The sequence below is a fragment of the Enoplosus armatus genome, chromosome 7 (genome assembly GCF_043641665.1).
Source record: "Enoplosus armatus isolate fEnoArm2 chromosome 7, fEnoArm2.hap1, whole genome shotgun sequence".
Classification (NCBI taxonomy): Eukaryota; Metazoa; Chordata; class Actinopteri; order Centrarchiformes; family Enoplosidae; genus Enoplosus; species Enoplosus armatus.
Window position 1 is genome coordinate 9188874 of NC_092186.1, and position 144179 is coordinate 9333052.

The window sequence follows — 144179 nt, forward strand, 5'->3', positions numbered from 1 at the left end:
TCCGGTTTCACTTGTGTGTAATTACAGCACACAGCAGCTCTGTTCCACCTGATTCTAGAAAGACGTTTTCTAAAATAGTCAACCAAGAAAGCTACTTTTCATTGAATGTTAAATTTGTATCTAAAAAAAAAAGTGGGTTTTGTTGTATCTAAAAAAAAACAAACAACAAGGTGTATTTACAATTATTTAGTATTTAGAGTTTCTAAGATCCAAATGGAGGCAGTAGACTCTGTAGGACAAGTGGAGCCTTGGGAGTCTTAGGGGCGTTAAGTTGAGTAGGTATTGGACCCAACGTGTGATTTTTAGACTTGAAAACACTGCTTGGAGTAATTTTATGGTAGTTTCCAGAACTTTTCAGATCTCTGAATAACCAGGCGGCTTCTGTCTGCACATACACAAATCATTTTTTCTGCTGATTTCTTTTTATGCCTTTCACCAACCAGGCATCCTGCTCTGTTTTCTTCTTTGTCATGTTAAAAACAGTATATTCCCTATATCCTCTCGCAGATGCTTTGTGCTCCCTGCAGATTCTCTTGATCACTGGTGATTATTTTTGGGGATGTCCAGTAGGAAAAAACAAAACTAACTGACAAAACTAAATATTATTTAAGACACCAGTAGCTGACCGTACATCCTTCTATTTATCTTCACTTTCATTTACAGCGAAAAAAACTCGTCCCTGTGAGTCACATGAAGGTCCTCTCAACCATTTGGGGACCCCTGACCCCTCCAAACCGACCACAGAAACCTCAGAGGCAGTCTGTGCAGACCAGGACCAGCCCCTCTCCTTTGACCATACAAGGCTGGCGGTGGCTGCTGCTGCGTTCAGAGGACCGTCAGCTCAGCGAGGCTCCTCTCAGGCACAGAGCCTCGCCAGGGTGCTGCAGTCTGGCCTGCCAAACCTTGTTAACGCTTCATTAAGGCAAACATTTTCAACCCAGAGCAGAGACACAGAGAATGATGGTGGGGCAACGATGGGATCTGTTGTTGGACAGAAAAACACCACCCAAGACCATAAGTCAGAGTGTGAAGCAGCAGAGAGGATACCTGGGAAATCATCCCACGCTGGGACAACAGAGGAGAGGACGGGTCACGTCCTGGGACTAGACTGTTACTCTTCCTCTGATGAGGAGTGTGATACATGATATTGTTTGATTTGAATTACAATGAAGAGTTTTATGGAATCTGTTGTTGCTCTGTGTTCATTCAAAGGCTTCCTAAGTGGTGGTGGGTCACATGGACAAAATTAATGTCATGATACTTCTGCAACAGCATTTTTGAGAAACGCATATGAGAAAATAATTTGTCTTTTAGCATTTTAGTATAACGAAATCCTGTAATTAACAAAAAGAAATAGACCTACATTTTCTCAAGTTGTTAAGATGTCGTGACCGATTTCTGTAAAATGTGACTTATTCTTTTAGACATGAGGACTGAATCACCATGTGAAAATGTTATAGAAAAAAGCTGAATTTTAATGTCGAGTTAAATCCCCACTCAGATGACATGCAATGTAAGGGAAAACGTATGTTTGCATGAAAGACATGACTAATGTCATTCATTTCAGGTTGAGAAATTCATTGTCATTTTCAGGCTCAGCTCAATTTACGTAATCAGTCATCACAACCACAACTACCTCCATTAAGCAACAGAAAGGAGGGGAACTGTGAGAAACAAACGGTAATCGATAGAGAGACTTGCTGATTCAGTGATTCTTTTTAGTGCCCTTGTCTGGTTGTATTAACTGGAGCAGCAGCACTGAACACGACCTGGTTAGACCCCAAAACCCCACCCTCCCACATAACCCACTCTGCCGCTGCTGCTGCTGCTGCTGCTGTGAGGACCGCTTTCAGCATGATGCTTCTGGGAAACAGCCTGTAGAGTGCAGACACCCTGTGCATCTTATGGTTACATCTGACGTAGTTACACTTTTAGTTAGAGCTCTGTGTGCATACTGCGAGGTGGGTTTCCCTTTGTCTCTGCAGGGGTCTGGAGAAATGAAACAAAACTTTTGCAACAGCTGACGCAGCCGAGACTTTGGGAGCTTCTTTTACAGTTACCAAACTACACAGAAAACACAAAATTAACTTTTTACACAAAGCATAAGACTCAAAGTTTAAGTGTGAGACAGCACTACTGCAGCCCCCTCCACTGTGAGGCTGGTGATATCTGTTGTTTAATTTCCCCCTGGGGATCAATAAAGTATTTCTGATTCTGATCTTGCATTAGGTGTCATCTACGTCGTTGGAAAGATGCCCTTTATACTAAACCACCAAAGCCCACCCAACAGCACTAAGTAATACTTGTAAACCATTTTCTTGATTAATCAACAGATAAGAACTGATGTCTTCTGGAAACTGTTGCAACCACAAGCGACCACATAATTGAACCTGTAGGTGCAGCACAATTGCTGTGTATCCTAGGAAACAAACCCAAAAGTGGCAGAAAGACCCACAATGAGTGGGGAGGAAAGCAGTGTGCGTGTTCAGCTTTCCTGTAAGCTCATCTATGAGGTATTTGGTTGGGGTTAATTCTCACCCCTGTGAAGTATCTCTGTCTCTGGCTAACATCCCTTTATACGTAGCCTGCACGAAAGCCAATGTTGAGACATACGTCCTTTTCATGTGGCATCAGTATCTTCCCACCAAGAATACGCTGTGTGCTACTGAAACTGCTGTATCACTGTTGTGAAACGCTGTGCCTCACAAAGACTGATATGATACTGAAATATAACTGAAATACAACATTTTGATAATGATGCTTTTTTGAACAGGTTGAATACTAAAGATACGTTTTCAGATTCAGGACATGGTTCAGATTCGAAGAAGCGCAGTGACACCCTCGAAAGAAAGAAAAATCCCCAGCAATGATAAAAAGTATGTGACCTGGGCCACAAGACCGTTTAGATTGCATATGAAATTCTGGGCTGGTGGCAGTGTTTGTGGTAGCTCAATCTTTCCCTTCGTGGAATTTGTGAAAAGGTGATGATGACTAGATGGTGGTTAGTGAGGCTGGGGTCAGCTGAAACCTCTACCTTCCTTTCCCTCCAGACTACAGGTTACAGTTCTCTACACACACAGTGCAAAAACAAAGTTGTCCTAGTACATAAAAGCATATAAAAGACCCAAGGCTTAATGAAGTTAGTTATAGGTAAATACTTTGCAGCAATGAGGACCAGAGGAGAGGAATATATGATAAGTTAATGACAAGTAACGGGCACTTGTCTTCAGCCCATGGTGTGTGTGGGAGGGGTTTGTGGGTGGTGTATGTCTTGACAGCTCAAGCTTCTTTTTTTAAGCCAGAGGTGCTCAGACAAAAGTACACACCTCCTTCGTGCAGAGGTGACAGCTTCACACACAGCTTGTCTCACAGCAGGACCTACACTATGAGCTGCGACCAGAGCTATCCATTTCCACAGGTGTTCCTTGTGGATGGTGGTGGGGGTCCGCAGCACTCTGCCCAGCCGCCGAGTCTCGTACCCTGCTGGTCCTTCCCGCCTGCCCAGGAGAGGGTGAGGAGCCGTGGGAAGAGCCGGGGCTGCATGGGAGTCAGCCCCGGGTTGGCCCTGGTCGTGCTGATGCTCTTCCTGCTTGTGTTTGTGGCCCTGGGCTTTGAAGCCTACCAGATTAACAACATACAGACAGAGCTGAGAAAGATGAGAGAGGTAAGGAGCCACTGTGTGGGAATGGATATATGGAAGTGAACATAAGAGAGCAGTTTGAAGATCAGAGAGGAATAAGCTAATGATGACTGCAGCAGTGTGTGGAAAACAATAGTTTTGAGGTTAAAAACAGGAGAAATGTGAAAACATGACAGCCATGTGTAGAATATTAGAAGCAGACCAAGACAGAGTAGTAATAATTGAGCAACGGTTGCCAAGAAATAATAATAATAATGTCAATATTAATAGTATTGCTTTGTGTAGAATACTGCTTCTTATATCGTTTTAATGGGGGTTAAAGCTGCAAATAAAAAAGGTGTGACTTCCCTCACCTTTGCTGGGGGTGATAGGGAGGTGGGAGAGTGGAAAACCCAGCTGGAAAGTTAACACAGCTCTGCAAAGTTTAATAATTAATTCGCTTTTTACTTTTCATGTGAAGAGTTGATATACCTCAGCTCAGCCTGACATTTAAAAATGCAAACCAAGGTCTTAATCGTTCCATCTGTGGTCACCAGTCCAGTGAGACAGGATATCCTCTCTCTAACTTGTGCTCTCAGATGGCTTTTAGAATAAAGTGCAGAGGTGCAGGCGTCTGTGTGATGTGGTATTTAGATTCCTCTGTTTCTTTTGTGTCTCACTGAAGGCTAAACCCGTGACTGAGTATAACACAGCTCAGAAGCAAATTGGTAAGTGTAAACACCTCTCAACGCACATGAAGTATTCCCAATAAAGGAAAAGAAGAGGGGATGTGACTCTAATCTGACGGTTGTTTCAGGTTTCTATGAACCTGAGTTGAATGAAGATGAAAAGGACAGACCGGCAGCACACCTGATGGGTAACATAATCATAAAAATTGAACATTTACTATATGATTCTCTATTCTACATAGCAATGAAAGTAGTAACATCATTTCTCTTCCCTTGCAGGGCGGATTGAAGTTAAAGAATTCCCTAAGACTTTGCGATGGGATCCGCAGACAGGTCGGGCGTTCACGTCCGGAGGAGTGGCATACCGGTTTCAAGATGGTGCCCTGCAAGTCAACGAGACCGGACTCTACCACATTTACTCACGAGTGGAGCTGATCTTTAAGGACTGTTCCCCCACGTCCTCGTTTGTTCACACCGTGTTCATGAGGAAAGCAGGAAGTCCCTCACCTGTGACCCTGATGGAGGCCCACAGAGCAGGTTTCTGCTCTCAGAGGCCGGGCCACGCCTGGACCACAGAGAGTTACCTCGGCTCCGCCCTGCAGCTGCAGAAACACGACAGAGTTTTTGTGAATGTATCGCACCCGTTTTCTCTTAGCCATGCACATTATGCCAACTTCTTTGGTCTCTATAAGATCTGAAGAGTTGGGGGTGACAGGCTTTGTGTCTTAGTGTCGTAATTTTACTTCAGTGAAAGAATGTAAACTGCCCTGAATATCTCAGACAGGAGTGACTCATACTCATCACATTACCCAAATGATTCCTATACTGAATGTGATTCTTATGACGTATCATATCTGCACTGAATGGCTTAATATGAAAGGGTCTGCAATGTTAAAGCCCATAGAAAATATTGCACACTCTTTATTGCCAGCTTTAAAATTGGTGGTGAAATAAATGGAAGCAACTTCCACACATATAAGCAAATAATGTGCCTTTGATAAATGCTGAGAGTTAATCGGTTAACACTAACACGCTGGTTTAGTTGTAGCATCTTTGAAATATTTATTTTAGTGTGGATCTGACTCCTATGATGTCTAAATGTGTGCTTATGAAAGTGAAAAAGTGTTATATGATTATGATATGAAATATGATTTTGGAAATAAATATAGAGATAATTTAAGTTGCTGTTCATGTGGTGAAACAGGGAAATGTTTTGTTAATGAAATGTGTTTAATGTCTGCATGTAATAAACACCCACATGAGTTTTGCTCATGAACACTGGAAAATATTATAATAATATGACATCAACTCAAGTTTGATTCTGCTCCTGATAATGAGCCTGATTTCCATATATTCCATTGAGGTGCAGAAGCAGATTTGTGTTTTGAAAGACACAGTTAAACCAAAATGTGAAAGTTTAAAACGTGGCTTTACAGACCACAGTGTAGTGCACAAACACTGTTGCAGTTTAACACCCTCATTGCGCTGTTCTTCTACAGTACACCACAAATACATGTGCTAGTGGAGCGCGAGGCGATGTGCAGGCTGGGCACAGGGGACAGAACAGGGGCAGGTTTGACGTGCGTTTCCTTCCTGTGTGAATATCTCAAGGGTCTCGCTTCTGTGCGGGTCGATTTTTGTGAAAGAGTTTGTGCTTCCGTTTATCCACGTGGTAAACCTCTGAACTCGTTTATGTTCGTTTTCGCCTCAAGGCCCAGCAACACGAGCCAAACAAACATGAACAGAGTTTCAGTCATTTCGGACTAAATCACAAACTACTCAAAATTGAACTGTTTCCCATTAGCATGTTAGCGCAACAAGTTGATTCATGAGGGATACTGCGTAGAGTTGAGCTAGTGAATCATCTCCATTCATTTCTTTTCTGTTGCTGGGCAACAGTTGACCTTCAGTGCAGAACACAACATTTCAGGAAGCAAATGAGAAAAACAAATCAGTGGTTAATTTGTTATGTTGAATGTTTCCTGAGACCCACTCCAAGCTGCAGCTTTACTGAGTTATCTAGACACCTTTTTTTAGTAGAACCACAGATTTGAGGGTGTTCCGGGTTTTACTCAGCAACTTGATTAAGATACCTCAATCTCGTCTACCAACACAATTCACTCATGAGACTTGTGGTTGCATCTTGTTCCAATAATCATCGTTGTACTCATCACAATACTGGCAGTTCAAAGTGATACTCTGCCCAAAATCTCTCTTTTGACTAGAAAACCTCTGTACAAACGTGTACTGGATCCGTTTCCATCTCATTCCTGACACGTGACCTTGTATAGCTTGTTGGAATCAGACACGGCTGCACAATCCTCTCATCTGGATCTATTTGGATCCATATTTGCATCAAATTACACACAGATACAATAGTCATTTTTGGAGAGTATCTAAATGTTAGGAGTAAAAGGGCTTTGTACCAGGATGAACTGTGCATATATTTATGTGAAGTGTTTTATAAAGGGTAGACTACACAAATAGCCATTTGATACAGGAGGTCATTCGACTTGGACAGACCATAATATCATTTGCAAGAGCAAATGTCACAAGGCAGAATTGTTTACTGCCACACAATGAAATAAAACTAAGGCTTTCTATACCACCCAGTGGAAAGTAAAATATTTTGCAAAGCAATCATGTAAAGATTCTGAACATGACACGGAAAAGTTGTCTCACCACAGTCTGCCAGAGCTCATGTGACATTTGTGCAAAAGTTAAAAATGCAAGCTGGCTCACAGAAAAACCCTGGGCCATGGTTCTCATTAGAAACATGGATTTGTGTTTTACATGACATAAACATAAACATGGATTTGAAACACACAATTCAAAGGGTGCTGACATGTCCATTTGTACATTCAAAGGTTGGATGCTGTAATTGTTGCTCCTGTCCATACTGGCCCTGAACCTTCCTAATACAAATCCAATGTAAGAGATTGAGAACAAAATCCTTTTTCTGTGCCAAAACAAAGCTAATAGGTCAGAATAAAGATGGTATGTGTTCATTTATTCACAGCCAGTGTGGAGGGGAGAAACAATTACAACAACCAAAATTTCAGTTTCAATGGGTATGTGAGTATTGTTTTAACATTTGAACCTCTTCTTTAAAGTTTGTTGTCTTGGAATTGTTATTCTATTTAAAGGAATCACAATTCAAGCTCCAGTGACACTATGAAAAAGTACGTGTTCCTCCTCCGCCACAGTTCACACAAGCTGTACGTTCTGGGTTAGTTTCTTAGATTCACTTGAAGCCCCTGAACGTTGGGCTTCAGTTTGATTGACAGTGACCAAACAACCCACCAACTGTCATCGGATTATGATTCATGTTGTTGAAATCCTGATTCGTGCACCGAAGCACATACTTTTTTCCAACTGAGCTCAACCCACTAGAAACCAACGAGAGGAGCGCAGAGACAAAAACAGAAACACAGAAAATCTCTGATAGGAAATAAGCAAAACGTATGTAACTTACTTACTAACAGAAGAGGCTGTGTTCATGTAGGATCCAATCAGCCATGGTAAGAAGGCAACTGAGAACATAAGGGACTTTAAATGAATCTTAATGCTACATCATACAACTTTGTGGCAACAGTTTGGGGAAGGTCCTCCCTGTTTCAACATGACAATGCCTCAGCACACAAAGTGAGGTCCATAAAGAATCGTGTTTCCAAGTTTGCTATGGAAAAACTTGACTGGCCTGTACGGAGCCCTGACCTCAACCCCGTCCAGCACCTTTGGGATGAACTGGAACTCAGACCTCAGCCGGACCTTATCGGCCACATAACATAACATCAGCGGTCACTGGTGCTCTTTGCGACTGAATGGGAGCAAATCCCTGCAGCCAGGTTCCACATCTGATGGAGAGACCGAAACCACACGAGCAGACGGTGTTACAGCAGCAGATCAATGCACATGGTCTTAGAATGAGCTGTTCAACAATCACATATGGGTGTAATGTTCAGGAGTCCACATACTTGTGTGTGTAGGAGAAGCTGCAGATGATACTGTAAGACGCATGTTCTGCCACTGAGTCGAGGAAAAGGAGACAGAGAGCAAACGAAATGCTGAGCACCATTTTCACCTTGTCTTTAGCGCCATCTATCAAATATTTAATGAATTGCATTTTTTAATATGACTGCAAGACAACAGCAGCAAGAAATAAAGGAAAATAAAGAAAATATATACTCTCTTGTCATTTTAACTTTTGGACCCTTTGAAATTCAAATCCACCCCTGTTACATTTTTTTGTACAAAGCTCAATGCAGAAATGGACACACGTTTGATTTAATTAAATCCTCTAAATAAATGTTCAGATTATATCAGTTTTTTAAAAGTGCCATTATTAACGTCTATAGTCAGCACTCTCTCATGTATATTATGCTGATGTATCATACTGTACTTCACTGCTGCTAAACAAAAGCACACATGCTGCAGAATAGAGGAAAAATCATATATAAATCTAGACTTAAACATTTACAGCTTTGGCGCCCTTTACTGGTCATATCAAAGAAGACACTGTGGCAAATAGTAATGCAACTTCAACCTGAGGAGTATGAGAAAAAAATTGCTTAAAACAGTTAAAACAGAGAACAAAAAAAGAATTGAAAAAAAATGGAAGTGATGAGAATGCTTACGAATTAATAATGGAAGTGATGAAATGTATGTGAATTGAAAAATAAAGTGATAAATTGTCAATTTTTTGAAACAGTGTTCCTTTGATAACACTGGGGAACAATTTGAAAAAAAAATTCTGTTGAGTTATATTTTTATGCTGATTAAAAGTAAAATTGGCATGCTGATTCCAAAATTGCAGTAATTTTTTTTCTAGCACGTCAAGTTTTTTCTCCACAGCTTACCCTCCAGATAAGCAAAATTCCACTGATCAGCTGTAGTAAGACTTGCCAGCTGATTACGATTGGACTCATCTACAGCTACGTAGCAACTTGTTTCTGCAGTCACAACAGAGACTGATGTGTATTATTTGATACTAATCATAAAAGTAATCTTTTCATAAAATGATATACAGTACAAAGTTGTCACGTATGCAATGTTCCAGGTAAATAACTAGCAGATGTTGGGGCCCATACTGATAAGATTCATTATTGTTTGGGTGTCTCCCTTGGAATATGGGAGTTATGCGATAGAGGTCTCTTTTCCTTGACCCCTAGACTGCTGTCCAAATAACTTGTATATCATAGGTTTTGGGGTACTGAGGGACCCTAGGGAAATATAAGTTTATAGATTCATGAGTTATAGTAGGACCCTATGTATGCCTAAATGTATAAAGGACGAGGTTGAACAGTGTTCGAGGCAGCAGTACTGATTCGGCTACGGGTGCTGTACAGGTCAAGATGCGCATGCCTGTTGATCCTGATCTTTGATGCAAATAAACAATATTATGTGAAAAGTCAGTATCAGCGGAGTTTCCTTCCATCGTCGAATCATCGCCTACATCTGGGGAAGAAGAAGAAATGAACAACAAGACAGTGCGGTGAGAGGTGTGTGCAGCTCCCAATAGGTCAGTACTATCACACACATATCTGTTAAGTACAGTATTTTTCATATTATTTAAGAAAACGGGGATCCTATAGTTCAAAAACTTGACGTGATAGAGAAAAACTGAGGCCAGTTTTGGATTCCGCACCCAGAAATTAGTTAAAAACAGCTGTCAGACTTAACTCAACAAAAATTGTGTTCCGCACAACTGGTCTCTGTTTCATTGTCCTTCACCGCTAACATGATTTACATAAATGTATATTTTTTTAACTCAGCGAACCACTGGACTGGTCAGTGTGATAGTGAAGCACATAGTTGCAGAACGACCATCTACGAAGTTTCTGAAAATCAAAGTTTTTGCCGGATGAATTCTCTCATTTCCCAATTTCGATTTGCTGCCGCCAATTTCAAGACAACCTGCCAGGGAGCTTGACATTTTGAGCGGAAGTAACAAAAATAGCTCGCTGTAAATGATAAATGTCAGGTGGGTGTTGTGAGTGATGAATGGTAGACACTAACTGTAAATTAATCAAATCACTTGATCATTTATCACTCCTTTTTTCCTTCTCTCATCCATTTTGACCCCTCTATTTTTCAGTTCACATGCATTTTCATCACCTCCATTTTTATCAATTATTCTTTGTTATTACAACCCTCATAAATGTAATGTAATCTAATTGAAGTAATGTAATCTTATTTAATGTAATGTAATCTCTTATTAAGGTATAAGATATTCTAAACATTCCTAAAGAAATCAATGATGTAATCTGATTACTTTTGTATTCGGATTATTTTTGTAATCTGATTACTTGTTTAATTACTGATTACTTTCATCATTGATTACTTTGGTAATTTGATTACAAAATTACATTTTTTATTTCCTTCAATTAATTTTTCTAATTGTGCAACGTAATCTAAATTAATGTCATTAATGGCTTTAACGTAGAGTGATCTCTTAAATGTATTTTAATTTAATGTAATCTTATATAATTTAATGTAATGTAATATAATTTAATGTAATCTAATGGTTTTAACGTAATGTAATCTCTTAAATGTATCAAAGCAACACTGTTTCAAATAAAATGTCAATCAAGTTTATCAAATTACTTCCCATTTTTTCAACTATTTTTTGTGACTCCAGCCCTTGAGGCCACTTCCATTAAATGACAAACAGCGATTTTGTGTTGTGAATGATGATTGTAAGACATGGAAAGTTATTAAACGTGGCTCTGTTTTTTGTCATTTCACGACTGTTATAATCAAATCATATGTAACCATGTGTAAATGGTATATAGAAAAAATATAAATTTATCAATTCAAACTTTCCTTGTGCAGTTTATCTGTACGCCACCAGAGGGCGCCTGACCAACTCACACCTGCACTGGATGCCATCAGGACTGTGCTTGACCACATGTTTCTGAAGCAACTGTTGCGCATCAAAACACCCACACATGGTTGGTTTCTATATAAAGCAGGTGATTTCTCCCGAAAAGCAGCAGTTTTATCACATTCTAGACACATTCAGACTATAGTATAGTCTTATGTCAAAATATTTAATGTCAAATTATTTTGTGCCCTCCGGTTTTGCGCTTTTTTATCTGAGGCTGAAGCTGAATGTATTAGGCAACCTACATTCAGGCCTACAATTGATTAAAGCAGGCTAATTTGAATAAATACAGTGAAATGAAATAAGAGACTTACTGTATTTCACATGAATGAAGTTACTTTGACTGACTGGTTTCTGCATGATACAATCTTTAGAAATGTATTCACTGAAAAACACGGAAGCTCATATCACATCATATATCACCTCAAGATAGATAAGAAAGATGCATTTTTAGTGATAACTACCTGCAGCAGTCCTGTCAATATTGTGTCGTGTGTAGATGTAAAATAAAACCTTGAAATTAAACATTTTCCTTCCTGTTTCTTTGGAAGCACACATCATGTCTAGTTATCTATAAGTTTCTTTCATCTTTTGGAGACACCTGCCACTTTATATATTTAGAAATAGCTTTATTTGCACTTTGATTTCTTGTTGATTATTTCTCATTCAAAATCACAAAACGTCTTGTATCTATAATCCAGCCAATATGATTATTATTGCATTTTTTATTATTATAGATTCAATCTTATAGGTGAATTACTGCCAGTAATAGACAGATGTGTCCAGCAGGCTGCGATGAGTTGTGGAACACACTTTGTTCTGATTGCCACCCCACGTGGTTTTAGGATAAGTGTGCGTCGAGCGTGAGTCAAGTGTCGTTCATGTTGGTTGCACACTCACCTATTTTGGTGCTCGACATCACAAGTGTGGGTGTTTAAACAGACAGGCTGCATCCAATATAATTGATTATTCACAACATAGTTCATTGAAGAGCTGTCTGAATGCTCCGGAGAGTTTTGTTTTAATGTTTATAATGGACTCTAATCAGGTGCCATCTACCATCAGGCGTCAGTGTTTTTTAATAATTAACAACACACTGCATTATATAGTCTTCTAAATCATCATTTCAAATCTTCTAAATCTACTTGAATAGTGAACAAGTGACAGCTTAAATATTTCTACAACTATAGAAAATGAAGATAGAGAGAAAATGCAATGCTGCAGATCAGTAGAGTATTTTATAATCTAACTGTCCTTTTTCATACCATCCTTTTTCTTAATTAAAGCAAATGGCCATAACAAAGACTCATTAACAAAGAACCTAAAATATGATTGAATTATGTTTAAACTGTACACCGGCTCACTGAGTTGTTCACCAGAAAAGGAACTAATGATTTTGTAGTTAGTTGGCTGACGTTTGGATTCATTGTACATTAATTGGCAACTGCTGATAAACATTGCTGGTAACAATGTCAATGAAATGACGCTGACTGCTCTCAGTTTCTAGTTTGGCTGATCTGATAACAGATTATCTGATAGAGAGAGAGTGTGAGACACTGAAACCAGAAAGACAAACCTCAGAGCTGCTGAAAACCGGAAAACTGTCTTCAACTTTGCAATTGTTTGGCCTGTGGTCTTTATGTGTAGAGATCTGGCCTCAGTAGATGATTAAGCATGTTGAGTTTAGAGAGAAACTGGATGTGTGCCTGGAAGAGGAGAAGCAAAAGAGTCATTCAAGCTGGCAGAATACGATAAGGTTGTCAGTGTGAAGGAGAACAGCATAAAGATACATATGATAGTATGAATTGTATACAAGAATGCAGAAAGCCACCCATGTTTGGTGTATTATGTGTAGGACGTTATAGTATTTTGTGTGTGGTTTTCTTTTCATTTCCTTTTCTGTGCAGTTACCAATATTGCACACAGGGGTCACTGAACCTCTGTTCTTTAATCTAACGTGATTCCTTTCAAGTGTACTTGATTTATTATCAAGATAACACTCAGACTCAGACAAACGTCTTGTTTGAAACTGAGGCCGCAACTTTCTCCCAAATAAAAGGCTCAGAGCGGCATCCAATTGTTACGGGGACTGTACCCTTCTTCTGACAGTGTACCAATAACAACACTGAGGGGGGGGGGGGTCCACCACCAGTATTTATTGTTTTAGTCAGCAGAAGGGTTCTTGGAATTTTACAGTATGCATTAAATCTCTATAAATTGCTCACAAATGCCTATAACATGCCTATGAAGCTTGATGCAGCAGGAGAAGTTCACAGACACTGAGCTGCATGGGGGATTCCCCGTGCCACCTTCAAGCTCTGTGAGTCTGTTTAGGGAAGGCGACGATAAACACAGCCAGTGGTAGACAAACAGCTTTGACAAAAAGCCCACTCAAGACGTGAGATAAAGCTTATCGCCCCGTGTGGAGGTCGAATAAGTCTGGGGGACTCCCCTGTCCATATTGGGAAATCTCATCTCTCTCTCTCTGTGTCTCCGATTCTCTCTCTCTCTCTCTCTCTCTCTCTCTCTCTCTCTGTTTCTCTCTGTGTCTGCGTCTCTTCCTCCCCTCTCCCTTTCTTTATTTCTCTCTCTTTCTCTCACAATCTCTCAAGCATCCTCTCTGCAGTTTCATCTCAGCCCTGCCACACACACACACACACACACACACACACACACACACAAACACTTTTTGATTTTCCATAGAAAGGTGCAAGATGTTTATCTAGGTCTCTCTCTCTCTCTCTCTCTCTCTCTCTCTCTCGCTCCCCTTCAGTGTCCCTCTGACACTGTCCTCTCTGATGCATAAACGGGTTCATAATGACTCAGCCAGCAGCAGAAACCTGTTCCACACTCCTCTCCACTCCCCGCAGCCATCACACTTGCTGTTTTGGGAGCACAGTACCATAAACTGTGGGTGTATTGTCCAAGAAATGTGCCCATCGTCTCCCTGTGTGAATGAAATGGAAAGTATGAATTTACCAGAAATGTAGGTTGCAGATCATCAGATTATATAAACAATAATTTCCGCAAATAACTAAGCAGCTTTTACTTTTTGGTCAAGCTCAATGCAAAATTCCAGTGTGAGGTCATGTTACACACATTGAGCTTCTAGTCGTTTCTTTATCAAAGGAGTTACATGCAGCATTTCAGCATCAAAAGACTACAATGTTGAGTCTGTAGTATAATTACCGTAAACAACCAGACCAGGCCACACATGCGGTATTTCTTATCATGTAAATTCTGCTAAATGTGCTGCTTTTTGAAACTCAACAGAAAGAGGGTGCAAAAGGAGTGACTGGGAAAGCGAAGTGATGACGGACAGTGGGGCAGCAACGTGACACAACAAGGTTTACGATAGACGTGGTCTTAGTTTTGCCAGTTACCCTGGGGTGGTAAGATCGCAGCTTTCGAATATTTAAACCTGCAATAAATTATTCTTTTTTGGCCCACTGCTAAGCAACCTGTTAGCAAACAGTTACTTACGTACACATCAAGCAGTTACGGAGCAAAAATGACTCATTTGGACTGGTGTTTCTGGCCACCTGGAGAATGTAAGTCTAACATATTCCTGGGGATCGTGGTCCTGGTACGCCTGACCGCTTGACTCTCATCACTACAGTTATTCTTTTTATTACAGCTGTAACTGCTGTCATCAGTCATATTTCCATTATTATTATAATTATAGCTGCTATGGCTACTGCTGCCATACATCTCTGCCTGCCTGTCTGTCTGTCCATCTGTCTGTGTCTCTGTGTCTCTCTCTCTTTGTCTGTCTGTCTGTATGTCTCTCTCTCTCTCTCTCTCTCTCTCTATGTCTCTCTGTGTCTCTCTGTCTGTCTGTCTCTCTGTCTGTCCGTCTGTCTGTGTCTCTCTCTCTCTTTGTCTGTCTGTCTGTCTGTGTCTCTCTCTCTCTCTCTGTCTCTCTCTCTCTCTCTCTCTGTCTCTCTCTGTCTCTCTGTCTGTCTGTCTGTGTCTCTATGTCTCTTTCTCTCTCTCTGTCTGTCTCTCTCTCTGTCTGTCTGTCTGTCTGTCTCTGTCTCTCTCTGTCTGTGTGTCTCTGTCTCTGTCTCTGTCTATGTCTCTCTCTCTGTCTCTCTCTCTCTCTGTCTGTCTGTCTGTCTGTCTCTGTCTCTGTCTATGTCTCTCTCTCTGTCTCTCTCTCCCTCCCTCTCTCTCCCTCCCTCTCTCTCCCTCCCTCTCTCTGTCTCTCTCTCCCTCCCTCTCTCTCCCTCCCTCTCTCTGTCTCTCTCTCCCTCCCTCTCTATGTCTCTCTCTCTGTCTCTCTCTCCCTCCCTCTCTATGTCTCTCTCTCTCTCTCCAACCCAACCGGTCAAAGCAGATGACCGCCCACCTCGAGTCTGGTTCTGCTCGAGGTTTCTGCCTCTTAAAAGGAAGTTTTTCCTCGCCACTGTCGCCATGGTGCTTGCTCATGGTGGGAACTGTTGGGTCTCTGTAATAACATTATAAAGAGTCGGTCTAGACCTGCTCTATTTGTGAAATGTCACGAGATGATTTTGTTGTGATTTGGCGCTGTATAAATAAAATTGAATTGAACTGAATTTGGTCTCCACCAACTCCTGAGGGAAATATCTGGCTCTTTACCTGCTGGATGCTCCACTATGTTAGTCGCTAACTGTGTCCAACAACGCGATGAGAGCGGTGAGAGTGAACCAAAACAGCAAAGTTGTGAAAACTCTTTACTTAAACTTTAAAGCTGAGGGAAGCTGCAGATTCGGGTGATTATTCTCTGTAGGCTCATAACAACAAGTGGTCCCTTTCACATTGTTTTCACATTTGATACGTCGTTAAAAATGTCAATAGTAGCCGGTTTAAGGTAATTAAACAACAGGTTTTTGGATAATGATATGTTAATATTAATAATTTAAGGCCTTTTCACAGAAGACATTTTGACATGTCACAGTAGGAAAAGCACAAATGTAAATAATACAATTAATGATGGCTGAATTCCATTCAGCTGCTTCAGTTTCAGGGTCTGCCTATTGGCATGCTGGCTCATGGTCACACTGTAATGGGACAACAGAGACTTTTAGCCTAAATAATATATATGACAATCAAGGAAATAATTCTGCTTTTTGAGTTTTTGCCTGTGCTGAATGTAACAAGCTAACATTTGCTAATATGTGAAAGACATATTTTCTTAATCAGTGTCTTAAAATGAGCAATGGGGTCCTACATGAGAACACTATTTTCTGCCAAATTTAGAACCGTTTTGGTTATTTCAAACGAGAAATTTTGGTGTTTTTGCCTTTTCTTTTCTCACTGTTTTTATTTTATTTTATTCATTTTCAGGGACTATGCATCACTGTAAATGTGCCAGTGTTAGCCAAAAGGCTAAGTATCAACTGTTGTCCCCAGGAGGGACGCAATCTGACAAACAGACAAAAAGCCAAGCAAATGACAGCAGACAAGGCAAGCATACAGGGACTAGGTATGACGGCAGGTCTGGTTGCTTTTTAACCGCGTATTAAGATTAGACGGTAAGAGTCGCCATATCATATATTGGAGAAGTAAAAGTTGCCTGGCTGTCCCCTCATATTCCTGATCTGGTTGATCTATCCAACATTTTTCTGAAAGATGAATGTGATAAATGTGGGAGGTGCTAATCCATTAAGATTGTTGATCATTAAACAAGAACATTTTAAAGGAATTTATTTATTTATATTATAGTGATGGTAGCTTTTAGTTGTATTATCCAGGACCTTGAGAGCTTGTTTATGTACAGATTGTACAGGCTTTATTGAACAAGTGGTTAAAACAGTACATTATTTGTGAGAAAATCATAACACAGAAATAAATCTTAGCAGCTTCAGGTGTTTTTTGAATGAAAATCTAAAGGTATTGTCACATATTTCTGTGCACCAATTAGAGTTCAGCAGCATTTGAATAAAAATGATGATGACAGTTGTAGGGTTGTCTGCTTGAACAAACCACACAGACCGAATGAAACAGAGGAGCTGAGTTTTTGACTGTTAAACTCTAAATACTAATAAGGATTAGGATTTTTTTTTTCTCACTTTGATTGCTGCTCATTTAGTCATGAACATTTAATATTGTGGAGAAATACTTTCAGGGGCATTAAGCACGACAGCCTGATATGTTGATGTTGTGTATCAAGACTCATAGTTCAAGGTTGTGGAGTCTTTCTGCTATTAACGTTTACTTAAAACTGCAATAAAATTCAGCATGATGTATTTTCACTGTCTCTGGAAATGTAAGTGGCTGCATGTGCAGTTAGTTAGTTTATTCTTAATGCCCTTAAGGAACATTTTTTTCCAGCTACTGCTTAATATGAGGGCTTGTTACCTCCATCAGTGGTGCCACCAGTTGTCACCTACAGCATGGTTCGAAAACTGTTTTGAAGACAGTTTCTCTGACCCATATAATTAATGTGACAGGAAGCAACCCTTTGTTCCCAAACACCACACGCTGCTGTTGTTTGTATCTTTGACAGTAAATCAATCAATAGTCATTTTGACTTCTTCTTATTGAAATGTGTGTTGACCCGCTCTGTGAAATGCACAGGTCCGAATTCTACTGTATGACAAAGAGTTGTTGTAAAGTAAAGAGTTTGACAAACACAATGGCTTATGGTATAAAACTGAACCAAACTAAGGTACTTATTTGATTGCCAACATCAAAAAGCTTTAGTGGACTGAACTTTCTTTATTTTAATGAAACGGAACTAACTTTTTACAGACAGAGGTGGGAGGTGGTATGAAGAAGCCCCTGCGGAGTAGAGCCCGCGGGACTCCCCCCATCCATATCTCTTCTCTTTTCTATGAAATAAGAATCTGTCACATCATTAAAAAAAACTTGAGATGCTTGAGAGTTATCAGACCTATTACCTAGTTATCAGAGAATCACCTCAGGTCAACTGCGTGGATACAGTACACAGCACTGATGACGTACATAAAAGGACATGTGCCTGTGGTTTCACATCATTCCACAAGTAAATATGGATGGAAACAATGCAGGATATAAAAATGTAAGCTTTGCAAATGTTTTATGAGGGAGGAAATACATTCACCACATTTGTTAAATCTCATTTTGGTGAGTAACACTGAGTGCAAATTTTGAACTGTGGATCATACGATACTATGATACTGCTGCTGCTGCTGCTGCTGCTGCTGCTGCTGCTGATAATGAATGAAGGCCTCAATCAAGACATTTAAGGTCTATTTACCTGCCGTCAGCACCAGGCAGTTACACAGGAAGTCAGCTGACCTGTGTGGTGTGAGCTCTGCTGTCATGAAGGGGATGTTTATGTGTCACAGCGGAAAGACAGACCAGTGATATTGGTAGACATACTGTGTTCCAGCTTTACCTCCCCCGGTAGATCACAAGTAAAGGAAATGGATGATGGTGGAGAGACTGTAGGCGAGCTCTACATGTACAACACACACACACACACACACACACACACAGAAACACACACGGCAGGCGGACGTATAAAGTTGATCAGATGGGCAGTCTCATGGACTGTGGTATAGACGGAAAAATAAATGCTTTTGTGACATTCAACAGCACACCACAGACTTTCCCAAATACACAAGAAAGGAAAACTCAACTCCTTACTCCTACTTATATGTTCTTGTCTGGGATTGTGCTTTGATTGACCTTCTTCACCAGAAGAACTTAAATGTCACCTGAGGTGTAAATTGATCGAGTTATGATCTTAATCACAGTGAAGCAAGAAGTCAATTTCATCATTCATTTCAATCAGTTCATTAGGGTTTAAGCACCATAAAGTAAGAGTTTATGTCTATTATACATGCTAAAGCTTCCACGCACAACTATTCTGTGGTTATGCTGTCAACTCTTCCTCATGAATCATCAAGATGATGACATCTAGATAGATGCAAATGTAATCTGAATCTATCAAGACTTTGAATTTGTCTTACTGGTATTTAGCGCAGTTCATCACTGGCCTTTACTAAATTACTAAATTTACTAAAAAGCTATTGGAAGTAGTAGTAGACCGCACTCATTCACATTCTGAACTTGAGTCCATATATTTGTGGTTTCTGTCACATCTCGTCTGTCTAGTTTTCTTCTTCACCTGCAGTTTTGATTCTCAGTAAAAGTCTTGACATTTGATGGGCAAAACATCCTCATAACTAAACAACAAAATAGGAAATGTTATGTCAAAGCTATTTTCCAAAACAATCTGCCACCCCCATCGCAAAAATATGGTACAGTTTAAGCAAGATAAAACTTCTGGGTTGAGGTTTTTATGTTTGCAAGAGATGAATCACACCTGATTTATATACCCATCCACCCCAACCTCCTTCCAAAGACATTTTGTATTAAAACACCTCATGCTACTGTTACCTTACCAGCTGAGAGAGGGCGGTAATCATTGCCATAACCATCAAGAGATCGTCAGACAAATCTAAACAGAGGTAGTGAGGAGGCTACTGTTTTGAAGCCTCAAGTTTGGCATTTTGCCCGTCACCATCTTGTTTTTTTGACCCAGAAGTAACTAACAAAGTTAGCTTGTAAACGTACTTTGTAGCCAATACAAACACATTGAAATTAAATTATCTAAAGCAAGAGTGTGTTAAAGTGCAGTTGTCTGTGTTTGTGTGTGTGTGGTGGAAAAAATACAGGTATTCTCACCTGGAAACTGGAAGTGAATGTTTCAAGTCTGATTAATCTTTTTTTTCTTCCCTGGAGGAGTTGCACACTCTGATTAGAACCAAGGTCAGAGTAAACATGACCAGTAAACATGACTACATTATCAACTTTACCGCAAATGTCAGCTATGATAGAGGCAGGCAGGTGGGTGGGCTGTGGTGATGTGGTTTGATATTCCACATGATTACTGTCTAACAACTCAAATGTTGGAGGCCCCCACACTTTTGACCCAAGTATAGATATAAAAAAAAAAAAGTAAATGAAGCAGAGGCTGAAAAGCCCCTTTAGCAGAGGAGGAAAAGAAGAGGAATGCTTAAACTGCAAGATTTGGTATCGATCCGATACCAAGTAAATACAGGGTCGGTATCGGTACTTTTTAATAATTAAGGTTGATACATCATCAAATTGCTAAATCTGAATGAATTTTCATGACCATTTAAGTGTTTTTGTGATTTTTCCTTTGGATTATTAATTAGTTAAAATCCAGGACAGAATTTGGGCAACGTTTATAGGTAAATAGAAAATACTTTATTATCATAATAAAAGTTTTTGTTCAGAAAACAGTAACAAAACAATTTTTCCCCATACATTGTCATGTCTGGATTTTCAACCTTCAAAATTATCACTCGAGAACAAATTAAAACAAATTCTTTTTTTTTGAGGTAGAGTGTTCAGAAACTACAATACAAAAATTTAATAAAATTTCTCCCTTCATTGCACTTCTTTTCTGGATTTCTGGACTCTGTGCTGCTTGTGTGTGTGCACTGCTGGCCGGGCCTGGCGGCTGAGTCACGTGATTGGTACAACATCAAAACACAAGAGGAGGGTATGAAAAAGTATCGATTTCATTACACTGGTATCGATATCAATGTCAATACCAACGTTGGTATCGATATTATCGATATTTGGATCGATCCGCCCACCACTAATACACACACACAGAGTCACGGGGAGAAAGACTGTGAAGTGAGACACTTGGCGTGGGACTGGACAGGTGAAGCTGGCAGTGTTTATCAGGGGAGACCCTTGTTGTGCTGCGGCGTGACTGTATGGAAGAGAGGTTGTCAGTGTGGAAAAAAACTCCATCGTCATTACTTATTATCCTGGTGAGTTAGCTACACAAGCTAATGAATTAGCATTTTCGGTTCTGCATGGTACATTTTACTTTGCTAGTGACCATTGGAGCTGGAGCTGTCCTTGTTGCTGGTTGGACCATCATTGCTGCTTGGGAGGGCCTTGGAGACGCCTGGATGCCGCGCCTTCCTGAGGGGTGGTAGGAGTCTAGTCAAGGCAATCTTGTTCAGAAGGATCACATTTTCCATTTTTTTTTTCTTGAGATCTCAGAGTTTATCTATTTTTTTTTACTTTTTGTTGGGCCCAACCATCAGTTTTATTGAAAAGACACTGAAACAGACTAAGGACTAACAGACTATAATGTGGTTTATTGAGAAATGAGGTTCTTGTACAGGGTTTGTTGAAAGAAAAACAATTATATGTTAAGGTACATTTTGGAAGTGCAAATGAATAACCCTCAATAAATACATTTTCTACTCCTTTAAGATCGGTTATTGTGTGTGTGTTTCTGTGTGGTGGAGGTCTTATCACTCTCTTTGAAGGGTTGCTACTGCCAATATCCTTATAGAACCTGGGGACATTTTGAAGAAACTTGGAGCTAAACGCTGGATAACCAAGTCAGAATTGTGGATTTACATATTGATAACCTATATGTTCAGAGCCGAATCAGCACATAGAGTTCCTCACACATAACAAGGTTATCAGTGAAGAGAGGGTTACACTTGTAACAGATGAGCCACTAAAGTGACACATGATTTCTGAGTCTTGTGAGCTGTGAGTTTTGTCCACACTGACAAGTATAAAGCTATAAAGCTGTTATTTTTGCATTATTATAGAGAAACTGCTATTACTTATTTGTGCAAACAAAGCTGAACTTGAACTTGAACTTGACCTTAAGATACAATAACTACAGCACGATGTTGTATGGCTGCTTTGATGACCTCTCCAGAACTACTATAGTGTTTCAACGCCTCTTCTTTCTCAGGACGCGTAAGAGGTTTGGACCCTTGGATCATTGTCAGGGAGCTCCCCGCCATTCAGGACCCTCACCACACACTTTGTCTGAAGAAGGCCCGCATGACGGTGTCTCTTGCCACACAGCACACAAACTGTTCACACTAGAGACCAGATTTCATATTGGATCCGTCTGATGTCGCTTCTATCTACATTATTTGGCACTTTAATGCTACACCCATTAAATCAACTTTGCACATGTAATTACTGTTATTAAACTGTTGATGTTGTGCAATTAGAGTTTCCTGCATTATTTTGCCATATTGATTATGTGCTGTTCTGTGCAATATTAGATTCTGTGTTTCTACTTTTATAACCAGTGCTCTTTCATACCTTCATGAGAAACTATTTGTCTACATTCATTCTTATCTATATATACTTAAGTGATGTTGTCTTTACTGTTGTGTTTGCTGGGGCTTTTGTGTTCATAGCTAGATATTGCTGGAGTCGTCTCGTCCCAAGAATTGAATTGCTCAGTTTGTTCCTCTTTGCAGATAAAAACACAAAGACCTTTGACCTGAAAGACAGAGAGAGAGAGAAGCAGCTGGACTGTTCCTCTTTCAAATGTACAGGCCATATAAACAGACTGACCTGATTATGCTCAATAAAATAAAAATCTTGCATTCTTAGCACTAAAAATAACAACTGTAATGAGCTGAAATGGAAATGCACCTAGATTTTGGGGATCACAAGGTCACGAGCAACAGTATGGCTTTTAGTGAGCAGATCCAACACCTTGATAGTTGTTGCAGTTTGGGTTCATGTGTGAAAATATTGTATTTAATTACTGTGTGACACTTTTATATGACGTTTGCCTGGAGAGAGGATCATAAGACTGTTTTCTTCAGGTTGTTCAGGTCTGATAGTGAGGGGCCTACTCAGTGCAGACAGTGGATCAGTCTGTGACTGTTTCTGAATTTTAGGGCAATGTTGCTCAATTTGCTTCCTCCCAAAGTTAACCATTATGTCAGCCAGCCAAATTCAGTCTACATACTGTACCAATATGAAACCACCCAACAGGGCTATCATTTTGTGTTCATTCTTGATTTTAGAGTTGCAAAGTTCCTTTCTGTGTAATCTGCTGCAAATGATTGCTTGATATAACTTTTAGTAGCCGCGTTCTGAGCTCACCTAGTCTCACATCCTCAGTAGCATGAGATAGTGAGACAGATCTACATTGCTGAGCAACTTTCTGTGAGTGTTTGTGAAACTGAGCTGCTTATTTAGGTCATAGCCAGTCCACACACTTAACCCTTACAAACCTCCATTCACCTTAAAGCTGCTATAATCAATATGTTTAAATCAACAATTGATTAAAATGACTTAAGCTGTGTTTAGAGAGAAAGCAAAGCAGGTTTTCATGTTTGACCGTGTTTTTTGGACCCAAACGACCCGCAACTTCACTGTTTTGTTTCAGTCTCACCACTCTCATAATCTCATCAACTTGTTTCCAGCTGCTGCAGGCAGCTGTTTTCATCAAAAAAGCTCTAGAAACGCACCATCTGCCCAGCATCAAACAGCAGACAGCGGCCAACGACTAGCTGGTCAGTATAGGGGAGCATTTAGCAGCTAAAGAGACAGATATTTTCTTCTGAAGTTGGTGGAGAGCAAACCAGAGCTAAACTTGGACTTACATTTATGAGTTGGACTCAAACACAACTCCAAATAAACGCATAATTTGCTCTGTGTGCTCTATGTGTAGATAAGTTACTGTTAGGTAACTCATTCGCCATATCTACTTTATGTGGTGATAAAACAGTAGGTCTGTGTTGTGTTTACAGCTTGTTGTGCTGCCCCCTGACCAAAAAAAATAATTAATGCAGATTGAACTGTTGTTTTTTGTCATATTGCCTAACCCCAACCCCTCCTGACTGTCTTTTTACTTTGAATTCCAGGCTTCTTGAGGGCCCTGAGTTGTTAGTTTCACTATTTCCCTCGCCCCTGTACAATCTACCTTTACTCACACTGAACGCAATCCTGTGATCAATTTTGTTGTTTAAAGGAGGGATTTTTTTTGCACAAAAAATTTGAAATCTCAGGTGTCTTTTTGTATATATATGTATATATATCTACACACACGTATACATAGTGCAACGTCTTTTGTTTTTCCCTCTTGTCATGTGCTCACAGCCTGAATAGTATCATCTATTCAACTATGTAAACAGCCACAATGTGTGTGGGTGGATGGTTGAAGTCAGGGAAGTAATTTTTCTACTTCAACTTCTCTAGTTTCAACTCATTCAGTGTGGCAAGTGTCATGTAATAGAAGATATTTTTAATAGCTCTGCTATGGAATGGTAGGCTATAGGTTTCCAAATGAATGAATAATGTAAAAAAGAAAGAGTGATGGATACATTAAACAAACAGACTTTAACTTTAACTTTAACATTGGGCTGGTTAAAATGAATAGAACATTTGTCTTTGTTGAAACAGCAGTGTTGTACTGGATATGCTGGATATGCTGGCTATGCTGCAAAGCTATAATCAGAGTGAAGACATTTGTCATCTTTTGTTTTCATAATAATTTCCATTTCCTTATGACACCATCATAGTGAGTCTGAACACTTTATTTTCACATCAGACTCATCATAGTTAAAAGACAAAGGAAAATTATTGTCAGACGACATAGTACTGAACAAATACACGTAGCATAGTAAATGTCATGATCAGTGACTGGTGCAACAGACGCAGCCCTTTAATGCAATCTGAACCACAAAATGAATGGTTTTGAAAATATCAGTTTGCTGACAACACACAACTATATTTCTCTCGTTTCTGCCAAGGGAGAGAGAGAGAGAGAGAGGTGGCGGTCCAGCACAGAGAGAGACAATCGTGCACTATACAAAATGCATTTGTTTTCCATTGCAATTTATTAAATATGTTTTTAGACTTTCTGGTTTGCATTTGCCTGTTTTACTTTATGTCTTATCTCCATTACGCTGCTTTGTTTACTCTATTTTTTGTTTTGAAAATTGGCACATAAAACGATTGCCTATTTAGTTACTCCCAACCCATTTTTTAGTAAATGTCATGACATTTAACTGCACGATACATTGTCAACTGGGGCTGCAGTAGTCTGACAAACTACCTCATAACATGTATGTGAAGTGCCTGTTGGTGCAACCTTTCATGACTACTGCATTAGTAATTTCTCTGATTCAAAGTCATCTTTCATTCCAACTAACACTGGGTAGAAAAGTGTAGCAGTAATCGTGCTGATTAAAAGTCCCTTGCGGGTAATATAAACATTGTGATTTCTGTTTCACAGTGGTTTTAGCTGGATGAAGCAATGCCATTCGGATGTGGATACTCGGAGTAGGAGAACCGTGGTCCTCAGACATTGTATCATGATGATGACACACACCCTCGCACGTCTACCTACATGTACATTTTCACTTCCTCTTTCAACAAGAGAGCACACAACAGCAGTCTGGAATATGTTTGGCAAGTGTGTGGGTGTGTAACAATGGTTCATGCTGAAATAGGTAAGTTGCATGTGAGAGCACGTCATTTTTCCAGGCTTTCTTTATAGACATTTTAACATCATACTATATATGATAGACAATGTATCACTGTTCTTAACGTCATTATAATAGGGAATGAAGAGGAAATAAAAATGCCTATAAACATATGACTTTTCCATTGCATTATAGTCATCCATATCTAATCTACTGCTCCACCCAAACACTCTGTGGGCTGGTGATACCAATAGAACAAATGTATTTCAGTACATTAACTCAATAAGAAGAAATAAGCCAATCAATCAATAAAAATGGAATCAATAACAAAGCTGCAAGCAGCAACAAAAGAGGTTGCCAAGTTGGATGCACATCGATCGATAAATGAAAAAGCTAGAGAGAAAAGCTTTTTAACAATATCCATAATATCAGAAATTAATTTTGATGTGTTACAGTGGAATTTCAGCTGCACTGTGTGACTACACTTTTTTTTTTAATGCCACTGAAGCTGCAATGTCTAAATGACATGAACTATGGTATGTAAACCTGCCTGCCAAATACATTCATGAACAATGTTGCCAAGTTTGATACTCAACAGACACTCATGGTTTCATGGTTACTGCACTATGACACCACACCCAGAAACAGGAACAAAACTCAACACATGCATAAAACATGTGTCCCAAATTCTAATTCACTGTTTTAAAATAGCTCTGCAGGCCCACTCACCTCTTGGACAAAAGGTAAAGACGGCAAGAAGATACAACATTTGAGAGAAAACAGAGAACCACATTACAAAGTTTACAAACTTAATAGTCCAGTCAATTTTATTTACAGCTTATAGCAAAAAATCACACATTTGTTTCAGAGGACAACATGATTTGGATAAAATATAATACAAATATGGCTACAGTATGTTTCCATCCACCTGCCGGTGAACTCACAAATTAAAAACCAAATTAAATACAGTGGACACAGGTCAGTTCTCATTTGACTTCTTACAGGATTTTTACAGTGTGGAAGCCTTCCGCCTCTTTGATATAATAAACTGCGAGTCGGTCAGCTTGTGAAAACGGTAATGAAACATGTGGTTCTCACCTGGTTTGTCATCCTCACAGGTAAGATTAGTCAACCAGAGAGATGAACATGACTAAGTACACAGGAAAGTTTTTCTTCTGAAAGTGTGATTAACACTATTTGTGCGGTATGCATTCTGACAGACTGATGGGTGGCAAGAAAGAAAAGCACATTATGAGTTGCCATTAAAGTTATGAGACATCGTTGGGCTTTGTAACAATTTCTTGTTAAAACAGATATTTCAAATTAAGCTCCGTCTTATGGGACTTTCTACTTTGATACAGTGCATCACTCATGAAGTTTCTCTGTCTCATCCACATTAAGTTGTATAAACTTGTGTTAAAACGCCTGTGACTGCACCTTTGGTTTTTGCTCTTCCCCTCCGGAGGAAAATCACATCCTTCCTCGTGAGGCTTGATACTTCAGAGTCCACTCTCTCCAAGAGCCAACAGCCATGAAACCACTTCGCCTTTCATGAAACTGCCCTGTGATAAGTGCGCACATGTGGACCGAGAGAAATTGCATAACATGAAGCCAGTCTGATTTCAGCCTGGTCAGAGTTCATAGACATGGAACGAGTCGTCTGTGTGGGTCGACTTAAAGTAAAGGCTTATTCTGCTTGTGTCGACCAGTTTGACTTTAATGAAAAAGAACATCTCTGTCTCTGTCTCTGTCTCAGTTTTGAGGGTTCTGTCATTTGTTTTCCAAGTTTGCACAACAGTAACCTCTTTGCTGGTGTCGTCTGAGAACTTCACCCATCCGTAGATTAAGTAGGTTGCAGCTTTCTCCGCAGTGAAGATGTCGTATCTTCCCTGTACGTCGCTCTCTGTGGAGGAAAGGGTAATATTTTCCATCAGTACTCATCTGCACATCTGCATAGTAATGTTGGAAGCAATTGAAATATGAGTGATGCTTACTTTTTAGTTTACAGCTTATGTTGACTTTTGCTGTGTCACTCAACGGTGGAGAATCCTGTAGAAAGACGGATTGATTATAGACACACACAGACATCAGTGATCATATTTGCTTTCTGTCAATGGTGTGAGGTGTTTCTCACCTGGTTGCATGATGGCGTGAACTTGAAAAAAAGCAGGAGAAAGCCCGCCAACAGAGCCACGATGACCAGTGTTTCCAAAGCGACCACACACTTGAAGCAGCCACGGAGGTCCGCTGGGGAACCTCTGGGTTGATGAGCAACTTCCAAACTGTCCACCTCCACCCTGACCTCCACCAGTGTCTCCTCCTGTCCTGCTTGATGTCTCTCCATAATGCAGACTGTGATACCTAGTAGTGGAGATTGACTCCTTGCTCCTTAATATAGTGAATGTCTTCCCACACACAATCAGAGAAAGTGGGAATCCCAAGCTCAGTTAACTCCCGCCCTTGTACAATAAAAAAGAAAAATAGAAATCCGTGGGTGTAGACGGAATCCCTTGAACCGGTTTAATTATTACACTCTCTCTATTTTTAGCTCCTCATGCTTTAATTGAGTCTCTGCCAGAGCCTATCAGGATCAGAAAAACATATGCTTTATATCTTGTGCTGAATAGAAAATAAGTCATGTAGTTGTGCTTGTGTCATGAATGTGACCTTCCCTCTGAATCTGAAACACTAAGTTTGATGAGGAATCAGTAAAACTTGCACTAAAACTGCTTTTGTCTGCTGGTATCATGGATATCAGTCAGTGTCCTGGTGTGTAAAGGATAACATCCGCTCTATTCCCTCTCTCTACGACATTCATACACACTCATGGACGGCATCATGGGCACTGGATAGATGATTACTCAATCATTCATTATTACACCTACACTCACTCTCACACACATCCTAACTATGACTGCAATCATCATGTCCTGACTGCCGTGCATGCACAGACTGGTACAGGACTATTTCTGCTCTTAGAGGCATAGATTCTTTTTGTTTCTCTTCAATCTGAGCCATTATCAAGCATGAATGAACACCTGAAGGCACCACACTGTCATCTCCGGTGTGTGTTATGATTTGCAGCTTTTTCATTCTTCCCACTCGAAGAAATTGTGAGGCAATTGTATGACATGGCAAGTTTATTTATATATATAGCACATTTCATGCACGAGAGCAATTTACATTTACATATACATTTAAAACATTTACAAAGTGCAAAAGTATAAAACTGTAACATCTTTAAATGACCCTGGGACAGGCAGCGGCAAACAGAAAGGTTTTAAAGCCTTGAGCTAAAAAAACACAGGGTTGGCGCAGACCTCAAGTGTTTATGGAAGTTTATATTATTTGTGTATGTAAAGCGCATTATGCACAGCGTTATTATCAACATGGCAGCACATATGAGGCTGCACAATCTCTTCATGATAAGACTTGGCTTGCACATGAAGCACATGGCGCTTTCAAATGCCCAACTTTATGTACGTGTGCAACCTGTTTCAGTCAAACGCCGGGAGAGGCAAAACCCTGAAAGCTCGACTGAAACACGATGTACAGATAAACATGAGAGCGGCATTTTAAACATCCTCTCCGTCTCTGTTTTTCAGTCTACCCGTTTACCTTGACCCCATTTAGCAGGAACTTCCTCCACAAGAGAAACTGCCTGCTGTTACATCACTGTTATTGTCCTGCCCACACACTTACACAGCTCAAGAACAGCCCCTTGCATCACTGTCTTTGGCTTCGGTCCTAACTGCTGGCAGGTTTGATGACAAACTCGAGTGAACACACACACACACACACACACACACACGCACGCATCGCACACACACACAGACAAAAACTGCTTATCTGACAGTCCAGTCTTGTGTGTTTTCTTATCTCACTTGTGTGTGCACTCAGTTTCATTGTCTTCAGAGTGAAAACGTGGTCTGGAGCTAGTTTCACAGTCTAATTATATTCTTCCATGAAGTTGCTGATCATCTCCCACAAGAGAAAGCACATTCCTACTGTAGATTCTTGAGCTGGGGAACACTGAGATTTAAAGGAAACCTAAAACAAGATAAATAGCTAGTACTACAGGTTTCAATAAAACAATCTACATTTTTAAGATGTCACCCTTAATCTAACATTCTGTTCGAAAATCGCAGCTCGGCCATGCAAATATCACAGGGCTTGGCACGCGTGTGACTACAATTATAATGTTTCAGGAAACTTGCTCCAGGTAACAAACTGTAATTTGAACTAATGGCAGAGAGCCATTAGGAAACAATTTCAAACACATTGCTCTCCACTTCTGTTTGTGCCCATGGAATCACCGAAAGGTGTGGCATCATTCAAAATGTTTATCACCAAACTTGTTTCTGGTGCATGAGCACTTAATCCAAGAAATACACCTGTCTGATCACACGGACTTGCTGGATTTCCGTTCATATGTACCTTAATATTGAGGGTAAGGGATTTTAAATTTGGAACAACGCTTGTAACCAAAAGGCAAGCATGATCTTACATGCCGTTCGCAGGAATGAATTCATAATCATTTTACCTCATCTGCTAGAAACGTTTTCAACCAGGCCGCTGCCACCCAGATTTGTTAGGGAAGAGGGCAATACTGAGTCATTCTCAGTAAAAATCAGAAAGTATAGCATGATCAATGAGTAGTATGACATAAGGCGAGTACGTTTCTAGATGTTTCTAATGATCATTTTTAAGTTCTGGCTGATTTTCCAACCTGAAATGATCAGACTTACATAAAACGATTGACAGCAAAATCAACAAAACATTTTACTGACTGGATTCTCTATGTTGTGAGACATCAGCTGATGAACTTATGATTTCTTTTTTGAAATCACTTTCAAAATGTATTAAAAATAGAAATGACAACAGACAGTCCAACCACAATGAACAGCAATGATATGCAGATATAAAATCAACGATGTGCTATAATCTTCTTTCCTTTTGCAGTCTGCCTGTAGGGACACCTGATAGTTGAACCCGTTACCTGAAACCACAGTAGTTATTACTCAAACCCACAGGGATTTACCCTGAACCCTCACTGAAGGTCCCAGTTTGACCACACAGTCACCTCAAAAACAGAACCTGCAAGGTGCTTTCACACGTTCAAGACACATGCCTGCACAATTTAAAGCTTTTAATGAGGTTCTATCCAGATGTCGTTCCAAACATATTTTCTGTTTTTTCATAAACACCAACTTTTATCTATTTTCACTCAGAACCTCAGAAAGGTTCTCCATCTTACATTTCATTGACAATTTACAGGCTGTGCTCATATAGCTGCCTCATGTGCGTCATGCTGCCTGTGATGGTTGGTATCTGCACATCAGTTTCTACTGACAACACTCAGAGTCTACAGCCACGCTGGCAGCTCTGTGAGGCTTTACCTCGGCACAGTGGTGCTTTGAGCTAAATGCTAACGTCAGCATGCTAACATATGGACACTAAGCAGTATACATAGGGTGACCATGTTTTCAAACCCCCAAAACTGGAACCCTGAAGTATACTGCACTCCATATTTGTCGGGACTCAGGACACCCAGCTTGAAACCGATACAATCCGGGACAAACTGGGACGTCTGGTCACTTCGGTATATGTTCACAGGTTAACAATTTTACTTTAGTGTATTAGCATGCAAACATTTGTTTGCTAATTAGCACTAAACAAGCACAGCTGAGGATGACGGGAATGTTATAATTGGCTATGTTTCGAGCTATCATGTATTCTGATTCTGTATTTCTCCACTGAACCTATGATCCTGTTTTGTACTTTTCTACTGAGCACAATGTACATCCTTGAAGATAACATGACTGGTTAGAACTGGTTTTCATACCAGGAGATAGCTGAAACTTCTCTATTCTATCAGTTAGGTCTGATACTTTAGATACACGCCGTACCAACAACATCCACACATGTTTCATTTCAGTAAGTCCAACCTCTGTACAGGGCAGGCCCAGCCCAAGAAGATAAATGTGAATCATTTTCGGACATCGGGGCTCCTTCTGACTGAGATCCTGCGAGAGCTCTGTCACTCCGAGCCCAGCGCTGCATTTACTTTACCTGTGACCGAAATCTGTGAACTGAACATTGCTCCAGTTTGTTCTTGGGCTTCCAACTAAAGAATCGGGCTAACAGGAATGTCGTCAGTTTTGCAGGTATTTGGTCATGGACCAAAACATTTGACAAACTGAAATTTAGCTCTAGATGAAAAGTTAAGGGATGATGATTTACAATCATCCTGCAAGGAGCATGAATGTCTGTACCACATTTCACAGCAATCCATTCGATAGTTGTCAAGACATTTCACTCAGAAGCAAAAATGTCAACCTGCTAGTGATGCTATGAAAATCACCAAAGTCAATATGATACATCCTCTGGAGTTTCTATACAAACGTTTGTGCCAATCCATCTAGTAGATGAAGATATTTCACTGGATAAGATAAGATAAATTAGGGGGTCACTAAAGTCAGTAGGATTCTTTATCTGGGGATCTGATAGTTTAAACTGTTTACCTGAAACCACAGTGTGTTCAGAGTTATTACTCAAACCCACAGGGATTTACCCTGAACCCTCACTGAAGGTCCCAGTTTGACCACACAGTCAACATGTTTTGTCACCTCAAAAACAGAATATGCAAAGAGCTTTCACACGTTCAAGAGACATGCGTGCACATATTCAGTTCTTGATTCCACCCAGATTTCCCTCTGAATGTTGTTATTTCCAGTTTTTTATCTATTTTATTTTTAAAAGGTTTCCACTCAGAGGCCCGTGCAGCTTAGGCCGGGACTTCTGGAGAGCTATCACAGAGGCTAAGGGTCTCCTTCGAAAACTGTAGGGCTGCTTGCTAAAACTCAATATCTTATTTTCTATTTCTTCACATGTTAAATACAAAAGATGCAACATGTGGGTGTGGATTTCAATCAGTAATGTGTAATGAGTATTTGATTATAGTTTTCAAGCAACTTGCCCAACACAGCACATCACTACTTACATTAGTTTTGGGGCTTAGAAGTAGAGAAGCTCTGTTCGCGACCAGCCCATCCACTGTGTAGTATTTCCTCAGTGTGGAGGGTAACGTTAGCGGCTCTGTCCTGCTCTTTATACGGGAAAGTTTACACAACAGCAACCCAAGCCAACGTTACCCAAGACAACGTTACATTTGCCAAACACGCACATTAGTCCTCATCCTAAAAGCCTTTTCTCTTATAACGTTAAAAGTTAAAACATAAAGCTTAACAGCCGAACAGGGTTGCGTTGCTCCTGCATTTTTCCACATCATACTTATAACTAACAAGCTCTACACCGCAATACAAATACCAGACAGAGCAATGCTTTATTTCCAGGTCTTCTACATGGATCATGAACTGGACATGTAGCTTTAGCCTCAGTCTTTCAGCACACTGTTATGCATGTAGCCATGAAATGCACATGTAAGACCCCTTTAACCACCCCTCAGCTGGAAACATTAAAAACTCAGTGAAGTGAGCGTTTGATTAACATTGGTTCTTAATTTGTTGCGTTAGCTAACGTTACAGATGACAAAACCTGCCAGCAACAGTTGTCTTTGTCATCACCTTGTATTATTGTTGGTTGTTGCTTTGTGTGAAGCACAATGTAACTTGGTGTCGAAAACAAATTTAGATACTATAATTATTGTGTATGTTGATTTCATTTCTATAAAGACGTGTTTGCATATCTCGTGCATGCTTGTTCCAATATGTGTCTGGACAATGGAGGGATCCCAGCCAGCCGATCTTTGAGTTCATCGTAATTATTTACCTGACTGAGAGTTTATGATGTTGGATCATTATGGCTGAAAGTGTGTGTAAGGTCAAACCTTGTTAAATAATAAAGGTGAAGCATGCGCAGTGTTGTAGTTCACTACTTTAAAGGAATATACTACAATAGGCCAGCTGTTTATAACGCTTTGTATTGAGACTGTTGGATGTGTTGATTGCTCTGGTTTGGAGTGCTAAGCATGTCATCATGATTTTTGATTTTTCCAATGTTACATTATATTATTAGACCATGACCCACCAAGTGAGTCATGTTAAGCTGCAGTACAACATATTGCAACCGATTTTCTTTTCTTCAGCTATGAGTGGTTTATCATGGCAATTAATATAAAATTGAACAAACACATAATATAACCGAGGCTCATCAAACTGATCTTGTCACATGCGATCATTAAAGGCTTAGTTTTATGACCGAGCCTGCTGATTTCTTTTTATCTGTGACCCCTGTTTGTGTTTGCTGGCATGAAGAAGGAGTGGAGTGGAATGTGAGAATGTAAGAAAAATCTGTAAGATATCTGCGGCTTGTACCTGTAACCCAAACCCACAATTATATTTGCCCTGCTAGTTATCAGAAAAAACAACATGTGCACTGATTTCTGAATGCTTTATTGTGAGCGCTAATATTAAGTCTGCGCATGTTAAAGACAAATGTTCTGTGAAACTCCCTGGATGTCGGTAAGTTTTACTGTTCAAGTTTAAACTTGCTCCAGCATTCAATCCGCGTTCCTGGTGACAAGGAAACTGTTGTCAAACAGATCTTCCACACACACACCTCTGGAAAGGGCTGGAAATATTTCAATGAAAACCTGTTGTTCTATTATTAGAAATCAATCTAAACAATTAGATTAGACAATTTAGACAATCTAAAGCCTAGCTGTAGATTCAGATCTTCCAACACAGGTGATACCCTCCTTTTATTAAAGAAATACCTCCGGACGTGAGTCTGAAACTGCGCTGCTTCAGCTCTTAAGCCCTTCAGCTGTGGTCTGAAGTGAAGTGTCATGTCAGGTCATTGTGTGACGCGAGAGGGCTCCTTCTTCCATTCACTTTCACTTTTGGTTAAACAATTCAACGTGTCAGGTAATGATGATGAAACTGCTGACTCTCACGGCAGCCAGACAGAGAGAGAGAGAGACAGACAGACAGACAGAGAGAGTGAGAGAGAGAGAGACAGAACGGTGAAAACAAAGAAGAGAAGATTATTGCCAAATGGAAACTCTTTTTATTTAAGTTTCATTCCAACAGGTGATCAGTGCCAACGCCTACATGAGGTAGCTACACAGTATATCCCCTGGATCAATTATCCAGAGCCATTCTTATGCCACATCATTATTTCACATTCATATGAAACTGTGGTAGCTCTTTTGTGAGAAGGTTTTAGCAACCATTTAAATCATCACTGATATTTATGTTTCCATTGAGAATTTGAAAAATCCCCCAAAAGGTTCCTCCTTTTAAACACACGGTTTCTGCGAAGAGTGTGTATAAAATATTTTATTTATGATATAAAACCATCAAACCAACCCATTTAAACAATAGTGACACTGAACATGACATTGTTTAAAGCTTGGACCAGATGGTAAACCTGCTTATTGTGGCTTGACAAGAATTATTCATCTTTTTTTAGCTTCACTAACACAGTATATACAAAGAACACTTGGTTTTTACCTAATAACTATAGGCATCATTAAAAACACACACACACACACACACACACACAAACATGTGACATATTGCAACATTACAAACAGCACTGTGAGTGCAGATACAATCGAGGGGGTGAAAACTCCACTTCATTCACCTCCTCTCTGGTCTTTAACCTGAGCTGTCTGTGTGTCAAGTGAGACTGCAGCATCAAATCGGTCTGACATGTGTTCAACTCTCCGGGAGCACCGGCTCTTCTCTATCAAGACAAAACAGACAATATCCGGTAACATGTTAGTCATAGAAAGAAACGCCCAGGGCATTGACGGTAAACATGTCAGTGACACTGTCACTGTTGTGGTAAACTCCACCAATCTTAGTAATCCAAGCGAGTTGAACACTGTTTGAGCCATGTTTGGTAGCCACGCAGCACACAGAGAGTTTATGAGACTTAGATTGGAGCTTCACAGGAGAATAAATGCAGCAATAACAAATACATTCATTAGGTACTACACAACTTGGTACTGTTACAGTGAAATAAAGTACTGAAAATTATTACTAAATACTAAATACTATAAATTAAAACTAGAAGGCACCTGAGGAGTACAAACCCCTGAAAAAGCAAAAACATTATTTGGGAAAGCAACCAGTTGAATCCTCACGAGGTTCTGTAAATGTGGTTCAGCACTCCTCTGACTTTAAATGACTAATCAGAAGTATTTGCAGCTATTTTGATAATTTATAAGCATTTAAGTCATTTGATCAAGTAAAACATTTATACCAAATACCAAACATTTGATGGGCCAGCTTTTTAAATGTGACAATGTGCTGTTTTCCCTGAATATCTTTGAGTTTTGGACTATTGTACGGACATCAAAAGCAACTTGAATATGTCCCCTTGGGCTTGAGGGAATGGTGATGAACATTTTTTACTATCATGTGATGTTTTATAAACCAAAAAGAATAGGCCGATCAATCGATAAGAAAAATAATCAATAAATAATAATAATAATAACAGTCAGTTGCTTCAGGGACAGTGGTCAAATTTTGAGCTTGTGCACAAAAAAGGGGGTGCTTGTTAAGGGTAAGTTCTTCTTGGTTTAGTTATTTTAGCTGTTTCATATCTATTAAATGAGAATTGTGAATTGCCACCAAAAGATTTGCTCTTGCCCAGGACCATGCACAAGTTGTTGAGATGTCTTGCTGACTAACAGAAGCATAGCTCCCTTGGTCGAGGTAATAAACATATAGACTGTCAACACAAGCCATGCCATCAGTGTGAGTCCTGCTTAGTGTGTCTGTTCTCACAGCGGCAGATGGACACGAGTGCTGAGTTCCCTTCCTCATTCCAGTCAGCTCCGGCCTGTTTCTTCAGAGAGCGTTTATTGGCCCTCATCAGTATTCACATGTCGCCAGCAGATAGCTCAAGCCCACAGTCACGCTCTTCACCTTGAAGTTTGAGGACGACAAGTACAGACTGGCCTTCTCATTCGCCCTGAGGTAGGCTATGCTGTTGTGCCCACTGCAGATCTCATGCGAAGCCATCGGCTTGAAGGAGCTGACGGGAGTTTTGTTCCCCGCCACCTGCAGGTGCAGCTTCCCCTCGCTCTCCTCATTCCTCAGCCTGATGTAACACACGTCCATATACAAAACGTAGGGTCCAGTGCAGTTGACGTAGATCGTGTCGTTGTTCTTGCCGACCAGGCTCATCTTGTTGCTGCTGTAAACGTGAGAAAACTGCAGCGTCGCATTTCCTGAGATGTCTGGTGGGTGAAGGGATCGAGTGGGAGACAGAGAGGGGAAAGTGAAAAAATACACTTGTTTAGCTTGTTGTGAAACTTTTAATATGAGTGTTGAACAAAAAGATAAAGGGTTTTTTTTGGTTACTCACCAACAATGGGCTCAAACTGTATGTGGACATTACCCCCGGAGGTGGGTTTCTGTAAAGATAAGACACAGACTAAAATTAGAGGATTGGTAGCTTTGTTTATTGACCTTCCAGCTTTCCTGATGTTAGTTTGCGCTCGCTGTCATTATGACTCTGACATAAATGTCGCTCAGCGTCAGTGTTTTTTTGTTTTTTTGAAAGGTCACCCAGCTCTGCTCTGCGATCCCTTGATGTTCGACTCTGGGAAGCACAAAGCTTGTTTGTTTGATACGGTGGTTAAGTGACATGGTGTGAAAATAGGCAGGCTGACAGAAACTAGGGAAAGTCTCACAATGAGATGATTAATAACTGTAGTGAGAGTAGCATCGCAGCGATAAACACCAGAGCCTAAATGTAGAACAAATGTTAGTCATTTAAATGAGCATTATACAGTAACCATGCAGATAATCAGTCATCCAGGTCATATGATCTCTGGAGAGACTCACTGCACACCCATTCCTTTTGTTTCTGACAGTTACAGAGTGTCATTTCTGTAGCTCGGCTCTATCAGACTCAAGCCAACTTTTAATGGATTTAAATACAACTCTAGACTTAATATCAAGACTGAAAACCACAAGTAAAAGTAGATCTTTTGAAGACGTTTCATTAGTTCCATATGATCACAGTGAAATGTCCGACGTGGCATCCTGACAGTAATTGTTTGAATATGAACCCACTGTAGTGCACCAACCAGTGCCTCTCCAATTTAGCGCCGCTCTCTACGCTAACGACCAGATTCTCTATAGAAAGCGTTCTTACAGGTCCAGTGAAAACTTAAAATGTAATAATAAATGCAGCAATAGCAAATACATTTATTGGGTACTGCACAACTTGGTACTGTTACAGTGAAATAAAGTACTGAAAATTATTAGTAATTACTAAATACTATAAATTAAAACTAGAAGGCACCTGAGGAGGGCAAAACCCCTTAAAAAGCAGGGGGTTTGTGACATCATTTGGGAAAGCATCCTATTGAATCCTCACTCAACTTTCTCAACTGGCACATTTTTTAAAGAGGTTCTGTAAATGTGGTTCAGCACTCTGACTAATTCTGACATTTTGACAGTAAACGTCTTGTTTAAAAAGACTGTAATCAGAAGTATTTGCAGCTATGTTGATAACTGATAAGCATTTAAGTCATTTGATCAAGTAAAAACACCAAACATTTGATGGTCTCTCATTTGAACATTTGAGAATATCTACCTGATTGTGTCACAATGGCACATCTGAATGTTACTCTGTAAGCTTTGTAATACCAAAATCAGCTAAGTTGAATACTTACTCAGAATTCAATGTCAGTGAAAGTAGAATAGCTGCTCCCAATAAAGGACAGGCTACAAGAAGACACCACTTATTACAGTAACAACAGCCCTTCCCAGCCCGGTTAAACCAAAGTGAGGGGGTGTTTCAATTTGAAAATTGAAATTGGAACAGTTTGCATATGCAGCCTCCTGTGATTAAGTGCGAGAGCCAGACATTTCCTCTCACAAGGTATGAATGAAACAAAGCTGCATCAAGGGGAAGTTTCCATACTATGTACAACAAAAAGGCGAGACATACAATGTCTGATAAAGTTTGTCTGATATTTAGTAGCCACTTGGATGCTTATTACATCCACAAAATCAAAGGTTGTAGGACACTCAATAAGCTAAGATAGGTTTAATAGCAATTCCAATTAATTTGTGCACAAGCAGAGGAGGTGGTCTGGATGAGGGGTCAGACTTTGAGGTTTTGTGTACTTGAAATAAATCAACAATGACCCAGCAGCAGCAGCAGCAGCAGGGATGTATTTGAGTGTAGCTTGTCAACTTTATCTGTTACCCAGACCTTTTTAAATGATCACGTTATCAAGTTGTAGTAGTTTAGTTTGAATATCCAAAGTTTATGTTCATAAAGATAATCCAACAGTTTTAATGTGTTATTGGAAACAGCCCGGCCGCTCGCTCATTGGCGGTACAGTGCTTCCTCCCGGTCAGCCTTATGCGGGTTCACCCGTAGCCGCGGGTGCTGGGGGTGCAGCAGCTCCAGGTGGCTGCCCCTGCGCGTAAAGACAGTGGAGAGGGGAAAAGAACCGAGTCGGTTGACACATGCCGGTCAGAGGACAGAGGAAACTCTCCAGAGGAAACTTTTAGCTTCTGAAATATTTTTTAAGTCAGCTCTGATGGAGCTCATGATTTATCAGCAGGACGGCTGCTTTACTCCAAACAACGTCCCTGTATGAACCCGGACTGTGTCTGTGTCTGTGTGTGTGTGTGTGTGTGTGTGACCTAACATTAATTAACATTAGACCGTGACCAATCCTGTCCGCGTGTCTGGACATTTGAATAATCAATGAAGTTACGCTGTTGTGCCTCGTGCGTAAATGCGCACAGCATCTCTCAACTGGGAGAAGCACTTATCACGTCTGCCGCGGTGGGATCCCAGTATTTAACTCAAACAACAACAACAACACATTCACTACCAAATGCGTATGCATCTCCCTGCACAGTCAAGAATGGAAAAGGTGCTTCTCATTGAAGTGGGACAGCTGCCTTGATGGAATAGAGTGTAAGGACGCAGTTTTCTTTAAATTAAAACAGCGGCTGTAGAGCCAATGCGCAGCCGGCTGGATATAGCCTGAAAGACACTTTTTGTCTCTACTTCTGTGTACAGCCTTTACAGACTGATGCTCTGTTGGATAGGCAGTGTTCTGCTGTCATTGCCTTTGTGATGCAGAAGGTTGCAAAGCAAACCGGTCGCTCGTTTTTCTATTTAGTCTGTTTGTTCTTTTTTTCTTCTTCTAGCTTTTCATACATTTTTCTGCAATAAGATGGCACACCCACTTTCCTCTCGGCCCACCCAAAATACAGTTTCTGCCTACGCCACTGGTCTGCCCATCACCGGCCAGCAGCTCCACTCTCAGCTTACTCACCCGCCTCTGAACGTCCCAGTAAACGTAAAGCGTGACCACCAGGCACGCAGCCAACAGGACGTTCTGCACGGCGACGACCACCGCGAACTTCCTGCCGCGCCTGTCCCGGTGGACCACTCGGTCTCTGTCAGCATCCATCCTCCTCCGGTCCATCAGTGCTCTGAGCGCCCTGCAGGAGCTCTGCGAGGCTTTTAACGCGAGTGGGCAAGGTGAGAGGAGGGGAGTAACTGGAAAGAAACCGCTCGTGATCTACTCTTCATTTTGTCTGTGCGTTTGTGTGTGGGTGGGGGGGGCAGCAGCGCGCCCGTGCAACACACACACACACACACACACACACACACACACACACAGCTCGAAGGAGAAGCAGGAGTGAAACCAGCGCGCACCGGGAGCTGATTGGCTGACAGTCTGCTCCGCTCCACGGCGACTCACTGCGATGCCGGAGTGAAACCTCCCACATCTTGTTCGCTTCAATCACTGTCATGTTCTCATAATATTCATCAGGGGGTGTAGGGACAGATGTGAACCTGCTGAGGAAGCCGAGCCACAACTTGTTTCTAGGAAACAAAAAAAAAAAAGTGGTCATATGACCATCCTTTAAAAAACATACTCCTCCACTGTAACAGATTCAGTTAAAATAATGGCTCAGCACGAGGTTACTTGATTCAAGTCAAGTTCGGGTCTTTACAGTAGCCCACTGTTGAGCAGGAAGATGGAGACTACTAACACCACATTAGAATTAAGTTTTAGGTTTTGTTAAATGAACTCTTAATGTTCCTTGTCTCCAGTTGATAGCCCTTACAGCTGCATACATAAGTAAGCAAAGGGCAATGCAGTTCATTAAACAGGTCACCATCCTGTGTGGTGGTAAATCAAAAAGAATACAAAAACATTTAACTAACTTGCACATTGGTGCAGGGCGGGAATATCCCGCTTGGGGGGGGCGACACCCCCTCTTCCTCAAGTTATTTGTTTATTACAAAGTCTCATTGCCTCACTTTAAAGAACGTGTGAAGCATGTGTGTTGTACTTATATTGCATGCTGTCATACTTTATCTTTCTCACACACACACACACACACACACACACACACACACACACACACAGAGGTGTTGGGACTTCTGCAGTGTCTGCCATATTCAGTGATGAGTTTACAGGACCTTTATGAGGCTAAGTGGCACTTTGTTCTTTCCACATGGCATCTATAACATGCGTCAATTATCCTGGAGGGACATCTAGTGTCTGTGATACATACTAATGAGTTAATGGAGGAAACATAAGAAGCAAAGCACATAATTCTGACATTGAAAAAAAACAAACAGACAATAATTAGTTCTGAGTGTCAACACAATATGACGATACCAGGAAACGTTATCCCAGTGTAGAAGCACATTCAGTATTTACTCTGATATGCCCTGACATGCCCCAACATGGTATAAACTGTGGTTTTCATCAAAGTTTCAATGTTTTGGTAAGTGTCCCAAGTAAAACACCTGCTTAGCCTAAACGAAACAGGTGTCCTACATCATCTGGCTTGTTGCACACATAAACACAGAGAGGCTGGATGTCACAGCAAGACGAGCAGGCAGCTGAGAGCGAACATCTGCTTGTGGGAAGGGGGGGGGGGCACGTGGTTTCACAGTTAACTTTCCCCCTCTGTGGGTGTGGCAAAAAGAACACAACTTACTCAAACCAGAGAATAACAGTGACATCACCACTGCCAGGGTTAACAAACTAGATGAAGTAAATGTCAAGTGATAATAAGGATAAGCTCCTGTGGTGAAAGATGATCTGTAACAGAAGCACACGCTCAAATGGGGAAATCCATCGCCAGAAGTACTGTCACAACACTTAAGATCTGTTCACAGGTCAGAAATACCCAGTCAAGGAATACTGAGTTATCAAAGTCATGAGTGTTTTTTTGTTTTGTTTCTTTTTTGGGCTATGTCAATTTCAGCTGACAGACATCAAGAGAAAAAGGATTAGGAAAGTTTGAGTTTGTGGAAGAGAAGTGCTATCTGGTATATCATCAGCGGCCCACACACATCCTTTTTACAAACCCCTGCACCTCGAGTCTGTGAACATAATGTGAAAGAAGTGGCAACTGAGGTTTAAAGTCTGCTTGAAAATCAGGAAAACATTCAGACATGTGGTGCCGGCTGAGAGCTCAGTTCAGTTACAGACGGCTGCTCTGACAGTCTGGAGCATCAGACCTGAAGACAGCTGTATGTTGCTGATGTTCTCGCAGGTGTGCAAACCACAACTGAAAACATCAACTATCAAGGTCTGTGTCCAAAATATAAGAAACCCAACATGGATTTTGTTGTAATGTGCAAACTGCGTTGGAACTGGCTCTTCAGCTCTTCTTCTTCATCTGTTTAAATCTCCAGATGACATAAATGAAAACAAACCTCAGGCCACAAATCAGACAGTGAGACAGACGCTGCAATGCACACTATTTGTTTGAGGTAATCTCAGCTAATGGCAACAAGTAAAATCACACAGGCATGGGAACGTTTCTAATCACACCTCTGACTAAAATGAGGTACTGTCGCCTTTAATCTGAGCTAAATTTATCGCATGAGAAGCGATTCCAATTTTGAAAAATGAAAACAATGTTTTAAAGGAAGTGAGATGCCGAAAGATGAAAACAAAAACTACTTATTATAAACTAAATGTTAACTATAACCAGTGTATTCCAGATATGACCTGTAACGCATCTCAGATCCAATATGACTAAAATAAAAAATATCCGAGCAACTAAAAGTAAGACTAAAGTGAAAGTCCCTTCCAACACGAACGCCGCACCACATCAAACCACAGCTTTTTTTCTTTTTTTTATATATAGTGGCATTGACAGCACTGACACAAAACAGACATAGGGGAAAAGATGACAGAGAGGGAACCACAATTAAATAGATCATAGTTTAATGCTGAAGATGAACCCACACACCCGACCTCTGTGTCCCCTCACTTCAAGTCTGTCATGTCAGTAGCTTTCTTATTTACGGCACAATATGGCACTCTCCCATACACACCCACAAGCGCACACACATCCACAAGCGCACACACACCCACACACCCTTAAGTCTATTTAATATTATAATCCACAAATTTATATTCTTTCGTCTCATAATTATATGTCACTACTTAGTTAAATATGTACACAATGATGGGCCAAGTTAATTCCTTACAATCAAAGTTCATTTTCAATTCAAGGAAAAAACAAAAACATGTTCACTTCTAAAATGGATTTTCAGTTTTTTTTGGACTGTAAGCTCCAAACAGCCCGAAACAGCGTCTTTCATCAAGACGTTGGTGGCTCACTTTCACCTCCTGCTCCTTTGAGAGTCTCTCCGAGCTCCATCCGTCCTCCTAAGGGAAAGCTGGACTGGGAGGGAGAATTTGGCACAAGGCAGGAGTGTAGTAGTAGTAGTAGATGGAGGGGTCCTTACAGCAGATACTGTCCTGTAGTGTCAGTCCTGAGAAAACGTTTATACAGTTGAAGGTGACAACACGTTGAATCCAGCAATTCCTTTTTGAGAACCACTCCAGTCTTATCAGAGTAACAAATAAGGAAAGGACAAGGTGAGAAGAAATACAGTCTTTGTTCCACCCTGTCGATCCATTTACTCACTCTGCATCTTTCTTTCTCATCCATTTGATCAGCCACCTCCTTCCATGTCCCTCTCCTCTTTCCCAGGCTTGAGAAGTAAAGTCCTGGCTGTTCCCGTTCCTCTGTTTTCTCCTGTCCCTTGTTTCTAGGGATGTGGGAGGTTCATTCGGTCCTCTATTAGAGTGTTGTCTGGGCCCTGTGCCTCCATACACTGCTTGACAGTTGCCATGACTCCAGACAGACGCCTGTCCAGGGCTGCAAGATGTGGCTCGGCCAGGATCGGGTGGATAGGGTCGAATGCCAGAGCCTGCCGTATGGCTGAACTCAGAGCTCCGCCTCTCAGCAGGTTTAACCTGTTCCATGTGGACACACGGACCCTAAGAAAGGAAAAGCAAGAGATATTACAGTAAAAAAGGATCATGAAGGTTTGAGATTAGATCATTTAGTACTCACATGCAGCACTGATAGAGTGGTGCGAGGATACTTCGCTCATCCAGAGCTGCGTTCCCAAAGCTGCACACAGAAAAAACGAGAAAATAAAATTACAATTAAAAACTAAAGCAAGAGGCCCGTCTGCACTGCGGTATGGAGAAACCATTAAATGCACATGGCACTGTAGAGAACTGCACACACACTCCAAAACACACTTTCAAAAATGCAACGCGTCTGCGACACACTCCACTCAGCAAAGAGGAGAGAGTTCCTTCCCACATTTAAAAAGCTGGAACCAGCAAACATTTGACATATTTGCTTGAAAAATGACAGAAACAATTAATCGCTTATCAAAATAAGTCAATTAATTTCCTTTCAATCAATTAATCTTTTTATTGTTGAAGCTGTAACATTTTCCGTCATTTCTTCTTTTTTGACTCGGTCGTGTTACAGGTGAAGGAGCAAACTGTTGCTATTTCCTCTCAATCACGACTATTTTCCAACAGTGTTTACATTTAGCTTTGTTCAGTATTGTGTTCCCATGCGAGCGACACAGCATCTTTTTTGTCTGCACCAGCTGTTCCTCAGCTGCAATTCCTTCAAGATGTGGAGCAACGCAGACTCGACGTTCTCTGTTTGGAATAAACCGACACAAAAGGACACAATCAGTTCTTACTTTGGGTCGGATTTGATATGTTGATTTACTTTTAGCCGAATTAAAGCAGAAGACAGCAGCCTGTCTGAAGGAATTCCTTTCCTGAACGCACAGACGTGACTTACATTAAGAGACTGATGTCAGTCGGTCAGTTTTCAGTTTGTGTTCTAGCCCTAACGCTAGTATGATGTGACACTGGCCGTCTGCTCAGTTAGGAAATGACTCAACTCTTGGAAGCATTGAGCAAGAATCTGCTGCTGCTGGCTGAACTTAAAAGCCAGTCTCTTCCCAGATAGGGATCCCTGAATTGTGCCAAAATATATAAAAATAACAATAATATGCAGCCAATAAAATGACAATAAATGTTTACTGGCTGTGTTTCCCCATTCAATATATAAAAATGATATGATCAGTAGCTCAACTGGAAAAACAGCCATTATGTCCAGGAAGAGGTTATTAGATTACCTCACTTAACCTCAACCAGCCAACTGCGATTACTTCTAAAAAAAAAAAAAGCAAGTGAGATGGAAAAGTTTCCACTGATGGTTTTGATCATTTAAAAAAAATCACTTCAAAGAGGGATTAACGGCTCGAAGATGTTCACCATGAGTCAGTTATAAAGTGGTTTCAGTGGCGATAAGTGTGTTCCAGAAAAAGATGGGCATGCCGGAAAATGTCAAAACAAAACTGTTACTGAAAATGAAATTAAAATTAGATTTCAGATATAAGAGAAAAGAAAAGTTTCAGGCTGTTGTGTTCAGGGATGGAAAATGTCATATCATGATATATGATACTACTGAATTAAAGAACACCTTTAGACTCCAAAATAAATTGCATTAAACACCCAAGAGTCCTGATGCCCAAAACAACAATAAAATCCATTTCTATACAGCCACTTTGCAGCCTGAGCATACAGCTGATTATCAGTTATAAATATACAACCACCTTTCTCTGTACAGCCTTACTGGAATTAACCAGAAAAGAGGACAAAACTCTGACCACAGCAGCTGCAGCCCACATACACACACAAGGATACGTTCCTAGGCAACGCAGCCATTGTGATGGTCCTAACTCCCTGACAGTGAGTTTGTTGTTTTATCACCTGTCTGAACGTCATTGTCTGGGCCTTGTGCACTGCAAAGTCCTCCTCAACCTGAACTAGGTTCAACTTCTCTGCTCGTTCATTCTCAAAGCATCACATAACCAATCAACCTCTCTGTCCCACTATAACCAGTCCACTCAGCCTCTTGGTCCCACTATAACCAGTAAAAGTTGGTAAGTGAATGCAGAAGTCACTCCTGGAGGATCCACTATGAGCATTTCAGCATGCACCTGGTGGTCACGCAACATGTTGGGTGCGTTTGATTTGGGTCACTTAGCGCGCTCACCGGGTGGTGCATTAAATCAGTGATTAATTGATCCTGAATTTTTGTGCCAATGTGGTTTAATGTAACACAGTGTGCTACGTTAAAAAATATGTTTCATTTAAAGAGGAGCTATTATGCTCATTTCCAGCTCTATATCTTTATTCTGGGGCACCCATAGAGTAGCTTTGCATGATTCACTGATCCAATAAGTCCTTATTCATCTTATTCTGGCCCTTCATGCAGCCCCTCAGGTCACCCTCTGTCTGACACAAGCCGTTTGAGCTCCTGTCTCTTCAAGGCCCGCCTTCCACTTTCTTCTGATTGGTTCAATATGAATATCCAACATTGTATAGATGTGTATATGACAGAAAATTAGGCATAATAGGTCCTCTTTAAGGAGAACTTTGGATCTCCTATAAAAAAAATGGTTGAAGATTACAATTTAAGGGTTTTATCTTATTATGCAAGTTTTTGTTAATTTCTTGATTTATTCATGTTTGTGTTTTTGATTGTAACTCTGTTAATGAAATATGTTCAATATGAATGATTTAAAAGGGAAAATGATGATCTTAAAAAAAATAAAAAATAAAAAGGACAAAAGAATTGCTTGATTGTTAAAATCCTTCACATTATCCCTCACCTCTTTGCGTTGTCGAGCAGGATGAGCATGCTGGCTCCGCCGTCATCCTGGAAACTCTCATAGTGATGCCGATCAGCGTTCCCAATGAGATAATCAAATATGGCTGTGTCGATGACGTCCAGCAGCCTCGGCCCGGCATCATATGGAGGCATTTTCTTCACGGCCTCGCAGTAACTCTCATCGTACTCCCACCTGGTCCATTAACACACACACACACACACACACACACACACACACACACACACACACACACACACACACACACACACACACACACACACACACACACACACACACACACACACACACACACACACACACACACACACACACACACACACACACACACACACACACCAGCTGTAAACCGTGTAAATACTGTAGCCAAAATGATTTACTATTATTCTGATGCAGATAAAATGACAAATACGTAAGGGGGCATTTCAGTATGTTTTGTTTTTTGTATATGTGTGAGAGAAAGGAAGTTGAACTCCTTGTATACAGGTGTCCTCCCTGCACTCAGCAGAGATGGCCGAGACAGAGACCCTCGTGATCTAAAGCCAAGCACGTTTCTTAACAAACCCTATACTGTAATGAGTGAACAGGCCACCCCTCTTTTTGTTCATTTTGATATCACATTATATACAATTTCTTCAACAACCTGGTATCATGAACAGGATCCCAATACGACACATACTCTGGCTGAGTAAGGTTTGCAATCTTACATGATTTTAAGTTCCTGCACTTGAAAATGAAATGCATCTGATGCAATGTGATGACTTTAGGAGCGTTCATTGGGGAGCATCATCACTGCTGAGCTGGTCTGCGCATATACTCAAGCAGGTTCACCGTCTCAGTGAAAAGAAGCTGAATCAGATTACAGACAATGGAATACCACATGCTGAGTGAGCACTACGTGATACAGTTACAGTTCTGTTGGGGAAAAAAACGATATACAGGAGCAAAACGTAATTGGTAACATTTTATTTTATGGGTATGGTCATTTTTGAATCATTTCCTAATAATTTCCATTAAGTTTCCTGGAAAGAACAATATAATTTAGTACTAGTTATGGGGAAATGTAATTGAAAGAAAAGCTCCATTTAAACTCAAATAAATACTTATTTGCTGTTTCAATTATGTAAATTCAGTGGTATTTATATGTCATAATTAGCTATTCAGTAGATTATGAGATCAGAATTGCTACAGCTTTTGTTTGTATTCATAGAAGTATGGACACTAACATCAACACCTTATGATTGACCTCACTAATATCTCAGGCATCAAGTGATAAGATAACTGATCATAGCACACACTGCCCTCACTCACGTAGCCCTCCTTCAGTCGCCCTCCCACCCCAGGAAGCTGTTCTCAGAATAAAAGGAGTAGGTGGAGTGTCATTACTCTTTAATATAAGGGAAAGTATTTAAAAACCGCTGATTTACAAAACCAGCATCATGGAAAAGCTGACGCTCAGCATCAGCAACATTTCCACTTCCTTCTGATAAACATCAATATCAATAATTCACAAAGTCACAGTAAATTTCCTGACTTTAAAATGTAATAAATCAACCACAGAGATCGTTTTTGGATTCAAACTCAACACCCACCTGGCCAGTTTCCCCTCTCTGTATGTGCGTCCCCAGGGGTGTCTGTGTTTCTGCAACGGCCAGACGTCTGGCAGCCAAAGGGTTAACGACCCCTCCATTATCTCTCCCTCTGCACACGCCGGCTCGCTCTCCCGACAGTAATAACACTTTCCATAGAAACATGTATTATTACCTGGAGAGAGAAAGTAAAAAAATAAAATAATAAAAAAAAAAAGGTACCCATGAAATTGAATCCACTTGACCATGTCGTCCTGAAAGAGATGCAAACATGGCGTTGTAAGGAGGTTCAGTACAGAGCTCAAGACCAATAACAGACACTCAAACACACACAGGCTGCACTGACTGTTTGCATCAATTCACCTGCCTCGCATGGATCCATTTGGTCCTTACACAGAAGAAAAAAATAATCATCAGAGCAAAAGGTAGGTCACAACATTTCACACTTTCACAGTCATTAACTGTACAGAAACCAGAATTAGACTATTAAGTGTTATTCCTTACACAATACAAATTAATCAACAAACCTTTTGGTCGATAAAACGTAAATTAAAAAAAAAAAAAAAAGGTCAGTAATTGGCTTATTTGTTCCAAAACTCCAAAGACGCAACTAATTTTCCCATTTGAGAGACTGAAAACAGATTCATTTCTGTAAAATGATTAATTGGCTAATCAAAAAGTTAAACAACAAAGTTGAATTAAACTACATGGCACACAAAAATTCACTCACTCTCAACAGTTACTTCAATAAATCAGACTTCCTTTCAGGAAGTTCTGTGTCATAAAGGAAGTTCAAATAACTTCACAGACTAGCCTTGTCCCAGGCAGTTTTCTCCCTCACAGTTATTTTGTACTACTGCTCTGTGAACATGAGTTAATTTGCAGTATGTATGTTTCAAATGTATTATATTTTGACATGAGCTACACTTATTATGTACTTAAAATCTAAGCTCAATTATTTTCAAAAAGTATAACAGAATACAGAATACTCCTGGTTCACTGTGTTAGGCTCATTCAAGACTTTTCACGATAAACCCTGCTTTTCTGAGCCATCTTTATAAAACACCCCTCAGGCTCCTTATGAGCTGTAATAATACAACATCAAATATATAGTAATATATAGTAATACATCAGCCCTGCAATTAATATCCCATGTTGAATTTTGAATGTTCATATGAGACTCTCACAGGTGTTGAGTCAAGATAATGATAATTTATGAGGATCTTGTATTAGTTGAAGCAATGCTTTAAGTTTTTTTAAGCATTAAACACTAACACCACTACAAGATGGCACATCTGCCTATGTCATTGTGATAGTGGGTGTCATTCTGTCGCTTTAAACCACAATTGCAAAGGCAGTTTACAGAGATGAGTCAAATAAAGTTTAACACTAATTGGCGGTAAGTAACGCCTTTAAACAAAAGGCAACTTACAGAACATGGTTGGCCTGAACAGCTGATGAATCAGTCGCAAACACAAAAAAGAGAAAACCACAATGCCACACAATTGTGACAGCATGGGCCAACAACAGATGAAGAGAAGCAACAAAGATGAGCAGAGGTCACATGTTGACCTTTACCTTTAACAGTGGCCGAAAGAGACCTACAGCTGACACATGGAATCATGAGTCTGACAATGTTCTAATTTTAATGAAAGCTAGAAGTGGGCGATAGGGATAAGATCTTCTACTATCATGGTACATGTAATTTTATATTCCAACATCAATAGGTATCATGATATAGTACTTTTTCTGGACAATCAATGGATATAATATTAGTAATAGGCTTCTGCCGATAGGTGATTGGATCGCATATTGACAAGTGGAGGGATGATCATCGATTGGTTTTTCCTACACAGATATTAAGGCCATTTTAAATAACTTACTATCAGAACAAAGATGTTATAAAGTAATCTCTACAATCTGCACCCTACTGTGCATTCACAGATGTTTCTGCTGGAGCGGCAGGTCCGTCCCACTGAGTCCTGTTAATCAGCATGAGTGACGAGTGAATTTTAAATCCCTGATTACAAACCAGTTTGCCGTCTCCTTTTCAAGGATCTGATACCCCGCATCTCTCTTCTCCATATGACTGCGCTCCAAAACTTTGCTCTGTGCTCCATGTTAGAATAGTTAATGTTATGGACGGATATGATTTGGATTGCGATATTTAAAATAAGACAACAATATTAATTGGTTGCTGTGATATTGTTGCACCAAGCACATGGACTTTTAAAAAGAGAGCCGTTGTTTGAATAGTAGAGACGTTGCTATTGAATAGATTTTTGGGGGGGGTTTGATTGGACAATATGAAAATAGAAACAATCGTCCAACCCTAATTAGTAAATATCAATACCTGACAAATGACGGTGCATCATCACATTGATGCAAAAAAATCCTATAAAAAATCCAATACTGCAATGAAGCAGTCCTGCTGAGATATTTAAGGGATAGCTACCAGTATAAACTGTAGGAGAAATCTGATAGTGAAAAAAATTATATAATATAACATAACTTGTGTGTGTGTGTGTGTGTGTGTGTGTGTGTGTGTGTGTGTGTGTGTGTAAGGGGGGGGGGGCTTTGGCCGTGTTCGTCAGGTCCCAGTAATGAGACGAGCAGCAGTGTACCAACTGAAGACGGTGGAGGGAGCCCTGGCTGATAACAGAGTGAAGGAGTTGCAATAATCTAGCCAAGAATAGATAAAAGCATGTACAACTTTTTGTAGATCAGCAACTGATAAAAAATGACCTAATTTTGGAGATTATCTTGAGCTGGAAGAAACATGACTGAACAACATTTTTGACTTGATCGTCAAAGCAGAGGTTAGCATCAACTATCACCCCAAGATTCCTTGCAGACTGCCTAATATTATTTGACAGTCCGCCAAGATTTGCACCGGAATAGCTGATGGAATTTGGGGGCCCGAACAGAATGATCTCAGACTTATAATCACTGAATTTAAGGACATTTTGGGACATCCAGGATTTAATAGGCAAGTTGTTAGATTTGCTAGGCTGCTGGGATCTGTGGATTTTAACGCCATGTATAACTGAGTGTCATCAGCATAAAAATGGTAAGGCACATCATGATTTTGAATAACCTGGCCAAGACACAGCATGTACATAGAGAACATAAGGGGGCAACTCTCTAACACTGAAGTTGTGATGGATTGAAACTGAGAAAATGAGGCAGAATCATCATTGGGAATGGAAAGAATGAGAAGGTCAGGTTGATATTCTCCACCTTATTTAAAAAATGATTTTTTTTTATTTTTTTGGACAGCTCAACATCAGGTTCAGGAGAAGAAGTGGGGGGACCATTAATGACTTTGGGATTGTGGTTATTTCTAGATATCAGCTCAGAGAAGTAAGCCAATCTTGCATCTTTAACTGCTTTCTGATATATTAACATTTGGTGTTTAAGGGTGTACCATTTTGGAGTTGTTGACCTTCCATTGTCGTTCAGATTTTCTACAGTCTTTTGAGGTCTTGAGTGTGACTGTTCAGCCATGGGGGGTTATTTGATTTTAGTTTCCTAGTTTTAAACGTTGCAATTTGGTTGAGGATGGATAGGCACTGATCGTTAAATGTATTTATCAGCGCATCTGGATTAAGAGTAGATATAGATAAATTAGAGGACGATGAATTAAAAGCATCACAGAATTTAACTGCAGAACCAGCGTTGAGAGCGTATTGTAGGGTGGGGACTAGAATAGAGAGTTTTAGTGTCAAAACACCTTCATGGTCAGTTACAAGCTACTTTAGAATGTGTGGCCCCTTTAACAGATTGAATGAGGTTAAAATAGTCTATAAGATCTAAGAAATGGGAGGTGAGGGAATGGGAAGGACAACATACATGAATATTAAAATCACCAAGAATAAGCACCCTGTCATATTTAGGCATGACAATGGATAAAAGCTCAGAAAGCTCGAGATAAAACTAGCTAATTTAGGGGGGCTAAAAATTAAGATGCAAAGTAAGGGTGATTAAGAAACTTATCCTCCTAAGACCCAAGCTCTATCTTAATTTCTCTTTGCTATTTGGGCTTATTGGGACCTGATAAGTATAAAAACTAAGCATCATCTGTTGACATGATTTGGTTCCGCATACGGGGACAATTTTGAATTTCCATATAAGCAGAATTATGTATTATGGTATAACCCAAAATGTTATGTCCACGCATGTGGATGCCAGGTCTTAGGAGGTTAAAACTTCAAAAGGAAATAAAACTACCAAAAGTAACAGGATGGCACTTGCGACCTAACCTATGAAAATGCACAAAAACAGGGGGCCTAGCCTCAATCAGGGAAGGTGTGTCCCCTGAGGACAGCCATGTCTCAGTAATCATACTGAAAACCTCAGTGCCAATTGAATGTCTTTCAAACCCCATGCACCCAGTGTGTCACGTAATAAATATGTATTCTCCGAGGCCAAGCTGAGAAAACAACGCCGAATGACTTCATCAGGGTTACTTTTTCACACTTTAGCAACCTCTTTCATAGACACAAACAGTTTGAGCAGTACTCCCCACAGCAAGGAAATTGACCTTTATGTGTAAAACTGCTGGAATTCCCCGTTAACACAGCAAGTACTTATTGCAGGGATATTGTCTTATTATTAGTTTGCAGTACATTTTCATCCATCTTCGCTCTATCGATGACAGAAACAAATCCATACAAGAAGAATATTAACTATGGTTGTAATAGTCTCCTTGTATTGATTGTTTTTGTGGAGTTCTCTGACAAGCATGTTTGTCTAAAGCATAACTGTGACTTGACATGATTATACAACTGTACGGTGCCACACCCTCACTAAACAGGACTTTGAAGGGCATATCCTTGTCTTGTGATCTGTCTGAGAAAGCTGAGTGAGACAGAAAGTGAGAATGACCATTCATACAATAACACCACACTCTCACACTAGGATGCGTGAAAACACTCACTTCTTACTAGAAAGTTATTTGAGAAGGATGAGAGAAGACGTAAGAGTGGACAGACACTCACCCTGCATGAGGAAGGTGCTCAGCAGCTGGTCTGTGGCCACAGGTTTAATCTCTGTTCGCAGGTTGACATATCTCCCCACCACTAGAGGTGCCCTCCTGAACCCCAGGATCCTGCAGAGAGGACGGAGCAACAGGACACGATACCAGAACATTATTACACAGTAGTTCTGCTCCACTAACAGATTAGAGAGGATAAATGCCAGACACTCCAATAACGATGTTTACACACCTGTCCAGGTGAAAAGCCGCCACCTCTGCGTTGTGTCTGTCATAGCCTGCGTATGGCTCACCTTCCACCACGTAGTCTCGGTTATATCTGAGGAAGGACGGAAAGGACAGAAAAAAGAAAGATGAGTCACTCTTAAAGCATAAAATACAAGTGTGTAAACCAACTATTAACTAATCTGACCTCTTGGGTTTGAAGACCACTTTCTGTCCTCCATCCAGCACCAGCAGGGCTTTAAGCTGCGTGCCCTTATAGCCCACATCTGCCCGTTCTATCCTAGCAGTGCTGAGGGAGGTGAGCACAGCAGCCAGCTCTGGGGTCTCCTCAGGGTACACCTCTCTCGGGCCCACCCACTGGCTTGCTATCTCCCATGGAGACTGGAGGGTGTGGGTAAGGCGAGCTCCCCGGGACAGAGAGAGGCCAGCTTCCATCTGTTAGAGGTGGGTGACAACAACTCCGGGTGTAAAGATAAAAGGCTCACTAGCACTGTGGAGTATGACTTTATACTAGATAGAGCCAATTATTGTGCATCCTGCTTTATCAATCTCCCAAATGACAGCAGTGTTATTTTATACATCAACAGTTGACTTGCACCCTGACCTTGCGAAACGCTCTGAGGTCCCGCCGGCTGGCTGCAGAGCCCTCGCCTCCATCCAGAAGGAAAATCTTGGCCAGGCCCAGCAGGAGGAGCACGGCACACAGCACCACCATGCGCTGTTTGAGCTTCATGTCCACACCGACTGGCCCCGACCCTCACCTCACCCGACGCTGTGTGTCCCCCGCAGCGAGTCCCCCTCACCCCTGATGCATGGCCCCTGCAACTCCCTGTCGCCCCACCGCCCACCAACTTGCCCCGTCAGACAGACTCCTCTGAAGGACGGGAGCTTTACTGCCTTCCTCCTGGAGCTACAATCTGAGCAAACAGGCAGTCACCTGGAGGGAGAGAGAAAACAGATATGAGAGAAGGCTGAGAGGGAAGACGAGGAGCGGAGACAGAAGAGAACTAGGAAAATGAGAGATGCAAAATGTACTGTCAATAATATGTGGAGAGAAAACTGATTGATTTGCTGCCCCTCTAGCTTGTTTCCCCACAGGGCAGACGATGACCCAGTACTGCAGCACAGTTGAAGCCTGTCCAGCATGTGTAACTACATCAGGATGATACAGACCGGTCTGTGTAAATGTGAGTGTACATTCAAAAGTACACCACACCACAAAGCTGTGTAAAATGAACAGCAAAGCTTACTTTGGCTGTTCACTGTACGTGCTGCTACAGGCTGGGGTGTGTTGAAGCTGTGGGGCCAGATTTACAGCATTCAAACCTGATTCAGGTAGCTCATCATATCCCTCTACAACACTGCATTTGGGAAGAGAAAGAAGTCTGTTTTTTAATCGACCCTGCCTGTTCCCAGTGTGGGGATGATGGACATGTAGTCCTGCTGTGGTGCAGAGGGGGCAGGTGAGGTGGTGGACCCAGCACAGCCCCTCTACCTTCACGGTCCAACCTTGCAGGCAGAGAAATGTCCTGAGCCCCTGTGATGTTGGTCTAATTACAAAGCCTCGTGTTGAAGTCACCTGTCTGCTAAAGCTAAACACATTTACACAATGCGCTGAAACGCCACGGCAGTCAAATGAATAACGTTACAACTGCCACGTTCAACTGGCGGTTAACTCACTCTGATGTCGTTAATACACGTTAACGAACCCAGCGTAACGTTATCAAACCTGTCACATAACGACAACAAGCTAGCCACCAGCGAGCTAACATACTATAATTAATGGTTCGGCTGGTTTTCATACAGCTCAGCCGACACAGGTCTGGCCACGCAGGCAATCGCTTCTTCCACACAATCGGTCTTTCATGGTGTTGCTGCTGCTTCTTTTTTCTAACACCAGTGAGAAAACGGCTGGCCAGCAACGACCCCACAAAAACACCTAAAACCTCTCAATGACGGCTCTACTTTGATGCTTTCTACAACGATTATTCCTGTGTTGTTTGCCTTATCAGGTCACCGTATGTGCGGCGATATGGTTCACATCCATCACGACAGAGCTAGTTAGCTGCTTAGCAAACCGCTGTACACCTTGCTGTGTAGGATAGCTAACCTAAAGCAGCCAGCTAGCTACAGTTAACGCTACGTCGTCTTGTTTTTACTGGCTGCCGACCAAGCCGACTTACCGTATACCCATATGCCGTTCACCGTAGACAAAGTAGCTCCCAAGTGTCTTTAAAGTCCTGCGATACTGACGTTAGATAAAACAAACTGTCCTGCTGCTAAACGTCACGATGGTTTATCATTTTCTCAATCCCCCCCGGTAGCTCCCTCTTCTCCGCCCTTTTCCTTCGATTCCTCCTCTGGCCTGCCGTGTCTACTTCCTAAACACTTCCTCCTCCTGTAAGTGCGGCAGGCAGCCACCAGGTGGCAGTGGCGCACTATGAGTACTTTTTTTTGACTTCCCACCTCTTAAAACAAAGCTCTATATATTTATACTTCGGACCTCTTTTCACAGGTTGCAATAGTCAACAGGTTGTGAGCAGTTCAACCAAAGACTGGTTATTCCTTTTGAGTTTTTTGTTTTATTTTATGTAAGTAATTGATGCCTGAAATTTTTTTTTTCTGTAATTCACATAAGAAGCAGTTATTTTCTGCTTAAAATCTTACAACCCCACAGGTTTATCTTGCAACGCCTTTGTCTGATCTGACATTTTACTAATGTAGTTTTTGTTTAAAATATACTTGAGAAAAGAAAATACCACTTGTCAGTAAAATTGTACTCAAGAGAAAAAAATATTGTTGGATGTTGTAGCGAAGGTGGCAAAAATGTGATATTACATAAGTAATGTTTTCCTTTACTGATTTCCCTCACTGCAAATGAACCCACAGCTGTTCATTTTGTTAGTAATGAAAATCCAACATCTGTACTGTGATGGATGTGACTGTAACTGCAGCCTAGTGAAGTAATGCTCCATTAAGATAAATTACTGACTGAAAAAGAAGAAGCCAACACAATCACAGTAACAGGAGTTAATGCAGTTTGTTCCTTGGTATTTTGTCAGCCGATTCAAGAATCTAAAATTTTGGATAATATTTTGGGAAAAGGGGCAATATTAATAAAATAATTATGCAGACTCTACAGGAGAAACCCCTTCAGGCAACGTTCGACAGTTACAGTAGCTCTCCGTCGTCTGCTGCTCTTCAACAACTTAAATAGCAGCTTGAAAAAAGTCTGGGATTGATTGTCAGTATTTAAATAGTATTGAGCCATATAATACAATACACACACTAGCACTCAGCCCTCCACTCATTCCTGCCCCCCCATATCCCAGATAAACAGCCACACACAGTCTCCAACAGAAGAATGAGCAGGACACTGATGTGTGGAGTAAAAAAGGGCAGAGTGTTTATTGGTTCTCGGTCTTCACACCAGGCAGCGCATCACTCAGCAGTGAGGTCACCGCGCTCGCCACAGTCATGACACGGGCAGAGACAGACACACACAGGGCCAGGTAAAGGGTGAGGGTCAAAGGTCATTTATACATCACCCTTGAAGATTGTTGTTGATGTCCTCGGTAAACAATGAATGATGCCTCTCCGCGCACAGGCGGCACAGATTCACATTGATTCTACTTCACCACTGACTCAGAGGACAAACACATTGTATAACCACATTGACAACACTCCCTCGACTGTCATGACCGTTAAAAAAAGAATGAATTCAAAAGGCAGATTCACTCAAAACAGTTAATACAGGGCAAGTTGTGCATTTGTAGACAGTATGGTCAATCTAAAGGAAACAACATGAACTCTCACCACAGGAGGGGGAATTTCCAAGCATGGCAGTTTCTTTCTAACAACCAAAAATTATCTTAAATGAGGAGTGCCTGACATTTGAATTTTCCACTCTCATCCCAAAATAGATGATCACGGGGTCATAATGTTCGTAGTGATTGGCCTGGAAATCCAAGAAAGGAAGTCGACTAAAACCACAACACATCCCAAAATGAAACGTGCAATTTCCATTATTTTGACCATACACTGTACAGAAACGCTAATAAAAAAAGGAAATCATGTAAACTCAGGTTACAGTGAGGGAAAACCCTCACAAAAAGCGCTCAACATGATCTGGGGAAAGATTGTTAAACCCAAATTGATTCAAATAAACCGTCCAAGATGCCCTCAAAAACTCTGGTTAGCAATAAAACTTCACCTCCGTTTCATTTGTCTTTTTCTTTCATCGTTCTCAATCAACATCAGATGAAGCAAATAGGAAGATGGGAAATGTGCTGGGGATGTTGACAGTCTGCACTGGGTTTGTTTACATCTACTTCTTTTCACAGTCCTTTCTTCAGAGTTTTTGGGACGGCATCAATTCTTGCTTAACTGCACCAATTAGTCAGTGTATTGCAAATGACAGCAGGTTCAGCTCATCTGAATGTGTACGTGATGAGATAAACCGACTGCCATCTGTAGATACACAGAGGTAAAAACAGTCTCTAAACCCCGCAACCCCACACTCTGTCTCACACATTTCATTCACAGACCCTCTTTGTCCCCGGCCAACCAATCAGATTCAAACACTAGCAGTGATCAGCCTCCACAGTGCTTCAGCTCTGGGATTCTGTCTCTTCAAACAGTCTCTGCTCCGTTATGCAGCAAAAAATGGACACAGGTGAGTACAGCTTCCACTTCTTTGCAAGTCCTCCTTTCTTCACACTTGCAGTGCAACACAAGCCAGCGTGGACTCGTGGCGTGAGCCAGCAGTCAGTCACAAAGAGGACTAGGGGGGCGGGTTACCCAGACTCCTCAGCGGTGGCGGCAGCCTCGAGGGACTGCCTATCTGGCTTGAATCACAATGTTTTAGAAAAATAGAGAAGTGTGCACAGGCTAACAAATGCACTCACATACTTACAGTGACTGCCTGTCTTTGGCTTCCTCATTCATTCTTCCACAGGTTCATCTGCTACCATCTCTCCTTCAGTTCATGTACAAAAAGGACTGATCATCTCTTTATGGCCACTAACTTGTCTTTGTCTCAGTGTGTTGTTGTTCATCTGACCTAAGAAGTTGAATTGTTGACTTGTTTATTGCGTAGAGGACAGTTTTAATGCCTAATGGTTATTAGCCTGGAGAAGGGAGCTGACTGAAGCACATTAGAAGGGATCCAGTGCTGCGAGCATGGATATGTTCACCTCTCCATCCCATCACCCCCCATCAACGACCTGAAACTCACTCTGAGCTTAATATACCCCACTGATAGGCGCGACATTTGTTTCTACACACTGTAATATGTTTCCTAAGGTTTAAAGAGTACACGTGGAGCATTGAAGGGATTGTGATTCTGGGGCAAAAAGATTGTGTAAACATACAATGTAAACAGATGTTTTAAAAAAAAGGAGGATTAGAATTTAATGAATATTATTGGGCGAAAAAGCTCCCCATCATTGTCATCTCATTCATCCTGATCATGTTTGTTCATTTGGATGCAACTTGCTCCCAACAAAAAAACAAACCGCAATAGTCTATCTGTGGCACCCTGAAAATGTAAATCCCAGGTTTTCCCACTGAAACATGCCAATGAATCTGATTCCACTGCAGCTCCGTCCTTCCTAACGTTTCGTCGACCTGAAGACAAACAGTGACGTCACATCACTTGGCACTAATTTTAACCAAGGTGCTTATGCTATTCCAAATCTGATGTAATATGGTTAGGGCCCGAAATTGAGCTGGGTCCTGGTTAATAGAACAAGGGACAAAAAAACTAAACAATAGAAAAAATAAAATAAAATAATAATTCACATGTACATAAAATATTCAAAATAACTGCTCCAAAAAAGGGAGAAAATCAAAAAATGTAACATTCAAATGTAACAGACAAAACTACATTGACGTGCAATCATCTACTACATGGTAATACTGTGAACTGCACCATCCCTCCCGAAAAAAGAAAAAAAAAACCTAACAACACAAAAACAATATAAACAAACAAGATTTAAAATAGACTCTGTATGGCTCCAGGTAGCTTTGAATGTCTGCTCCAGACCAGAGGCTCTAACCATATTAAGCAACAAGAAGAAGAAGAAGAGATAAAATCTCATATTATGAGTTCTCGCTGCTGCTCTCTCTCTGGACTCTTTCACAGTTTCAAGTCTTTAGTGTTTAGTGTGAGTGTGAGTCTGGTGAACCAAGTGTCATTTTTCTGAGCCGACGGCAGCCGACAGAGAGCAGACAACACCGGAGAACACAAAAATACAGGTTTGTAAAAAGGAGTAACTCTTGTCTACCCAACCGTGAACACGTCTTAGCTTAGATTCTGGGATTATCGTACCTATGTGGAACACAGACAAGATTCCTGTCATTTAAGCAAATATTTGCTCCCTCCCACCCCCACCCCTCCTCACCCTATGCAGTTATACAAACACGCACACATACGTACAGAACACTTAGCGAGTACATGACAAAAAAGGGGGCTAAATTCAGTAATAAAAACTAGACACATTCAGGAAGTGTGGGAATTGTTCCTGCTGGAATCTATTGCGAATCAGAGCCCTTACGTTTGCGACGACGCGATCAAATAGGCCTGTGTGTGTGTGTGTGTGTGTGTGTGTGTGTGTGTGAGAGAGCAAGTGTGTGAGTGCGTGGTTCATGTAAATAATCCTGTGACTCCAAGCCAACTCAAGTGAATGAAGAGACCAACAATTGAAAGTGTGAACCGAGTAAGTAAAAAAAGTGTTTTCAAACCCTCCAAAGTCCGATGGGTTAGTCCGATGTGAGTGTGCGTGTTGTGATTGTGGGTCCAGCCGGTTAAAAAGGCGAGAATCTTGCATTCGAGCATGGCGGGGGACTAAAAAGAGTTAACCCCTTTATATTAAAAAAAAAAAAAAAGACAGAGGAGAGGATTATTTCTGTCCATCCTGGGACAGTCTGCCTGTGAGAGAGGAGAGGAGAAGTCGAATGGCTCCACTGAAGTGCTGAACAGTAAAAACAAAAAGACACTGAGAGCAAATGGGAGACAAGAGCAGTGGTGCAGGTCCTTGTTCAGTAGTCAGTACATCCAAAACAGTCACTTCCATCCACACACACACACACACACACACACACACACACACACACACACACACACACACACACACACACACAGACTCACATTCTCTCTCTCACATATACAAGCACACGCACACACACACACACACACACACCACACACACCACACACACCACACACACCACACACACACACGGTACTCTGGTTAAGGCAGTGGTGGCAGGTGAGGCTGCAGTGAGGCCAGGGCTAGAATCGGAGAATCAGCGGTCAGGGCTCATGGCAGTGAAAGCTCCCACTACTGAGTCAATACTCCTCCTCATCCTCCTCATCCTCCTCATCTGTGTCCTCATCCCTCTCTCTCTCTCTCTCTCTCCTTTGCTCAGTCGCACTCCTCAGCATTGCTCACTCGAATGACATCAGATTGGCTGGCACCTGGGGACAAAGGGGTGAGGTGTGTAAAATGTAAGGAACAGTGTGTGTCTGTGTGTCTGAGTGTTTATGCGGCTCCATACCTGTTGCCTATTGCTCTGACAGGCAGCACTCAGATGTTTGAACCAGAGCAAAGCGTTCATTCTGTTCCCTGCCTGGTACTTGTAGGTGTTACCTAGGCAACAGAGACAAACAGCGTGAGATGCCAAGTCTCCCGTTTCCACCTGCTTTCTCAACACTCTGGAAAGATGGCTGAAGCCTCACTTGACTTTGGCCCGCCCAGTCAAATAAAAACAAAGTCACAGTGGAAAAGTTCAGGACAGAAGCAACTGGATAGTGTGTGTGTGTGTGTGTGTGTGTGTGTGTGTGTGTGCGTGCGCGCGCATTAATAGCTGTGTATGAACGTGAAAAGGGCTAGATATGACTCGCATGCAGTCACAAGCTGACAGACTTGGTGTTCGTTGAGATGCACACAATCTGAATGTGTACAGGTGATGTCACCATTCACTCCATTGACCCGCTTCACCTTTTTATTGCATCCGTTTTCAGGAGGGCGGACTGCTTGCTGCTGCTTAGTCATTTCCGTTTTGTGTGTGTGTGTGTCTCACCGTGCTCGGAGTCCGTCAGCAAGAAGACGTCAGGATGCTCAGGATCGTCAGCCATCATGGCCATTAGACCCACCACACACACTGTCTTACTGGACGTCGACTTGAACTGGACAGAGGACAAGTGGAAACAAGAAGAAGAGTTCATTTTCTTTCTCATGATGACTCTGTTGTGTCTAAATGCTACTTAAGAAGAAGAAATGTGAACACAAGCTTTATTTGTGAGTGTGTGTGTGTGTGTGTGTGTGTGTGTGTGTGTGTGTGTGTGTGTGTGTGTGTGCGTGTTGCCTGTGAGCCTGCATGTGCACTCCACAAGGTTTTCATTAGCCTGTGAGTGACACACAGGACTGCAGTGATGTCATTGGTCTCATTATTCAATGAGTGCTACCATCTGTCTGTCCCCCCGCTGCGCCAGACCTCATCCAGTCCCCATCCACACACACACACACACACACACACACACACACACACACATATATATATACAATCATTGCATCTCACGTCCACCCATTTACTGTTTTCTTCCAGTTCTTATTGCTCCCCCTGCCTCCTTTCTTCCCTGCGCTCTCCTCTGAGCTCCTGTACAGTTTCAGTAAATGTTCCTGTCAAATTCTCACACACAAACATGCACAACCAGCCAGATACACTGAACACGCTCCACTTGTTTTTAAATTATGTCAAAACTACATGAAAAATAACTTCTCATCTGCATTTTTGCTGATGATTTCTCTTTCCCTGTGCATACCAAGAACACATGAAGAAGAATCATTAAGCGTTTCGCCCTGAGTTCATTCTGTAGTTAAACTTTCTAAGAGTGTGTAAGTAATGGCTATCATGTGTCGTCTCCTTGTAAAACTGAGTGTGTTTTTGGGTAATTTGGTGCATTTACTCTCACTTCTATCAACAACTGCAGGTTTGAGACCTTCAGATGCCTCACTGCAGTTCTCACCTGCCTAAACAAACAAACCACTAAAATGCATGACGTGACTGTGCCCTCCAACTGTTCAACAGAGGATGGTGATGGACCAGTGTTTGTGTGACTTACATGTTTTCTCTCAGTGGCCTTCAGGGACTTGGCAGGGTAGTAGTAGAGCTGGGCTCCGCAAAGAGCGACCCAGTATTTGGTCCATGATGCCACCTGGAGGCACAAAAGTGATATCCAAATCGTCAACTCTGCTTCAGCCTGATGCTACAGTACGGCACTCGTGTGCTGTCAGATACTTATAAAGAGTTAACTCTCACAAACAGAGAAAGAGACGAGATTAGAAAGGCAGAGACGGAGAGACGAATCACAGGGAAGAAGACCGCACGGTCTGGGGAACCAAAAGTTGCTCGTCTATGCTTGGATGGATTAATGGAGGATGTGTGTGAGCAAAATTAGCATCTTGTTCCATAAACACTGGAAGGTTTTAAGACTAATACAAGGAAAATAAGGGGAGTTATGAGATGAAGGAATGGCATGTGAAAGAAAAAAGGACTAAGTGAACCCGTTAATTAATACTCCTGGTGTGGAGAGATTTCTCCTGACTACATGGCCAAATTGGGAAACATTTTGTAGACGTTGTTACATCATCAAAGAAGCTCGTAAATCACCCGCACCAGCTATGACAGGTTTAAGTTATTTCAACTGCATAAAGAGCTCCAGATTTGTTTCTAACCAAAACAGAAAAGGATAAAGGGTGGGGGTTTTTTTTTTTTGGGGGGGGGGGTTCCCTTATCTAAGGAGATTCTAAGGATGTCGTATGCTGTAGATTGTAAAGCCCCTTGTGGCAAATTTGTGATTTTTGATATTGGGCTATATAAATAAAATTGGCTTGATAATCTCCAGGCAAACAAAAGCAGTGTAAAAGAATACAAGCACAATCAGGCAGGAAGAGTGTTGCGATGAGCGTAGGGAACACACAGAAAGAGATGTTCTGTAGATTAAGCCGTCTCTGAGGCCCTATCTGCGCTCAGCAGACAGCATTTATTGCCCATCTACTCCTGTATAGTACGTAGAGTATGAACACACATGGACACATGCACATGTATGGTGATAAATGTATATATGAGTGTGTGGGTTCTCACTGTTGGTTTCTTGCCCTCCTTGAGCACAGTCTTCCGCCTCAGCACCCCCTGCACCGTGACCGCTCCAGGATACAAGTGAACTGCAAGCTCCTCTGACTCGGCTGAGCTACAAAAGGACAAAGACAAAACATTACAAGCTACATACACAAACGTACACACAGGAAAACATGCATGTCCACATGCACGCACACATACCAGATTCAACTCAGAGATGAACTAGCAATAAAGGCAGACGCAATCTACAAAGCCACCTTCAACTCTGCTACATGAAAGTACTTTTTTTTAAAACGACATCTATTTCTGGCTCGTTTTCACAGTATTGAACTTCACAGATATAAATCTTAACACTGCTATCTGCAGAAAGACGAGCAGAGAGGGACAAGGTGGTGTGCAGATTGTGTCTGTCTGGAGGATCAGAGCAGGAAGCCCAGTGCAGGAGCCCAGTGAAGCCTGGTGGAAAGAGAGAGAGAGACAGAGAGAGACCCATCCCTAACCGCAAGGGACGCTTAATATGCAACGTCCATGAGAATTGGCTTCAATAATCCTGAAGAGTCTGTTCCTCTCTACCTCAGGAATGGGGATGTAACAGTTTGTTTCCAGTAACACATGGAAACTCATTTTGAGCTCCAAGCTGTGAAATATCTTGGAAAGGTATCACAGGAAGAAGTCTAGGTTGACTATGAGCTCTATGTGTGTGTGACTGTGTGAGTGTGAGGCAGACATGCAAGAAATTTAAGAAAGCAAAAGGTACAATTATAGACCGATGGTACGCAGCAAAAGATGAAGAATCATGACCCCAAACAGATCCTTTGCCCTTCACCTGGTTCGTGATTTTGCCAACGCACACACACACACACACACACGCACACACATACACGATTATCCCAGCACTAGCACACAGCAGCCCCTGGCAGGAACTGAGGGGTGTGAAGTGAGGATAAGAGAGGGTTTGGTTGAGGTCAGGTTGGTTCCGGTCAGGGCGTGTGTACCTGCTGGGCCTCAGGACTCCTCTGTAGGGGATGCGGGCCACGCGGGTCACTGGGCCCAGAGAATGATAGAACCGAGTCCTGTTTAGAATAGGATAAGACAGGACAGAATATGGGGGCACGGGACACTGTTAAGGCTGTGTGGGTGTGTTTTTGTTATCGTTTTTCCCTTCAAGTTGCATGGGTTAGGGCTGGACGAATGGAGGAGCAGCCATGTGGTTAGAGGAGTTACTGATGAATGCGTGTTTACAGGGTCATTCAATAGTTTAAAAAAAAAAATGCTGTTTGGGAAAGAAGGTTAAGATGATTCTTAAGCTGTGAATCTTTACTTCAGAAGTAGTGGTTAGGGGATTTGAATATTAAGCACTTAATACATTTCAGGCTGCCGTAGAAGCAGAAGCATCTGAGAGCAGCGGCAGAGGGATGAGGCACGACGGCCCGGGCTGCAAGGCTGAAAGCAAAGCTGGGGCATGGCATTTGTGTGTTGAGTTTTAATGGCAGATCATTTCGCACAGCGAGTCTTGAGGCCAGAGCTTTGAAAATTATACAATCACATCTGGGATGGGGGTATTTTATGATCTTACATGTGGATGTGATGAAAAAGCACAGCAGACACGGACGTATTAATCTTACCTCTCAAAAGCCGGCCAAGACACCTCTTCGCTGAGCTCAGAGCCCTCGCTGCTCCCTGTAAACAAATACAAATCATCAATGCACAACATGTCACTGAAGATGCTAACAGGGTGCGTCATGGTAATGTATGCACGTGTACGTCGTACCAAGTGAAATACCGCTGGACAGAGTTGAGCTCTCCGCTTGTCCCCTGGTGGGACTGTGGCTCTCCATCACACTGTCGTCCAACAGATGGCGAGAACCAGCGTTGGGGAACGTAGCACTTTTAAACTCTACTGTATTCATCTTATGGATGAAACTATGTGGACACAGCAGACAGCAGGGACAGAGACGGAAAGAGAGACAGAAAAAGAAAGAGGTAAGTATTTCTCGCTTCAAGACATTGATTTATAAATTCTGGTTTTCAAGCCATCATCTTCTTCATCATCTACCAAAAGATTGATGCATTGTTGACTGATGAAATGACTATTTTTCTACCCAATACAAAATAAAAACAGAAACTGACTTGTAGCCCAGGCTGTGGCACTTCCTGTGTCCGTAGGGCAGCAGGTTCCTGGGGGAGGGCGGTGTGGCCGGGACTTTGGTTCCTTCAGCTGCTACTGTACATTTACGGCCGCAGAGAGGAGATGCTGACGCTTCCTGGCCTGTAAGGGAAGGACATCTTTATAGACCAGGAAGAATGAAAAGAAAACAAGATGATGAAAAAGGTTTAATTTTACATTTAACACCCGACTTACCGACAAGATCCTCTTTGGAGGCGTTTGCTCGTGGTGTGCTGGTGCCTGGCTCAATCTTCTGTGACAACCTAAATAAACAGCAATGATAAATCAATCAGCTTGAAGTCATCCTCTGTAAACTAACTAGTCATCATGAAAATAATTATGTGGATGGAATGTTTTTGGGAAGTTGCTCCTGTGACTACATAAGAAATTATGGAGGTAAAAGCTCAGTGTCCGTCTGAGTTGCTGCTTTTATCTACAGCTTATTATTACGTTTTATTTCTTACTTGTAATTGTCGTCCTCCACAAACTTCTGCAGCTCCTCGATATACCTGACTGAGTTGAGATACTTCTGTACATGAGGCAACACTGGTATATCTGAAAGAGGGAAGATAATGACAAACATTAGAATAAATGCACATACGTGTTCATGTGTTACCAAAAACGGCCAACATATATCTAGGCCATAAAGTATGTCTGGGGTGAGGATAACAATTTACTAATAGTGTGAAACTTCATTCATTATTACAGAAAACTCGTCCTCCAGAGAGCTCAAGAGCCGATCAGCTACAAAGCAGTAGCCTGACTGTTGCTAGGTAATAGCTCATGGAGATAAGATAAAAAAAAAAAAAGGTTTCTCTCCAATACTCAATACTGTAGCACTCTTCAACCCGAGGATACATAGTTTCTACTCCATGTCAAAACTACTAGGGTGTCTACTAGCCATATGCTGGAGGATCTGTGAGCTGTAGCTCTCTGAATAATAAATTAAACCAAACATGAGGGCTACAGGCATGTCAAAGAACAAACTAATGAACTAATATGAGTATATGTTATTGTTCAGATGTCACAAAAACACACAGAAGTATTGATGAATAGCAGAGATTCTTTCATTGTGTCTCCATGGCAACGGAAAATGAAGTAGCAAGGCTATGATGCCGTTTCCCTCCAGCCTTTATACCGCCTATGTTCCACATGAAGGACACAATCAGGTCTCAGAGTACAGTGAAAACTTGGAGTTGCCGCTGACATGAGATTAATCAGCTGACCTCCTCACAGATACTTGATTGGCCTGGGTCCTCTAGTTTTTCCCGTCACTATACCACACTGCCATGCCATGAATATGTGGCTGTGTGTAACTCACCGTAGGTGCAGGATCTCTGCAGGTCCGATATGATTCTGAGAATATTGTTCATCAGGTTTGATCTCTGTTCATTCTCCAGTATGCTGCCCGTGGAGGGATAGGCTGAGTCTATATACGTCAGATCTGACAGGTACATCCCTGAAATAAAGCAGCACACAAAAAAAGATGCAACATGTTACATCAAACCAGGAGAAAAACACAGCTGTCTTGCCTCATGCTCCTATCCTTTAGTAAGTCGAGGGCCCCAGGGCAAGCCAAATGAGGACACTGTCCCTCTGCTGGAGGTGTTATTTCAGACACCAGAGGGGAACACAAGGATTTTTCGCTCATTAGAAAGCAAAAGTATAGACACACACAAGGCTGGACATCATACTAGAGCAAGATTTCCTTGGATACAAGTTTGATATCACAGGGGCTGAAACAGACAAACTGTCCTATTTGCATATACTTTGCAGACTTTTTTTGCCCTGATCTGCTCCCCATGGATCTAAACGAGTGCCTCGAGTGGATGACTGATCGTCTCTTCAGCCTTTCCAACTCGAGGCCATCTCTCTTTCCCCTGTTCCCTCTCTCCTTGCCTCTTTTTGGAAGGCTAGGAGCAGAGTGGAGATTCTTAGTCTCTCATTACATAAATATTAACATTAAGAGACAAACCCAGGAGCAGCTTCCCACCATTTTAAAAACTAGAGATTAACAAACTTCAGAAGTGAACTGATGGTGTGCCTTTCCTTCCACTCTCCTCTTTCCTCCTCTCTGTCTTGCTCAATGTTTCTTTCACACGCCAGCGTCGAGATTAAGTGCAGATGTAAGAAAAGTTATCACACCGTAGACTACATGACACCCACAACCCCCTCCTTTCCTTGGAAAACAGTGTTATATTCACAGATGTGTACACTTACAGCATGCAGAGTCAAAACACAGATGTAGAAATAAGCAACGACAACAGGACTGCAGGACCACATCCAATAGATAAGGGCCAAACCTCGTCTTCAGGATTAAAATGCACACACAAAAACACAACACTATCTGATTAGAATCAGAGAGAGCGAGGCTGTGAGCAGGAGAAGCAGCTCACAAGCGTTTGGAGACGCAGCTGGACAGATGAAAGTGAGAGATGGGGAGAAGAGGAGGAAGAGAGGGATCCTGGAGGCTTAACCGCTGTAGCTGCTCTTCTGAGAGCATGTCAGGGATAACAGCAGTTAGTCATGCACAAATCCATACTGCCTGGAACACCCACAGACAGATGCGTGCTCATGCAAGGACCTGTGGTTGGGGAACACAGACACTGTGTTTGTGTTTACATGTGGCAAAACCCGTATGAAAAAACTGAGGATCAAGTTAGAAACCTAAGGGTAGGAGGGAAGACATGTGGTCACGAAGTAAGAAGAAAACTCTATCTTCTGTCTGCTCTTAGCCAGTTATCCAAAAGAGATCTTTCAAATATTTCAGGAAAAAAAAAAAACTGCCCATGTCTCACACACCTAAACATATTAAAGTAAATGACAGCGGTGATAAGGAGCAAGCAAAGACTGGACAAGCTCAGTCTACACCTGGAGCGAGGATTTTGCTCCAATAACAAAATCAGTTTTATCTGCTTTCCTTTCTGTCCTGCTCTCACAGTTGAAGCTCTACAGGAAGCTGCTCAGAAACCTCAGCAGCATTACAATCAGCTCTTCCCGCTGCTAAAGGAGAAAGCAAAAAGGGGAGGGGAATTGTGGGCTGTAATCAAAGAAGAAGGGGTCAAAGCAGCTTGTGTCTGAGCCCCAGACTCAGAAAAAAAAAAACACACTTCTGAATTCAAACAGGTCTCGTTTCCTTTCAGTCAACTCCGTCCTTCTATACAAGAACCATGAAGGCCATTGTTGAGGATGGGAAACTTAATGAGGCAGCTCTGCTATTCTCTTATTTCTTCTTTTTTTCCCCATCAGAGTGACATCAGAGGTAGGCTGGGCTACTCTGGAAAAAAAAAAGGCAATCTCAAACTCCCACACCCTCATCCCCCTTCTCCTCCCCTCTCTTCCTCCTCCCCCTCCCTCTTCTAGTCTCCCCCATCCTTTGTGAAAAACTCAAGGCATCAGCCGTCAGAGCTCAGTCTGTTGAAGTGGCCGGCTATTGAACCATGCCCCAGCCCGAGCACCAGGACAGCTGAGTCCACAGGGAGGAGCACATCTTTGGAGGAAGTAGGGCCTTGGCAAAAAAAAAAGACCTCATATTGTGATTTTCAGCTGCAGGACAGAAGGAGTGAGTGGAGGGGAGCACCTCAGAAGACTGGGACAAAGAGAGAGAGAGATGAGTCCTGAGCACTGCAGCTCGGTGAAGACACAACACAATACACACGTGAAACTATAACTGCAGGAAACACACCCCCACTACTGGTAGCAAAAAAAAGGTAAATGTTGCCTGAGTTCATTCTGTTTCCAAGTTTGTTTTTGGAGTGCATGTGTCAGCATGACTGTGTGTGTGTGTGTGTGTGTGTGTGTGTGTGTGTGCGTGTGTGTGTGTGTGTGTATGAGTGTGTGTGTCTGGGCAGCTGTGAGCGCTCTGGCTGAGAGGTTGGAGAGGTTAGGACGTTTCGTGACTGGAGGCTCCGGCTGCAGACAGAAACATTTAGCAACGCATCTTTGGTTTTCCTCTGGAATCTGAGGCCTGAGATATACTGTGTACAGCATGCTGAGAACTGTATCATGTGTATACGTTTAACACACGTGACCTCCCAAGTAAGGGATGTGTAGGATGTCATTTGTGTAGGCAAAATACAGGAATGGATTTATAATGTACAGTGTTTGGTGATTTTGGCATTTCCATTGTGTAGACTCTACACTCTACTGAAGGGTAAATTTTGATATTAAAGAAATCCTTAAATAATGAAGAACTGTTTAGTCATCTGTGTCTTAGCGCTTTCTTCTAAATGTATTAGGGAGAAACACAACAGCTGTTAAACTTTAACTAAAATTTACACTACATTCAACCTGAAGAGAAACAGAAAGTTAAAGAGAGAAGAGAGAAAAAAAAAGTGACAAGAAAGAAAAGTAGGGCAGTCCAGCAAAACACTTGAGGGAGGCAGATCTGATCAGATGGAGAGATTTGAGCTCTGGAGCCAGGCTTGTTTATTTTTTCTCGGCTTTTGGTTTCCTAATACAGCACCATCTGAAACTGGCCACTAACAGGGTTGCGGGGATGGAGCCGAGTTAACCTGGTGGAATCAGGGTTACATCAATAATATTACGCCTAATGAGGTGGTGACATGTCTCTCAGCGCATGTGTCTCCTTGTTACATATGGGGGTCGGGAGATCATACGCCGAGACTCACAGAAAATACATTGTAGTTTGTGAACGTTAACAGACTGTAAGAATACAAGTTGTGTTAAGGGGGGAAAAAGTTATGAAACAGTGTTTTCCAACCCTAACCACATCCTCTATCAAATACACCCCACGGACATAAGACACTTCAGTCACAACCTTGCCATGATAGCAAAAGCTTTGAACACTAACAACATCAATCTGGGGCACTTCCATATCACCGACTCGCAATTATCTTCAAATGTTTTTACTTACGTCCTGGTCTGTTGGTGATATCTGTGGAAAATACTCTGTTCGCTACAAAAGCCACATCTGTGGAAGCTGTAAACGACCATGAGACAGTGCTGAGCGCGAGCGCGCGCGCACACACACACACACACACACACAGACACACACACACACACACACACACACACACACACACTCTTTGTTTGAAGTAAAAGGCAAAAATGAGGGAACGGCAAAAGGGCTAAGAAAACATCTCATGAGCTTGCTCGTTTTTCCCGTAGAGTAATAAATCAGAATATCAATACCTCCAATAACTCAGCCTGGAAAATAAAAAAAATAATAATAAAGAGGAGGAGGGAGCAGCTGTCTGAGAAACATCCAGAACATTCCGTGCCGGAGCGGCAGCGTTTGGCCCTCGGGTTCACCTGAAACTCCGGGGGCACGGGGGACAGGCCTGGGAGAAAGCTTTAAATGGGTCATTACAACCAATCCACACATAAACTAACTATGCTGTTAACCCTCACACTGGTCTATAAATCGCAGGGTTTCTGTTTGATGTCTTTCCTGTTTTAACATTTTAAAACTCCCAGGACAAGCCAATAAATAGCTGTCAGGTAGTGCATGGTAGTCTGTCGGAGCCAGTTAACCGCTGCCCTTTCCCAGCAGTCCGTCCTGTCGCAGACTATGTTATAACGCAGCAGGAGATTGATAGCTCACTCAGCCAGCACCAGCCAACTGCGGTTTTCGGGCGATGGGCATGCAGCCAATCGTATCTCAGCATTTGACCTGAGGCTGTGTGTGTGTGGACCCTTCACAGACGCAGATGTGTAATGGACAGCCCGGCTGATCTTATCAGTAAAACACATATAGAAGCAGACACAGATAACACACACAAAGGATGCAGACGTGGGCTTGTCCAAAAATGCTGCTCTTACACTGTGCTGACCACATGTGGTTAAATCCAACCACAGCAGAGCAAGCCGGACACATTATATTTCTTAAAACTCGAACCTACATTAGGAGCTACAAGGCTGCCTGTAGCTATTGGATTGTGTGAAGATTAACAAAAAATTACAACTGTGGGGAGGGGGGGGGTTGGGGAGGGGGGGTTGTAGCAAAAAGTCTCTAGCTGCAGCATGAAGCTCATTTGGAATCCCTCTAATGAGAGCTTGGACACAGTTGAACGGACAGGTCACCATAGGGAGGAAGAGGTCAACCAGGAGGTCGAGAAAAACAGACAAGAGAAGTGGAGGCATGTAACTAAGTAGAGCCAGTAGGGAAATGAGTGTTTAATGCTGTGTGTGTGTGTGTGTGTGTGTGTGTGTGTGTGTGTGTGAGAATTTATGTGTTCTTCCTTGCTGATTCAACTAATAGAAAGCATGTGCAGTCTGCAGTATGAGCTTAAGGTGAGGTGTGACTCAGAGGAGAAATAAAACCAGGACAGAGTAAGAGTGGCTACGAGTAATCTCCTAAAATTAGAAAATTTATACCATACAGCCAAACAAACATTTACATAAATGCTGTAACATTTTAATAACCCTCTCCCTTCCCGGCTCTCCGCTCTCCCCTGAACCTCCTCCAGCTCTTTTTCTGACGCTTGAAACCTTAGCAGCAGCAGCATGTGTTCGTTCAAAAGCCAAGTGTCACTTTACGAGTTTGATACAATCAGAGAGAAAAGCCACCTGAACGGGCGAGGTAACGGCTAATCTGTCAGTCTGGGTAATACTGATTGACTGAGGCAGACACTAGTTTAAGATGATGTCAACTGCTGGGATTTTGTTATGCAAGAATTATTATGCTTGCATGTATCATTGCAAGTGTGTGTTTGTGGTGAGGGGCAGGTTGTGTGTTAGTTCTGCGATGGGGAGGGAGGCAAGAGGATGAGTGTCATGGAATGATGGAGCAGGGTGCTGGAGAGTTGCGAGTCCTTATCCTGCCAAAGTGTGACAGATGGAGAGGGCCGGCCTTACATGAACTCTGTCCCCCTGGATTCCCCCCCGAACATTAGAACGCCGTGTTTGTGCATATATGTGCGTGTTGTGCAAAAAGAGGAAGAGGGGGAACCCGTTCCTTCACAAAGACCGATTGATTGCAGGAGCTGTGGAGCGAACGGGTGAGGAGGAGGAGGGGAGGGGTGAGGTAGAGGAAGGGTGGGGCTGCACCCTAATCCCATATATAGACCTCTGACCCCAACTTCAGCCCACGTTTAGAGTTTCACTACAGAAGAAGGAAAACAGATGGGGGGCCGTGGGGCCTCAGGGGGGTTTTGAGGGGCTCCGTCCTCAGTAATATAGCATCATGAAGGTAGACAACTCAGTAGCTGGCTGCAGAGCAGGAGGCAGGAACCACTTCAGGGGTTTTTATAGCGCTGGTTGTGTTGTAACCACAGGCTAATGTCTTCCTAAACAGAACCACTTAATCTAACACATCATCTTCGTTTTTCCACCTCATCCTTCATTTTCTAACTCTAGAGGGAGGCTCCAATCCCAATTACAAGCTTGTCATGAATGTAGAGAAAATCCTATTCTAGCTCTTTCTATCTGACTTGATTTCCCTTTTAATATTTCCCACATGCAGTGAGTAATGAGGAGATATAAAACAACACCACGAACACTGCACCATAATGTAGTTCCTATTGCACTGTGGTAGCAGTATTCAAGCTCTGTAAAGGTTACTTCAATTTTGTTGATGAGGCATTAATGAGTTTCACCTTGCTGTTCGCGCTGTTTTTAGAGTGTACCGTTTTGCATTGTTGTTTTTGTTTTCCGTTAATTGTCTCAATATGTGAGTGGTTTTACTACTTCCCCGCTCGTGCTGTGTTAACCTCTCCAGCCCGTCCTTAATAACCTCACATCTGAGCTATTTCTTCGCTCTTATTTTAATTCCTTTATTCCAAACTAGTTTGATGGTCTCTCTGTCTGTTCTTTATTTTCCCAGTCGTGGGTCTGTACTCAATTATTTAATCAAGCACTAGAGAATGAGTGATTGATGATGATTTGTGTATTTGAGGGACAGTGGAGTGTATGAGTGGTCATGTAACTCAGCTCTGTTGACAAAAACGGTGGCTGGTGACATCATGTATGGATGAGATGCTGGGAGGAAGTCGGCCTCTGGCCGTGTACCAACAGTAGAGCTGGCTCAGCTCCATGTTGTTTTATAAAACAGTGCTGATGTATATTGTTACTCCACTTCAATTCCAAACCCTCTTCTCTCCTTCGCTCACCCCCTTTTTGTTTTTACTTTTCTCTCCCTCTTTTTTCTGTCCAGTGATGTTTTAGGGCACTTTGGACTTGTTGTGGGAAAGTCTGAGGACCAGATGGGGGAGTGGAAGCTGGGGATTTTGAGGCTGGGAAATACATTGGCTACAAAAATATAAATACATTTTGTCCAAGTCTTTCTCCCCCAGTTTTTTGAAGCAATCCATCACACTGCAGACTGACACATCATATTTGGTAAATCACTGCAGGAGCTCTGAAACCCACACAGCAGTCAAAAGCTACCTCTGGCAGGATGACAGCCTGAATCTAAATTTGACACACTCATGATCACCACAACAGATTTTCTCTGCTTGTATTCATTTAATGTGAGCACAAAGCATCAGACAGGACAGAAGCCATCAAGTTTGATTATCTGACTTGTCTTATCTGTGCTGCGTCTTCTAAAACTCTGGGTGTACATATAACAGTTAGGTCCAACTAGCTATAACTAAGTCCAATACAACAGGACTGTTCATGAAGGTTATAATGATCAGTTTTTGTTGAAACTGGGTCACAGAGGTGTTGACTCAACTGTACGGTCATGTACATTGTGGTTCTGAAGGTAGGATTTATTGCAGTCGTTCTATTAGACTGCAATAGTTCTAGCTAGGTGTATCTAATAATGACTTCATGTAATATGTAATGTAATGAACATGTAATAAATACTGTATGATAGTGACATTAATGGGATTCATCCCAAAGAGCACACACCTGCAGTGAGCTGCAATTTTCCATGGCAGCAGTTTATACTAATTGTTAAGCAGTTTGTCTCGGCTCGGACCACAAAAAGATGCTTGCATTCTAGGAGGCTTTTTTGCCAACACATACAGAGTAACCTGAAGCCACAAGTGTGACATATGGCTGCCTTTCTGAGGTAACAACAAACATTCATTATGCTGTTTAACCAACAAGGCAGAACACATTTTTCCTGTCTAGCAGTAACGTAGGCAGCCGTCTGGCTCAATGACTTCTCTGGTCATTTCATCAACATGCAGAAAAGAATTATTTCTGCCTCCTGCTCAGCTCACCATGTACAACATCAGCTCCAAGACAGAAACCCAAGGCATATGAAAACCAGTGTCATCGCTATATACGAACACACCTCCAGAGTGAGTGTGGGTGAACATAGCTAAAGCAAGCCTAACTCTATCTGAATATAGTTAGTTAGCTGTGGGCATTATCGAGGCAATCAACAACACTGGCGTGCACAGCTGAGCCGATGATCACAGTGAGCATTGTGGATGATACTTTGCACTTTTTGTGTAGGTCTGTGTACAAAAAATAAAATTGTGTGCAAATATGGGTACATGTGCGAAAACAAAAATAACTGTGCACATTTGTGCGTGGAATTAATCTGTCAGCATGGCACTAAGCTCTTTAATTTTAACATTAGATGAATCATCCAAGAAACTCCCCTCCACCGTTCAAGTCAAAGAGCTGTATTCAGTAAGAACCAGCAGAACTGTACATCTCAAACAGAAGAGCCTTAAACTGCAATGAGACAAACAGCGTGAACTAAAACCACAAGCAAAATATAGAGTACAGCCAGGACTGCAGACGTATATGGCACATTTGACAATTTGACTTTAGAAGATGACAGAGTCGGTCTAATGGGCTGAAACAGTAACATGATTGCGTCTTGTTCAATTGAAAATTATCCCCAGTTGGACTAAAGAGTGTGTGGTAAAAAGAGCAAAGGAAGTAGGTTACACATAAATACTGTCTGTCCTTAGACTGTTCCAATAACAGCCATAATAAACCAAACTATAGCGCAGACAGACGGTGAAAGACACAGAGAAACAGGGGAGAGGGGACACTTAAAAAGCCACTGTCATATGTCTCCTGACTATTAATAACTATTAGTGGGGTGAGGACCCAGCAGTGCACTTAGGAAGACTTATGAAGCTCATGTTGTTGCCAAAATATCAGGCAGGCGGAGTGAGAAGCCCGCTGCAAATCCTTTATTCCACTCAAGAGTTTCCCAGGGATGTTATGAATACAAGAGCTGTTTGTCAGTAGGGCTGAGCCAACAAGTAATTTAATAAATCCTATTGATAACAAGGAGAAAATTTGTTTCAATTTCTCTTATTTGCTGTACTGCTTACAGTCTATGGCTTTCATATGTAGCTGCAATCTGCTGCTTAAGTGATTTAGCTGTAGCCGAAAGACCTGGAGAGAAAAGAGGGGAAGGAACACAAAAGTAGAGAGAAAGCAAAGAGGAAGGAAAGGAAAGTAAGGAGGAGGGGGATTCAACAGGGAGGAAAGTAATTACATGGAAAGAAACAGGCAGGGAAAAGAGTGCAAATTTGTCGAGGCTAAAAAAGGAATAGGAGTATTTCATCTGAGAGAAGCTCTGCCTCAAGTTATGTTCATGATGCCGGGCCAGGAAGGGGAAAAAGGGCCATGACCCACTTTCTACCACTATTAGTCTCTACTATCTTTAAAGAGGTACTGCACACTTAAACGTGTTTTTTGAGTTGTAAACTAAATTATGTGATAAAACACCTCAATGCTGGTGTTAATATTGACATTAATCACAAAATTTCTATAGAAAAAAAAAATGTGTGAGGTGTTCAGGCCAATGCTGACACAGAGTCGACCGGTTGGGATTTATCTATGTCATGACATTTATATAAAAAAGAAAGTTAACGCCCTCTAATGAGTGTCAGTCAGTCTCCCTCACGTCCACTGACCCACACACTCTGCTGAATTTTTGAAACAAGCTGGGAGAGAGGGTTCTAGCAGGATTTGAGGGTGTAGTTACCCTTTAATCCACTGATGTCTTTTCTATCCTTTTAAATCTTTGTGCTTTGTGTCTGCCTTACAGCCCGTCGCTCCTTATCTCCTTCCCTTGTTGCATCTCTGTAGTGTATCTGTGCACATAGCTCAGTGCTCCTCTAGGTTCTGATCGTAAGTTACATTTCTCTGAAGCACCTCACAACGCATCTCCAGCTACATAATATTCAAGAGTTAGAAACATGTGAGGGAATATTGCTCATTCATGCCAAGGCACACTACGGCAGAAATGCAGTACTTGACATGAGAGGCAAAAGCAAACTTTGGTCAGCAAATGGAAATAAAACAATGCACATGTTACATGTGCTGTGGTGCACTTGTACTTGTATCTACAAATCAAAGACACAGCGTATTGGTGTACTGACTGCAACTATACTTTGTGAAGGCACATCCGCATGCATAAAGTTTTACTCCCACTGGTGAGCACTTCATGTTTTCTGCTCAATAGCTACCAATTCCCCCAAGCACTTCAGCAGTGTTTAGTTTCGGTTTGTTGGGGAAGAAAAAAGAAGCCGCTCTGCTTGTTCTGAGGAAACACTGTAAACTTTGTACCTTCACAACACACTGGTGACCTCTCCATGTTCCCTGGAATGTCTTTGATATGCTGTGGTTCCTTGAAGGAGACTAGGCCCCTCATACTCAGAACCACCACCCAAGAGGAAATCAGGCTCCGGAGGACAGGAAAGAGGGGAAGAAAAGGAAGGATGACAAGAAAGAGATGGGAAATTAAGGAGGTGATGGCTGATGGCTGTCCTGTTCATGCTTAGGGGGCATGTAGATGACTGTAGATGATGCTGAATATGGACACTTTATGGAGCTTGCAGCAACAATAGAAAGCCAGTCATAGTTTGGAAGAGAAGACGCACTTGAGAACTGATACTGCTGATGCTGCTGTTTAAGTCATCAGCAGCTCTCACTGAGGTCAGCAAGGATACAGTACCTGGTTACGCTGTCAGACTTACCGGCTGCTGGAAAAACACACAACCATGAAAATGAATAACGTCTCTGGATAGTCATGCACACAGTATTCAGTTATACAGATGGACACACAAGCTTATGCATACCAGCAAGAGTGAGCGCACACACACACACACACACACACTACAAATCTGCTGTACTAGCTGTAATCCTGTCCCCTCTCGACATTGTTCCAAGTGACAGGATTGCCAGAATTCCTGAAGAACCACAATGGCGTCATATGGGAGACACACAGGCCCTGAGTTTCAGGGTGGAGGTAGAACTTAATGATGTGGCACTGAGTAAAGTGACTGGGAAGAGAGATTGAGTGGATTAGGAGGACCAGACAGCCTTGGCCTTGCGCAGGCCCAGGCCAGGGTGTTAAATGGAGCAGTGTGTATGTCTGTGTGTGAGTGTTTTTGTGCTTGTGCATTGATGAGAAACAGAACTAAAATCAGCAGGGACAAGAAAGAGGCAAGGGAGTGCCTGCAGTCACCCCTCAAATTAGACATGGCAGAAGACAACTCTCTCCAGGGTGTTGTCCTGCTTTCATCTCACACCCCTGTAGTGACAGTCAGTATGTGTGTGAAACACAAATACTACCTCCTACTGAACATTCCCGTTGGATGTATGGAGCCACGTGGAGCATTGAGCATATTTAACCTGCCTCACAGGAAGCTCAGATCAGAATCAGAATCACAAATACTTTATTGATCCCCCGGGGGAAATTATACAGCTGCACTGGAATTAGGGGTCAATGCGTTTTACTAAAGGGGGGGTACTGTGCAAGTAGATAACACTGTTGTACGGGACAATAAGGTCAAATCTCTAAGCAGGAAGGGAGGTCTTGAACCCTCTTAGAGGTCTTTTTGACCAAATACTGAGAACATGAGGACATAAACTTGGGAAATGAATCAGAAGGTAAGAGTTCCTTAAGTGATTTCAGTTTGCTTCTCCATCGCATCTGAACAAGTGTGAAGATAAGGCAAATCATGAATTAAAAAGCGATTTTATGTAATTTTGCATGCTGATGGTGAATCAATGTTGGAAAGAAAATACAGAGGCAGAAAGGCAGACTAAAAACAACGGTGAAGCAATAGGTCGGTATTAAAAGAAGAAAAGAGAGAGTATTTTATTTACTTTTAGTGTGCACTGCAAATCCTGACTTATTGGACCATCAGACCGTACTAACTCAGGAGCACTGGAAGGCAGAAATACAGTATGGCCCAGAACAAAAAGTTCCTGTGTTCCTAAATTGCTGGATTTCTAAAAAGGGTTCAAGAGGATGGGAGTTTGCTAGAGAAAAGAATAATCTTATTCCCAGACTAAAGAAGATGAAGTTAGGGCAGGTACCAAAGATAAAGCAACCAGCAGCCACATAGCAGACCTCTTAATGGGGGTAAACCAACAGGACCTTAGAAAAATGGGGTGTCTGTCAGCAGGGGAACTAACTGAGATAGAAAGCAGACCTCGTCCTGTGGGCTGGACAGCAAATATGTTCTCTCTTTCAATCTTTCCACACAAACATCGCAATGTGGAACAATCCCCTGACAACTCCGCTACTGCACACTGAGTGAACACTTTCCTAAACAATTACTGATTGTCTGTGAATATTTGGAAAAAGTGTCAAATACCTTTTCATTAAAATCTCATGGCAGTAATTCCCTCTGCTCTGGAACAGCATACATTCAACAGCCCTGCTGTTTACACTCCTTTTGTTAGCCTTTGCAAACAAAGAAGTGTCTGTTTCCAAGTCCTAACTCTTAAGATCTTGTATTCTTGCAGGAAGGCATTGGGGGGATTTGGAGGGAGCACCTGGAGGGAGCACCAGTAGCTGTCCATCTATCAATCCAACGAGCCTGCAGAGATGCAGGGGCTGATGTGGAGCCTGTGTGCCCTGCTGTGCCTCTCCCTCTGGGAGGAAAGTTACTGCAGGAGCTCCAGGGAAGCCCGGAGGACCAAAGAGCTTTCTCTCCACAGGAGTAAAAGAGCCCCCATCGACCCTGATGCCAAAAAGTGTTCCTACACCTTCCTTGTCCCTGAGCAGAGAATCACAGGTTCAAAGTTTAACTTGTTTTTGTAGTAAACATTTAGTTATTAATCATATGGCTGTCTTCATTTAATGCTCCCTTGATTTTCTAAAAATCTAAATAGCTTCTTGGTAATTGCCTAAATAATTCATATCTGTCTTCAGGTCCAATATGTGCCAGCACCACAGGCCCTGAGCCAGACAAGGACAGAGTGACCCGTATGGACATTGCAGATGTGCGGGAGGTGCTCAACAAACAGCGGCGTGAGATTGAGACGCTGCAGCTGGTGGTGGATGTAGATGGTAACTTGGTGAATGAGATGAAGCTGCTACGGAAAGAGAGCAGGAACATGAACTCCAGGGTGACCCAACTCTATATGCAGCTGCTGCATGAGATCATCAGGAAAAGAGACAACTCTCTGGAGCTGGCCCAGCTGGAGAACCGCGTCCTCAATGTGACCTCTGAGATGATGCGACTGGCTTCAAGGTACAAAGAGCTGGAGGCCCGATTTGCCACAATGGCCGGTGTGGTCAACAACCAGTCCATTCTTATCTCTGCACTGGAGGAGCAGTGTCTGAGGACACTGGGACGCGGTGAGCTGCCCGTAGTTCCCCCACTGGTACAGGTGGTACCGCAGAACATACCAGTTAACAATCGTTTCACCAATGAGATACAGAGGGACAATAACAACAGGGCCTTTCCCAGAGGATCACGCATGGACTCCCCTACTGCAAGCCCATTTGGGATTGACCCTCCGCCGCCACAGGGAACACTTACCTCTGATGGTACGTATCAATTTGTACCAGACAGGGAGATGATGAAGGAATAAGTGACTCAACACTGTAAAATAATCAGGGATTCAATGAGGATGGTGAGCAAAAACAAAATGTCCTTTTAAGTCCTAATTCATTGTACACTCAACTACTAAAGTACAATTACCTAAGGACTGCAATTTAAAACGTAATTTACCGCAACAGTTGGTATTGCTGAGGCACACTTGGCTCATCCTTGGCATACTACAGAGGCAGTGAAATCATACATTCCTATAATTCCCACTTGGCTGCCTGTGTTGGCTGCACTGCACTGAGCATATGTACTAAATTAGTAGGATGTGGATTAGGTCTCTTTGAATGGCATTAAAAAGACTTCAGAAAAACAGGAATATATATATTTTTTATTAGTTTATTTAGCAGGGACAATGAACGGTCATTGACTGTCACAGAGTTAGCTGGATAGCTAAATTTCATCAGCAGTCCACTGCAAGGCTTCAGTCAGATTTACATCGAGTCTATGCAAGAAATAAAAGGGGCAAGGTAGAGTCAAATAGAGCATGCATCTGATGGACTAATCCACCAATGTTTCAGATAAAATCCTCTAAAATAGATCAGCCTCCTCTGTATTTTTCTCACAGAGATTGACTAATTCTGACATCTGAGAAAAATCATCTCTAATATGATAGTAATTTGCAAGGCTAGAATGCTACTTGGAAATGGCCCCTAAAAATTGGTCAGGGCTGTCGTATTTTGACTGGCGATTAGACTATGGCGGGGAATGTTGACAGGGGTTATACAACCAGATGGTGAAATGGATGAAATCATTCATAACATCCCTCAGACAAAAAGGGTAATAAAAGACGGCCTGTTTGAATACTGACAGGGGAGTCACTTAGGGTGACATAATATGGTTCACAGATGGATGTTGAGGTGAAGGATACTTTCTTCCGCATCTGATTAAATCAGAATTTTAAATCTCTGGATAAATCAGACACTAAAAGACTCTAGTTAAAGATATCATTACTATCTTGCTACTTGTTATTATATAAAAAGGCAAGTACTATTTAGTAAATCAATATGCCAAACTACGTAAGTCAGCTCTTTATTATTATTAATTATTGCATTTTTAATAAAACATCAGCTTACTGTTAATGCCATGCCATTACAAGGCAACAGTGTTTAACAATACTGTTACTGTCTATATATACACATATAATATATAATGTGAAGTGTGTATTTAATGTATTTAAAGTGTCTGATAGGTGTTTTGTCATGAGGTTGTCCATAATCAATTCTCGATCCTCCAGAAATCAGTTTGACTGAAACACAGCTCTTCTCTGAGCTTGCAACACCTTCAACCCACTTTAAGCACTAATAATGATAGGCTTTCAAGCTAAATGAGCAGAAGAGCAAAGGGGCCACATTTTAAACGCCTCCATGGAGAAAGAAAACTAAGGAGACACAGAGAGATGGAAGAAAAAGAAAGGCAGTGAAGTGGTTGGGTGAGGTAGAATGGCAGGAATGGCAATGACTCCACTTAGATGACAAAAAGGAGTGTTCTCATGGTTATTTCCAGCTGTGTAAAATAATTCTCCACCTACTTTACAAAGCCCCTGTTGAACTGTAATTTTAGCTTTGTATTAGTCAATCATAGCTCATTAGAACTGAGAGCTCCAATGCAATAATCCTCCACTTCCAAAGGACTCATCCGTATCATAGTTGCAATGTTAAGCATTAAGCTGCTGCTTTCACAAACTGCCAGAATCTAATTCTTGTCTATGGCTGAAACAAAGCCCTCAAATTGGACACCCTTGGTTTATCTTCAACCAAGAAAAACCACGGAAAGCCAGGGATGGATCATATTTGTTTTGGTGGCCAACACATCATTCTTCACCATTTACTTTTCAGAAATAGAAAAACACACACCCCAAAATATTTCTACCTCTTGTCTCCATAAAACATATTTACCCAATTCATTGTGCCAAGGATGGATACTCTCAGTGATAAATTTATATAAGATTTATTCCACTTATTTCTTTTCATTTTCCATTTGATTGCCATTGTTGAGTATACATGGATTAATGTACACTTTAACAGATAGTATGTAATCAGAAAAGGAAAATAAGTAAACCTTCAACCCAAAACCAAGCCACAAAAGACCACTAATAGGTTCTCTTCCATGTAGGTTCACTTCTACTGTAAATACACATTACCTGACCACAGTTTGGTCTAGTTGAGCCCTTTGTAAACCACTATGGCTCGATGACTTGGTTTCTTTTTAACCTCAACCCCTTAAAGCTTGGTTGAGAGAAACTAACAAGTGACAGAAAAATAGAACAGGGGAATAAGTTAGAGAACTCTCACTGACAGGTCTGATGAAGACATATCATTACTAGAAAAATACAAGCTTGTGCTGGGGAGTTTTAGGTATCTGTGCTGGGGCATTACACTGGGTCCCTATGTGCTCCTAAACTCAGCTGAGAAAACCATCTTCCATTGGCCTTTAGGCCCTGGAGGCCCTCACACAATGCTGGTGTTCATACTGGTTTAATGCATATTCACACAGGGGAAAACAGAGGAAATATGCTGGGTTTAGGTTCAGCTGCTTCAGCTTTGGGTGCAGTGCTACCACATGGCTTCATTTGAAGGCTAAACCTAGTTGAATATGCATATAACAATTTAAGTGCGCACATGCATGTTTGTGTAACTTCAGACTGCAGGATGTTTGGATGGTCTGAGCAAAAGGAGATATTTTCCACAGAATGTGGCCACAATGATACATCTCCTCAAACCATGGGGTCTAGTAGACGTTCCTTCCCAGCTTTGTCTCCCCTTTTCTCTTGTCTGCTGTCTAGAGGCTCATGACTGATGGTGATGACTTTTGCATATGGAATAAAAAAAAGAAGACATCTAGTTCAATTCAAGTACAGTATGGTATATTTGTTCAAACCGACTAATTCAGGCAAAGGATGATTTTAATGGAATCAAGTCCAGTCAGTAACAAAATATATAGATATACTGCAGTCTATAATGCCTTCAAGTTATATGGTAATTTCTGGCTTTTTAAGAGTAGATATAACTCATTTCAACATTTTGTTGCCCAGTGGGGTAATATAGGAGCTATTGTTATGGCCAGATGAAGTGAGACGAAGAGATAAACATCATCAACTATTAAACTCGGGATACTGAAGTATTATTGTTATGCAAATTTCAATGTGACAATGAATTGTGGACCATGATAATATTGCAATAGGGATTTTTTTTGCACATCTAACATTTTAAATTAGAGCCACTGGCACAATCTCTATTCAACCATTTTTTTGTCTTCCACTTTTTCTACAACCATCTCTTCAACCACAGGTCCCTTCAGGGACTGTTTCCAGGTGCGACAGGCAGGCCACACCACCAGTGGAATGTACCTGCTTAAGACAGATGGCAATGATCGGTTGATCCAAGCCTGGTGTGAACATGGCCTTGACAATGGAGGATGGACTGTGTTGCAAAGGAGGAGGGATGGCTCTGTTAACTTCTTTCGGAATTGGGAGAACTACAAGGTAAGTTGAGGGAACTCGTTAGGTTTGATGGGTAAAGGCAGGGTTTAATGAGACAACCTAAGCAGAAATCTGATTCCTTGGGAGGAAAATATCAAAATACCTTTAAGATTGTGACAGAACTGTACCCAAAGCTCTTCCTTTCATATTTCCTAAGCGACCCAGTCTCAACAGTTAATTTCAGGGCCACTAAGCAAGCACTCCATCAATGTAAACAGCTTGGCGGTGGATTTCCTCACACCGAAATCACAGCCAAGAAGAACTAACCAGGGACCTACAAACAAATATACGCAATCAGAGAGTCCCGGTGGACTGAGAGGGAAATACAGCTCAACCCCACTGGAAATTATCCCTTCATATTTTTCTTCCCATGTGTCAGTCTTTGCAATTGAGATATGATCCAGGATCTAACAGAGCAAGCAGGAGAGAGAGAGAAGCAACGCATTCTTTGTAACACCCAGAGCAAAAAATTACACTGATCTCCCAGTTCTCCGTTAAAAATAAGGCAAAGGCAAGAGTTTTGTAAAGTGTAAATCTAAAATTAGATTTAGAAATCAATACTTACATGCTGTTTGGATCAGCGACAGAAATGTGTCTCTGAAGCTCTGCATTTGCTGTGTTCAACTCTCCATCCAACCGCAGCCAAATCACCATTGCCTGTGCCATTCAACTAATTCGTACCAAGTGAGAAACCACAGATCACAACCTTAACACATTATCGTCTCAATGGGAAGCAGATTTGATTTCATTTTACTTGATTGCAGCCACCAGACCTTCTTTAAACTCAGCACTCTAAGAAATCATATTAACCTCACTCTGCTTTACTGTTTGTGTTTTTTGGACATGATTTGCCTTCACTCACCACAGGATGAAAAGAGATCCATTCTTCTACCAGTTAGCCGACCCACAGTGTCGAGTAACTCAGATTAATTCTCCACTTCGTTGGTCTGCACTATATTGCAATGACATTTCAACATGAACCACAACTGACAATGAATAACAAAAGAACATGCTGTGGTGCTTGTCCCCTGCAGAGAGGCTTCGGAAACATAGATGGTGAACACTGGCTTGGGCTGGACAATATCTACAACCTTGGGAAACAGGGTGACTATAAGCTGATGATAGAGCTGGAGGACTGGACAGGGAAGAAGGTGTACGCCGAGTACAGCAGCTTCCACCTGGAGTCAGAGAGCGAGGGTTATCGGCTGAGACTCGGCACCTACCAGGGCAACGCTGGCGACTCCTTCAGCAGTCACAACGGCAAACAGTTCACCACGCTCGATCGCGACAAGGATGCATTTTCTGGTAGGGGGGATGCTGGATGAGTTCCAAATGGTTTTTGATTTCTTGAGCTCCTTCTTTGTCTGTCCATCACGCTCATCTTGTTTAATGAGGCTATCTTTCTCTCTCCACTAGGTAATTGCGCCCACTTCCATAAGGGAGGCTGGTGGTACAACGCTTGTGGGCAGACCAACCTGAATGGTGTATGGTACAGTGGGGGAGTTTACCGCAGCAAATTTCAGGATGGGATCTTCTGGGCAGATTACGGAGGAGGTTTCTACTCCCTGAAGTCAGCCCGCCTCATGATCCGGCCGATCGACTGAAACCTCGGACTGTGGTTCCCTTCAAATGCACCTCAGTTTCCTCCCTTATCTTTATCTACCCATAAACAAATACTGTAAAAGGCAGAGCCAGGAATCCCTGCCATCGCAGAACAGTGCTTTGTAAAATATGAAGGAGGAAGAGACGGTGGCATGTGTTTATGGCCAGACAATAATGACTCCAGCAGTCTGCGCAGTGGCTAGCACCCAAGTTGAACTTAGAGATGAAGACTAATGCCATTGCCCTCCCTAAGTAACTGCTCTCCTCCACCTTTCAGTCTGGAAAGTAATGGTTCATCAAGCTCCCTGGGACCATTAAGTATTACTCTCAAGTGTCCTATTTTACTCACTCTTGTTGAAACTCAGTAACTAATAAAGGGAAACGGTCATTTACTAAAGACATGAGATTTCTTCTGAGCAGCTAATGGTGACTTATTGAAAGTAGTGTTGCCCATACCGAAGGGTACTGGATGTACTGGGATGTTTAACATTAGCAGCATGAAAAACAATGCGATTTAAAGTTGTGTTGGCAGTTAGAATACCTGACCATCAAACGGTTAGAGGACAGGCCTCGCTAAACCTACTGTCTACTGGTTTCTGGGTTTTGTCTGGACTTCTGGGGTTTCCTTCGACCCCAACAGAAAATGAACTTGTGCAACAATGTGCTTGTCCAATGTGCATGTGGCTGAGCTGGCTTTGGTATGTAAATATCTTTGGCTATATTTGTGAAAGGTAATTTAAGAGGTGTGATTCTACTCAGGCCAAATGTTCACAATGTTGTCACTCTGCCGTTCTTTGTTATTTATCAGTGTATTTATAGTAAGTATAGTCGTGGCCATTTTATATCTAGCCCTGTAACAATACAAGTCTTAAAAAATTTTATCCACTGTAGAGATACATTAATAACACTTGAACAGAAGGACACACACAACTAGCTGACACAAATACATTCAGAGTGGATGTGTAGATGGAGGATGGAGAATATGTGACATGCACTGCCTGTTTTCATCCAAGTCAAATTAAATTCTTTTTTAAACACTGATGTCTTTCACTCTCAGCTTCATAGCAAAAGTGGTGTTTAAAATGTAACCCCATCTAACATATTTCCAGTATGAATGTAGAACTTGAAATATTACAGTCTGTAAAATATGAGCTAAGCCTTTATCTGTATAATGGATGATACAATCATCTGAAATCAACACTTCAAACTTCTTTGATCTTGATTTAAGTGCAATACAAACTGCTGAGAAAGACCTAAAGAAGGTCAGAGGGATTTAATAATCTAAGAATGTGGGTAGAATAAAAATGAAACCATGACCACAGTGAGAAAAATCACATAATTCTTGTTCTGAAAAGAAGAAGGCTAAAGCAAAGGACTAAAATGAAAGAATCGAAGAGACAGTAAATGTGATAAAAGGCAAGAGAAAGACAGACGAGGAGAGGGAGGTGAACATTCCTTCCTCATAAAACCGTTGAGCTTTTCTTTCCCTAAAACACAAAAGTGATGGTTCGTCTCTGAGGAACTGTAAGTCACTACAGACAGGAGATGTCTAACGCAAACTTTCTAAGGAAGAGAAGCGACGGACACAGTCAAATTGTTTTAGCTCACATACTTGCGCACACACACACAAACACACACACACACACACAGTGAGCTAACAAAACTGGAAGGTAGATTTGCTGTCAGCCACCTAAAATACTGTATATCCATGCAGTCCAAGAGCCCAGGCCAGACCAGGCCTTGCCTGGCTATACTCCTGACACACAGGACTGTAGGTCATCGGAGCCAGTTGGGAAATGAACCCCTCAGTTGGCTGACTTTTCTGATCTGACACATATGACACCTTACCCCTGGTGATTTAACTTACACTGGTTATTCCAAACAGTGCTGCTTTTGTTCCACAGCTACCTCAACAACAACAACAGCATGTTGGAGCAGAAGGGAGTCAAGGGCCCTTGTGCTGGTTTCTGGCCTCTGTCAGATAGAAATAGCAAATGTCTACTATAATAAGCACAGTAATAAGTATCATAAAGTTACATTATCATAAATATCAAGTTCTTGCTCACAATGAGTAGTGAAATAGTAAACCACCACCATTTACACAGGACAACTTTCAGCTGCATTTTTCACTCACAGAACAGATACACTTGCCTTTTAACCACTGTGCTTCACATATGTGTAATCCGAAGCATCTTTTTAGGCATTAAATCAATATTTTCTCCTCTTACAAATGTAACTACACGATTATGCTACACTTGAGTGCACAGCAGTACGTGGCTGAACCAACTCAGTGTCCATGCCGATGGAGGACTGCAGCTACTGACGTGGCGGGTGTAGACAAACTGAAAGCATAACGAGTTGGGGAAACATTGAAACATTTTAAAATGTGTGCGTTTTGTCACAGTGGAGCCCCCCCCATGCATTTCTGTGGGCTCTTTGTCCGTGCATGATTGGCTAGAGAACAGGAACAAGCTCATCTGAGCATTTAACAGGCGGGCCCTGTGGTGATCGCAGACAGGAGGGGCCTGTGTCTGCCGAGCCTAATAGCAGGTCAGAGTTCACACAGTCGCACACAAATGTATCACTGTAGAAAAACCAAAAGCTTGGTGACTACACAGCAGACACAGGGCTCTTTCTCCAGCCTTGTTATCACCACAGATAAGCATCACACCTACAAAAATGCAAATGGAGCAGAGACAGAAACATGATAGGAAGTCACAACGGTGGCACAAGTACAGACATACACTTTGTAGAACTTAACCTTCCTGTGGCGTATTTAGCACATAGAAAAACACACAGCCCTCTGCTGTGGGTTGGGACTTTAATTGAAGCTTCAACTGGTACTTTGTTTAGTGACCAGCTAGGCAAACACGTGCACAAACACATCAGGAGAAACCCCCAACCCAAGAGTACCCATTACACACATACACCCAGCCAGTGATGCTCTGGAACAAGCACAGCAGCTTTCAGTCTCCCACTCTTTCATTCCCGCTTTCCCCTCAGGGGGATTGGGTGGATTTATGAAGGAGGAGAACGTCCATGAACAAGAGAGTGGCGATTTCCCTCCTGTGTGCCAACTTGGCTCAGTCCAGCCCCGAGGACAGCCAGCTGGTCGCACATCACACATCCACACGCATCACTGACAGGCTCAGACTACAAGGAAACACCATCCCACTCACACATACAAAAGACTTACAACACAAAGAGACTCCACCCTAAGCACAACCAGCTAGGCACACAAACGCTTACCAAACGGAAAGTCTCCCCTGCTTATTCACACACACACACACACACACACATCATGAGGACATACAGTTACACTGGCAAACGTGTGCCGTTTCACAGCATTAGCTTTGCATTCGTCTCGTGGTCTGTCATTACTTCCAGACTTCCATGACGGAGCGTGATGGTGGTTAAAAGTTTCTTTAACGACAAACAGACTTCTCGAGCTCTCTGTGTTTGTGCCTGTGCTTGTTTGTACATACTTGAGCATCTACATTTGAATCGCACAGCAGTAGCTATGATACGAACCTGACCGTAAGAGAAAAAAACGTGGCAGTAAAGAACATCAAAGTCATCATCCAGTCAAAACAAGAACAAACAGTACAGCAATAAAACCCATGTGCACAATACTCATAGTGAGTGTTGTCCTTGAAAAGCTCATAAGGGATTCCTCATGTGTGATGTCATACTGTGCAGCCAAAGAAAGAGGGGGTATAAATATTTAAGCAAAGGACAGAGAAACATATCTTATTTCTCACTGATTCATGCGTTTGTTCCAGCTAAAAAAGGAACTTTGTGATGTTTGACAACGAAGCAGATTTATGTTGAATATTCCCTCTCCTCCACTCGAAGAAGCAGAGAAATATGAAAACACAGACAAACAAACTTACAGAGGCAGCAGCTACAGTGGAAACAAGCAGCTTATTGAAATAATTACTGAGAGAGGACAGAAAAACAGATGATGAAACCTGACTGACTGACGACTGTGGCACTGAATAATCCATCACATAATAATCCATGAGATAATAATACCAGACACACAGAGCAGACAATTTGTCCTTAGATTAACCTTTGGCCCGTAAAGATAAGAAGCTGATAGTAAGGCATCCTTCAAAGAGCAAACCTCATGGTGGTCTGTGAGTGTGTGTGTATGTTTGTGTCTGTTACCTAGGTATGGTATACAAGAGACCATGCTCTGGCTGCTTATGAAGTCTCTCAGACGTTTATAGTTGTCTTCTTTAGACATCAGGTAGTCGAGCCGGTCAAACGTTGCCTTGTCCTTCCGACTCAGCAACTGTGCGGTAAGGAGGGAAAGAACAAAGGGAGAATGGGAATAAGAACATAACACAGAAATAAACAGCTATAATGGGTTAGCAACATATTCGGGCTAGCGGGGATACAATGGAAAAGAGGTCTTCAATTAAAATGACTTAATGTAAGACGCCTTCATTCAGCTGCACTTCCTAATGAGTGGAATCTGATATCCACCAAAGGGCTTTAACAACAGTGAGAGCAAAAAGAAAGAAATGAGAAATGTGCGGCGAGATTTGACTGTTACAGTGTAAAGGCTGGCTGTTGGCTAATTGGCCAACTACTGACACACCATCGATTTTGAAGCCTTTTTCCTTCAACATCTGAAGTTTTTAGTCACCCCTTGACAAATCCACCCCCCCCCCCCCCAGCAATTTAAAAGTGCATGCTGCTGTAGTCAGACCTTTAACCATTCAAGACTGTTTTTATTTGTTACCTGTTAGTAACATAAGTGAAATACCTGGTAATATTCTACTATGCTTTGCAGTTGTCAACGTCAGAATAAAATGCAGCTATGTTGTACAGAATAAAACCATTACTCCGTGGCTGGCTGCTTGTCTTAATTAACTGGCCACTCAAACACTTAGAGAGAACACTGCCAGAGCCAGAGCACAGACGCATGTAGCTTCCCAGGTAGAGACAGACTGTTTCTCTGTATGCTCGTGTGCGTCTGTGGGAGCTACGGATATGAAGTCTATTCCTGCAGGACGGCTGGAGTGCAGAGTAGTTGGCTTGTGGACCAAGGCAGCAGGCAGACCCCTGCACAGCTGATATGCTGATACGGGAACTTTATAGGTTGTGACAATAGCAGAAAGTACAAATGATACTTGCAGAGAAGTGTGTGTGTGTGTGTGTGTGTGTGTGTGTGTGTGTGTGTGTGTGTGTGTGTGTCTGCCCTTCTGTCTTCTAAAGAGGCAGGTGTGCTATGTCCTGGCCAGCAACAGCATTTGCTGACTGGCTAAAAGAATCTCCTGTGGTTTTGTGGACCCGGGTATAAGAAATTTCCACCATTACATCAGAGCATCATCATGTCATTATGTAAGCTCGACATCTTCACTGAGAGCACAGAAACAGATTGGTTGTCCCTCAGACGTTTTTAAAATGGATACTGATGCATAATTTCCTGCGTATAAAAAGGTCTAAAATTGAATAACATGTTCTAAATGTTTCCGCCACCCAAAATCTGATAAAAATCTGTATGAATGTGCTGGGTATGTCACTATGAGACGGACTGGCAGTACAAAGCAAAGGACATGGCCATCTCTCTGAAAACCCCAAACAGGGGATAGTTGAGTTTTATGTTTGTTAATGAAATGGGGTGAATCTAAGGTTGTCTGAATGCTCCAAATAGTCTTCCTTATTTATTTATTTTTCCTGAACTCTGCCATTCCTCTTGTCATGTCACTTCAGTGCTAATTTTTAACAGCCTTTGTTTATGTGTCCAGTGTTTTGGAACAGATCTGCATGACATCTCAGTTTATTGACAGCACTACACTAATAAACCAGACTTGCCTTCAAAGTAGGGTAAATATACTCACCGCCCATGTTTTTGTAAGTCTGAAGATGGGAGCACTTTGTAACGCTGACACCACAGCCATGACCGCATGGAGGTTGTTCATGTCACACAGTTTCTATGAAAAGTTTAAAGTACATAGGGCATACATTAAGCTGAATTCACAGTGCAAACATACGCAAAAGGATAGAACAACAATGTCATGCTGTGCGTGGATGTGTGTACCTTGGCAGTGCGAATGTACAGGCTCAGCACCTCAGCTCTGATCTTCAACGTCTGTGCATGGAGGATCTCTCGTACCACCCAGAAACTCGTCTAGAAAAAAGAAGAAAAAAAAAAAACACACACACGATTACGGCACCAAGCAAAAGTTCACAAACACCCCCAAAAACAGACCCAGGATATTGCAAAACTGATGGACACAGAAAACGTTATCTTTCGTATGTTACATTGTCCAAAGCACAATGAAGATTTCAGGTATGTGCAAAGAAAGGACAGGGAGTTCTGTCTTGTTAAATCAGTCATGACAACTCTGGGCTGAAACCAGCATAAAGCAGAGCCGGGGAGCACAGGGGCAGACTGCTAACAGGAACGCTCCATTAAAGTCGATTAGAAATTAGCTCTTGAGGAGAAACAAGAGCTCCAGAGGAAAATCCAACTGATTGCTCAACAGATACATACCACCTCCTAATATGTCAACCGAGTGAGTGTGTGTGTTCAGAGTGCTTGGCCAGACCAAGAGTGATGTCGGAAATCTGTGTCTTTAGGGAGAATACTGGTAAGCCAAAGTTCTGATTGCACGTACACACACACAGACAAGTAAGTGAACCAATCAGTGTTTAGGCTCTGGGGAGAGAGGGAATGGAAAGAGGAAAAAGGAGAAGAGTGAGGGAAGAGAGGAGGTAATGGGAGGGGAAGTTCGCTTCAACGCTGCAGGGCTCCGAGGGCTTTCAAAGCCCACAGCTGTCTGCACATTGTGTCCTGATAAGGCAGACTGACCATCTCGACTATTTCTTCTAACGCAGACACACTTATCTTTCACTTTCGGAATTATTCTCTCACTTCTTCTCTCCTGTTAGGCTGTTAGACAGTATGTGCTTGATTAATTGGCTTTGCCTATGTGGTCAACATTCCTCCATTCAAGCCACGGACCACTAGGTGTGCTTCTTGTGTGTGTCTATAAATTAAGTGTGTGTGTGTGTATGTGTGCCTGGTCTCAATATTTTTCTACATTCTTGATGTGCACAAATTCTAACCTACAGCTGGCTCTGCCTACTTTTTCCTGGAAACAGCCCCATGACTTTGTTTTTGTTTCAGGGAAGAGTTGAGGAGCTGAGGAGTGAGGAGATAAATTCATCCAGCTCCTCTCTCTCCCGGTCTCCTCTAATAAACACTTCACACACACTCATCAAACTAAGTTCAATCTACGCAGGTACTGTATCTCTCATGAGGAGAGGTCTGTAAAGAAGACGAGGGAGAGATGAAAATGGACAGAAGATGCATAGGTGGTGGACCATGACGTGCATTGGCTTCTATTTTAATTAGCATCTCTTGCCTTGAGGCAGCAACCTCAGTTGAAGAAGCATCTCCCACTCTAAAGATAAAAAAAACCCTCTCAAGTGCTGTCAAATGTCTTCCACCTCCAGTTTACAGTAGACAGGAGTTTCCATTGACTGTAAAATGTGATTCCAATCTGGGAGCAAAAACATGCTGCAGCTTCTCATTTAGTTTCCTCAGCGGTCTAACTTGATATCTGAGGTCGATCTGGACAAAGCAGGTCTCTCCAAAACACTATACCACTGGGGGTTCATTACAGAGCATGTGTCTTAGTCAGCCTTGGCCTCCAAAACTGCACAGCGATGAGATCACTCAGAAGGCTCTACATAAGCGCATTCACGAGTGTGTATGTGAGACTGATTGAGGGTTTTGGGATACAGGGGTTACGCAGACTGGGTCCCGTCTTTACACATTTCATATTATGTCCTGAAGCAAAGATCTTGTCTTTGGGGCTGCGTTTATGAGCGCATCAAGGCCTGTAGATGGAGCTGCGAGACCCCAGCGCTTCAATAATCATAAATAAGAGGAAGCAGACAGATCCAGACACAAGCTGATAGCTGCGGATCGACCCATTTAATGGCCTGGGCGGGAGGAAGGGATGGGATGAAGATGAAGATCTGGCCAGAGATGGGACTACGGCTGACTGACGAACTTGAGGTGATGGTGGGATCTGATCCCTAATGTGCGAACAGCTGTTCAACGGTAGAAACTGAATTTACAGACCTAACACACGTGTTTAGAATAACCCAGAAGCCATTGCGCCACCAATGGTCAGTGGGCTGGAATAAGGTGACACTGCCCTTCTAAGCATTTTGACATAAAGCTGTCATATCAGCAGTATGCCCTGCACCTAGTGCTATTATATAAAAACAAGATTTCAAAGGCTTGACTGTGTCAGACATATTTTATGGCTTTTTCCATTGGATTTAAACCAATGTGATGTCTTCTGTAGGCCTTCCCCTCTGGTGGGAATATAGTCTATTTCCATTTGGTTATCATCACCACTAATTCTTTATTACTGCTGTTATGATTTCTGCGTGAAGATCATTTACTTTTTGACTACTGTGTGAAAATTGCTGATTTCTCTCTGCACAAAACCCAACAAGACAGATTACTGTGCATTGATCATAATGGGTTCTGAATTATTCTCGCCTTGCCGCCTGCTAAAGAGACTGGCCAGTTTTCTTCTGCTCCATTGGCTCCCAGAGCGTAGCGCCGACAAAACAAGGGCCGAAGGAAGAGGAATATGGCTTCGTCTCAGGCTAAGGAGCTTTCTGGGACTCTCTGCCCTACCGGTCCAAGTCCCATTATCCAAAAAGCTCATTTTCCTTGGCTCCCAGCAGCTGAAATGTGTGCAGCTAACATCTTGAATCACCGTTTGGGATCTGCTATACATGGATAAGTTTCCACAGCAACACATTCTTGTTAGATCATCTCATATTTATACTGGAGGGCAGTAAAGTGGGTCTTAAAGGAGCCTGGCAAAAACACTGGATGGGGATTAAAGGGCACTGCTGGCCCTTACATCATGACCCACAACTTCCTGTTGATGATTTCACAGGGCACTGAGGGAGCATGCCATACACACGGAAATGTTCCTACACGTGCTGCACCAACACTACCACACAACCAAGGACCAGCTAAGGACAAAATAAACTGCCTTCCTTCACACCTGTTTCACCTGGGGACTATTTATGACGTGTATGACTAGCAGGGAGGAGACATGGAGATTGTTAGGGGCTGCCATGACAAGCAGGGCTTCAACCACCACTGGGAGAGCTGGGGTGATGATTTAGCACTGGGCGGATGGAGGCAGCAGACATAATGGAAAGAGGAGCTGTAATCTCTCCCTTCCTTGATGACCGAGTCTCATAAATCTTTAACATTGCAAAAGAGACTGTGTTCTCTCTCCTTTCGGGGCAGACCTGAGGTAGTACTTAATGTGACAGAAGTGCAAACTGTGTATGCGTCTCACCTGGTTGAACCTGCGAGTGAAGGCCACAACATTTGGAGCGGAGCTGTGCTTCTCCTTCTTGTTCCAGCCGCAGCTCGACAGCTCCTGAAAACATACAAACAAAAACTGACATTATGCACTGAGCCACAGGACCTTGTTGTATACGCCAGCATTTCACTGAACGTACTTAACAGTCTAGTCAAAGGTCACCCGGTGGGAGGTGGAGAGGAGGCAGAGAGCAGCATATGATAGGAGAGAAAAGCAGATGAGGAGGAAGAGAGAGAGAGGCTGAGGACCAGAACCAGTCAAAGGCTCAGACAGATTAATGGATGACTGCAAAAACAAACAGGTAAAGTTATGCAGGAACACGCTCTGCCTCAGTATGAAGCTCAGGACTCATTACTGATTAAAACTATTCCAATGTTAAATACATAACCATGCTATGCACTGATTCCCGCTCAAGTGCAGTTTTTTAATCATGATAAAATATGTTTTACTTAGATTGAAAGTCTGTCTTCATAACAAAGTTATAACTGTTTAAAAAAGGTACTTGTTGGTGTTTTTAATCACTAGTGACGCTACAGAGCAATGGTTTGATGAATGAGTCCCCCTATAGTTTGTATGTTCATCTACAGATAGACCTTTCTCACAGTGGACATTTTGAGTTTCCACAGCAGGAAAAACCACAGGTGGAACTCATGACATTAATGATAATTCAGTCCCCATTAGTCATGCCCTGCAACAGCCACACCCAAATCTAATGCACCAAAGTCTAAATGTTCTCAATTACAAAGGTTTTCTGTGCAGGAGGAGGCATATGCATGCACTCCATGAACACAGGGGTTGTGTGATACACATTTCTGCCAGCTGCAGAGGGTGGTAATGGTGGTCACAGTAATGCAATGTAAAAGTTACAAATGCCACATTAAAAGAGCAGAAGACACAAACCGCAAAATGGCGTAAACAATGTTGATTTAAAAAGGAGATGCATTCATGAATGTTTGTTCGACCTTAAGGGCAGAATTATGTACAAACACGATGCATTTATCTGAGAAATGCCTTTTGGTTGAATGTAAACAATGAAAACCCCACTTGTTGCAGAAAGATCTATAAAATGTCAAAAATAAATGAATAAATAAATAACAGCAAGTGTCCATCACAAGTTACTAGAGACCAAATAATCACAATTGTTACAATCACAACAATTGTCCTCCAATAATTATTTTGTTTGCCAACTATTAAAAAGCAAAACTTCACATTTAAGAAGTTTATCAGTGTATTTCTTTGCTTGTATTAAGAAATTAGAAATTAGTATTCAGTGATTGAAATTGTAATTGAAAAAGTAATTTTCTCTTGATCATCTATACAGTTAATCATTTCTGCAATTCTACTAACAGTCATCTTCCACAGCAGCAGCAGCAGCAGCTGTGGAAGCAGCAGTGCTGATAATAATTTCATTACACTGTTTTTATAAGGACGATCAGTGATTTTGGAGCTCGAACACAGCAAATCCCAACAACACGCAAACAGTAACTTCTTTCCAAGTACCAGGCTGGACTCAGTTTGGCCTCGGCTGCTGTCCTCAGTGATGAGGTAAAGGCGGAGACCACACAGACACTGCAAGGGGAACCCAGACCCTCCTTTGGCCCCCGCAGGCTGTCCAGAGGCCAGGGACACTGACGTAACAGTAGGAAAAATGTTGTGCAAGCTCTCCTCCTAATCCCTGCCCGCCCGGCCGACTTGGGCTACAATATGAACAGCTGAATCAGGCTGCAGCTCCCCCCACACAATAACCCCCATGTGAGACCGACTGTCTGGAAGCAACAACGTCTACCAAACTGCTCACAACTCCCTGACCTGGACCGCATCACGACGGCTCCTTGCAAAGAGAAGCCATGCTCACTCAAGGGTGAGTCACTAGAGGCAGCTAACGGGGGCAATGAACAAACATATCAAATACAGATGTTAGAAGCAGACATTCATGCGTGGGCGAGGTGATGCCTCTGGCCCTGTGAAGAGAAGATAAAGGGACAGTGTTAAGACTATAAAAGACAACACTGTAGAGGACCTAACGGCATCTTCCCACAAGGTTTACAAGCCTGTGTGAAACCTCCTCAGAGTCGGAGCTAAATCGGAGGGTAGGAGACACTACCCTGTCTCACCGTGGAGAGGTCTTCGTTTATTTAACATCTGTCCTTTTTAAATAAGCGCTTTCCTTCTTCCTGCCATCGTGTCAATCATCCTCCTCTCCAACTTCCACACAGCCTTGGTGAAACAAAGACGTTCCATAGTTAGTGGGAGGCGGGTGTGTTTGTGTGTCTCGCAGCTCGGACCACCACCTGACCACCCAGGTAGGCGGTGCACCCGAGGAGAGGCACACAGACGGTCCTACGTCTCCTTCGCTCACCAAGACCACAACATTTCAACAACCTACACTGACCCTTCGACACTGGACCACCTGGGCCTGTCTTCTAATCCAACCATCCATCCATCTGTCCATCCGGCTAAGCTTGACATCGCCTGAAGTCATTTAGGCTCCATTGTTCTGCAGCTGCTGTGTAATAACCAATGCCAGTGTCTTGTGTGTATTTAAGCAGCAGGCAACTCTCCAGAAACTATTAGGAGTTGATTTCCTGTATTTTTCTTGCACCTTTATAGTCTCATTTCACACTCAGGCATTACAAACAACAGGCAGCATTTTAGAAAAATCTCACAACAGTTGAGTCTTTGGAGAAAGGCTTTGACGAGGCAGCTCTGGTAAGGAGCGGGTTTTAAATGCTGCAGTAAAAGATTGCAGTAAAAAAAAAAAGCCTGCTCCGCCAAACCACAGACAGCCTGTCATTTCCACATGCTGGTCTGGCTGAGCAGCATTTTCATTAAAGCATAGTCCTATGGGGCCGTTAGAAGTTGGCTGCATCTACTCTGTTGAGTACGTATGGCTAACATGAGGGCTGTCAAGGAAAACTGACGTCACCTCTGGCTGAACATTTAATTGACCCACAAGTTGCAATCATCAACAAATAACAACGGATATAACAAACATTAAACACACTAAAACTCTACTTCACAAATGACCAGTTCTAGATCTCATTATCCAGCCACTCAGCTTTGGTTTACAGTTAGTTCATTGTGAGGAGTATTATGTAACAATGGTGCAGTATAGAATAAGATAACCAGCTGCAGCTAAGCCACAAATTGCGATGACCTCATGTGCGATACCACAGCTATTCCTTTTGTTTTTGTCTACATTGTAAACGGAAAAACTCCAGTGTTGAGATCCCAGAGAGTATTAGGGAGAGGCCACGGGCCAAGACAGGAAGGGCAGATAAAGATGACAAACAGGGTGGAAAAAGAAGGAAGATGAGGAGATGAGGAAGTGAGATTGGGAAAGAAAGTTTGCCGTGAGGAGAGAGGAGATTGTGGAGATAGATTTACGGAGGATGACTGGAAGGACTACAATGGAAAACCTGCACAGTTGTGTCCGTTGCTGACGTAGTCAGCTTGTAGTGAGACAGAGGAACCCTTAAACTGATTGCCAGGCTATGCCAAATTTATGGTGCCGCTTGTCTACAGATTTACCTGCTCTCTTCTGTTCTGGTAAAAAAAAATAAAGAAGAGGACAGGAAATAAAAGAAAAGGAACGAAAAAAGGAGGTCGTAAAATGCATTGTTGTGTCAGTCAGACAGTAAACTATAGACTCTGGCAGGAACCTACAAGCCAGCAGCAGCCTTGCTGTGCACACCATGGAAAGAATTACTTTTCCAGGAGCCCTTTTAGTACATGTACTCTACGTGATTCTTATGGTAGTACAGGCCATCTGTCACGGCTAGTAAAACCAGACTATATGAAGAGTTCTCACTGGATTTGCTAAAGAAGATATTATTATAATAATTACAGTTATAGTCAGTAAGACAGTAAACATAACACTGTAATTGTCAGAGATAGACTATAAAATGCGTTTTGATGCAGTCTTCCACTGCTTTTTGACAGAATTAGTATTTCATTGGCACCTTTTTTCAAACTGAATCTCAAACTCTGAACAAAATCCTTTGAGAAGGGAAAACTTTTTCTTTCTCCACTGCCAAAACCTTACTTTCTCCACCTTTCGCCCTGATGAATGTGTATTGACCGTCATGCTGACAGGCTATATGTAGGTGGGATTCCCTTCTGTGTTTGTTGAGTAGTAATTACTGTCCAATCCCTCCAGCAGAAAACAGCATGTGCAGACTCCAGAGCCTTACAGAGACCTGCATGCAAGAGTTTTTTATGGCTCACTTTCATACTGAGTGACAGAAAACACAATATTTGAGTAAATGTTTTTTTATCTCACAATCAATGCTGGAAAGCATTAAGCCTGCAGACGAGATAGGCCAGAGTATGTGAAACGTTACCTGCCTCCAACTCCAAGTCATCATGGCCTCACATGAGACCTTCAGTCTGTTCAGAGGATTCCTATGCTGGGTGCTCAGACATGTGAGGGACTGACATACTTCTCAGCGGTACGTAAAATGCAATCCGATAGCTATTCCCTGAGAGCTGAAGCCAAAGCTTGCCAGCCAAAGCCACTAAATTACTTACTTGGCTGTTGTCATGACTGTGTGTTAAAAACAAAGGAAACCGCCCCCCCCCCCCCCCAAAACCCCTCTCAAGTCCCTCTACATCACTCAATCTCTCCTTTCCTCTCAGCCTCAAACTTTCATAAACATCCAGCTGTAGATCATCAGCCGCACGTCTGATTATGAAATTTAGAAATGGCCCACAGGGACAGAGAGAGAGAGATGACGGGAGAAAAAGTCCTCCAATGTTTTACTCTCAACATTTCTCGTCAGCTGATCTATCCACGCTATAGTGAGCTATCCAATCCACTTCACTACAATCCAATCCAATGCTACATCCCATTAGTAATCACTGCCTTGTAAATTCAGATGAGAGAAAAAGATTTAGCTACAAGTCCCTTGGATCCTCTCCCCTCCCCCTCCCTATGATCCATCTTGTCATTTTAATGGCATTTCACTGTGCGAACCAACAGCCAAAGAACATATCAGCAATTCAACTGAGGGTTGTAGATTAAACATCAGCCTGCTCTGCTCTATAGATTGTTTTACCATCAAAAAATAACTTCTGGTGTTCTCATCAATTAAACCTGAGCTCCAAACAGAACACAAGACACTGATGACGCTCTGCTCAACAGGCTCTTTGTCAGTTTCTCTGTCATCTTTTTGTACTCACACAGACACAGACAAGAACCATGAGCATCGTGCTGACGAGGTAAGTAAATTACAGCCAACCTCATGCATGGCAGCGTCTTATGAGCTGTCACTTGCATATCATTAAAAGCAGATGTGTTTAGATGCGTTTGTCCGCTCAAAGCGGCATGCAGTTCTGAGCTTACCAACCTGGCCTCTCCAGTTAGTTTAAGTTTGGAAGAAAAAAGGATAGTGAGCTGAGCTTCCTGCCCAGAGGGGTTGGCCAGACTTTATACCATCTCCTCACACTGTTTTTGGTGTCTCCATGCACGGTCCCCATGTAATCTTTTATTGCTATTGTGACGAGCAGTTATCTTTTCTTCCTCATCCAGGGGTTTTGGCCAGACCTTTCAGGCTGCTTGATACATCTGCTCCATGTCAGCGTTGGAACACTTAATTGATCCTCTGTTCTACTGCGGTCCTGTCTGAGGCGATTGTTCAAGCTCACGCCAGAGTGTCTGTTTATGCGTCATATACACATGTAAAAATATTGTAAACACAGGCGTGCATAATAGCGTTTGGACACTCGGTCTCTCTCTGTGGCGCTCTCTTCCTCACACGCATACATATTATATTAAGGCAGTTATGATGTGTTTATGGAGAGAAATCTTAAAACACAGACACCAACAGGCCAAGTCAGGGCTAGTTTATGATCATTTCAACTATTTCAAGTGGTCAGTACAGTTATTATGGAAATTACCGCAGCCTTGGAAGTGCAGCAAAAACAGTAAAATTAGAGCAGCTCAAACATGACAGACTGCTGATGCAGAACATTTAAGCCATGCAGAGGACATTAGCAACAGTAACTACTGTACAGTAATTCAATTGTAAGGGCATTCATAGAGTAATAAAATCATTTTTAATAAGTACGACCATGGGACAAACAGAACACTTGGAACCATTCTAGTGGAAAATTTGATTCGTGTTTTGTTTATTATTATGCCAAAAGTCAAAATATGTCAACTTGAAACCTTCTGATAAACATCTGGACATGTCCAAGGTCAGTAATGCATGAAACTCTACTGAAGATATCGAAGGTTGACTCCCTCACAACTATTGTAACAAACAACATATCACGTCATGGAAACTAACACTCTTTGCCTTTTTTCCACTCAATATGAAAATACTTCTTCTACATTCAAATATCTTTAACCCCAATTATGTCCATTACTGTCCCCCACTCATTAGTAAGCCCTACTTTAGCTACTGTGTGTGTGTAAATGTAGATTTCAGTATTGTAACATGGCATTTAAAGGGTGCTTAAAAGGCAAAAATGGGCTGTATGTCAGTAAAAACATTATTGCACAACTCAAGGACTCAACCAAGTTATTTAATATTTTCCTCTGCAGGCAGTGAGCCGAGTGAAACAGCAGGCGTGCACCAACACGCACACACACACACACACACACACCTGCTTTTCCCATCATGTGTCTGCAAGGAGGGAGAGGAGACTGACAGCAGTGGAAACTCTAGTTGAGTTTTACTTCAGTCAAAGCGCTGTAGCATTTTTCAGCCAGTGCTCTGAGACGAAAGCACAGTGAGGGCAGGAAAAGCCTCCTCTGGTCCACTCTGTGCCTGCCAGGTTGCTGCTGGGTCACTCTGCGTACTGTTCACTCTGCTCCTTCTCTCCCTCCAGACTGCAGCCTTCATCTCCTTGTCAGCCATCCCCCTCAATCAGGCCAGTGACTTCTTTCCAAATGGCCCTTCCTGCTCCCTCACATCCCCCTTCATTCACACAACAGGTCAACAAAAAAAACATCTCACCACCTTAAAACAAGTGAAACCACATCCTCATGCACCTGACCCTTTAAATCTTCACCCGGAGCCAAACTTTTCCAAATGTAGGGACTCACTTTCATTAGGCTTATAAAAGCCACTCAGTCGGTCAGTCAGTCAAAGCAGACTGAGCACAGGAGCACGGCTGCATTTATAAACCCTCCAGTTGCCTATGAGCAAACCTGGCCCTGCGCACTTGAGACAATGGGGCTGGAGTCCAGACGACGTCAATTACTTCCCACTGGGTGAAGAAACAGCAATACTCCAAAGTCCTGACGAAAGCAACTCAGGATCTTTATCCTTTTCCATTACTCAGACATAACAAAACTATTTACAAGGTCTCGCTACATTATGACATTGTTATTCAAATCAAATCAAAACGTGGGTCTGGGAATAATGCCAGAGGAGTGTGTGTGTACTGTTTGGCCGAGACTGAGACAAGTGTGTGTGCAATGGCAGGAGTCGGACTGTACCACACCACACTGGGCTGTGGTCTGTACGCTGCTTTTATAAGCCCACAGTGGCCAACCTTAAACACAGGTTATCCATAACTGCTGTCAGGAAGGGCTTAGCAATCCAGCAGAGAAAAGGCATGAGATTACACTGGATCTCACTGAGGCAACAGACAAGGTGTGAAAGACTGGGTGAGACACGGATACCATTTTTCTGCATAACTATGATCTGTGGCTCTGTGTGGGAGCTCTGATCACAGCTGCTCATAGCACAGCATGGTACAGGGATGTCAACCGCATGGAAATGTTGCAAGGGAGAAAAGAGGAAGGGAGGGAGGGAGAGAGAAATACAGCAGATGGAGAGAGTAAAATATGTAATTATGTACATTTTCCACTGGACCTGACCTGGATCTGTTATTGATGAATCTACATTTGTTTTGTGTGCGTTCTCATTGCATAATTTGAGATGTGAGGGTACATGCTTCAGACTGTCACATACAATTTTACTCTCACTCCTCAACCTCAAAATGAACAACAATGTGTTTGAAAGTGGCAGCTAACTCAATGGCCCCACTTCATTCCTCACACTAGATGTCAAAAATGACATCCAAAATAAAGCCGTCAACACCTCTCTCCTCTCCACTGATCTGATAGCAGCTCACCTCTGGCTGGATGGCTTTGAACACAGGAGCATCCATGAGCGTAATCTGGCCCTGGAGGAGACAAAAGACAACAGTTGTTAGACTTGCTATGTTCAGATTTACCCAAATATCCAAATGTTATTGAGTACTGGAAAAATCATAAATTGTCCAATCTAAGGTCAATTAAATAAAAGTTCAACATTTAAAACACTGCTTTTGCCTTGAATCCTTATGCTTTGATGGACCATGAAGAGAAAATGAAGATAAAGAGTGCCCTCTTGTGGTTGAATGGGGCAGACCAAGGGACAAACATGGAAGCATTAAGAGTAGAGCAAAATAAAGAGTACAGACATGATGAGGAATATGCTGTTATTTGATTTATTATGGGACAATCCTGAGCAACATTATTCCTCACAACAAGGCAAGGCTAATTCAACAAAAATGTGACTTCTGTTTGCACATATTTGCCATGGAAAGTTTGTGCAGAGGCAGCCTGGGGAAATCCATCAGTGCCTGCTTGGCACTGCCAAACACCATCAATTATTACTGATCCAAACTCTGACCCCATTTCTTCCTCTACCATCCCATCTCCTCCTGTCTCCAGTCAGCACATCACATTTATGCTTACTGAACATTTCATTTTTAAAAACACTCTCACATGCCGGTTGACCAGACGAGGACGGACATGAACTTCACTTACTGCATATTCTTCAGGGGTGACCTTCAGCACATCAAACACAACAGCATCAAAACTCTTCTTCAGGTCCGAAGAACCCTTATCACTGAGAGACTCCGAGCTGCTGCTCCTCTAGAAGACAAACACACAGAGTTGCAATATGAGGCGACAGCAATGATGGCTGTGCTGTTAAGAACAAAGTTATCAAGTGGAGGAGAGAGGTGAGGTATGGAAGGGTTGAGACATGCACAAGACGAATTCTGAAAAGAGTGGGTGGCTGTCTAGCGAGAGGGCGTGGCCTCACCTCAGAGACTGTTGCAGCAGTGGTGGTGATGATGCTTGATTGACCATTGGGGAGGTCCATCATTCCCATACCATCTAGCTCTAGCGCAGGAGACCATTCATCATCCTCAGCTGCAACAAAGCCCGCCCGGCCCTCTGAAAACACACACACAAAATATTCCACAGTAAGTATATTTTGCACCACATCTGGATCATTATCACCTGCAAACATAGCAGACAGATCACTGAACTTGTAGCAGCAGCACCACCTACTGGTTGAAATATATTCTCCGGTTCACCTCATCATTAAAAAGGCTCCAAAGTCAGCTCGTGAACTGAGTTCAACCTCAGAAAACTTGAGATGGAGGTGAAAGTGTTAACAGGTTCGGTGATTGTCCCAGCAGGCCTGTGACTGCCATATGGACGTACACTTTCACGGCCTGTCGTTTACTACGCACGAGAGAGGACAGGACAGGACAGGACAGGACAGAAGGAGCTTAGGCTGAGCATTAGGAAGAGATCTTCTATGAAAGGGGTTTGGAGAAAGCAGCTGTCAGTTAGAGCCACAACACTAAACAGCTTACACCCGACACCAGAGTATGACCCACTGCCCCTCGATGACCCGACAGACAGGACTGTACTACTAAACACAGGAAAGATGTTTGGCAGAATATGTTCATCCTGAAATTCAATAGGCGCTCTCACTAGATTTCAGCCGCCAACTGAATATCTGAGCAATCATGCCATTGTCAGTATCTTCCAATTAATTAAAGCAAATACATGAATGTAAATACACAACAAGCTACCACAGTCCAAAGTGTACTCTTAAAATTGCTTACTTTCTTTTCCAAAAGTCTAAAACACAAAGCTGCAACTAGCAAATGTTTGTTTTCTTGATGAATAATGCAATGATTTAAATCAATTCTGAACATTCAGTCACCATTTTTTCTCCTCTTAAAATCAGATAAAATCAGTAAGTAGTTTCAGCATGAGCATCAACTGGATGCTGCACAAGATGCACTTTCATCGTCTTCTTTGGGATATTAACAGAGGTACATGGACACTCAATCTCAATCTGAACCTAAATACAGCGAGAGATTATTTAACCATTTAATGATTTTTCCGTATCATGAATGCAAGACTCAAGACTTTTACAGATAGACTGAAATTTCAACCATGAGTGATTTCTTATTAGGATGATGTGTTAATATTCCTGAATATTCTTCTCTGCCCATTACTGAAAACACCTCAGAGACTACTCTTTGCCAAAAGCACATGGAGACAGTGATGAAAAATAAGGAGCTGCTTAGAATACTGAAGGCCAGCAAAGGCATCCCTTGTGTACTTGACAATGCCGGTCTGTGTGTGTGTGTGTGTGTGTGTGTGTGTGTGTGTGTGTGTGTGTGTCTTTCTGGCTGGCTCAAGGCCTGTGCTTTAAGAGGCATTAGCTGCCTTCCACAGCAAACACCACTACATCATGTCAACATCCCTTGCAGTGTGACAGCAGTGCATAATTGCACAAGAAGCAACAGCCAGTCTGTATTTACAAGTCAGAGTCTGTCTGTTGTTAATAAAGTCTTACATCTGTAATTACCTTACCTCCTGGTCTAATACCTATGTATGTCTTGTCCTTTTGTCTGCGATCACTGCACAATGACATAAAATACCACTTGGGAGTGAGTTAAAACACACAAACACACAGCCCAGTGTTTTACAAGTTAAAGTCAATGCTGTGATAAATGCCAACATACTTTAAGACATGTAAGTGCTGCATATAACTAGTGACTATCTTTTTATCCAAAAATAAACACTATAAATAAATCATGTACAATCATATTTGCTCCTCTAGCTGTGGTGTCCAACTGTCCAACATTATATGCTAAGAAGATTTAAAAAATCAATTATACAACCCTGCAGGCACACAGACACACATGCCGCCATACCTCCAAAAGAAACAAATCTGTCCTTCAAGGCCACACTTACCAGTTGTGTGTCAGATGCACATAGTGATGGACGTGAGGTTAGCCAGTTGTTCTGTGTTGCTGTCTTTGTCTATCAAGTCCTGTCTTTCTCTGAGGTTGGCTCCCGCTGCCTGTGTGGAAGTGAAAGCAACAAAAGAGAGAGACAGAGAGGAAGGCAGCATGATTCTTCTGAACATGAGGAAAACCCACGCACCCATAAGAAAAGAACATAGCCAAAAAGAAAAAAATCAAATAGCTGATCTGATTTGTGTGAGTGCCTCACAAACCATCAGCCACTGCAGTGACAAGACCTGTAGCGTCTGTTCTAGAGGAAACCTTTTGTGCTGCCTCTTCTGAACTATCAGTTTTAGCAACCACGAGCTCACTATAGAAACAAATGGAGGTTTGATAGTAACCTTAACAACAAACAAATGCCAAAAGCTGGTACTAGTATAATATTATCATATTACTTAATATTATCGTAGTACTTGGCCTTATTGCTCACATGTATCCAAAATACAGTAATCACATTTCATTGTGCGTCTATATCGCACCTGCAACACCTACTTCAACCAGTCAGGGTGCACACAAAGGACAAGACATGAGTCCAGGGCTGCAGCTAACAATTATTTTCATTATTGATTAATCAGCCAATCATTTAGTCTATGACATGTCACATGCAACTGTACAAGCCAATCAACAGGAGAGAATGACCAACCAAGTAGTAATAAGTATGCTGCTTTTTATAACAATCATGCTAAAGGATGATTATTAATGGTACATTAATTATTGCAGATAAAACATTATTATTATTATTATTCATTTATAGTAAACATTGACTTAAGAGTATGTATCTCCCAGGCTGCTCTCTTCCTCCAGATGTCTTACATGACATTACATGACTCATGTTAGCCAGTAGGTGTCTCACTACTCTAACAGATAACAGCCTGTGTGTTGGACTGTGTTGGGACTGGCTCTAGACTTAATGCTGCATGCTGGCAGACAGCAGTTGGCCTTTAGCCACCAGGTAGGGGCTAAGATCCTCTCATCCCTTCCAGGTTGTTATCATGCTGGATAGGGGTGCACACAGCTCACAAGCAGAACAAACAGCGGATTTAGATTTCCACTAAGCAAAGTAAACATTAAACCTCTGCTGACATAAGCCCATACATTCTTTCAAAGATCACATCTGACCAAGAAAACACCATCCCAGAGCTTCACTTCATTTGAGTTTTATAACAGCCCCTGACACATTTTTGTGCTCAGACTGCAGAAATAACATCTCTCTGTACACAAACACTTAACAGAGACCATGCTCACGTCTATAGTCTGTGTGTCATTGTCACATAACAAAGTCTTGCTCTGTCTTTACCCTGAGCAGAGTAAACAGCCTCTGGCAGCAGCCTGCTCGTCTGCTGTCAGTCAGTTTGCCGTCTGTAAGTCATGATCCCAGCCATCCCGGACCAGTTTACATCTCATTACTTTGCAGCTCCTTACGACGCCCACACCTCCAGCTATGCTACTTCAAGAACACAGAGAGAGACAACACCCCCTCCTTCTGAGTCACTGCCCTCCCTTATCCAATCCTCACGAGCCAGCTCCTGATGTAAGAGCCCCCCCCCTTCTGCTCCTGGCAACATCCATGCACCCCTGACAGTGAATTGAGCTGAAATGTGTTGCGTTTGGTGACATAATTCCACGTGGTTACTGAGGTTCAAATCTGGGGGAATGTTTTATAAGCCCATCTGAAGGAATATCACGCGATTAATGATAAGGTGTAGGTGTGTGTTTGGGGAGGCTGGGAATATTTCAGCATCACCTGGATAAGACATCACGGGGACATGACAGGGATAAGAGGAGGAGTGACAGAAAGCGGAGTGATTCATGTCGGAGCTTGTAGCAGAGGATGCTAAATGTGACTCATTACACTAGCAGCATAGCAGGTGCTGTTGAATCAGGCCGGCTGCCTCTCCCCCCCTCTTCTGTTGTCAGACTGCTTTTTGACATTCATGTACGTGCTGCAGTTCAAACACAAAAGGTGCTGCCCGCTTAACAGGCCTCCTTACTGAAGGGCACAATGCAAAGTGTTTTTGAGTGTCGTCATGCACATGCCGGCGTATTTGTGCAAGTGACAAACGCATTCCACATCCTGCACTGACCCTTTACATTCTTGTCTCCAGTGGCCCTGAAAACAGTTCGGCATGTCCTCTGTCCTCCTTACGCTGCTCATCTCCTGTCCTTTTCCTCTTCACCCCAACCTCCTTTTACAGCTCAGAAACACCTGTCTTTAAACTGGAAGTCTGTTTGGATGAATCCAGAAGGTAAACAAATCAAAGACTGTTTTACAGACCAAAAGATTCAGCAGATTATTTGATTATGAAAATAATCATTAGTTGCAGCCCTAATAATACTACCAAAACCATCCCAAAAAATCACTGACAGGAGGGACAGGCTAACACCACACAGCTAAATACTATCTGGACAGATTAGAAAATTACTAAAACAAGGCAATATTTTATAAAATATTTTATCCATCCTTATGGAATATTGATTCCATCCACATGGGGTATAATATGGCTATATGGGAGGTATATACACTGCTAAACATGCTTTTGAAACTTCCCCATTCGCCTTCTCTTGACCAAGACCTGTGACAGCAGCTGTTTTCTTCCCCCTTGGCACAGCTTTTTCATGCAAGATGTGCAACGACATTTTCATCATTTATTATTCTGTGGTAGCCATGACAAAACTGTGGCAGTGTATCACAGATGGCCCTATATAGAGGAAACAATGCAAGAACCTGGCATGCAAAGACAGAGTGCACCAGACTGCTCCAAGCCTTAATCTCATTTACTTTTGTATGTGCATACATGTTTACTCGCTGCTCCGTCTCTGTCCCAACACGAGGCGCGAGCCACCAGACAGACACAAACAAACATAAAGGGTTAGTGTGTGTTTAGTGTGTGTAAGAGACGGACCAAGTAGTGTTTGTCCCTTTACAGAACTCAAGGCTCAACTGGTTCATAGAGAACAGCAGTCAGTAAAGTTTAAAGTCAGACCACACACACACACTATAGTATATCAGTAATAGTGCCTGTACATCTGTATCTATATTTTATGTTACAATAAAACCCTCTATGACATCCCTGCCTCCCGTGTCCTGACTAGACACCCCATATTGCTGACTAATTTTCCTAACCACTAAGAGCTCCAATACAAGAAGTGTACCTCAAGTGTGATCAGGGAAAAGGTCACATGATGTGAGACTATCAATAAAGGACATGTGAGATTTGTGTAATGCTCAGCATTAACATTGTGTTATGTGACTTCAATTGCTTTGACAACTCCACCAGTCCCTCTCTGCAGCACTGCCCGGCCTGTCTTTGACACTTCGCAGCCCTGCAAGCCTCGCCTCTCAATCTGCTCCCACTGTGTGCGAGACCACCACAAATGTCCTTCTCCCTTGCGCTCACAGCAAGACTAAGAAAGGAACTCATTTCTTCTTTTTGCTCCACTGTGCTTTGTGATAAAACCTACAGTACCTCATCTCCGTCACTGTCAAATGTATAATGCATGCACTGTACAGACACGTGCCGTCTGTTTTGCCTAGTAGCGACAGACAAGGCTTGATGCATTTGAAAAGCATGCCGCAGATGCACCAAAGTCAGGGAGCCAAAGTAGGTCAGTGTGTTGAGCTGAGCAGTGAGGGATGTGACAGCCCATTAGGCTGTGCCCTCCTCTTCCTCTCTTTAATACACAGTATACACACAATCAGGATACTCACGCTGTTAGGAGCTGTAGGCCTTCAAAGTCAAAGCTGTTATCTTTCAGGCAAACTATCTTTCATAGTAGGCCTCATTGTCATATGAAGGAGAGACACTGTAAACAATTTAGGACTTAACCCATTTTACCATCATGTATTTACAACATTTCAAAGCAGGTTTAACATTTAAAATATGAAATGTGGGTGTACTCCTACTATCCATCTTTCCTGTTTACCTCTGTCTTACAGGAACAAGAGAGCCCTATTTCAAACTCAGTTACAGCTTTTGCAGAGTTTGTTAATCACCACAGAGCTAGTAGTGGTGTTTCAGTAATGCTATGGCATCGAAGACCTGATTGAGGTTCTCACTTTCCCTGGGCTCTAGTCATGCCTCCGGGGGAGAACACTATTGATCTGGAGCTAAGAGGGGCCGGATTGATCACACACACTCTCTAATAACCTGCACAGTAACACAGCATGTGGCTGCATGTCACAGCAGCTCGATATACACTGCTTTCACTCAGCAGGTTGGCTGTTCAGGCAGAGTTTGGTGGCACTGCCTGTGGAGGGACAATGGTGTATGTGTCTGTGTGTGTGTGTGTTGCTGTCGAGGGAACGTGAGTTACAGTCCCTGCGCACCATCACTTAACATGCCGCTAATATTCAGATCCTCTGTAGGTCAATAAGTAGGAGTACAGAAGTATAACTGTAGGGGAAAACAAAAAGACTGCCATAACTACACATACAAACACTTACATCTGTACATAAAGTCATGCAGCCCATTTGCTCAAATTTTAAATACCAGTTTTTGCCCAAGCCTCTCCAACTGTCCCTCCTAGAACAGGGTGTTTCATTAATTACATTGTCACACAGAACAGGTTCATCATTATGAGGAATCCCATGGTTTGCCAACACAGCTTACACCACACTCTGGTGTCCCCGTTGCTTAGCGAACAAGGCTCTATTAACACAGAAAACACGCACAACAGGAAGTGAGAAGATACCTATATGTCTCAAATACATCCTTCCAGACAAGAAGACTGCGTACATGTGATTTATCATAGCAACATGATGCAAAAATAGAAGAAAATTGTTTAAATGGTGCTGTATCATTGAACAGTGAAAAGCCTTTTTACTGTGCTCTACCCTCTAACATACTGAGTATCAGTTCATGAATATTTAGGCCTGTCTGTGACTGGAAATAAGCATGATCTACTGGGAAAACCCAAGGGCAAGTACCCAAGTTCATAAGCAAGAGATGAAGTACAGGAAAGTGTGCAGATAATCATTTAACTTTGAACCTTGAAACATATTTGCACCTTCTAAAAAAAGTGCAGTGTTCCTCAAAACCACAGCCACAATGCTGCCCTGCATTTTCTTACTTTATGGTCCTTATGTAGAAAATGAACATAATGGCTAGTTGATCACCAGCAGCGGCACCGAATGTGTCTTTTATCTTAGACAACATATTCTGGTACGACTACTGTACATCCCATGTGAAATTTATTTCTCTTTGATGATGTTTGATTAATGTTTGGGAGTTGTTTCCAACAGTGAAGGCAAATGAAACATTATCTTGAAATATAGCCTGTGACCATGAAGGAAATGGGGTTTTGCATTACCACCAATGCTACCACCTGTAGCCTCAGTGTAATCTTCACACAGTTTACAACTAAATTAAGGAACGAGGGAAGTTGCAGCAGCAGCTGAATTCTTCTGACACGGCTTTTTCTTTTGGCATTCTGCATCCATCCACATTTGGCTTGGTTAAGTTTTTAGTCATAGTTTTGTGTACACTAGCATTCACAAGGAGGTAGCAATGCAAAGAAGCACAAGTACTCATGGGGGGGGCTCAGATGTGCCAGTAACTCAGTGATGGTGAGTGCAGGCCCAATTCAAGCACTGCTCATCACTTTGTTTTTCAAAAGACTGTCTATAGAACCTTCTTCCCCCCCCCCCTCACTCACTCGGCTTGCCTAACTTCCTTCATAAATGTTTGTTGAGGTCACATGGGCGCATGATGGGCACAAAAGGCTGCTTGTTAAGTGTAACGGATGAGCTTGATATGCCACACTTGGATCCTGGAAGCAACTGAAGACATGAACTTAAAAAGAAAAACATTACTAATGGTGTAAACGTGCAAATGCTATATACAGTCATTCATGATTTATTGTACGTCTTTCAACTAAATAAGCTGTTGCTGCAAGGTCTGACAGAATCTGCCTTTTCTTCAACAACCATGTTGGTTTTCTGTGTAGGTGATTTCCTAAGTGGTGAAAACAACTGCTACATTATATCTATGAGATGACAAAGGAAACGCGTTGAGGTTGCCAACAGCTTGTTTGTTAACACTGCCATATTTTAGTAATTAGTCCTGATATATAATGAAAGCTTTATTTTCTATTCTTAACAGCAAACAATTTAAATTTGCACGGACAATTAAATACTGTCACCAGGTCTCTCAGCTGGATGAACAACAAAGTGCAGCAGATTCTTATTCTGATCAGCTGACAACAACATTGTAAAGAGCTTTGTCCGCTATGGTAGAAAAGTGCTACATAAATGCAGTTCGTTTACCTTTACATACAGAAGACATGATGCATGTTAAGTAGACATATCATTAAAAGGCACACACACACACACACACACATCTAAACCTAGTTTAGTTGTCTACCTTGTTTGTGAAATTCCACTACTTCTAAATCGGTGTTGTAGCAGCAGCTTGCACTGTGGGGTGTGATTAGGCTTTTTTTAGACACACTTGCCTCTCTCTGTCTCCCTCTCTCTCTCTTTCTCCCCCCCTCTCTCGATCCCTACAGCTCTCTGGGTTGATAATTAGAGCTCAGGCTTTACAGACAGGCTGTTCAGGCCCATCCCCGCTCCTGTCTTTTCTCCTGGCACATCCCCCAGTGGCACAGACACACTTGGTATGTACGCCTCTCACAACCCCAGATAACACCCTACCTTCTATAGCAGCCTGCAGCTAGAAGCAGCACACATTGAATAAATACTACAAACAGCTCTCATACCAAGAGCCAATACAAGGGCCAAACTGGTCTTGGTGACGGTATCTGGTTATTCATCAAATGAACCAAAGAGAGAGGACTTCGGTGCCAAGCCTGTGAGTAGTGGCAGGTGGCAGGGCCCCAAAGCAGCAGGCCGTCACGTGTGGGCAGAGCACTGGCCTACAGTTTGCGAGTATGTCTATGTTTGTGTGCTGGCTTCAGCCTGATTTGCGGCCCAAATGGGAGCGGGCAGGCAGCCCAGCCCAAGTTCAACTCTGCTACTGAAGACTAGGCGACCCGAGCATGGTAACAGAAGAGTGGGGGGGAGTGGTGGGGGGAGGGGGGGAGCAGAGGAAGTGCGGAGCTGGCAGCAGCACTGATGTCTGTGGTCATTCCCTGCACGGACTATTAACAAGGAAAGGGCAGGCTAACAATACAGGGCAACAGAGCAGTCAGTCAGAGCAGTAATGTTAAGAGGAAACTGATACGATCTCTATGTCTTCCTCTATGAGTCTCTGAGGATTGGCACAAGTCAAACCCACAGCAGTAAAGCCTCTTCACGGAAACCGAGCAAACACCAATTCAGGCTAAGTGACGCTGTATACCAGATAAATAGACCAAAACCATCTAGTCCCTAGACAAGATATTCTACAACTGTGTGTGTGCAGATGTGTAAGCAAGAGATAAATGTGAGCAGAGCCCAAACTCCTGCACAGTGGACCAGGCATAAAACCTGCACAGCATACTGATCCTTCGACGCAATCCTGATGATTATCCAGATAGAACAGAGGTACCAGAACCAGCAGATTCTGGTTGCCCCCGTCTTTGTGAAGGCAAGCACAGCTTTGCTGAGTTGATGAGCCAATCAAGTGACAATAATGTGAAAAGGGTCACTCGTAGTGCAGAGCTCACTGAGAACACCCAACTATGTAGGGTTGGGCAATATGACAATATAATGTACACCGTAAGATGACAAGTTTGTCAAACAGTAGAGATTTTTTACTTTCTACTGAGGTAACTATCCTTTTAATATTCCTGGATGTATTTGTCGCAACTTATTTCACCAGATTATCCACAAACAGACATTCCATCTGGTTATTCATCTTTGTTGTTCAAAGTGAATATCCAGATAATTTACTACATCATGATATATACTGTTATTGCCATATAAAAACATTTGGTGACAAGTTTGAAACTTTAATTGGTTAGTTTTACTTCTACTAAACAAATCACACTTTCAGTGTTTATCCTCAGCTGACTGCTGATTGGCTCACTAACCATTTCTCCACAAGCAGGACAAATACTGTCAACTCTCAGGTTGAAATGTGTAAGTTTGTTTTGACCAGTTGAGATTTTCAAAGCATTACAGTCATGAAGATAGACCCTTCAGAGCATGGAAACTATTTCAACAACAGCTTTTTATGTTCATCATCATGTTTCTATTTTGTATCTTGGAATCCAGAACATGACACTACATCATTTAAAAATGAATACACAAACAAGTTTATATACTTTGCAATGACTTGAAATGTAGTATTTTTAAATGACAATTTTCGTATCTTGAACTATAGCTCTTCGTAGTCGAGAAAGAAAGAACAGGTTGGAGCACACCGGCACACAGTAGGTTCTATTCTAGATATTATAAAGCAGCAGACTGAAAGACTCATCTTGACTCCCTCCAGCTAGCACTCTTTAACAAAAGTAATTACACAAAATCTTTCAGTCCAAGTCAGAATATACGGGACAATAACACATGAGTAACTGAGCAACCGTTCCATGTCTCAAAGTCTGTTTTCTGTACACACTGCTTTGAGTCAGCACTGTAAATATATTATCTGAAGTTTTGGTCACAACAGATTAGTTCAGAGGTTTCCTGCCTATCTTAATCTGAGGCAGCATGTTTAGACTGTGATAGCCTGTTTTTTCAAACAACCGAGAAGATTTAGTTATAAACAACACAAAACTGCAAAGAAGTGTTAAAACCGCAGAGAATAAGTGATGTTAGCATGCTGTTGATGAAAGGGCAACACTTCCTGTAGCTGCTTTTTACGGTAAAAGTCTTTCAAGACAATACTGAATACAATTATGTGGAGCTTTTATTGTGGTAGCCACATGAAAAGTTGGGTGACCAGAAGTGGCTTAGCGGAGGTTGGACGTTGGTATACAAATTTAAATTGGACATCTTTTTCTGTTGATGAATTAGTTTTATTCAGTGAACTGTTAATGAAGAGCTGTCACTACTTAAAGCAGTTTGGATGAACATTAAACTTGCAGCACGGCTTCTGTAGCTGCTGCTGACCCCTCAAACAGAAATAAAATAAAATCACAGCTTTCCTAGCTGGTGAATTTACATCATAAGCATAATTACACTATTGATTGTGTGAAATCTTATTCCTCATTCAACAACTGATGCCAAATGTTCAAAGAACAAAGCAGTTTTTTGTTCTTTGAACTGATTTTCTTCAAGTAAACAGAAAACCTTATACTTTCTTGTACATATAAACTTCTCATTGTTCATGTACAAGAGAAAATGTGTGTGTCCTTTGTCCCCATTAGAACGTCATCATGTACACATCATTCATCTCTTTGAGTTAGAACTTACACTACATATCAAACAGGTGGTGTTGGTGTGGTGGTGAACAAAACGTCCTCATCTCCATCTGCCACTCAAAACATGGTTCTTTCACCTTCACATTGATGTTACCACAAAGACAAACGTGCAGCATTTCCCAGGTCTGGCTTCCGGATGGACCCTCAGGGCTTTTGAGTGAGACACAGACTTAAGAGACACGGCATGCTGCAACCTGACAAACCATACAATTATGCGAGAGCAAACACACACACACAAACGCCCACAGTCATGGTACAACAATACCTTCTTTCTAGAAAGGACAAACTCTGTACATCCAGGCACAGGAGAGACTAATCAACAAACCTGTTCCTGTCAGCCAAAAGAATATAAGGTCTTAACGTTTCTCCAAGTAAACACTCTTCATTTGATCCCAGTCGCACACATGTTGCAGCCATCTTGCGGGAGGATTGTTTGCTCATTGGTCCTACCAAGGTCAACCACGCAGCCAAACCTGGACTGAGATACAATATTTTAGGAGGTAGTTTTATGAGGTGGATTGAGAAGGATTGTACCATCCGTCAATTTTTTAAGTACGATCCCTCAAGGCATCCATCCCCCAGATACAACAGTAAGATTTACCGTCTCTATAACAATGAGTTCATCCTCCTCCAACAAGTTATTCTGTCCTCTTTTAGGTTGGCCTACTCTGCTCAGATACTTGACCCAAAAGAGCAATACCGAAACGCAGACTCGGTAGTGTTTTTAAAAGCAAACAAGCTGTAGGCAAGCTATTGTTAGATTTATATCCTGTATGTGTGAATATGTGGTTTGCACAGCCATGTTTTCAGTAACACAAAGAGGGAGAAACTTTACCTAAGAACAGATCCCTGTGTTGCTGATACTGTGGAGTTCAACTTTTGGGTATTCAGTTGTAAGATTAGTTTTGATCCAGGACTCAAGTCACTTTGAACCTGCTTAACTGAGCAAGACTGAGATAACAGGCCTCCTATTCAGCTTAACTAATACACACACACAGTGCTACACGCATGACTTCCCCTAACATGGCATTGCCCTGTCTCCAGGGTCTGATAAAATGGCCAATTACAAGTTAAAACACAAAGGGAGCGCTGCCGAGAGGGAAAAGCAGAGGAAGGATTGAGTAAGAAAGGGACAAGAGGAAGAATGAGGGTGTCACCTTCCAACACTTGTGTTCAGCATAGGAGCGAGGAGAGGCAAAGTGTCACCCAAAGCTGGTCAAAGAGGGACATGAACTATACCAAACACACACACAGTTGTTTGCTCTGAGAGTTCACTGGGTCAGAGGTCACGTGGGGGAATAAAACTTGACACCCACACACACACAGAGGTAAAGAGAAAACATAAGAGAGATGCAGGAGGAGAAAAAGCAGAACTATCTACTCCTTTGATAAAATAAAACAGGGCCGATCTAACTTCATGGCAGAGACAGAAACAGAGAGGAAGAAGAAACAACCAAACAAAAAGAGCAAAAAGGAGAAACATCCACAAAATGTGATGAAAACAGAGGGACAGATTTAGCCTAATCTGGACATGGCTGCCTCTCTTACTAATATGGCGAGTACTATTCCCATCTGATAGCAGCTATGAAAGATTGATTCTTTCATCTTTCTCACAAGGCAGAACAATGTTACACTGTGTGCTTCTTGTGTGTGTGTGTGTGTGTGTGTGTGTGTGTGTGTGTGTGTGTGTGTGTTTGAGAGAGGGAGAGAGGGGAAACCGAGACTGCATCTAATGGAAGAGGAGCAACAGCTGAGACTGGAGAAATAGCTGTATCTCTTCAACGCCTGCACCGCCCCCCCCCACCCCGCTCTCCCTGAATGAGCCCCTCACACCCCTTTTCTGACCCTCCTCTCCCACAGAGCAGCATGGCCAGGGGCTACTCTGTCTGCGCACACACAGACACACAAATTGCAATATGTGCCCGAGTGACACAGACACACTACTGGTTGGAGCCTCTGTGCTCCTCTCAGAGGACAAGTACAGACAGGATGCATGTGCCACTAAACATTCATCTATTGACTAAAAATAGGAAGGACATTGTTTCCAGCAGTAATGTCGCCCTCCCTCTTCTCTTCTCGAATCTGTCCAGCCCTTCCTGCTCCATCTGATTATGAGACAAAAGGAAACCAAATAAAACACTCAGGTTGTCCTTTCACACACAGAGCAGATTCAAACCTGGGCCTGTCCATCAAGTCTTTCTAGGTACTTGTCACTTTGTCAGTTGCCAGTCTCTAACACACACTGGGGTTAATACCAGTGAGTGATTTCCTTCTACTTGTTTTTACAGAATGGACAGGTTGAATTTGCGCACACAAAATTTTAAACAGAAAAGGCAGAAATATTCATTCAAGTATTGCAAATATCCTTTACCACATAAATTAATTAAACATAAAATATCTTAAATAAGCCAAAACAAAACACTCCACCTGTTATGTGTGGTAGGAGGAAACAAATTAATTCATAAACGTTGCATAACTGTCATATTATGTGGGAAGATGCAGCACACTGCCATAATGTTCCAAGAGGTAAGGGTACACCATTATATCTTATTCTACTTCAGATACTACTAAGAAATACTAACTTTTAATTTCTGAAATGTACTTTATTTTGTGCAACATTTGGATGTAAACTTACTTTCCTACTGTTACTGTAGCATTACATCTGAATCGTGTTAAGTACAGTATGTGCTGCTTCTGTAACTGCCTTGTCTGGAATAAGCAATGATGTGAGTTTCCATGTATGTAAGGTCAGATGACATGAATTCCCAAATGGTGTGAATGAAATGGATAAACACCCAGTTTGACAGTTGGTGATGAAAAGTGTGTACCTGCAGGCATGTGAGTGCAAGTCTCTGTCTGCATGTCAAGACCCGACCTGTGGGAAACCCGACAAAGGCGACAGGAAACAGGTTGTCTCAGTCACACAAACTCTAAATGGATTTTTGTACATGACACGGAGAAACACATTGCTTAAGAAGTGAATCATCACTATTCATTCATCAAAGATGGTGAAAAGGGGAGACAAGAGCTGAACAGGTGCGGAGGAAAAGGCTTGATATTGATACACTGCCTTCTAAAAAGGCCCACAGAGTAGTTGATGGTAAGGAAAGGGTGCAAAAGAAAATGTTGGGAGGAACAACAAAGCAAAAGAAAGAAAGGGCAAAAAAGGAGAGAGAAGGAAAGAGAGGTGGAATCATGTTTGTCTGTATCTGATCTATTGTCTTTGGCAGGGTTCAGGACCAAGTTCACGAGTTTCCATGACATTGCTCTCAGTTCAACTCCCAAGCCAAAACACTCTGGGTTTAGACAGATAAATGAGGCTGAGTTGTGAGACCACAAAGCCCTCGTCTCCAGCGCTGACACAGACTGGTGGATGAGGACAATGTGCAGGGGGAAGAGGAAGGGTGCGGCATCTCTCCGCTTATGTACAACAGAGACATTATGGCCTTGGTCCTCATTCTGTATCGGTAGAACAAAACACCACAATGGTCCCGACAACCATTTAAATCAAAACACTTGAGCATACTCACTTTGTAGTCCAGTGTAGTAAGAGCAGCAAACATACAACTTACTGCTTGACTACGGATCTCTTTGCCCAAGTCAAAGGACGGAGTCGTGGCATGATGGATGATGCCAGAAATATGCTCAGTTGCTAGTCACTTATTTGGTACACCAAGTTAAAACTAATGCAGTCTAATACAACAGCCCTGCATAAAACTGAGGTGTTCCTACGATTTTATCCACCTTGTTTATATCCATGAGGGAAAAGCATGGCTTCACCATCTAAAGCCCACATTTTATTTATATCCTTAATGATTTTAATGCTCATGTTAATGTTACTAAGACGTAGGCCAATTTGCACATCATAAAATCTCCTATCTCGCCTTCCTTTAAGCAGACCACTGCCGCGTTACTTTGTACTCCGCATTTGATCCTCAAATGAAACCTCCTCTGGTGAGAATATCCGGATATGCAGAGTGAAAATGCCACATGGCACAAGAGGCAACGGACCAGGCCGAAAGTGTCAGGTGGAACCAGACCCTCATAGCTGACATTCTGCATGCCTTAAAGGCTGAGCCCTTCTACTACAGCCCTGTCCCTGAACTCACTTTTGACCCCTGACCTCGTGACCCCCAAACACCTACAACCTGACACACCAACCACGGCTAACACCGATCAGCTGGGTGAGCCGAGCTGACGTTGACCTTAAAATACATGGATAAAAAAAACAAAAACACATGTATATACATAGATGCATAAGCACACAGATGAAAAGACATGCTAAATAACCATCCAGAGGTGGACAAGCAGGAATTCATGTAAAGCCAGTAAGTTGAGACATTAGCACTTTGTCTTGAGCCAGCAGAAGAAATAGCCAAACAAACTTTTTTCTCTTCCACTTAGACAGGATCTGTGTGTGCTAGATTTCAGGAAAGGTTTACATGCAAAGACTAAAGTTTGCATATAACTGAAGTATTAAAAACTTCAAGCCTCAATAGAACCCCCTGTGTGGTTGGTGACCACACAGGGGTTTATTCTCATTTGACAGATAGAACATTTCTATGTCAAGACAAGTGATGGCACTCTGCATTTTTAATTTCCTTTTCTTTTCATCTAGTCCTACCTGACTTGCTGATGAAGGAGGCCACATCAAAACAGCTTTAGACCAATATTACAACACTAGCTGCAACTACATAACAAGACAGACACCCACACACAGTCACATGAGCTTGACCAAAAACCAGGCAGGGAAGCCCCAGGGATTCCTCAAATATTTTGACTAGTCAGCAGCCTAATGCTGAAATCAAACCTCAATATAAGAGCAATCCTATTCAAAAGCAGGTAAGGGGACAAGTAAAGGGATCTAAATTATATCAAATATCAGAATGTCTCACACAAAAACGGATTTTTCTTAAGCAGCTAAATTTATTTAGCAGTGCGGTTGGCAGTCGCAGTGAAAGAGCAATTATGACTAATAAAAGAGTCAGAGGAGATCTGCCTCTTGATTTAAAAGATCAGTTGTGGCTCAGCGCAGCTCCATACATACAGCCATGAACTGTTTACAAGTAGGGCTTCAGTCACAGAGTATCAAAATACGTCATGTACCAAAAGTTTTGTTTTGTTCAGATTTAAATCATAATATTCCTAAAAGTAAAAGACACTATACAGTAAAGATTCATGTACGCCTTGCATATTTTAAGACAAAATCATACTGATGTATTTAAGAAGTTTGGTTCATTTAAATGAAAGAAAGGCATTTATAAGCTAGAGCTAGAAAGGAGAGAGGGGTAAGGGAGACAAAGTTGCGCAGCAGTCCACTCGCTGCGTAGCCCTTCATGTGTGAGCCACTCCCATCAGTAAATGCAGGCTAAAATGTTCTCAAAGCTCCAGGCCTCCTGCCACTGCTCGGCCCATTGTGGCGTGCGTTTAGCAGGGTGTGTGTCTGTCTGTGTGAGAGAGATTGAGCCATCAGTCACAAGTGTCCCTCTGTGTACTGTCTTCAACAGCTTCAACATTGTCTGTATCCAACTGCTCTACTTCTCCTAAACAAGAGCTGTTCTTACAACACAGCAGGAACCACATGGCAAATACACTCATAACAACAAGAAGAGGCAGTTTCGCACAACTTCCTCAAAAGTTGTTCTGTGTACACCAAAAAAAAAGGCACACTGCTCAATTGACGCAGTGAAACGTAGTGCAGGCCATCATGAAAACATGTCAGGTTTCAAAGAAAAATCAAAAACATTAGGTTGTAGAGTGCAAAAGGTGAAAAAAAATTATACTATTTCAGAGTTTCCAGTAACTCTGCATGACAATTTCTAAAAAAATGTGAATATGTATTAGCTTGATGTCTTGAGATTTTTAAGGACTTGTTTTAGAAAATATGTTCAAAAAAGGTGTTAAATTGTCAGTAAATGTTTTAAATTGATGCTCACAGAACACTTCAGACCTTGTTATTAATGCCTAAAAAGGAAATGTGTTGATGCAAGTAAAAGAAAAGATCGCATGTTTGAAATGTTTGAAACCAAGATTTCGTGAGAATCACCCGTCTGCCTCTGAGATTTCTGAGGTGAAAGCTAGGACATGAATTATCCTCCTCTTTTATCTCCTCCTCACACATACGCACACAGTCATGCACACAGTCAGCTAGTCAGGTGCCAGCCAAGCTCACATCTACAACACCCACTTCAACCGACTGCCAGCAACATTAGAAACACCTCATGTATAAAAAGTCTTTATCAAACACACAATCACACACAATGTTATTATCAGCAGTCCAAAACAACTTGTCAAGGGCAGAGGCCTTTTATGTTACTTCCAATAGTAACAGAGAAGTCAGATGACTTTGTGGAGTCGACATAAAAACCAGAGCAGAAAATGAGCACTGATAATTAGCTTTGTATTTGTGCTTGTGGTGCCAAAGCCAAGCCTGAGAAGGCTTGAGAGGAAGAGTGTGACGACATGTGACTTCGCAGTTCCATCTGTGCTGAATGGATGTGCCAGACACACGCATAAAGTTACCCTGGCAACTGAGCAACAGCGCTGGTTGGAGGTCACACAGAGAAAAGAAGCAGACCAAAACGCCTCTAGAATATGTATAGCAGTCGGAAGGAGGCTACAAGATGACTGCTTGGGGACGTCCAACAGTAAGCTGCACTCATGCTGCATCGAGGAACATTTTGCATAAACTGTGTAGTGAACATGATGTAATGCAGAGCAGAGAAACACAACCTGAGAAAGACCAGGGATCGGGCTTGATGACGCAAAAGCCCCTCCGTGTTTTATCCCTTTCTCTTGTAAACACGCGGCTCTGATTCTGAGAGGGGAGTTTCATTTCACACACACACAAGATGTAATCTCTAACTAATCACATTTGCAGGCCCTGGTCAGAGCAGTTACACCACAGTGGTGAACAGATGGGCCCACGTACACGAGGCATCTCCGGGATTAGCTTAGCCCAGAAGGTGGAGGTGGTATGTAAAGTTACCAAGGGACGGTTTCTGAAAAGAAGCCGGTACTCAGATGACGTTGAGGGGAGTCTTATCCAAACTGCACAGAAAACTGGAATTGCATCTATGAAAGTAAACCCTCTGCCATTGGCTTACTCCCTTGCAACGACAAAGCATTTAGCTATAGATAATTATGTGTTATACAAAGAGTGATGCAACTGAAAATAAGAATAGCACTCTAACCTAAGTGTGCTTCAGCGTATCCTCCGGGCACTCACATTGTTTCTGTTGGCAAGCAACAGATATGCTACGTGACACTTTTTGTTTTCAGTCAGAAAGAGAGATGAAGAACAGGATAAATCCAAAAACACACAATGATAATTTCAATGCAGCATTTGCAAATAGGCGCACAGATGGGACTTGTGTTGCTTAAGACCAACGGTGCAAAGCTCCACGCTGGACAGAATACTGAATCAAGCATATTCTATTGGATTAAAACCTAAGCCCTAGTACTAAGACTACTTGGGTAAACGATTCAGATGTACCCTTTACACTGCTTACCACTGTCCTGCAGGTGAAACTTTCACTGGGGATCTATAACAAGTCGCAGCTCTCTCCTGGGTTTAGCCTGAATAGGACGAAGTAAAAACCAAAAGGAATTCCAAGCAGTCTCCTTCTCTGGCATATGGAGGACTGCATTTGGAAATAATTAGGTTTCATCTCCCCTTTTGGGCTTAACTTTAACTGTAGTATTATCTAACCACTGCATCAAACTCTCAGAACTGGTACAACTGCTATTATCAACACTATCTAATGAATAAATACATTCTGCATCAATTGTATTATTAAAAAGGACACTGCCAAAGCCAAATGAGATTGTTTGAATCTTTACTGCATAGCACGACACCACAGCACTGTAAAGGCACGCCAGTCACAAGCCTGAACTAGCGACCTCTGGGTCATATGTTAAGTGTTGAGGACAGCAGCTCCACACAACCATACTAAATATCGATATGGAACATTCCTCAGAGCCCTTTAAAATGGGCTGCGAGGGGTAACGTCACACAGGACACTGACAAAGAGTGTGTTAGATAGGAGGTTCGAGCAGAGGGAGGCTTTGTTTAAGAAAAAAGGCGGGCTAATAGTGGAAAAAAGGCATGGATTCAGCTTAAAACTAATTCTGCTCCACAGCTAATAGAGCTGGCCCACTCAAGTGTGTGTGTGTGTGTGCTACCAGTACATGTACATATCTGTAGATATTCCTGAGCTCACAATTTAAGGGAACAATGACAGATAAAATGAAGTATGATTAGACACCTCTTGACGTTTTAGCAAAGCAGACTGTGATAGGACATGTTACACTGATCGGTGTTATCAGACCACCATTGTCACTGATTCATTTGACATGAAAAGGTCAACATACCTTCACCTCAGCTGTGACACAACAGCTCAGTCTAACACACAGCCTAAAGACTGATAAATGTTAGGTCTGTGTATACTTTTTGGAACTGTAAGAGTGTCTGGCATAGAGTTACATGAAATAGATACCTAATTGAAGACTATCACTCATTTAAAATGGTATTATTGATCAACAAATTACATTACATTAATGGAGGTAGACAGTTATCATACACATGTAGAACAGCTTGCTGATTCTTGAGTGCTGTTGGTGAGATGTGAGTGCCTTGTTTGAGAAACACCCACCAGCTGAACTTGGGAGGAACCTTTCTTGATCATGCTCTGAAAGTTCCCCTCATTTAAATACATTTAGGGCATCGAGGTCGAGAGCCGTCGATCGGCCCCTTTCACCACACTCGAAATACCCTCGCGACTCGTCTTTTGCGCCAACTCTACAACGTGTGTGATGTGTGATACGGCTAAGACAAGATAGGCTATGGCTGTACACAGTATTGTTCGTGGGTGAACCCACGCCACACCCAAAGCGCTCCCCGGAGGGCAACTGTGCAGGGGGTTCGCCGCCAATGAGCTATCCAAAGCAGAGCGCCTGCAGTGGGGTACGGCTGTTAAAATAAGCTCTTATGGGCCAACGGCACAAACGGGTCGACATAAAGTCCCCCGTCTCCCTAAACAGAAGCGAACTGTGTAGCGGCTAAAGTAAACAAAGTAAGACTGCACGGGAGGAATCACAAATTGATAACACACTCGCTCTCCCCACTCTTTTCTCAAACAGTTCCATATTAGCATGTTGCAATTCATCGCTAGCTTGATTTCGTTAGCTAACTTAGCTTGGTAAGGGAGCGCATGATTTATTATTAGCATTAAATCGAACTCCTCGGTGCTGCTCCTTGGTCTGTGGCGGAGCGACCGTATCTTCACGTGGGTGGATGAGAAAATAAAATGATGTGCTAAGACAAACCTCTGCACCCAGCTACAGATAGTCTGCATTATACACACACCAGGACAAGTCTCTGTGGTCAGCTTATCGTTTCTCTAACATACCATTTTCCCCTCCTCTTGGTGGATGCCGATTTACTCTGATAACGGAGCATCCTGCGTCTAAAAAGAAACATCCAACCCGTTCGTGGGGCTTAACGTTATACGTTAGCTAGCAACCTCGACGGCTGGGGAGGGATTTTCTACATGATGTCGCAAAAGATAACAAACTTTGCCTCACGATGTTCTGTAACTCACCGAAGTGCGCCGTTTTCTTCGTCCTTCTTCTGATATTCCAGTGGGTTCATCAGAGGCCAAGAGAAGACAGCGGCAGAGAGCTAACAGTTTTTAGGCTAACGCTCGGGACACGATGATGCGCCCCGCAACAGCTGTGTTCTGTTTTGAATGAAGGCTGAAGAGACGCACGGCTAACGGGCGGAGCTTCCAGCGTGCCAGCGGACCAGTCCGCCCATCATCCCCAACACACCGGCTTGGTTTAGTATCTTTATATGTTATATATGAGACCTTTTATTACGGTCTACACTATCTTCAGGTTGTTAATACAAAATCAGTTGTAATGTTAACATTACTGTCAGTTGACAGATCAGAGTAGCATAACCCCCTCCCCCCCTCTATTGTTGTGACTTCACGGTGAAGCGCCCTGTGAGATTTGAAAAGGGCGCAAAGTTCAGGTCTTTGATTCTGACTCCCTCTTGTGGGCCAACCACTGTTGTGCCCGCACCCGCTCCAGTGACTGAAACTGTCCAGTGTTACATGAGGTTTTAGGACACTGTCCTACTGTTTTAACCCTTTAAGCTTGTGCGTAATCATTTCTATATCACACATCACTCTCAAAAGCATAATTAATAACTAACTACTGTACATGAATCAAGATTCATTTTATTGTGTACATAATATTGTATACGTTTGGCTGAAATCTACCTGTACAAATAGTTAAGTTAATACTGATCCCTGAATTTTACGGCCTAGCTCTGTAAATAAGGCAAACATGTCCATTTAACCATTCTTCTTAAAACAACAGATCATCTACTACCTTTGAACCCCTTGAACAGGTTTTTGCTTGTGCACACATACACTTGTTCCAACAAACAGCCTGACTGAACACCACATGTGTAGGCAAACCAAAACAATAATAATTTTAATCAAGTGTGTCACATTCACTCCCCAAATTTGAGTTGCCTTTCCTTCTCCAAACCGTGCAGCTCCCTGGCTCGATTCTTCAGCTCCTCCGCCTTCTTCTCATCCTTCTCTGTGCCATCCCCAAGTCTGTACATGCGACTTGCATTGGCGCAGCCCCACACATGTCCCAGCTCACAAGCCCTGTTAGCATACTTCAGAGCTAGAGTCATATCTGGTGCCAACCCTTTGGCGTTGCCCTCAATGAACATAGCACTGAGGTTAAAGCAGGATGGGGCGAAGCCACCAGCGCAGGCCTTCTCATAGTACTGCCGAGCTGCTGTAAGGTCAGGTGTTCCATCCGTAGCTCGTCCATCATGGGCTAATAGACCAACGTTATGGCAGGCATCTTTAGTCTTCTTTCCTCCGGTGTTGCAGGAGCGCATAAAGCAGGAGTAGGCTGTTTTCAGACACTCAGTCACTCCACCTGGTGGGAAGAATTCAAATCAAAAAGTAGACATACCATTAAAAGACGAAATGCTTAGTCTGCAAGTTGTAAAACTAAGTACTCATCACGTCAAGTCAGGTACAAGAGCCCAACCTGTGGCTAAATCCATCCTTTAGCAGTATTAACAGCAAATGTTTAGTATTTTCACCTGATTTTCTTGACAACCAATTAACCAGCTAGTCATGTAAACTAACTAACACTCATTTCTATGTAGTAGGTGGTGCAGTTACTAAGTATATACTATCGGGAAATTGAAACTCCAAGAAAGCATCATGTTTAATTTTGTTTCATATATTTTGCTTGTAAAACTTTATCATGGATTGCAAAGTATATTGTACTTTACTTGTGTACTAAATGTCATAGTTTAAGTCCCATACATAAGTACTCCATGTCTGTCTCTAGTATCTATCACATACACATTTTCTATTATTTCAACCCGTGATGACTTCATGGACTTAACCTCTAAACGTTTAGAATTGAACCCCAAACTGCATTGTGACCACAAACACCAGAGGGTAAATAAGGAAAGCAATAAGCCACATTGCTGATTTACCTTTGCCTGTGACATGGTAAGCCCCCAGCTTATAGCAGCTCTCTCCATGTCCATGTGTTTCACAGTTATGTTTGAGCACTTGTGCTGTAGATTCATAGTTTTTCTTCACCCCTTCCAAGTAGTCTGCGAGCCTTTGACACCCTAAGAAAAAACATGGCTAAATGATGAGGCAAACATAACTAACACATATCAAACATTTAATTTCCATCTCTAGCTGGTGTCCAGTGTTTCAGCACCATTGATCTGTGAACAGCGCAGGAATATTACCTTCAGGATCCTTTTCTTTATAGCACTGGAAGCTGTACTCCACTCCCAAATTGTCCAAAAACTGCTTCACTTCATTCTCATCTTCAAAGTTTATAAGTCCAGCCATATTTCAGCGTGCACACCTGCCTTCTAACTTTAATGTCACGTTAATCACATGTGCTGGAGGCTTAGCTCTGCAACTTGTGACCTTGGTGACTGAGTTGCTGAGCGATGTTACAAAAGCGTAAAAAAAAAAAAAATCCGTAAAATTAAAACCTCAATGGAGATAATTACCGTTAACCGTAAAGTTCTTATAAAAGCGTACTACTATAATTACTCATAACATCGTTTGCTTTGGAAAGATTACAAGACCATGGTCATGCGTGTCTCCAGACGATCTCTTCCTGGTTTCATAACCCTCCTTAGCAGGCTTCCGTAGTCCAGCCCCCTCGCTAAAGTACTTCCAGTGCTGTGACCTTTGTTTACTGTCTGTCTAGTCAAAAATAGACCAAACTGCCCGCTGTGAAAACTACATTGTTCTACCTGTTTCCTTAATTCAGAGCTCCGGACGCTACAGTGATTAGTCGATATCTTTTAAATATGAATTCAGACACAGCAGACAGCTTTCGACATTTTTGCACGGAGAGCGATTTTCTACCACGGAGGCAACAACAAGTGAGCTATAGCTAGCTGGTTGGCCGCTAACGTTGGTTGTTGCTCGCACTTCGTCCTCTCCTCCTACTTACTGTAACGTTAATGTGTTGTCACACAGACTAGCACAACGGCAGGCTCTCAGACTGGGCAACACAGCACACTGAAACGGCTAAAAACTGAGCCGCCCGGTGGCTAACGCTAACAAGCAAAGCTGCAGTTTTTCCGTGGTGAAAAATACACCAGTCTCATTCGTATAAGCTAAAACAAGAGGGCTTTTTTTTAAACCATGGCCGGTAGCTTCCTAAACACGGTAAGTTTCGTTTTTGCCTTCAGGTAATTTGTGTGACGTATTTTTATGTGCTCAGTCATTACGTCGCGTTATTACTTTGAAATAAAACTGTATATCAACAAATGACATTAAATACATCTACATCAACGAACATCCCCTTCTGCCAGGATGAGGCATCTCCAGCGGCTCTAACAGACCTGTGCCTGACCTATGTGAACCAAAATCTGGAGTTGTTCTGCGTGAAGCGCCCTGATGGCTCCCTGTGCTTCAGAGAGGCTGTGCTCTTCCCACAGGAGCTAGCAGACCAGCTGCTGGCCAAGATGGCCACTGAAGGTAAACCTGGACCTCTAAAGACACTCCTGAACAGAGGGTTAGGGTTAGAGTTTGTGATATCTGAGCGTAAAAACAAGAATCACTGCAGTGAAGATCTATAGACTTTCACACAGTTATATCACCTGTTGAACTGTCAAATGTCACCTGAATAATTTCAATCATCCCTCAATCTCCTGAGTGACTTTTGACATCTTCTTCTATGCCCTTCAAAAAGAAAATGTGTGAAATCTTTGAGCCACATCTGATTGTATGTTGTCTACTAAACCAAAAGCTTGCCCTAGGTAAACAGAAGCAGGATTGTGCAAGTCCTGCATGAAGCTTAAGATGAACCTTAACCCGAGTTACTTCCACCACAGGTCTGTTGAATGACAGCACAGTGGGTGTATTTCGGAACTGTGAATACCTGCGGCTGAGACGAGCCTGCATCCGCACAGCACGTATCTCTGCAGAGGCCTTCCAGAAATCCCTCTGCACTCACAGACTGTTGGAGCTGGATGCTGCCAGGGTCAATGCAGACCTCACTATTCCTGATATTCTACAGGGACTGGCCACCAATAAATATTGTCAGGTAAAGTGAGTGTATGTCAACTTGTGTGAATTCAAACCACCCTTTCCTCCGTTGATGTTAAAATAGTTGGAACTTATTGTTTGTTGCTTTTCCTCTAACAACCTGCAGGAATCCCTCCAGCGACTTGTGTTAACAGGTCTCACCATGTCCTCTCTGGAGGAACCAAGCCGATATTGCTTCAGCTCCCTCCAGGGCCTCCGCTCCCTCTCTCTAGCCAATGTAGACTTCTATGACTCTGGGCTTGTCGACGTGTGTTCCCTGCCCCGGCTGGAGAGCCTCGATCTCTCCAACACTTCAGTCACCAACCTGAGCCCACTGCTGGGCCTGAAGGAGCGGCTGCGCTCACTCACACTGCACCAGCTGAAAAGGCTGGAGATGAGCACTGCTCAGCTGCTGGGAGTTATAGGCCAGTTGGATGTATTGCAGGTTAGTGGAAGGATGGAGCTGAGTTTTGCACTGTGTGTCATTTAGGCTGAGAAGAACACTTTCTCCATGATTTCACCAGCCATGCTTGTGTTTTACTGAAAATATTATTGTTTGTGTTTGTGTGAAACCCTGCCTATGCAGCACCTGGATATCAGTGACGATAAGCAGTTTACCTCTGACGTGGCTCGTCAACTGCTTGGACAGCCAGGGATCCTGCCCGCTCTTGTTTCCCTGGATGTGTCCGGGAGGAAACAGGTGTGTGTGTGTGTGTTTTTGTATTAGTTTATAACTACGCTATAGAGCCAAGTTGTCATTTCTTAAGTGTGTGAATGTTGCAGGTGACAGATGCAGCTGTTAAAGCATTTGTTGAGGAGAGACCTGGGATGACGTTTGTGGGACTTCTGGCCACAGATGCTGGATTTTCTGACTTTCTGTCTGGAGAAGGAAATCTAAAGGTAGGTATAGATGTGTACATTAACACTGATAACTGGGTGTAGAAATTCAGATTTTCTACAGTAGATTTTGTGTGTAAACAGGTAACAGGTGAAGCCAATGAGACCCAGATCTGTGAGGCTCTGCGTCGCTACAGTGAGAGGGAAGGTTTTGTGAGAGAAGCTCTCTTTCATCTGTTCAGCCTGACCCACGTTATGGAGAAACCCAGGCCTGACATCCTTAAGGTGAACTCACATTACTGTACTTTGAAATTAAGTGATCTTTCTCATTCCTTTAAGACAGATTTTCTCATCTCTACGAAAACAGTGTAGATTATCATACAATATTGTTTTATCATGCTTAAGCAGTAATACATATGATGTCATATCTAAACCACATATTTATCTGATAAGTGATGGAGTGTGGTGGAGCCATGTTTCCTCCTCCTAGTTGTTACATAGTATTAAGCCCTACACCCCCACTCCACTTCTGAGTTCCTCATCTGTCTCACTTAATATAATATTACTTCCTTCTGTTTTTTTGTCTAGCTGGTAGTTTTGGGCATGAAGAATCACCCAGCCACTCTGAATGTCCAGCTGGCAGCAAGTGCTTGTGTGTTCAACCTGACGAAGCAGGACCTGGCAGCAGGAATGCCAGTGCGACTGTTGAGTACCGTCACCCAACTTCTGCTGGAGGCCATGAGGACATTCCCCAACCACCAACAGGTAGCTTCATGGCCCCGTGGCTGTCCTAGTGGCATACATAAAAAATACATAATACAAAAAACAGTTTGTCATAACAGCAATGGCTGCATTTAGCAGGCTGTCACACGTGATAGCCAGCGCAGGGAAGTTGGAGAAAAGGGGCTTTTCATTTTGCGTGAAAGAGTTAATTCCCATATATATATATATATATATATATATGACGATTATATATATTTATAAATGTATATTGTGTGTAAATGTCATTCAACAAAATGGGCATAATGACGACATATAATGTTAACTTTCCACAATGACATATCTGAGGTCATAGCAGTCAGATGTTGTTCAGGTTCTGAACTGATGCCTGTCTTGGTTTGTCTATAGCTACAGAAGAATTGCCTGTTGTCTCTGTGCAGTGATCGCATTCTGCAGGAGGTCCCATTCAACAGGTGAGAAATACTCATTATATATCATTTTAACATGTAGTTATAATGTACATGTCAAATGGTTACAGAGTCATTTAAAAAGGACTAGATATATGAAATATTGAAACAGTAAATGCATGTCAGTGGAAGCAAAGCAGGAAGCCAAAAAGTAGAATAATTGTCAGATCATAACATAAAACCTGCACTATGTTTACAGTAGAAATGTTTTGCTCCCTCTCTCTGTGTGCAAGGTTTGAAGCTGCCAAACTAGTGATGCAGTGGCTCTGCAACCACGAAGACCAGAACATGCAGAGGATGGCTGTGGCTATCATTTCCATCCTGGCTGCTAAGGTATATTTTTGTGTGGGATTAATATCTCGTGTGTCATTCACGCATTCTTAGCATTCTTATGTGTAGGCTTTTTCACAGATGTTTGTTCTTTGCAGTTGTCCACAGAGCAGACGGCTCAGCTGGGAGCAGAGCTGTTCATAGTGAAGGTAAGATTCTCGTCTCGGCTCTTATCTTCTTCCACCTTTTTTCTAATTTACCAAAGAAGGCAAATTTTCATAGCAAATGTGCTCCGTCCCGCCTGCAGCAACTGCTCCACATTGTGCGTCAGAAGGCTACTCAGGGCATGGTGGACGCCACCCTCAAATTTACACTGAGCGCACTCTGGAACCTCACTGATGAATCACCAACAACCTGCCGCCATTTTATTGAGAACCAGGGCCTGGACCTGTTTATTAAAGTTCTAGAGGTACACAGAAATGTCAACATATATATGCAAATAAACAGTAAGCACTGCATGCAGAACAACTCGGAGCAGATTACCATACTAGTTAATCATCACACTTAATCACATGTTGCTCTGTATAAGTATGCATGCCTTTGGGGCGGGCTGACTCACTGTTGTTTTGTTTCCATACCTCCCCCTCCTCCCACCACCCCCCTCTGCAGTCCTTCCCCAATGAGTCTTCTATTCAGCAGAAGGTTCTCGGTCTGCTGGTGAGTTTACTGCTCTCTTATTACCCTTTAGAAAAAAAACAAATGTTGAATAAATTTGCAATATTAAGTCTTTATTATTCCCTTTTCACCTTTTGTGGTGTAGAACAACATAGCAGAGGTCGGGGAGCTGCATGGAGAACTGATGGTACAGGGGTTCTTGGACCACATCAGCACTCTGCTGCACAGCCCCGAGGTGGAGGTCAGCTACTTCGCCGCAGGCATCCTTGCACATCTGACGTCACGAGGGGAGGAAGCCTGGACGCTCAGCCCTGACCTTCGATCCTCACTGCTGGAGCAACTGGTAGGAAAACCTCAAAACTACAGAACTTGTGCAGATTAATACTGCACACAGTTATGTTGAAAAGAGTCTTATGCATTTTTGTGTCTTTCTAGCATGCTGTCATTATGAAGTGGCCCCCGCCCGAGTGTGAAATGGTGGCTTACAGGTGAGACGCAGCTTCTCTACAGTAATAATAAAGCAGGAAAACAATTGCATCAAAGCAAGTAGGCCCGTACATTAAATGTTTGGCCCTTCATAACCTGTGACAAAAATGAAAGAAAGATCTGTTACCGATATCAGGTAAGTCTGTAGTTCATTTTCATACAGTATTGAAAAATTCATTAAGAACGCACCTTGAAAAACAAGTCCCTAAAATGTCCCTTTTTATATTGAGCTTTACACGTTCATGTTTGTGTGAACTGGAGTCATAGTTTTCTTTGAAGGCTATAGACACACAGTCAAAACCTTAGCATGAACATGTGACATACAGTACATACTAAACGTCTCTAAACGTATCGTCTCTCATTCTGTAGGTCATTTAACCCCTTCTTTCCCCTACTGGAGTGCTTTCACACCCCTGGTGTACAGCTGTGGGCAGCCTGGGCCATGCAACATGTCTGTAGCAAGAACGGTGAGACACAGATATACAGCACAAACCAAATGTTATTCTAGTTTTAAATTTGCCCATTCACAAATCAGTTACTTATTCACCTACCCAAACCTGACAAATCGCTGACAGATTCGAACATCGAATCAATAGCACCTTCAGACCACAGCAAATTCCTTGTAATGTATGTTACTTGGCAATAAACAGTTTCTGATTCTGATTCTGATTCTGATTTGATATTGGATTGCGCCCTCTCCAGCCGCTCGCTACTGCAGCATGTTGTTGGAGGAGGGCGGCCTGCAGCAGCTGGAGCAGGTTCATACACACCCAGAGACGCACAAAGACGTCAAACTGTTGGCTAAGAGCATTCTGGAGAGCCTGCAGCACCACAGAGCCCGCACCGGCCAGCCAGCACCAACGCAGACAAGTCGCCGCCTGCCGCCACAGTAACCTCACAGAGGTAGAGACTCACACACACCAGTGGTCATTTGCAATACCAGTCTCACAGGGGCTGGAGATTTTTCATTCTTTTACATTTTCTCTTTCAGGAAACAAGGTTCCTTGACCATAAGAAGGACGTAAGCTGGGTCCCACCGCAGAGGGATTTTGTATGTGTGTGTATGCGTACCCCACGCACAAACACACTTTATCACGAATCCATAGAGAGTTGACATTAAAGGACAAAGACTACGCAATTCTTTGCACATACACTAACTTTTATTTATTTTCTTTGTTTGTTTGAAAACAAGAATATTTCTGTGTGCTAATCTTGTGATAAAAACTTCAATTATGAGAAGAAGCGTGGGTCAGTTAAGCTCAGATCTCAACATGAGTTGAGACTGTGCTCGCTCTTGTTAGTCTGACATTGGCATCATAATGATTTTTCGTACCAAAAACATGTACACACACACACACACACACACACACACACTCACACTCTCTCTCAAGACTCTCAAGTTTGGGATTGAACCCCCAAAAAACTCAGCTGAGGGCTGACACTCTCCAGCTTCCGTATGTTACTGAGAGCTCTGGCTGTCCAAGTTGGTCATTAGATATACGCATGGCGCTGCTGTGAGCTCAAGCATGCTGGAGTTTGTCTGAATGCTTGTACTGTTCATTTTAGGAATGCCTGCTTGTTTGTTTAGAGCCGTGTTCAGTTCACTGAAACCCATGCCCCTGGGTCCGCAATACTGCTGTTGCTCTCCTCTTCATTTAGTCTTTTATCAGCTAATGCCTTTGATTTGATGTGACAGGACACTTGCCTAGGGTGTGTTCAGTGGGTTCAAATGTTCCACACATTAAAGATGAAAACCGAAATTCTAGAGAAGTTACATCTCTTTACATTTTCTTTTCTAAACATTTGGCTAAAACAGTCAGCAAAACCAGCAGTGCGGTATATCAGAAGATCCAGAGTAGAATTCACATGATAAATTGAAATTATACCATCAGTTATGTCTGATCAAGTGCAAATGTCCTCTCTGGACACATGGCAATAATGATGTGGTCAGTATAGTTGCGATGGATGTACATGTGTTTTGAGTCACAGCTGTTTTCTCTCTGAGAAGCGTGTGTATATATTGGTTGTGTTCGCTGTGCTTCCCAATGAGTCCGCGTGTCTTAAAGAGAGAGACAGCACTTTGGTGTGAGCATGCGTGTGTGTACAGTATGTCTGTACAAGTAGCTGCATCTTAAAGAGTGTATGTAATTTGTACATAATAGAAAATGAGAGAGGAATAGTAACTGTTTGTTCAGGACTGGTTGAATTGGTCGCCTGGAAATTATTATACTCCATTGTTTGTTTATCTGATTAAGAACAAAGGTTGCTGTTTGCCCGGAAATTGGAAATATTTATGGAGATTTTTCTGTTCTGAAACGACTGGCCGTGTTACGTTAGTAAAAGTAAAAGCCACCATTTGCTATAACAGCTGACCCTGACGCCCACACCCGTCTGAGGTCTTGATTCTCGTCAAGGCCCCATCATCATTCTCTATGCAATCAAAGCTAATGTTGCTTCTACAAACTTCTGTCAAACCCATGATACAACCGTGATGACTCGTGGATTTTGGCTTCAGCAACAGCGTGTATGTGAATGGAAATAAAGATAATCTGTCGGGCTACTCAATGGCTGTCAGCAAAACCTACATCACCTCATCTGCTCAGTGAATTATGGCCTTATTGTTTTCTGTAAATCATTTGTTGTTGTATGCGCTTGCTAATTATGCATGTGTCCTTAGCTGATCTCATCAGTTTTAACAAGGGCAAAGAGCAGCAGACAACACAGAATCTCTTTTTGTATGTTTCTGTTGCTCCTGATATGTTGGGTTGTTAAATTGAGCCCCCCAAAACATCTCCCTGGATGAAGGCCAATTCAAATTTTCACAAGAATTTGAATTCAGTGGGAAGATGCAAAAAGTCCAGATACTGTATGTCTGCTATGACTGTGCCATGTTGCTACTGAGAGTCACGTTTGGAAATAAAGAATGTACATTCCCATAAACTGGAGGGGACACTTGTGTTGCCTTTTTATTCCAAATTATTGTATTCAAGTATGGACTGTAAATAGTATCATCATATTCCACTGTTGTGTTTGGATCAAATGAAAATCACCTTTTGTCAGTCTCATCCTGAATGTAGCAAAAGCAAACAGTCACCATTGAGAATTCAGGCTGACCTTAACGAATGTATTGACTCTGGCTGGGATGCACACACACAATCAATGAGAGTTAATTGTCTATCAGACATGAGGTTACATGGAGCGGTGTGGGCACGTCTGTGTGAGAGAGAAACTCAATAGCTCAAAAGAGTTTATTCCCCAGTGTACCGCGGGGCTCTCTTCTCTATGAAGGCAGCCATACCCTCCTGTCTGTCCCGCGTGGGGATGACCTGAAAAGAGAGGGCAAGGGTTACAGCAGATGATCTGACTAGAGACAGCCTCGGAGGGTTTCACTAAGGTCAGAGAGTGAGCGTCAAAGCTGAGCCCAACTAGAACTCTTTGCACTGCTTGTACTGATGATTTTATGGGCAACAAAGCATGTGGATCATCCACATCTTGGGTTGTTTTAGAGATAAAAGTCATGCAAAATGAGAGTAAGTTAAATATTTTCAAAACATTAATGAAATCTTACCCGAGCATAACACATCCTCTCTATTGCCATTGCTGAACTAATGTCAACCTGGAAGAGACAAATTTCAGTCACTATAATCACTGATGTAAAACAAATAAAAAAATCCATGAAGATCAGTGAATCACAGTGTACCTCAACGCCTCTGTTCATTGCCACTTTTGCCATCCGCACGGCGACAGGAGCCTGGGCAACAGAGAGGAAAGAGACGTAAGACACCATACACTGACTGTCTCCCCCCTAAAAAATAGAGGGATGACCAGAACAAGTCATGACAAACTGAAAACATATTTTACGTATAAATATTTCACACATGAAGGACGAAAATAACCCTGATGACGTCATAGTGATGTCATAGGGGTTACGTCGGCTTGGGCTTGGAGACAAATTCATAACAGAAAACCTAAATTACAAACTGGGGACGTGGAGTTTGAAAGATGTGGGTGTTTACAGGGCAGGGAGGATCTAATGAAAGACAGCGGCATGATGGGACTTATGCATTATTTTTGCAGCATGACCCAGACTAGGTACTAAAACTCAGGATATCTCAGCCTCTGTAGCACAGATTTTGACCACTGTCCAACTTTATTAAAGTTAAATACTGACTCTCTGGAGTACCAATTGAAATGGTGCTGAAATTCAAATGCAGGGACTCCAGCCGACTGCAGAGGCTACTTCCCTTGTCTTGTAAAATTCTAGATATTTACTAAGAGAGCTCATTATCTCCTCTGTCCTACCTCGCTTTCATTCAATACAAACTCCAGTCAGTCATTCAATCCTCACCAACACAAGCATGTGTCGGTTAATGTGTGTGTGTGTGTAGTGCTATTTGTGGTCCATTTCTCCACTTGACTGCCACTCTGGCCCTGCTCTCTGCGGGCATCTGAACTGGAGTGAAAGAAATATGGAGCGACAGAGGCCTGGAGAGAGGGAAGAGAGGAGGGAGAGGGAGAGAGGGGGGGAAGGTGGAAAGAAAACACCAGGAAGAGATAGACAGGCAGAATGAAAGGAGGAGGACAAGAAGCAGCGGAGAAGCAGGGAGGACGAGGTAAGAGATCAGGCCCTTGCCTGGAGGAGGAGGGATGCATCAGTATCTGAGCTGTAGCGGTGTAGCGGTAGCTGTAGCTGTGTTCTGACCTGGGGCAGTATCTCTCTGGCCAGGCTGAGTGCCTCTCTGTAGGCAGCGTCTCCTGTCTGGATCTGTTCCACAGCTCGGTTTACTAACCCCATCTCCAGAGCTGTCTGCCCTCCCACACGTTTACCTGATAACAGACAGACAGAGAGGGAGCGTGTGATACACAAAGCCTTCGCTGAACGATAAGCAGCCTGTGTCTATGGCAACATGTGTCAGCGTTTCTGTAACACCACCTGTGAAGATGAGCTCTTTGGCCAGTGTGATGCCGACCATCCGCGGCAGCCGCTGACTGCCCCCTGCAGGACAAACCACTTCAAGGTCAACTTCTCGCAGCTGCTTTGTCTCTTTACTTACACACTCAGTACTCCGCAAGGTCATTTTTGTGACCCCTGTTTGGTCTTACCGGCCCCTGGGAGCAGCCCCCGCGACGTCTCGATCAGACCCATCTGTGCAGAATATGCTGAAACACACACAAACGCAGAGGACAGTTGAAGGTCTGCGCTGCCATTAAGCTGGGGAGGGCGTGAAGTCTGACTGATGCCTCTGTCAGAGCAATACACGGCAACACCTGCTCGCCTAGCTCATCAGCGCCCGGCCAATCACCAAGCTGCCACGCCTGATTTAACCAATCACATGTAGATTCAGCTACATGAACAGCTGGGCAGATGTGTCTGGCCTCACCAGCCCATCATTATTCCCTGAGCTCAGCAGCAGATCATTAGTGCTGGGCAAAAAATACATATCTCCAGAATGTCAACCTCTCAGGAACAACAACAGACTTGTTTTTAGCTTGACCGCTGTGTATTCCTGTAGTGTATTTCTATATTTTTATGGTAACATGCTGTTTTGCCCTTTTATTTTCCCTTGAAGACAGTTAAAATCATCTTATTCCACAGTCTGCCAGCATCATATATGATGATTATACTGAGTGAAATATTAATAAGGAAAACTTTTGATGGCCATTTCATCAAATGGAAATATTCTATATGTCTTGTGCATGATCTTAAACATGCTTGTTAAGGGTAAGTGTTTCCTCAGATAAACACAGAATGTTTTTACCGAAAGAAAACTAAGGAAAATCTCCAAAATTGAGTTTTGGGATTTTTACCTAATAATAACCATTAGGGCTTCAACAATACTAATGATTATTTTCATTATCGATTAATCTGATTTATTAATCTCTTATTTTTTCCATTAATTGTTTTGTCAAATGTCTTGTTTTGTCTTACCAACATCCAAAATCCAAACATGTCCACAGGTTACGTCATGTATGACAAAAAAAAGCATCAAATCCTCATATTTGAGAAGCTAAAAACTGCAAATGTTTGGCATTAAACAATGACTATGACAATTACTCAATTAGCAAAATAGTTACTACATTAATGGATGAATTAGCTAATTGATTAATCAGCTAATCGTTGCAGCTCAAATAACAATATTCTCTCTGAGTCTGCCCGTGATATAAAAAAGGAGAGACATTACAAAAAGGATAGAAGGTAGAAGCTTCTTTCCTGACCCGTAATAACCAAGTAATGCCTCGTCTTCGTCGCAAATGTCTTATATTTTTGATAAAAAGTCAGACACAATTTTGTGGAGCGTTGATCATCCTGTCACCCCTCAGAATATTTCTTGTGACCCCTTGGGGAGTCCCGACACCCAGGTTGAGAACCACTGGTCTTATCTACACTGATGTTACAAGGGAGTTGTCAGTCTATAAAAAAGGGCCCTAAGTGGATATGACTGGATTGGTGACAGCTGTGAAGAGAACACGTCATCCCCTTTCATGCCCCATTAACATCACCTGAAGGGAGGAAAGAAGAATGTTAAAAAGTGTGATGCAGACTCATCCAGTTCAGGGTCGACAGGTGAAGGTTCAGAGGTCACTCACCGGCAGTGCGGAGGTCACAGGCCAAGGCTAACTCCAGCCCACCTCCCAGGGCAACGCCGTCCATGGCTGCGATGGTTGGCATGGGCAACGATGCTGCCGGGGCATTACAGCAAAGGGAGGAAAGTACACTCTCAGGGCCTGGCTTTGGGGAAATAACTGCTCACTCTTAACATGACGTGTTCTCTTTCTTACCGATCTGAGTCATGAGGGATCGCAGGCCGTGAACAAACAGATCAGACTCTGTGTTGTTCATCAGAGCTCTCTCTTTCAGGTCAGCACCTATGTATACGTCATAAAAAAAAACCGCCATCACATGTCATTTAGACAGGCTTTGATCTCAAACCCAGAGGCCTGGCAGGTTTCAGATGTTCCAGAGAGCACTTACCTGCACAGAAAACACCTGGCACTAAACTCCTGAAGACAATCACACGAACCGCTGAGTCACTGGACAGAGTGGACACGAGCTCTCTCATCTGCACACATGGGACACGGTGTCTCAGTCGGTGGTGTGTGTGTGTGTGTGAGTGTGTGTGTGTGTTGATGTAGAGGTCTGCTCACCTGTGACACAAACACATGGCCCAGAGCGTTTCGTGCCTTGAGCCGGCACATCAACACCTCCACTATCCCTGAGAAAGAGAGGGTTTCATGTGTTGTTCCATGACTTTCTACAGTCACGTCAGTATGGAAGAATGTTCCAGTCAGGGAAATAAATTAGCAATGATCGAAAGAAAAGAAACAGCACATTTCATGAATATGACTTAGAGAGATGCAATTATGACTTAATAGTGATTAAATAAGTAAAACTATTATACCTTTAATCTATTAATCAATCGACAGAAATGGTACAATGGTATAACAGTGATTAATAAAAGTGATTGATAATGGGTCAAATTTAAAGCAAAAATGCCAGAAATGTGATGGTTACTGCTTTTCAAATGTGAGAACTGGGCTGTTTTTCTGACAATTTATCAACTAATCGAGAAAATAGTCATCATTTTTTAGCTGCAGCTCTGATTAAAATGATAACCTGACCTCAAAACTCATAATTGTGACATCATTTTGCACGTTTTTTATTTTATCTCAGGTTTTATTCATTTATTTACTTGGCGAAAATTGACTTCCATAAAGTCAGAGCGTTTCCATGAAATTTCCACGACTTCCTAAGAGAACCAAATAAGTCAGTGCAACGTCCCATGTTAATAACTCTCCATAAATACCAGCACCTGTGGGAATATCGCCTGTTCTTCCTCAGAAAGTCATCAGGTCTGATACTCATTCTGCAGGTACAGCATGCAGGAGATGCAGGCTTTAGACTTTGGTAGCCTGTCAGATGGATGGCTGAAAGATGTCGGTCAGAGAATGCGTATGTCTACAGTATCGTGAGTTTGTCAGTGTGAATTTGAACAAGTGTGTCCCTACCATCGTCTTCCCCCTCCAACCGCTTTAAATCCACCTCTACGGGATCTACCGCCTCCGTGTGCTGCCTGCGGATCTGTGCGCGACTGTACGCCGTCAGAGGGCGACCGCCATCGGCCAGCAGTCGCGCTCCGTCCCCGTGGATCAGGTGGGAGGTTCGGCCGTGAGTTTCCCGCAGAATCAAGCCCAGCCACCGCCTCGATGAGCACCTGGGCCCTCCCAGTCTGCGAAGGAGAGTCGTCATGCTTGCTGCCCCTTCGCCGTGTAGTTTTCAGAAGCAGGAAAATTGCCCAGCAAAGTTGCAGGAAGTTTGGTGCAGGTTTCTTCCTGTGAGAGGAGGGACTTGGCTACTCCTGACTTTACTTTCAAATCAGATAAGGTTCACACAAGGCAGCACACCAGAGGGCTGAAACACAATGTTGCCTGAAATGTTGAAGTGACTTTATGCCTGTGAAGCATTTCAGCAAAAGGGGATGTTTGTACTGCCTGATACCAGTCATTATTTCACTCAGCAAGACTCAAAGTGAAAATTTTGAAATTGTGCAAGTATTTCTTCTTCCACAGTCTGCTCCCACACACACACACACACACACACCTTGTGTCCTGCAGTGTCCAGACTTTGGCCGGACAAAGCGGGTTGTTGAGGTAAGGTTTTCCGTCAGGCTGCCCATGTCTAGTCTGACCATGCATTATTGAGCAGGTCTTTACAGGTTATGCAATTACACAGTCAGACAGTGGCTCTGACGGCACAACAGTCTGAGCAGAGAGATCCAGGTCTGTGTGTGTGTGTGTGTGTGTGTGTGTGTGTGTGTGTGCTCATCCACGTGCATGTGACCCAGACATTGTGATAGAAATGGACCATTTATGAAATATTACAAAGTTCTTTGAGCATTCAGGTACATCAGATTACATTGATATCGATCAGGGCCTTCCCTTCCCCTTCTACCACAGCGAGCACATTTTTACTGTCCGTTTTATTGCTGTCTGGCTTTGCTTACTCTTCCTAATCAACATGGATGCAAGTGTCTCTGGGCGGTGAATCATGTTCATTTGTAGTTGAGATGTAAATTTATCACAAGTGTAGGGTGTAGGTGGCTATGTGCTGCAGGGTGCTGGGTCACGAGGCTGGCAGGCTTTTCACACAGGTAGATTTGACCACTGATCAAAGACAGATTGGATGAAACATAAAGAAGGAAGGAAAGAAAAAAAACAGAGATCAAATGATGAGATGTGTTAAATTTAAATGCATGACGAGGCGTCGTTTGAGAGGTAAAGAGAGATCACTCGGATTTGCGTCACCAGATGGATTTCTAAGGTTCTGGTTTGGATGGGAACAGGCTGTTCAGATTTGATGTCTGCCAGGTGTGTATTCCTCCTCTCATGTGTACGTGCCTTGGGAAGGAAAACTGATGGTAGATGACACTCGCCCTCTGAGTCCGGGGGTGTGTGAGTGACAGAAAGTGAGCCTGATGGACTGTGACGGGCACAGCCAGTCTGTCCCGGACAAGACACACAGGTTGGACACACGTCACAGCGAGAACACAGACTCTGGTGAGACACACAGAGGACATGGTTGCCATTAATGTCATCAAACAAGAACAAAGGAGAAGAGAGGAGTTGTTTTGTCCAATATGTTTCAGTGAGTTTGATGCGTGTCTCCTCCCTTCCTCCACCTTTCTGCAACTGGACAGATTCACAACCCCCTCTGCCAACAAACATCTTGGACAGGGCATACTTCAGCTGATGCCAACCACACAGCATTTCCCCTCCAATCCTGCAGGGGTCAGCCTTGTATCAGAGGGTTGATTGGAGGAGCGTGGACTCTGTCCTGTTGCTCCTCTGCTCCCTTAGCTTGCCAGTGCAGTGTGTCATTTCACGAGAGGTCTTTGCTGTGCTGGCTGATTCCTTCATCAGCAGCCCACAGTGTCAGTGACAGACTGCTGTAGAGACCAAGAGACATGAACTCAACACACTATCCTTTCCAAACAAATGGTTCTTCTTCTTCCCTCTCCACCTCCTCCGTCACCTTCCTCTTCCTCTCATCAGAGGCAGGAGGTCGGGGGGCAGAGTCGTGAGTGGACTACCGCAGACAGCCCTCCGGCCTCAGCAGCATCAAAGCCCGGGGCTGAGTTCGGGCAGGGAGGCCCGGTGACGGGGCACGAGGCCAGGCATGACTCAGAGGGAGTGAGTGGCGTCCTGTTACTGAAGCTGTCTGTCAAGAGTGAGACAGCACAGTGATCTGCTCACGGCATGTACAGTGTGTTTGACCTTTGTGTCTGAGGTTTTATCACACACATATACTGTAATACTAACACACATAATTCTCTTTCCTAAGTCTACATTCACGGATTTTTACTCTATATCACGCAATCACATAAAAACATCCCTCAGGCCAGGCTGTTTTTAACTCGTGTAATTGACTTACGAAACCATAGAAGAAGACAACAGTTGTGCAACACTGCCATGTTTGATCTCATGTATTTGTGTTGGTGCGTGTGTGTGTGTGAGTGTTTGTAGTGGGAGGAGTAGTGATGGAGATAAAGAATATGGGAGAAGATGTTTGTTTGAGTTGGTGCGGATTTGTGTGTGTGTGTGTGTGTGTGTGTGTGTTTGTGAGTGTGTGAAGGGGCAGGACTAGGGGGGCTGCCATTATGTGAGCACATTAACTCCACTAAAGTGCACAGAGGCAGGGTGGAGCAGATTAATACGCTCTGCTGATACTGCAGAACCAAAAGCCATCAACGCCCCAATACAACCGACCAGCGCAGACGTGGACGCTGTGACATTTGCTGATATTCATCTATTACTGATCTTTACTTATGTGTAAACATTTGATACATTAAATACATTAAAGGATAGGTTTGGTGCTATTTCATATTTTTATTGCATTAATTCATGATGAACATAGGCACTGTAGTTTATTTGTACATACTCCATCCTAGTGACGTAAATACTCTCTAGAGCTCCAAATGTGTATTCATCCACAGCAGAAAATGGGCACTATTTACTGTTTGAAACCTTTTAGCCTTCTTCAGAAATGAAAGTACATATTTGTGACCCATTTTTAAAGATTTACGTCTTCACTGGGATTGATTTGGCTTAAAGCTGAGAGCCACAGAGAGGGTAGGAGAGTCGGAAAGTATTAAGAGATGGACTTACACATTGTTGCTTCATGGGATTTGTTGACAATAATGAAAAATATAGAATATAGGCTGCCTTATCCTTTAAGATGTGTTCGTGTTATGTGGAGCTTAAATTAAATTGTCCATGCCCAGCGCTTCACAAAAGAAACTTTATTTGACCAATTTCACATCCGTTTCCTTTATTGCAATACTAGGCATTAAACACACCCACACACAAACACACCAGGCAGTCAGAGTGACTGATCGTACTCTCGGTTCAATTACATTAGAATGATGGAGTTGGTTATGTGCAGGGAAAGAAAAGAGCCTCAGACTTACAGCCTGAAAGATAGTGGAGCAAGTTCAGAGAAGAGTTACGACCACAGGGAGAGGAAGGGAGAGAGGAGTTGTAGCTACACATGGACGAAGGAGGGGGGGGCAGAGCTCAGCCTGTTCTGCTGTTGTGAAAAAAATGCCATTATTTAGTCCAGGGGTGCCTCCAAAGAGAAACTTAAAGATGTGAAGTAATGGGTGTGAAGCAAAGGTGAGTGACACCTCTGATGGCAGCAGTGCCCCGCCCCCCTCCGGTTGGGGATCAGATCGGCTGTCTGGCAGTTGACAGCCGACACGGCATACACCCTTATTAAAAAATAAGGATGTTTCACTGCTCAGCCTGGCCCCCCCACACACACACACACACTGTCACAAAGGCAGGGAACATCCATGTAGACAAGTATGACACACACTCATGTGCAGCACACATATGACCATATGACACAAGACCTCCACATATCATGTATCCGTGACACACACACACACAAAACTGTACAAACTCACACCCACACACATGCGTGCACATGGATATACACAAGCGCCTCTGGAAGC

At 42.4% G+C, this 144179-nt stretch overlaps 8 protein-coding genes across 13 annotated transcripts in view; 4 read left to right on the top strand and 4 right to left on the bottom strand.

The window, feature by feature from the left end:
* Positions 1-2218, top strand: part of LOC139288020 (uncharacterized) — a 3509-nt gene extending 1291 nt beyond the window's left edge. For all 4 annotated transcript variants that reach the window (XM_070909253.1, XM_070909255.1, XM_070909254.1 and 1 more), the window contains one exon: positions 664-2218. In XM_070909253.1, the coding sequence (XP_070765354.1) occupies positions 664-1145 (482 nt within the window). In that variant the 3' untranslated portion in view covers positions 1146-2218. The remainder of the gene's footprint in view (positions 1-663) is intronic.
* Positions 2219-3385: 1167 nt separating this feature from the next.
* faslg (Fas ligand (TNF superfamily, member 6)) lies at positions 3386-5546 on the top strand. Its single transcript, XM_070909395.1, has 4 exons — positions 3386-3664; positions 4305-4347; positions 4437-4496; positions 4588-5546. The coding sequence occupies exons 1-4, from the start codon at positions 3386-3388 to the stop codon at positions 5004-5006; spliced, it is 801 nt and encodes a 266-aa protein (XP_070765496.1). The 3' UTR covers positions 5007-5546.
* A 37053-nt stretch (positions 5547-42599) lies between these two features.
* On the bottom strand, positions 42600-53959 carry fam20b (FAM20B glycosaminoglycan xylosylkinase). 2 transcript variants are annotated; one of them, XR_011597424.1, is made up of 9 exons: positions 53831-53959; positions 53414-53661; positions 53234-53320; positions 53006-53115; positions 48009-48180; positions 46399-46590; positions 43758-43817; positions 43326-43681; positions 42600-43170 (listed from the first exon to the last, which is right to left on the bottom strand). XR_011597424.1 is itself a non-coding variant. In XM_070909064.1 (8 exons), the coding sequence occupies exons 1-8, from the start codon at positions 53957-53959 to the stop codon at positions 43450-43452; spliced, it is 1230 nt and encodes a 409-aa protein (XP_070765165.1). In that variant the 3' UTR covers positions 42600-43449. The 2 variants fall into 2 exon arrangements, 1 of the variants encoding a protein (XP_070765165.1); XM_070909064.1 differs by having other exon boundaries at positions 42600-43681.
* A 6659-nt stretch (positions 53960-60618) lies between these two features.
* Positions 60619-103861, bottom strand: ralgps2 (Ral GEF with PH domain and SH3 binding motif 2). Of its 2 annotated transcripts, XM_070909565.1 has the most exons (19): positions 103784-103861; positions 103504-103611; positions 102825-102875; positions 94710-94793; positions 91403-91492; positions 91203-91295; positions 89521-89647; positions 66857-66994; positions 66000-66090; positions 65731-65798; positions 65499-65637; positions 65140-65291; positions 64994-65048; positions 64364-64441; positions 63375-63480; positions 62353-62445; positions 61311-61416; positions 60786-60877; positions 60619-60705 (listed from the first exon to the last, which is right to left on the bottom strand). In XM_070909565.1, the coding sequence occupies exons 1-19, from the start codon at positions 103850-103852 to the stop codon at positions 60676-60678; spliced, it is 1770 nt and encodes a 589-aa protein (XP_070765666.1). In that variant the 5' UTR covers positions 103853-103861; the 3' UTR covers positions 60619-60675. The 2 variants fall into 2 exon arrangements, with proteins under 2 accessions (XP_070765666.1, XP_070765665.1); XM_070909564.1 differs by lacking the exon at positions 64364-64441 and having other exon boundaries at positions 103784-103843.
* On the top strand, positions 68997-86391 carry angptl1a (angiopoietin-like 1a). The gene is made up of 6 exons (XM_070909566.1): positions 68997-69245; positions 79180-79451; positions 79589-80209; positions 83558-83751; positions 84783-85053; positions 85165-86391. The coding sequence occupies exons 2-6, from the start codon at positions 79262-79264 to the stop codon at positions 85350-85352; spliced, it is 1464 nt and encodes a 487-aa protein (XP_070765667.1). The 5' UTR covers positions 68997-69245; positions 79180-79261; the 3' UTR covers positions 85353-86391.
* A 21467-nt stretch (positions 103862-125328) lies between the features above and the next one.
* coa7 (cytochrome c oxidase assembly factor 7) lies at positions 125329-127058 on the bottom strand. Its single transcript, XM_070909439.1, has 3 exons — positions 126910-127058; positions 126643-126783; positions 125329-126068 (listed from the first exon to the last, which is right to left on the bottom strand). Exons 1-3 carry the CDS (start codon positions 127013-127015, stop codon positions 125623-125625), a joined length of 693 nt encoding a protein of 230 aa, XP_070765540.1. The 5' UTR covers positions 127016-127058; the 3' UTR covers positions 125329-125622.
* Positions 127059-127763: 705 nt separating this feature from the next.
* On the top strand, positions 127764-135113 carry zyg11 (zyg-11 family member, cell cycle regulator). The gene is made up of 18 exons (XM_070908454.1): positions 127764-127852; positions 127999-128164; positions 128521-128732; positions 128841-129158; positions 129300-129413; positions 129497-129613; positions 129695-129835; positions 130139-130315; positions 130679-130743; positions 130971-131070; positions 131166-131216; positions 131315-131476; positions 131677-131724; positions 131828-132025; positions 132118-132170; positions 132538-132635; positions 132871-133071; positions 133160-135113. The coding sequence occupies exons 1-17, from the start codon at positions 127829-127831 to the stop codon at positions 133059-133061; spliced, it is 2235 nt and encodes a 744-aa protein (XP_070764555.1). The 5' UTR covers positions 127764-127828; the 3' UTR covers positions 133062-133071; positions 133160-135113.
* echdc2 (enoyl CoA hydratase domain containing 2) lies at positions 135105-140480 on the bottom strand. The gene is made up of 11 exons (XM_070908455.1): positions 140176-140480; positions 139315-139382; positions 139142-139229; positions 138949-139035; positions 138757-138849; positions 137272-137328; positions 137102-137164; positions 136871-136995; positions 135869-135919; positions 135737-135784; positions 135105-135494 (listed from the first exon to the last, which is right to left on the bottom strand). The coding sequence occupies exons 1-11, from the start codon at positions 140414-140416 to the stop codon at positions 135417-135419; spliced, it is 999 nt and encodes a 332-aa protein (XP_070764556.1). The 5' UTR covers positions 140417-140480; the 3' UTR covers positions 135105-135416.
* Positions 140481-144179: the final 3699 nt, after the last annotated feature.

Coding starts and splice junctions, on each gene's coding strand:
- faslg (XM_070909395.1), top strand. CDS start 3,386: ATGAGCTGCGACCAGAGCTATCCATTTCCACAGGTGTTCCTTGTGGAT. Junction 4,348..4,436: donor CACAGCTCAGAAGCAAATTG/GTAAGTGTAAAC, acceptor CGGTTGTTTCAG/GTTTCTATGAACCTGAGTTG. Junction 4,497..4,587: donor ACCGGCAGCACACCTGATGG/GTAACATAATCA, acceptor CTTCCCTTGCAG/GGCGGATTGAAGTTAAAGAA.
- fam20b (XM_070909064.1), bottom strand. CDS start 53,959: ATGAAGCTCAAACAGCGCATGGTGGTGCTGTGTGCCGTGCTCCTCCTG. Junction 53,662..53,830: donor ACCTCAGAGCGTTTCGCAAG/GTCAGGGTGCAA, acceptor CACCTCTAACAG/ATGGAAGCTGGCCTCTCTCT. Junction 53,321..53,413: donor GTGGTCTTCAAACCCAAGAG/GTCAGATTAGTT, acceptor GTCCTTCCTCAG/ATATAACCGAGACTACGTGG.
- angptl1a (XM_070909566.1), top strand. CDS start 79,262: ATGCAGGGGCTGATGTGGAGCCTGTGTGCCCTGCTGTGCCTCTCCCTC. Junction 79,452..79,588: donor CCCTGAGCAGAGAATCACAG/GTTCAAAGTTTA, acceptor ATCTGTCTTCAG/GTCCAATATGTGCCAGCACC. Junction 80,210..83,557: donor GGGAACACTTACCTCTGATG/GTACGTATCAAT, acceptor CTTCAACCACAG/GTCCCTTCAGGGACTGTTTC.
- ralgps2 (XM_070909565.1), bottom strand. CDS start 103,852: ATGGGAATGATGGACCTCCCCAATGGTCAATCAAGCATCATCACCACC. Junction 91,296..91,402: donor TGTACATTCGCACTGCCAAG/GTACACACATCC, acceptor AACTTTTCATAG/AAACTGTGTGACATGAACAA. Junction 65,049..65,139: donor GTCCAGCGGTATTTCACTTG/GTACGACGTACA, acceptor ATTTGTTTACAG/GGAGCAGCGAGGGCTCTGAG.
- coa7 (XM_070909439.1), bottom strand. CDS start 127,015: ATGGCTGGACTTATAAACTTTGAAGATGAGAATGAAGTGAAGCAGTTT. Junction 126,784..126,909: donor TAAAGAAAAGGATCCTGAAG/GTAATATTCCTG, acceptor GTTTTTTCTTAG/GGTGTCAAAGGCTCGCAGAC. Junction 126,069..126,642: donor TTACCATGTCACAGGCAAAG/GTAAATCAGCAA, acceptor TCTTCCCACCAG/GTGGAGTGACTGAGTGTCTG.
- zyg11 (XM_070908454.1), top strand. CDS start 127,829: ATGGCCGGTAGCTTCCTAAACACG. Junction 131,217..131,314: donor CAGAGCTGTTCATAGTGAAG/GTAAGATTCTCG, acceptor TCCCGCCTGCAG/CAACTGCTCCACATTGTGCG. Junction 131,725..131,827: donor AGAAGGTTCTCGGTCTGCTG/GTGAGTTTACTG, acceptor TTTGTGGTGTAG/AACAACATAGCAGAGGTCGG.
- echdc2 (XM_070908455.1), bottom strand. CDS start 140,416: ATGACGACTCTCCTTCGCAGACTGGGAGGGCCCAGGTGCTCATCGAGG. Junction 139,230..139,314: donor GCCATGTGTTTGTGTCACAG/GTGAGCAGACCT, acceptor CCATGTGTGCAG/ATGAGAGAGCTCGTGTCCAC. Junction 137,165..137,271: donor GGGGCTGCTCCCAGGGGCCG/GTAAGACCAAAC, acceptor TTTGTCCTGCAG/GGGGCAGTCAGCGGCTGCCG.